Source organism: Panthera pardus, unplaced genomic scaffold, assembly GCF_024362965.1.
Source record: "Panthera pardus isolate Hobbes unplaced genomic scaffold, ASM2436296v1 HiC_scaffold_18, whole genome shotgun sequence".
NCBI lineage: Eukaryota > Metazoa > Chordata > Mammalia > Carnivora > Felidae > Panthera > Panthera pardus.
The window spans coordinates 7,689,172-7,833,350 of NW_026526743.1; the positions used below are offsets into that span (position 1 = coordinate 7,689,172).

At 42.1% G+C, this 144,179-nt stretch overlaps 2 protein-coding genes and 1 pseudogene across 2 annotated transcripts; all 3 read left to right on the forward strand.

Annotated features, from left to right (window-relative positions):
• The first annotated feature begins 8,349 nt into the window (after positions 1 to 8,349).
• On the forward strand, positions 8,350 to 9,310 carry LOC109259245 (vomeronasal type-1 receptor 2). Its single transcript, XM_019436703.2, has one exon. It carries the CDS (start codon positions 8,374 to 8,376, stop codon positions 9,304 to 9,306), a length of 933 nt encoding a protein of 310 aa, XP_019292248.1. The 5' UTR covers positions 8,350 to 8,373; the 3' UTR covers positions 9,307 to 9,310.
• A 28,373-nt stretch (positions 9,311 to 37,683) lies between these two features.
• On the forward strand, positions 37,684 to 116,800 carry ZNF761 (zinc finger protein 761). The gene is made up of 6 exons (XM_019436702.2): positions 37,684 to 38,137; positions 49,243 to 49,335; positions 94,008 to 94,151; positions 97,581 to 97,707; positions 98,190 to 98,285; positions 110,699 to 116,800. Exons 3-6 carry the CDS (start codon positions 94,137 to 94,139, stop codon positions 112,669 to 112,671), a joined length of 2,211 nt encoding a protein of 736 aa, XP_019292247.2. The 5' UTR covers positions 37,684 to 38,137; positions 49,243 to 49,335; positions 94,008 to 94,136; the 3' UTR covers positions 112,672 to 116,800.
• LOC128778011 (eukaryotic translation initiation factor 4E-like) lies at positions 62,319 to 64,531 on the forward strand (annotated as a pseudogene).
• Positions 116,801 to 144,179: the final 27,379 nt, after the last annotated feature.

Below are 144,179 nucleotides of genomic sequence, written 5' to 3' on the forward strand. Positions count from 1 at the left end.
CTTTAAGGTGCACAAGACAAACCTTGTGTGCAAATTCTCACTTGCTTATTATATCTGCCACCTACCAAACTGGAGTGGCCTGCCTTTTTCTTCCATCCATCCTTGCCCTCTGTGCACAGGGTCTGGTTTCAGATGCCACCCAGGAAGCTCTTGAGGTTTCAAACCAACACAAAGAGATTCCTTGAGATGAGGGCTCTTGGGAAAGATTAGAACATCATACTTTTAGATAGGATGGGTGGAAAGAGCAGGGGTCCCAGGGAGGATGAAAGCTTCTGTCCAAACCTACCAATCTATCTCCAAGAGGTAGATATCTCCAGGAAAATTCATTGTATTTGAGTGGATCTGGAGGGATTCTTAAGGGAGAACAGAATCCCTGTAGGAGATGAGTGTACCCATGACTGGTGTTCATCAGTCACCTTCTGATGTCAGATTTTCAAGGCTCAGCCTCTGTGGTAGGGCTGGTCTGAAGAGTCATGTAGAACCTGTGAAAGCCTCTGATCACACGTGAGATAGAACCTGTGGCCTCAGGAAGAAGTGTCCTATCTCAAGAGACATTGTGCTTCCGGGAGTATGAGATTGTGTGCCTTTCCTCAGCGGAAGACCATTGACTGATCATTTGAGGATCATGTGCATATAGGTTTCTTTGAGTCTATCAAAGAAGTAAGCAGGGTGCCTGGGTGGCTCAGTCAGTTGGTTGAGCGTCCGACTCTTGATTTCAGCTCAAGTCATGATCTCAGGGTTTGTGGGATCAAGCCCTATGTCACTTGGGATTCTCTTTCTCTCCCTCTCTCTGCCCCTCCCCCTCTCAAAATAAATAAACTTAAAAAACTTAAAAAAAAAGAACACTTAAAAAAAAAAAAGAAGGAATCAGAGAAAACATTTTTTATCCACTTCCAAAGCAAGAATCGAGGGGAATGACACAGCGACAGTACAGGAGTAGAAAGGTCTGGGGGCATGCCCTCTCTCAGAAACACTAAAATCCTGGCAAACTTGTCATAATTTACCTTATAAAAAACTTCTTTTTTCTTTTGCTGTGTTAGGTTTATCTGTCATTGGGCCTTTGTCTTGCTACAGGATGTGAAGAATAAATCGAATTTTACTTTTCCTTGTGATAAGAAACATCAAGTTCTGAGGCAAAAAAAAATATTAATGATGCCAACTACAATGTAGTTTTGTTGTTTCTTGGCTCATATTATGCATGTTGTTATATTTCTGAATATTTGTCTGTTAGTCTATTCAGGATCAACATAGAATCTCATAGGGCTAGCTACCCTCTTTTTATTTATTTATTTGTTTGTTTGTTTGTTTAATTTTAGAGAGTGTGAATGGAGGAGGGGCAGAGGGAGACTCTTAAGCAGGCTCCATGCTCCATGCAGAGCCCAGCTCAGGGCTCGATCCCATAACCCTCAGATCATGACCTGAGCCAAAATCAAGAGTCGGACACTCAACCGACTGAGTCACCCAGGCGCCCCTCTTTTTTTTTTTTTTTTTAAGAGTTCTCTTGGCTACCCTTATTTGTATTTTCATCCATAAGAGTTTTGCAGTAACATGCCTAGTTCTAAGAACTAACTGATGGTATCTGTACTGAGGTAAAATTACATTTTTAATCAGCTTAAGGACAACTGATGATTTTTATAACATTGAGTTTTTCTACCCAAGAGTGTGATGTAATTTTTCTATTTGCTTATGTCTACATGCATCTATTTCAGGAATTTTCTATGGTTTTTCTCACATATACTAAAAGTATTTTGTTAGATTTACTCCTAGTTTAATTTGTATTTATTATTATTTTTAAAAACACATTGAGTACTTAAACACTATATATATATTATATATAATAATATAATATATATAATAATATATAAATGTATATATATATTTTTTTTTGAGAGAGAGAGAGTGTGCACATGAATGGGGTAGGGGCAGAGAGAGAGAGGGAGAGAGAGAATCCCAAGCAGGCTCCACACTGTCAGCACAGAGCCTGATGTGGGGCTCGAATTCATGAACCACAAGATCATGACCTGAGCCAAAGTCAGACACTTAACCAACTGAGCCACCCAAGCACCCCTATTTATTTATTTTTAAGTAAGCTCTACACCCAGGGTGAGATCAAGAGTCTCACACTCTACTGACTGAACCAGCCATGTGCCTCTATTCCTAGTTTATTTTATTGTGTTATTTTATTCTCTAAATAACTGTAATTCCCATCTCAATTGTAACTTGTAAATTATTATTTTTTGTACATTTGTAGATACCTGTTTTTTTGTATGTCAATAATATATTAGTTTACCAAATTATTTTTTTTCTATCAATTCCTTTTGTGTTTCCAAATATACAATTATATCTTTTGCTAACAGACTTTTATATATTCGTTTCAGTTCTTTTAAAAAAATGTTTTTAATGTTTATTTATTTTTGAGAGAGGGAAACAGAGCACCAGCAGGGGAAGGGCAGAGAGAGAGGGAGACACAGAAGTCAAAGCAAGCTCCAGGTTCTGAAATGTCAGTGCAGAGCCTGAGGTGGGGTTTGAACTCACAAATAGTGAGATAATGACCTGAGCAGAAGTGGGTCGCTTAACCGACTGAGCCACCTAGGCGCCCCTCTTTGTTTCAGTTCTTATGTAACATGTCCTTGGCTAACCCTTCAATGCAATATCAAATGACTATAAAGTAATTGTGTATGTTTTAGTCTTATTCCTGACCTTAGTGGGAATCTTCCTGATTCATTCTCATGAGAACAATGAATGTTCAGTTTTGTCAAGTTAGCAAAAATCCATCAGTTCCTAATTTTGAGTGTTTTAATTGAGCACTTGTTGAATTCTGCCAAGGGATGCTTTTGTGTCTATGAACATGATCTCCTGATTTTATTTTTCTATCTATAAATACAAGGAATTTTATTAGTAGATTGTCTCATATTTAATCGTTCCTGAATTCAGTACATAAAATGCACTTAATCACAGTTGTGGTTTGAATTGTGTCCCCAGGAATATTTCAAGTTCAATCCCCATCAACCTGTGAATGTGACCCTATTAGAAATAGGGTCTTTGCAGATGAAATCAAGGTAAGATGAGGTCATACTGAATTCAGATAGACAGAGGTCCAATGACTGGTGTCTCGTAAGAAGGCTAAGTAAAGGCACAGAGGGAAGAAGGTCATGTGATAACATATACAAAGATTAGAGCTGTGGAGCTGTCGGCCAAGGAACTCCAAGGTTTTCTGGCAGCCAACAGAAGCTAGAAAGAGGCAAGAAAGTATTCCCCCTTAGAGCCTTCAGATAAAGCACGGTCCAAAACAAAACAAAACAAAACAAAACAAAACAAAACAAAACAAAACAAAAAAAGGCATGGTCCACTGGCCACTTAGGCTTTGAACCTCAGGACTCCAGATCAAATTTCTGTTGTTTTATGCCACCAAATTTTGTGGAAATTTGTTATAGAAGTCCTAGGAAACCATATATTATTTTTATATTATATTAGTAGTAGTATGTTTGCTATATTTTACTTGTTTCTATGTAGTCCTATGTAGAATCTTTTTGTAGTCCTGTATTGCTACAAACTTTGTGACATATTAGTATCGGTATTCTATTTGATTTATAAAATTCGTTTGGAAAATTTATTCCTCTGCAATGCTCTTAAATAAATAGCAACATCTTGATATTTAAATGTGTTGCAGAACTTTCTGTTAAACAACCTATCCTTTTTTGTTGTTGTTGTTGTTGTTTGTTTGTTTGTTTGTGAGAAACTGCTTTATAAACTCTCATTCCTCTATGGATATTTTATTATTTAGAAGTTCTATCTCTAGGGGGCCTTGGTGGCTCAGTCGGTTACGAGTCCTACTTCGGCTCAGGTCATGATCTCGTGATCGGTGGTTTCGAGCCCCTGTGCTGATAGCTCAGAGCCTGGAGCCTGCTTAGTGTTCTGTGTTTACCCCCCTCTCTCTCTCTTTCTCTGCGTCTCCCCTACTTGTGCTCTCTCCCTCTCTCTCAAAAACAAATAAATAGGGGCGCTTGGGTGGCTTAGTCGGTTGAGCGTCCGACTTCGGCTCAGGTCATGATCTCACGGTCCGTGAGTTCGAGCCCCGCGTCGGGCTCTGGGCTGACGGCTCAGAGCCTGGAGCCTGCTTCTGATTCTGTGTCTCCCTCTCTCTCTGCCCCTCCCCCGTTCATGCTCTGTCTCTCTCTGTCTCAAAAATAAATAAACGTTAAAAAAAAAAACAAATAAATAAACATTAAAAAAAAGTTCTGTCTCTAGTTAAAAATGGCAAAGCATATTTTCCCAGAAAATTTTTATTTCATTTAGTTAATTTGTATTGAATTGGCCAAATGAAGCAAATGTTTTTGGTTTTGTTTTAATGTTTGTTTATATTATTTCTGAGAGGGCGTGAGGGGCAGAGAGAGAGAAGGAGAGAGAGAATCCCAGGCAGTCTCCACACTGTCAGCTCAGAGCCTGACATGAGGCTCACTCTCACAAACCATGAGATCATGACCTGAGCCAAAATCAGGAGTCGGACATGGACGCTTAACCGACTGAGCCACCCAGGCACCCCTTGTTTTTGTTTTTCAAGTCAGTTATTGGTATAATGTTCTTCCTTTTGCACATGCCAAATGGAAAACCCTTCTCAGGTGCTTTGTGAGATTCTATTTCTCTGCCTAAAATTAAATAATGGTGGTACTCAGGGGTCTGCAGATTAATAAAGAATTATATTTTGGATAGACTATTTCCCTAGGGAAGTATGCACTCCAATGAGACACACACACACGCACACACACACACACACATATATTTCTCTGCCAGTTCCTCATGCTTCAGACTTCAACATATCCTGTCCGCTTCAAGTGAGCCTTTGTCTGCCCCCAAGAATCATGACACAGGGGGAGCCTCTCTCAAACTCTCCAATGGTCTCATTAGAAACGCTTACTAGAAACTTGTAATCGTTGCCAGGAACTGAAAACCAGGGCAATGTTTTTCAGAATTATTCTCAGCTCCCCACGTGGGAACCATAGCTGCCACTACAGGTGAAGTGGTAATTGCAGTGCTGCGGGGAGGGGAGGTCTCAGGATCACTACACATATCTCAGGGGTTGGCTGCCCCACTCCTGCGTGTACTGGCTGCCAGGACCTTCACATGGAGCCCACGTTCTTGGTAGCAGGAGGGAGTCAGTTGAGGACTTCCAATTTCCAGCTGAGAGGCAGAATCTGCTAGGAAAGATGATGAATCACAAATCTGCGTAGGAGCTCATGTCTCAAAAAGCAGTTCTTTGGGGCTAAAAGCTGAGCCAGTGCCAAAGCCACTGGAAGGAAGGTAAGTCCTGAGGCATGGGCTGAATTTGTGGGGAGACTGGAGGCTGCAGGTCCTACAATAGCAACCCCAGACAGCTGCTGATGTAAGTTAATGAAATCCCCACTGAAAGTGGTTCTTGGGATTTGACCAAGTGGCATTAAAATCCTCATTTTGGGGGGTGCCTGGGTGGCTCAGTATGTTAAGCATCTGACTCTTGATCTCAGCTCAGGTGTTGATCTCAGGGTCATGAGTTCAAGCCCCACATTGGGCTCCACAGTGGGCATGGAGCCCACTTACAAAAAAAATCTTTATTTTAATGTAGTCAAAGACTGTAATTTGGAAATTAATCTAATAATTAATATGATGTGCAAAGTTCACAGAGAATACTTCAAAAAGACCATACTTACATCAGGAAAAGTCTGTGCATATGATTGTTGGGGAGGAGAGGAAAAAATTTCTTCTACCCTTCTAGGTTCTTTGGCTGATCTAATAATCACATGAACATGACAGATTAACAGGAGACATTTTTTTTAAATGTCTATTTGTTTTTGAGAGACAGAGTGGGGGAGAGAGAGAGAGAGAGAGAGCAAGAAAATGAGGGAGGGGCAGAGGGAGAGGAGGTCAGAGGATCCAAAGCAGGCTTGTGCTGACAGCAGAGAGCCTGATGTGGGGCTTGAACTCACAAACTGTGAAATCATGACCTGAGCCAAAGTCGGATGCTTAACTGGCTGAGCCACCCAGGCACCCGAAGGAAAACAAATTTAGTTACAGACACGGGCCCCCTAAGAATATGAGACTCCGGGAACAAGTCAGGCAATGGAGGTTTATTTACCACTCTGAGCCAAGGAATGAGATAGGAGCCTGAGGCTTCCAAAGGGAGGAGAGTAATAGGACAATGACAAGAGCAGATGTTCGGTAAGCAGATGTTCACCCTGCCATACAGATAGGATTTCCAGAAAAAAAGATCTCTCGGACAAAATTCCCTTACTGGACCAGGCTCCCTATCTAAATTCTTTCAGGTCATTAAGGAGAAGGTAAAAGCTCTTCTGTGTCTTTGGGTTTTATAGACTCTGGCTCCAACTAATCCATATGCCAAAGTAGCACATTTTGGGGAGGCTTGTTCAGAATACCTTCATAATAAGTATGATGGAGCTAGTTTATTTGCTCAATTCCCAGCAGAAGCAGCGTGGCTGAATTGCAATTGCTAAAACAGAATTATTTTCTCTGTAATTTGTGTGTGATGTCCTTAATGGAGATGGCAAAATGTGTGTCTACTGAAGCTATCTGTGGTCTTTTGATCAAGATGAGATGATTTTGTCACCTGAAATTAAGAAAGGTCCTTTAGTGCCAGAGTTGAAGGTTTCAGACAGCAGGAAAACAATTGGGGCTTCAGCAATTTTAAAGCATAAATATTTCTTGTGTTATTTTTTTCTGGCTTAAAACCATTCCATATTATTACCAGGCTCTCTCTGCTCATCTCTCATCCATTTCAATTTATTGAATGCAAAAGATTTCATGACCCCAAATCACATTTCACATAATTTTTTTTGCATTTTAATATCTTTCCCAAATCAAATGTTAAAGTTTCAATTAGTTTTTCTTTTTTTTTTTTAAAATTTTTTTTAAATGTTTATTCATTTTAGAGACAGAGCATGAATGGGGGAAGGTCAGAGAGAGAGGGAGACACAGAATCCGAAACAGGCTCCAGGCTCTGAGCTGTCAGCACAGAGCCCGACGCGGGGCTCGAACTCACGGACCTCCAGATCATGACCTGAGCCGAAGTTGGTCACCCAACCGACTGAGCCACCCAGGCGCTCCTCAATTAGTTTTTCTAATGTAATAAAGTTATAGTCGCCTATACTCTAATGAGTATTAAATTACTTTCTACCCTAACATGTTTTGTCACTTACAGTAATATCATGTTCTATGATTTAGGGCACACTATAATTTTGTGCAATAATTTCTGTGATTACTGCCATTGCACTTAGTCCCTGACAAAAAATGAAGTTTTTCCTCTTAATGTCTTTATATTTTTCCATGTTCAATAAATCCAATCAATCAATCAATATTTTTTTAAAAAGGGGATGCCTGGGTGGCTCAGTTGGTTAAGCATCCAACTTTGGCTCAGGTCATGATCTCACTGTTCATGAGTTTGAGCCCTGCATCAGGCTCTGCACTCTCAGCACTGAGCCTGCTTCAGATCCTCTGTCTCTCTGCCCCTCCCTCGCTCTTGCATTGTCTCTCTCTCAAAAATAAATAAATAAACATCAAAAATAAATAAATAAATCCAATCAAAATGTGGAAAATCATTCAATGCATCTACTCTCATTAAGAGTACTGAATTTTCATTCAAAAGTGTTAGAATATAAAATAAATACATAACCAAATGGCAAACTTTACAACAAAGTTTATACAAAACAATTTTTTTAATGTTTATATATTTATTTTGAAAAGGGGGTGCAGAGAAGGAGAGAGAGAATTCCAAGCAGGCTCCGTACTGTCAGTGCAGAGCCCAACATAGAGCTCAGTCTCATGAACCACAAGATTATGATCTGAGCCAAAATCAAATGTTGGATGCTTAACTGACTGAGCCACCCAGGCACTCTTAAAGTAAATTTAAAATGTGACTGTATTTAACTACAACTACAAAATAATGTGGAAATATTATAGATGGCATAATATTAAAAAACAAAATGAGGTAGCTGTGAGAGTGTGGTATGATATTAAGTACCAATGTCACTGTAATGAGGCTTCCTTGGTTTGATCCCTCTCTACAACTTCCCCATACCTAAATTCCCCTTGTCTGTAAAAGGAGAATAATTTTAGTTTCTAGCTCACAAATTTGTGAGTATTAAATATTAGGCTATGCGAAGCATTAATAACATTGGCTCATGCAGGTGCTCTGGTAAGATGCAAATCAAACTTGGTAAATCTCTCCACAAGAAAATACATTACAGACGTGGATTTTTTGGAGGAATAACTGGACATGGAGATTTGGGGATTTCTGTTTCCATGAAAAATGTAGCCCACAACTCATGTTTTTACAGAAAAGCTCTGCGTGTGCATTTTGATGTCAAATTCTTGGAAAATGACAGAATGGCCTTCGCGGATTTGAAATTTGCAATGATCTTCCTGTTCCAGATAGTCGTTGGAGTTTGGGGAAATTTCTCGCTCTTATATCATTCTGTGACCCTTGCCTTCAGTGGATGCAAACCAAGGTCAACTGATTTAATTCTCAGGCACCTGACTGTAGCCAACTCCTTGGTCCTTCTCTCCAGAGGAATCCCAAGGACAATGGCAGCTTTTGGGTTAAGGCATTTCCTCAATTATTTTGGATGCAAACTTGTTTTATACATTCACAGAGTGGCCCGGGGTGTGACCATTGGCACCATCTGTCTCCTGAGTGTCTTCCAGGCCATCACCATCAGCCCCAGAAAGTCCAGGTGGGCGGAGCTTAAAGCCAAAGCCCTGAAGTACATCGGGTCCTTCAATACCCTCTGCTGGGTCCTCCACATGCTGGTAAATTTTATTTTTCCAGTGTTTGCGACTGGCAGATGGAGTAACAAAACCATCACAATGATGTTCTGTCCTTCTCCGCTTCACGACAAAGTCTCAGACTCCACGTATACAGCATTGATAGCCTTTCATGATGTTTTATGTTTGGGGCTCATGTCCTGGGCCAGTGGCTCAATGGTGTTCATCCTGAACAGGCACAGGCAGCGGGTCCAACACATTCATAGGACCAAGGCCTCCCCAAGATCCTCCCCCGAGACCAGAGGCATCCACACCGTCCTTGTTCTGGTAAGCGCCTTTGTATCTTTTTACACCCTCTCCTTCGTGTTTTATGTTTATCTGGCTCTTTGTGATAATCCCAATTGGTGGGTGGTGACCACCTCCATACTAATCACCACAGGATTCCCGACCGTCACGCCCTTTGTTCTCATGAGCCGTAATCCCACTGTGTACAGGCTCTGCTCTTTCTGCTGTGGAAGAAAGACAGAATTCCCTGATCTCATCAGAAAAATATAAAATGGTTTGTTTGGGGCTGTGTTTAGTCATTGATGAAATCCTCTCACCCAAACCCTCAAGCACAATTATAAACCAGTGTCATCGTAGCTAGACTAGTAAATAAGACAGACTGTGACTCTGTCCTAATAATAAGAAGTAAATGTTAGTAGTGGTAGTAAATAAAGTGTTATGTACTTACTTACATAAGTGCGGTTCATCGAAAACTGCTGTGGAGAAATTCAGAGTCCGTGCAATGATAAAATAGTCGTGAAGGTATGTGAGATACTGAAAATGTTTTTGAGTGTCAGTTTCAATCTGATGTATTAAATTTTCCTAAAACTTAACTGGGCATGGAATTGTAAGGACAGTTCCCTAAAAAAGGAATTGCATGTGGGGTGATCCATCCAGAAGGAAGAGAGGCCTGGATGTTAATGCCAATGGCCGGGTGTGAAGCAGGAGAAACGTTACATTTCAGCTCTTGCAGAAATTAAAAGCCTTGTTTTAAATTCTGTCCCTCTCCTCCTAAGGTACATGGTGGTTTGAAACACAGTCGTGGTTATGGTGTAGATTAGCATATGAAAATGTTTTCAGGTAAACAGTGGAAGAATGAGCAATAGGGTCACTAAGAAGAGACAGAAAGATGTTAACGGCTGAAGTTTAAAAGAACGGCAGGTGGGAAGCAACAATTAAATAGAGATTTGGTATATAGGGAAAATAAAGGCATTGCTAGGGTCTGTAGAAGGAAGATTGCCCTGTAAAACCTTGATGCCAATTGGCTGTGTTGACAAGAAAAAGGTTTCAAGATGGACTCCTGAACTTTCAACCTGAGGAAACACATTTGTGGAGGAATTTTCTATTAAGCTTGAAGAAATAGAGGAGGCAAAAGATATGAGTCTGGTTAAGGATGAATTTTGTTTTTGAAATCACAAAGGGCATTAAAATACCTTCAAGGAAAAAATGGCTATGGTCTCAAACATGGGAAATATTGTAATGTAGCTATCTGTAATTATAAGCTGCAAAGTTTTAAAGTAAATGTTCTATTTTAAAATAATTTTAGGGGTGCCTGGGTGGCTCAGTCAGTTAAGCGTCCAACTTTGGCTCAGGTCATGATCTCATGGTCCGTGAGTTGGAGGTCTGTGAGTTCGAGCCCTGCGTCAAGCTCTGTGCTGACAGCTCAGAGCCTGGAGCCTGTTTCAGATTCTGTGTCTCCTTCTCTCTCTGATCCTCCCCTGTTCATGCTCTGTCTCTCTGTCTCCAAAATAAATAAACGTTAAAAAAATTTTTTTTTTATAATTTTACATTTGTAGGGGCTTGGCTGGCTTAGTTGGTAGAGCGTGTGCCTCTTGATCTTGGGGTCATGAGCTCAAGCCCCATGCTGGGCACAGAGCTTACTCTAAAAAAAAAAAAAAGTATTTATTTATTTATTTATTTATTTTCACTAAAAAAGTTTTTTAGGTTCATTTATTTTTGAAAGAGAGAGAGAGAGAGAGAGAGGGAGAGAACAGTGCCTGAGTGGGGGAGGGGCAGAGAGAGGGAGACACAGAATCCAAAGCAGGCTCCAGGCTCTGAGCTGTCAGCACAGAACCCGATGCGGGGCTCGAATTCATGAACAATGAGATCATGACCCAAGACGAAGTCAGACACTTAACTGACTGAACCACCCAGGGCCCCCCTAATTTATTTATTTATTTACTTTTAGATTTGCAGAAAAGTTGTGAAGATAATACAGAGATGTCTCAAATGCCTTCTATCCAGTCTCCTGTAATGTTACCATTGGATGTTACCGTGGTGCATTTGGTCTTTTTTCTCTTCCAAGGTCCAGTGTGGAATATCACAGTAGACTTTGTCATTGTGTCTCCCCAGTCTTCTCTATGACACTCTCTGAGTCTTTCCTTGGTTTTCAGGACCTTGACAGGTGTGAGAAATCCTGGCAAGGCACTATTTTTTAATATATAGTTTATTTGTTTATTTTGAGAGGGAGAGGGAGGGCATGTGCGCATGAGCAGGGGAGGGGCAGAGAGAGAAGGAGAGAGAGAAAATCCTTTTTCTTTTTTTAAACATTTTTTAACATTTATTTATTTTTGAGAGACAGATTATGAGCAGGAGAGAGGCAGAGAAAGAGGGAGACACAGAATTTGAAGCAGGCTCCAGGCTCTGAGCTGTCAGCACAGAGCCCAATGCAAGGTTCCAACCCACGAAATGTGAGATCATGACCTGAGCCGAGGTTGGACACTTAACCGACTGAGCCACCCAGGCGCCCCAGGAGAGAGAGAATCCTAAGCAGACTGTGCACTATCAATGTAGAGCCTAACTCAGGGCTTGAACTCATGGAGCCCTCACAAATGGTGAGATCATGACCTGAGCTGAAGTCAAGAATCAGATGCTTAACTGACAGGCACCCCATGAATCTATTGTTTTCTTTTTAGAATTTTTTAATTTTTAAAAATTAATTTTAATGTTTATTTATTTTTTAGAGAGAGAGAGAGACAGAGTGGGAGCAGGGGAGGGGGAGAGAGAGAGGGTGACACAGAATCTGAAGCAGGCTCCAGGCTCCGAGCTGTCAGCACAGAGCCCAATGTGGGGCTCGAAACCATGAACCATGAGATCATGACCTGAGCTGAATTCGGACACCTAACCAACTGAGCCACCCAGGCACCCCTCTGTTTTTTTGTTTTTTGTTTTTTAAATGGGGAGTGTGTGGCTTGCAGATTTCAAAAATGGATATTTCTAATTTTGGAAATATTTTCATATACTTCTCTTTACATTATGAAACTGATGCAAAGTATCAAGGATTCTACACTTTTAACGTTTTTTTTTTTTATTTATTTTTGGGACAGAGAGAGACAGAGCATGAACGGGGGAGGGGCAGAGAGAGAGGGAGACACAGAATCGGAAACAGGCTCCAGGCTCCGAGCCATCAGCCCAGAGCCTGACGTGGGGCTCGAACCCACAGACCGCGAGATCGTGACCTGGCTGAAGTCGGACGCTTAACCGACTGCGCCACCCAGGCGCCCCAAGGATTCTACACTTTTAAAAGCAGTAGGGTTAATTTGACCTTATAGATATTGAACTTTGTGCTACAAAATAAAGATATTTTCAGCTCACATGAGCACCAAAATACCTACCATATATTAGATCACAAGGGAGAAAATATATACATATATACTATGTTAGTATATATATGTTTTTGTGTATATGTATATATAAATATATATATACATGGTATTCATATAAATGTAATCATGTGTATATACACACGTATATACATACACACATATACGTATGCATATAATTGTTTCCTATCACTCAATAGTATTGCAGTATTATTCATTAAGGAATTTAAAAATAATACTGATTTCAATAATGGCAAAATGCTTTCATCTTAAAATCTATGCTAATTGTTTCACTGTTTAAAATTATGTAGAACCTATTTTCCATTTCTCTAGTTTAATTCTTATAATTTATATCCATGAAAAAAATCTAATTGCATATAATTTTTAAAAAGTTTAGGGGCACCTGGGTGGCTCAGTCGGTTAAGCGGCCGACTTCGGCTCAGGTCATGATCTCGCAGTTTGTGAGTTCGAGCCCCGCGTTGGGGTCTGTGCTGACAACTCAGATCCTGGAGCCTGTTTCAGATTCTGTGTCTCCCTCTCTCTGACCCTCCCCCATTCATGCTCTGTCTCTCTCTGTCTCAAAAATAAATAAACGTTAAAAAAAAATTAAAAAAAAAGTTTGACTTTAACAGGAGCAATTCCTGTGTTTCATATGGTAATGGATATACATATGTAGGTTTAGAATTACCTTCTTATTGTGTGCTTTACATTGAATCTAGTCTATTGTCTTGTTTTTCTATCTTTTTTAAAAAATTTATTTATTTTTGAGAGAGAGAGAGAGAGAGACAGAGAGAGACAGAGAGTGAGTGGGGGAGGGACAGAGAGAGAGGGAGACACAGAATCCAAAGCAGGCTCCAGGCTCCAACACAGGGCTTGAACTCACAAGTTGTGAGATCATGACCTGAGCCAACGTTGGACGCTTAACAGACTCAGCTGCCTAGGTGCCCCGTCTTGTTTTTCTATCTTAACTCTTCTACATTGATTTCTTTCTTTTTTTAAGATTTTATTTTTAAGTAATTTCTACATCCAACCTGGGACTTGAACTCACAACTCTGAGATCAAGAGTCACGTGCTCCACCTACTAAGTCACACAGGTACTTCTCCCAGACCCGTTTTTTAGAATTTGTGATACCTTTTAAAAAACAAAGACATGCGCACAGGTCCTAAGTACGCAGCAAATATAAGAAATTCCAGAATCTGCATATGCTTCTGTATGTAACTCCCAGATAAAGATACAGAAAATTGTTAACACTCAGAAGTCCCTGGTTCTCCTTCTCAGTCACCACCCCAAGGGTGAACACTATTCTAGCCTCTAAAAACACAGATCAGTTTCTCCTGTGTTTCATTTTATATAAATGGTATGGTACAGCATGAACTCTTTTCTATTTATCTTTTTTTATTCAATATGGTGTTTGTGAATTTATCTATACCATTGCATGAACCTTACATTGCCATTATTGTGTAGTGTTCCATTGTGTGAACATTAAACTATTGATTTAATTATTCTGTGGGGTGCCTGGGTGGCTCAGTGGGTTGAGCATCTGACTTTGGCTCAGGTCATGATCTTGCAGTTTGTGAGTTTGAGCCCCACATCAGCCTCTGGTCTGACGGTTCAGAGCTTGCTTTGGATCCTCTGTCCCTCTCACCCTGCCCCTCCCTGGCTTGCGCTCTCCCAAAAATAAATAAATATTAAAAAAGTAATTATTCTACCGTTTATGGGCAAGTGAGTTGTTTTCAGCTTGTGGCTGTTAGAAATAGCGCTGGTATGTAAATCCTAGAACTTGTGTTTTGGTGAGACATTGATACACGTATGAATCTATATTCAGTACATAGTAGTAGGAATAGTAGTGAAATCTTTGGGTCATAGATTTTCATCTTTTCATTTCTCTTAGACACTGCCAAATATTTGTGGACCAGGATTCCAATCAAATGGGACACTGTGGACTGAACCAAGCCTTGGGGGCTTGGGTTCTGGGTGAAACAATTTGCTAACTCAAGTTCGCCTTCCCTGAACTAGGAAGCCAATTAGAATGAGAGCTTGATGCAGAGGGAGGAGCTCAGAACTGAGAGAATTTATCTACGGCCCTCGAAAATGGTCAGGAAGAGAGAGAGGTCAGAGGGTTCGCAGGGACCCATGCCTGTGTTTCTCATTGTCCCCAAAGCTGTCAGAACTTTCCTATGGTCCTATTACTGCCATCTGTACTGTTAAAAAACAAAATTCAGGGGCACCTGGGTGACTCAGTTGGTTTAAGCTTCTCTCTCTCTTTTTTTCATGTTTATTTGTTTTTGAGATGGCACACGAGTGGGGGAGGGGCAGAGAGAGGGAGACACAATCCGAAGCAGGCTCCAGGCTCCGAGCTGTCAGCACAGAGCCCAATGTGAGGCTGGAACCCATAAACCATGACATCATGACCTGAGCTGAAGTCAGACGCTTAACTGACTGAGCCACCCAGGCGCCCCGTGTCTGACTCTTGATTTCGGCTCAAGTCATGATCTCACGGTTCATGAGTTCAAGCCCTGCATCGGGCTCTGTGCTGGCAGCATGGGGCCTGCTTGGGATTTGCTCTCTCCCCTGCCCCTCTCTTTCTGTCCTTCCCTTGCTCGTGCGTGTGCACACGCGCTCTCTCTCTCAAAATTAATTTAAAAAAACCACAATTCAACCATTCAAACACAATTTAAAAGATATTATTTTATGGTACGTGAATTGGGCATCATCACCCAGCAAATAGAAAGGAGCGCTGAGGAGCTGTACAAAATAAAAGACTTCTAGGCAGGAGAGAGCAGGACAAGGAAGTTGTACAAACACAGAGTGGATTGGTGTGGCAAGGCCACCTTTCTTTAAGTAACGGTAGGGCACTTCACTAGTGCCGAACAAGTGATTCCACACTGACGGGTTTCAGATCCCATTGCTGGGAGAGGCTGAAACTGCAATTAAGTTAGGGATTAAGTCTTGGTTTGGGAATGTGGGGCTGAGCATAAGTGACCCCAGTTTGGTCCTCTTGTCTCTTTTTTCACAACAGGTACCCATGTCACCATCTTGTTCTCTGTGATGCTGCAGAGGGAGGGGACATTAGGTACAGGGGGGTCTGGAAGCACCAAGTCTGCAGGTTACTTTCATGGATGGAGCAAAGCCCGTGGTCCTGATTACTCTCTAGACACGAGGAGCTGTAAGATAAAGAAGGCAGCAGGGATCTTAGGGTGAAGAGCCAAAGGAGAATGAAATCTCCCTAGCATCCTGGGCAGACCCTGTGGTAGCCTCACACAGTCCCTTGAATCCCTCCCAAATACTTGCCCAAGGGAAAGTGTAATATTGCTGCAGGACCTGACTCTCTGCATTAAAATACGTCGCACTCCCTTAGAAAAAAATAACTCAAATTCGAGTGATCGGGTTTGGGAAGGAAGCTCCCATAACAGTATAGACAGAATCCTTTGGATGCATTCAACATCCTGTTACTGTTCCTGCTTTAGAATTATAGTAGACATTGATGGGTTGCACTATATATTTCCCTGTCTTACAAGTTTTAGAGGGAAGTATTCTCATTAGAGAGACGTGCAAGGAGAGAAGTGTTGGTAAGACCAAATCTTCTGCCACATGCCAGTGATGGACACAGCAGAATTTAGCATGGGTGCCTCCATCCTTTGAGAGGCAAATTTTTCACTGTTTAGATGATCTTCTCTTTGTTGGTAGTTCTGGAGGTTCAGTCAATACCCTGTCTAGGATGTTATGACATCTCTGCCAGTAGAGTAGCCAGTAAAACATGGCAAAATTGAAAGTCTTGGTTACCAATTAAAGGTTATTGGGACTAAGTAAAAACCTACAGTGTTTGAACCTTCCAGCAGTAAAGGAAAAATCTATTTTCTCTTTGGTACCCTGCTCTGGTCTGAATATTTGTGTCCCACCTGATTTTATATGGTAAAACCTAACTCCCACCTTGATGACATGAAGAGGTGAAGCCTTTAGGAGGTGACTAGGTCATGAGGGCAGAGACCTCATGAGTGGCGTTAGTACCCTTATAAAAATGGCCTAGGGAAGCTCCCTTGCCCCTCCATCATTTGAGTACCTAGCCAGAAAATTCTGTCTATAAACCAGAAAATGGGTTCTCACCAGACACTGAATCTGCCGGTGTCTTGATCTCGGACTTCCCGGCCTCTACCCCTATGACAAAAAAAAAAAAAAAGGTCTGTTGTTGATAAACTACCCAGTCTCTGGCATTCCGTTTTAGCAGCTGAAATAGACTAAGACAAAAATTGGTAATGAGAATTGGGGTACACCTGTGAAACATCCCTAAACCTGTGGCATGGGAACAGCATGATGGATGGGGGCTGGAAGACTGTGGGAGAGCAGGGTAGAAAAAGCCTGCATCAGCACAAAAGGACCAGGAAGGGCGATTCTGGTGACAGCTCAAAAGAGAAGGGGAGACTGTAGAGGGGACCTTAGTCTTCTTGAGAACACCTCAGTGGAAATACAGACAGCAGAGGCAGTTCTGGCGGGGTCCCAGACAGACATGAGGAATGCTTTATTGGAAGCTGGAGGAGAGGTGTTGCTGTTACAGTACGGAAAGCACTTGGCTGAATTGTGTTCCTGTCTTGGTGTTTTGTACAGGGTAGACCTTGCGAGCGATGGAATTGGATCTTTGGCCGAGGAAAGGTGTAAGCAAAGTGTCAAAACAATAGTCTGTTTCCTCCTGGCTGCTTCTAATAGAACGGGAGAAGAGAGAAATGATGTAAATATGGAATTGTCAATCCAGTCTTGGGGAAAGCAGTTTGCCCCATGTCCTCCCTTCTTTTATGGGTCCAAGAAGAGTTATTTTTAATCTGTTCAGTTTTTTACCTTTGTTAGAATGAAATGGTAACTTTCAAGATCCTTATATGTGGAACTGGAAACCACAAATCCCCATTCTAAAGCCTGTCAAATTTGCAATTAGGTGGCATTAAGTATACTCACATTTTTTTAAAAAAAAAATTTAATGTTTATTTTTATTTTTGAGAGAGAGAGAGAGAAACAGAGACAGAGTGCAAGCAGGGGAGGGGCAGAGAGAAAGGGAGACAAAGAATCCGAAGCACGCTCCAGGCTCTGAGCTGTCAGCACAGAGCCCAACGTGAGGCTTGAACTCACAAACAGTGAGATCATGACCTGGGCTAAAGTTGGCCGCTTAACTGACTGAGCCACCCAGGTGCGGAGACAACAGACCCAGAATAGCCAACGCAGTATGGAAGGAGAAGAACAAAGTTGGAGGCCTGACACCATGTGGCTTCAAGACTTATAAAGCTGGAGTAATCAACACAAGGCTATGTTAGTGGAAGAACAACCTGGTAGAGGAATGCACTTATTGTGATGAGTACCCAGGGATGTATGGAAGTGTTGAATATTGTATACCTGAAACCAACATATCACTGTATGTTAACTAACCGGAACTAAAATAAAAACTTAAAAAAGAATAGACCGATAGATCAATGGAACAGAATAGAGAACCTAGAAAGAGACCCCTCGTAAATGCAGTCAACTCATCTTTCACAATGAAGCAAAGAAAATACCAGTGGAGGAAAGATGGTCTTTTGAGCAAATGGTATTGAAAGAACTGAATATCTGCGTGAAGGAAAATGAATCTAGAAACTGACCTTACACCCTTCACAAAAACGAATTCAACAGGGCACCTGGGTGGTTCAGTTGGTTAAGCATCGGACTCTTGGTTTCAGCTCAGGTCATGATCTTACAGTTTGTGAGTTCGAGCCCCGTGTCCTGCTGGCTCCAAGCACTGACAGCTTGGAGGCTGCTTAGGATTCTCTCTCCCTCCCCCTCTGCCCCTCCCCTACTTGCTCTCTCTCTTTCTTTCTCAAAATAAATAAACAACAACAACAATAGCAAAACCAAAATTAACTCAAAATGGACACAGACCTAAATGTAGAGTGAAAAATAACAAAACTCTGCATACATAACTGGAGAAAACCTTGATAACCTTGGATATATAATGAATGCTTTTTATTTTTTTTATTTATTTTTTTTTTAATTTTTTTAATGTTTATTTATTTTTAAGAGAGAGTGAGACAGAGTGTGAGCAGGGGAGGGCCAGAGAGAGAGGAAGACACAGAATCCGAAACAGGCTCCAGGCTCTGAGCTGTCAGCCCAGAGCCCGATGCGGGGCCTGAACTCACAGAGTGCGAGATCGTGACCTGAGCCGAAGTCAGACGCTTAACCAACTGAGCCACCCAGGCGCCCCTATAATGAATGCTTTTTAAGTAAAACACTAGAGACAATGCATGAATGAAATTATTTATTAATATTTATTTATTTTTGGGAGAGCACAAGTGGGGGAGGGAGAGAGAGAGGGGAACAGAGGATCCAAAGCAGGCTCTGCACTGACAGTCTGACAGCAGCCAGCTCGATGTGGGGCTCGAACTCACAAACTGTGAGATCATGACCTGAGCGGAAGACAGACGCTCAACCGACTGAACTACCGAGGCACCCCAATTTATAAGCTAAACTTCATTAAAACTAAACATTTCTGGGGCACCTGGGTAGCTCATTCAGTTGAGTGTCTGACTCTTGGTTTTGGCTCAGGTCATGATCTCGAGGTTCATGAGGTCGAGACACTTCAGGTTCTGTGTTGACAGCATAGAGACTGCTTGGGATTCTCAGTCTCTCTCTGTCTCTCTGCCCCGCCTCTGCTCTCTTTCTCTCAAAATAAATAAAAAAAAATTTAAAAAATAAATATCTTGGGATATACTATGAGGTACTCATAAATCACCTCATTTAATCTGGAAACTCCCATTTCTTCTCAGTTAAACCTTGCTTGTAGTTTGCTTTGGCTAATAAAGGATGCCTTCTCTGTTGGCCAGACATACTGGCTTTTGCAAGTGAAGGGTTTTTTTGTTTTGTTTTTTTTAATGTATATTTGTTTTTGAGAAAGAGACAGAGCATGAGTGGCAGAGGGGCAGAGAGAGAGGGAGACACAGAATCCGAAGAAGGCTCCAGGCTCTGAGCTGTCAACATAGAGCCTGACATGGGGCTCCAACCCACAAACCGTGAGATCATGACCTGAGCTGGAGTCAGACGCTTAACCGACTGAGCCACCCAGGTGCTCCATCCCACAAGTGAAGGTTTTAATCAGGTCTTGGTCTTTAATCAGGTCTAAGTTTCCGTTGTATTCCGCACTCATTTCAGAGACCTCCTCTTCTTTATCACTTCTCCTTTGCTGCAGAAAACAAAAACAAAAATTGTATAATTAATATAAGCTCTACTGTCTTAAAACTGTAAAATATAGCTTAGCACAAAGGATAAATGAAACAAAAACTTTCAAAGAAACACAAGACTCAGAAACAATAGCTGTTTTAGTTCTATCAATGTGTGTCTCCAGAGTGTGTTTATTAGACCAAAAAAAAAAAAAATCACCATCCAGAAATAGATGTATAAGTTTCAAGCAATTAAAAATATTTCTTTACTTTTGGGAATGCAAGCTGGTGCAGCCACTCTGGAAAACAGTATGGGGGTTCCTCAAAAAACTAAAATAGAACTACCCTACGACGCAGCAATTGCACTACTAAGCATTTATCCACAGGATACAGGTGTGCTGTTTCGTAGGGACACATGCACCCCCATGTTTACAGCAGCACTATCAACAATAGCCAGAGTATGGAAAGAGCCCAAATGTCCATCGATGGATGAATGGATAAAGAAGGTGTGGCATATATATACAACAGAGTATTACTGGGCAATCAAAAAGAATGAAATCTTGCCATTTGCAAGTATGTGGATGGAACTGGAGGGTATTATGCTAAGTGAAATTAGTCAGAGAAAGACAAAAATCATATGGCTTCACTCATATGAGGACTTTAAGAGACAAAAAAGATGAATATAAGGGAAAGAAAACAAAAATAATATAAAAACAGGGAGGGGGACAAAACAGAAGAGACTCATAAATATGGAGAACAAACTGAGGGTTACGAGAGGGGTTGTGGGTGGGGGAATGGGCTAAATGGGGAAGGGGCACTAAGGAATCTACTCCTGAAATCATTGTTGCACTATATGCTAACTAATTTGGATGTAAATTTTAAAAAATAAAAAATAAAATTAAAAAAAATTCTTTATTTCAATGACAATGAAAATTTTTGACACCATCCCTTTTTAATATATTTTAAATTTTTTAATTAATTTATTTTTTAAAAGGTTTATTTATTTATTTGGAGAGGGAGAGAGTGCACAAGCAGGGGAAGGGCAGAGAGAAAGTGGGAGAGAGAGAGAATCCCAATCAGGCTCTGAGCTCCACACTGGGCCTGATGTGGGGCTCAGTCTCATGATAGTGAGATCATGACCTCAGCCAAAATCAAAAGTTGGACACTTAACCAAGTAAGCCACATAGGCCCATATATATTTTTTAATTTTTGAAGAATATTTTATTTTTTATGTCATCTCTACCCCCAATGTGGGGCTGGAAGTCACGATCTCCAGATCAAGAATTGCATGCTCTACCAAGTGAGACAGCCAGCTATTTTTAATCTTTAAAAATTTAACTTTTAGTGTCTTTTATCTCTTTTTAATTGATAAATTCTGTATTGGTACCTTCTTAAATTTTTTCCAATACTTTACTCAGTTTCAAAACCTGTTACGAACATTATTTTAGGGTCGTCCTCTATAGTTGTATGCTCCACTTAGACAAATTCAAGGTCAGATAATCTGGGGTAATGCTCAGGTTCTACAATTACTGACAGTTTGCCAAGATATTCTTTTGAGTCATGAAGAATAATACCACTATTGCTCTCATAGATCATTTTTGTGGTTTTATGGCTTAATTTATGAAAAGCTGTTAGAACGATATCTAGTACATAGTACATGTTCAAGAAGGATTGTTGTTTCCATTCTTGATATTAGAACTTGTAATTTCCAGGACATCTGACTGGCTCAGTTGGTAGAGTGTGCGACTCTTCAGCTCAGGGTTGTGAGTTCAAGCTCCATGTTGGGCGTGGAGCCTACTTTAAAAGAAAAAAAAAGGGGGGACACCTGGGTGGCTCGGTTGAGTGGTCTGACTTCAGCTCACGTCATGATCTTGCATTTGTGGGTTCCAGCCCTTGTTGGGCTCAGTGCTGACAGGTCAGAACCTGGAGCCTGCTTTGAAGTCTGTGTTTTCCTCTCTCTCTGCCTGTACCCCTGCTCACGCTGTCTCTCAAAAAATAAAATAAAAACGTTAAAAAAAAGAACTTTTAATTTTCACAGTACCCTTTCACTTGAAAGTCATCCATGATTCTCTGATCTCTTTGTTATTCAAAAGTGTGGCTCTTGGACCAGAAGTAGAAATGTGGAGGGGCACCTGGTTGCCTCAGTGGAGCATGTGACTCTTGGTCTCAGTGTGCTGAGTTCAAGCCCCATGTTGGGTGTAGAGATTACTTCAATAAGATTTAAAAAAATGTTAGGGGCGCCTGGGTGGCTCAGTTGGTTTGGCGTCCGACTTCGGCTCAGGTCACGATCTCACCGTTCGTGAGTTCAAGCCCCGCGTCGGGCTCTGTGCTGACAGCTCAGAGCCTGGAGCCTGCTTCGGATTCTGTGTCTCCCTCTCTCTCTGCTCCTACCCTGCTCATGCTCTGTCTCTCTCTGTCTCAAAAATAAATAAAAACATTAAAATTAAAAAAAAATACAAAAAAAAATGTGGAAACTCAGGAACCACCTCAAAATTTGTGAATCAGAATATAAGTATTAACAAGGTCTCCAGTTCGTTGTTATACGTATAACATTGGAGAAGTACACTTCTAACTCCTCATGACTTTCTCATGAATCATACACACTTTTCATGCACTCAAAATGTATATGTCTGTGTTGGTGCCTTAATTTTATAGTTTATGTTTCATAAAAATATAGTATCTACAGTATTTCTGTGGATCTTATATCACCTTTCCTCAGAGTTAGAAACTATAATAGAGAGTAATACTAAGTTAAATTCTCTTTTTTGTTTTTAAGTTTGTTTATTTTTTTATTTTATTTTTTAAAAAAAAATTTTTTTAACGTTTTATTTATTTTTGAGACAGAGAGAGACAGAGCATGAACGGGGGAGGGTCAGAGAGAGAGGGAGACACAGAATCGGAAGCAGGCTCCAGGCTCTGAGCCATCAGCCCAGAGCCCGACGCGGGGCTCGAACTCACGGACCGCGAGGTCGTGACCTGAGCCGAAGTTGGACGTTTAACCGACTGAGCCACCCAGGCGCCCCAAAGTTTGTTTATTTTTGAGAGGGAGAGAGAGAGAGTGCACACAAGGAAGGGAGAGAGAGAGAGAGAGCGAGAGAGAGAGAGAATCCCAAGCAGGCTCCACACCAGCAGTGCAGAGCCTGATTCAGGGCTCAAACCCGTGACATCATGACCTGAGCCAAAGTTGGCTGCTTAACTGACTGAGCGATCCAGGAGCCCCTATTGTTGTCCGCCTCTTAAAGTCCAGTGTTTTGTTTTGTTTTGTTTTGTTTTTTACTCACTAGTTTTTTACCTTTTTTTTTTTTTTTTTTTTTTTTAACTCATTAGTACTCAAAAGTGGAACTCAGGGTATGAAAATTTTAAATGTTCCTCTAACGTACTAAAGATGCTGTCAGAAAACAGTATTTTGGGGAATCACTTTTGAGAACCTTCTACAACATCCTCTCTTCTCTCCTGAGCAAAATACTGGATTGGAAACTGGAGAATCCCCAGCAAGAGTCATGAGAGTCATGTTTTGTTTTTGTTTGTTTGTTTGTTTCTTTGTTTTCTTAGAAACAGGACTTGCTGTCTCTAAGCCAGACCTGGTCATCTTTTTGGAGCAAAAGCAGAAGCCCTGGAATGGGAAGAGAAAGGAGACAGTAGCCACACACCCAGGTAGCTGGGCATGAATGAAGTGGATGATGGAGGTGAGGTCCAAGGTCAGGGAGAAAGCCCCACCTTAAAATGTGGTTTGGGCAGCTTTGCTTCAGTAACATGATTTTTGAGAACACTAAGTTCATGTCTCTTGCTGTCACAGAGGGACATCTGCCCAACACTTATCGTGCTTGTATATATAGTTTTTTTTTTTTTTAACATTTATTTATTTTTGAGACAGAGAGAATCAGAGCATGAACGGGGGAGGGGCAGAGAGAGAGGGAGACACAGAATCGGAAGCAGGCTCCAGGCTCCGAGCCATCAGCCCAGAGCCTGACGCGGGGCTCAAACTCACAGACCGCGAGATCGTGACCTGAGCCGAAGTCGGACACTTAACCGACTGAGCCACCCAGGGGCCCCTTGTATGTATAGTTTTTTAAGGATTCTCCTTCAGCTCTAGAGTTTTTCATCGCATCCACAGTGAGGACCAGGGTCTCCCTGTGGGCCATGAGAGATTACATGATCTGGCTGCTCTTTGTTGCTCCTGGGTGTCTGGGGGAAGTCTGCATATTTCTGAGGAACACTGTGCTAAGCCTTGTCTTATGTCCTTTTTCTCTTTCATGTTGGAAGTGTGTGAAGCGATATCGAGATAATATATTTATGTTGTATTCAGAATTTTGATGCTTAGATTTTCTTATTCTTGTTTTGCAATTCCCTAACAATGTGTTTCCTTGTTTTGTGGAAGGATCCCCAGCCTTAGAGAATTGCGCCTTAGGTTTTTACATACATATTAAGATTTTGGATCACCAATTTGGTATCCTTAAAGACAATGTGGGGATTAATTCAAATGTGTATCAGTCCTGTGTCTATTGCAAACAAAGCTATGTCTGTGTCTGCCTGTATAAGTATTATCCCTACTGTGTTTATGACTTATCTTGCTTATTTCTCTTCTTGGTTAATGGTCAAAGGTTGCTTTATTTATCCTGCTTAGGTGAGTAGTCATGAAAATTGTCTTTTTCTTTCTTTAAATGTTTATTTTTTTTTTAATTTAAAAAATTTTTGTTTATTTATGTATTTATTTATGAGAGAGAGAGAGAGAGAGAGAGAGTGCAAGCAGGGGTTGGCAATGAGAGAGAGGGAGACTTCGAATCCAAAGCGGGCTCTAGGCTCTGAGCTATTAGCACAGAGCTTGCTTGACACAGGGCTTGAACTCACCAACCATGAGATCATGACCCGAGCCGAACTTGGATGCTTCACCAACTGAGCCACCCAAGTGCCCCAAATGTTTATTTATTTTTGAGAGGGAGGGAGGGAGGGAAGGAGGGAGGGAGGGAGAGAGAGAGAGAGAGAGAGAGAGAGAGAGAACATGTATGTGAACAGGAGAGGGACTGAGGGAGGGGGAGAGAGAATTCCAAGCAAGCTCCATGCTGTCAGCACAGAGCCCAATGTCGGGCTCCATTCCCCTGAACCATGAGATCATGACCTGAGCTAAGAGTTGGATGCTTAACACACTGAGCCACCCAGGTGCCCGGAAACCCAAAACCTGTTAAACAACCACTTCCTGGGGTGCCTGGGTGGCTCAGTTGGCTAAGCATTCAACTTTAGCTCAGGTCATGGTCTCATGGTTCCTGAGTTCAAGCCCCACATTGGGCTTTCTGCAGTCAGCACAGAGGCCCCTTCAGATCCTCTGTTCCCAGTCTCTCTGCCCCTCCCCTGCTCACACTCTCTTTCTTAAAATAAACATTAAAAAACCAACCAACCAAGCAACCAACCAACCAACCAAACAAACAAACAAAACAATCACTTCTTCATTTCCCTCTACTCTAAGCCCCTGGCAAGTATCATTGTTATTTCTCTACCTATGAGGGTGACTATATATGATTATTCACATAAGTGGATTGCTATGGCATTTGTGTGTCTTTTTTTATTTTTATTTCTTTTTTATTTAAAAAAAAATTTTTTTTAACGTTTATTTATTTTTGAGACAGAGAGACAGAGCATGAACGGGGGAGGGTCAGAGAGAGAGGGAGACACAGAATCTGAAACAGGCTCCAGGCTCTGAGCTGTCAGCACAGAGCCTGATGCGGGGCTCGAACTCACAGACCGCGAGATCATGACCTGAGCCGAAGTCAGACGCTTAACCGACTGAGCCACCCAGGCGCCCGGCATTTGTGTGTCTTGATTGACTTTAGTCATATGCTTGAATTCCTTTCTCTTTAGTTTTCACATATCTATTCCAGGTCTTTTTTTTTTTTTTTAATTTTTTTTTTAACGTTTATTTATTTTTGAGACAGAGAGAGACAGAGCATGAACGGGGGAGGGTCACAGAGAGAAGGAGACACAGAATCTGAAACAGGCTCCAGGCTCTGAGCTGTCAGCACAGAGCCTGAAGTGGGGCTTGAACTCATGAACCGTGAGATCATGACCTGAGCCAAAGTCGGTCACTTAACTGACTGAGCCACCCAGGTGCCTCTCTAAATTTTTTTTTTTTAATGTTTATTTTTTTTTTTTTTATTTTTTTTTTATTTTTTATTTTTTTTAAATTTTTTTTTTCAACGTTTTTTATTTATTTTTGGGACAGAGAGAGACAGAGCATGAACGGGGGAGGGGCAGAGAGAGAGGGAGACACAGAATCAGAAACAGGCTCCAGGCTCCGAGTCATCAGCCCAGAGCCTGACGCGGGGCTCGAACTCACAGACCGCGAGATCGTGACCTGGCTGAAGTCGGACGCTTAACCGACTGCGCCACCCAGGCGCCCCTTAATGTTTATTTTTTGAGAGACAGAGAGAGAGAGACAGAGCATGAGCAGGGGAGGGGCAGAGAGAGAGGGAGACACAGAATCTGAAGCAGGCTCCAGGCTCTGAGCTGTCAGCACAGAGCCAGATGTGGGGCTTGAACTCACGAACTGTGAGATCATGACCTGAGCTGAAGTCGGACACTTACCCGACTGAGTCCCCCGGGCGCCCCCCATTCTAAAAGCACTAAATTTTGGGGACGCCCGGGTGGCTCAGTCGATTAAATGTCCAACTGCAGCCCAGGTCATGATCTCACGTTTCATGGGTTCCAGTCCCACATCAGGCTCTGTGCTGACAGCTCGGAGCCTGGAGCCTGCTTCGGATTCTGTGTCTCCCTCTCTGTCTCCCCCCTCCCCATTCCCACTCTGTCTCTCTCTCGCTCTCTCAAAAGTAAATAAACGTTAAAAAAAATGAAAAAAAAAATAAAAGCACTAAATTTTTACCCACCTCCCCATGTTTTATGTATATGACATCATACTTTACATCTTGGAGAAGTTTCCTAAAGATTCTGAGCTTAGTAAATAAACTTCCTTCCCTTACACCTTAGTTGCTCTTCAAACTGTTCCTACGATGCTGCTTCGGCAGGATTGTTTGTTGTTTTGCCCTCCGGCTGTCCCAGAGCCCAGCCTGCCAATTTTTAAAGTTCCCAGTGTTAAGCCCCGCTGACTGTAAAAACTTGTGATGTTATGCCCGTCTGGTTTTCAAAGCCAGACGTCAGGGGACTCATCTTCTCAGTGCAGGTCCGCTGTGTCTGGTGTGCCCGGTGTGGGGTCTGTTCCTCTCCTTCCTCTATGTGTGTGGTCTTCCTCCCTTTTGTTGTTGATCTGGCTGGCTAGTTTGGTTACCCACCGCCCAGGACTCCACCCTTCCTTACCCTTTCTTTTTTTTTTTTTTTTAATGTTTATTTATTTTTGAGAGAGAGTGTGAGTGTGAGCTGGGGGGGGGGGGGGGGGGGGGAAGAGGCTCAGAGAGAGAGAGGGAGACAGAATCCCAAGCAGTGCTCCAACCCACAAGCCATGAAATCATGTCCTGAGCTGATGTCAGATGCTTAGCCGACTGAGCCACCCAGGCACCTGCATTCCTACCTTTTTTGATGTGGCCTCCTCTCTACAATTAATTAATTGTAGAGTCTGCTGTAACAGTTTTAGGATTGTTTTCTGGATTATTGACACTGATGTGACTGTCATCTAGGTGTGTCTGTGGGATGAGGTGAGCCTAGGATTTTCCTCTGTCTTCCCATGTTCTCCATATATGGCCATTACTATGTTGATATGGTTTCCTTCCATTTCTAATTTGTGGAGTGTGTGTGTGTGTGTGGTTTTTTTTGTATCATTAAATGATGTCGAATATTGTCAAATTCCTTTTCTGTATTCATTGATATGATCACGTGGTTTTTTTTACCTTAATTCTGTTAAGTCTTAGATTTCTTAAAAAAATTTTTTTTAAATGTTTATTTATTTTTGAGAGAAAGAGAGAGAGGGAGAGATAGAGAGGGAGGTAAGGGCAGAGAGAGAGGGAGACACAGAATCTGAAGCAGGCTCCACGTGGGGTTCGAACTCATGAACCATGAGATCATGACCTGAGCTGAAGAAGGATGCTTAACTGACTAAGCCACCCAGGCGCCCCTTAAGTCTTAGATTTCTTAATGTCCCTACATCAACACACCCCTTGAATTCCAAAAAGAATTTCCACATGTTTGTGGTGTATAATTTCAAAATGTGCTTTTGAATTCAGTTTGTTATATATTTTTTGAGAACTTTTGCATCAATATCCATCATGAGTAGTAGTCTGTAATTTTCTTTGTAGTGTCTTTGTTTGGCTTTGATATCAACCGATACTAGCCTTATAAAATTACACTCCACTTCCGGAAGTCTTTGATGAGAGGTGACATCATTTACTTATTATTTATTGTTATTATTACTTACTGTTTGCTTGACTTATCTAGTGAATTCATCTGGCTCAGGACTTTTCTTTGTTGGAAGTTTTTTTTTTTAATTACTTTTTCAATCTTCCTAGTAGATATAGATCTGTTGTGATTTTTTGTTTGTTTTAATTTCGTCAAGACAGAGTCCAGGATAGGTTGTATCTTTCCAGAAATTTTTACATACTTTTTTAATATCCATTTGTTGACATATAATTGTTCATCTTCCCTCAAAATTATTTTATTTCTATGGCATCATTTATAGCGTGTCTGTTTTTACTTTTGATTTTAGGTGAGTCTTCTCTCATTTATTCTTAATCTAGATAAGGGTGTGTCAATTTTGATCTTAAAAAAAAAACTCTTTTGGGGCACCTGGGTGGCTCAGTCGGTTAAGTGGCCGACTTCGGCTCAGGTCATGATCTCGCGGTCCGTGGGTTCGAGCCCGTCAGGCTCTGTGCTGACAGCTCAGAGCCTGGAGCCTGTTTCAGATTCTGTGTCTCCCTCTCTCTGACCCTCCCTCGTTCATGCTCTGTCTCTCCCTGTCTCAAAAACAAATAAAACGTTAAAAAAAAAAAGATTTAAAAAAACAAACTCTTTTATTGCTATTTTGCTATTCTTGCCATACCCTGTTTTATTTTTTTTTCTGCTATATTTTAAAATTATGTTCTTCCTGCTAATTTTGGACTTAGATTGTTCTTATTTTTCTACTCCCTTGAGATAAAAGTTTATGTTGTTCACTTGAGATATCTTTTGATGTAAGCATATGTCATTTAATTTTTTAAACTTTTTATTAAATTTTTTTTTAATGTTTATTTTTGAGAGAGACAGAGTATGAGCGGGGCAGGGGCAGAGAGAAAGGGAGTCACAGAATCCAAAGCAGGCTCCAGGCTCTGAGCTGTCAGCACAGAGTCCGACGTGGGGCTCGAACTCACAGACTGTGAGATCATGACCTGAGCTGAAGTCAGACGCTGCACCGACTGAGCCACCCAGACACCCCATCATATGTTACTTCAAACTTCACCCTTATTATTACTTTCTCTGAATCCCATAAGTTTTGGTATATTGTGTTTCATTTCAAGCATCTCAACATATTTTTTGATTTCTTATTTATTTTTATTTCTTTCCTATTTTATTTATTTTTATTTCTTATTTATTTTTAGAGGGAGAGCGTGCACCTGGGCACATGTACATGAAGCAGGGGAGGGGCAGAGAGAGGAGGGGAGAGAGAACCTCAAGCTGGCTCCACACCCAGCACGATCCCTCCACCCTGGGATCATGACCTGAGCTGAAATCAAAAGTTAGGTGTTCAACTAATTGAGCCACCTAGGTGCCCCTCCTTTTTTTATTTCTTTTTTGACCCATTGATTGGGCAAGAATGTGTTGTTCAGGTTCCACATATTTGGGGAGTTTCTAGATTTCCATCTGCTCTTGATTTTTGGATTCATTCAACTGTGGCCATAAAAGAGAAGTATATGATTTCAATCTTCTTAAATGTGTTAATACTTGCTTTGTAGGCAGCTCTTTCTTTTTAAAAAAAAATTTTTTTTTTAACATTTATTTTTTGAGTGGCAGAGACAGAGTATGAGTGGGAGAGGGGCAGAGGGAGAGGCAGTCACAGATTCTGAAGCAGGCTCCAGGCTCCAAGCTGTCAGCACAGAACCCGATGTAGGGCTCAAACTCACAAACCTCGAGATGGTGACCTGAGCCAAAGTCGGATGCTGAACGAACCGACTGAGCCACCCAGATGCCCCTGTAGGCAGCTCTTTTCTGCCTTGGGGTCCTGTTCCCATGCTTTAATAAAATCACCTTTTTGCACCAAAAACAAACAAACAAACAAACAAACAAAAACTAACTTGTTTTGTGAACAAACAGGTTATCTATACTGGAGAATGTTGTTCCATGTCTGATTGAGGACATGATGTATTCTAGTGTAGTTTAGTGGCGTCCTCGGTTTATGTCTGTTATAGCTAATTGTTGTATATTACGGTTCAAGTCCTCTCCTTATTGAACTTCTTTTTTTTTCTGTCCAATAGAAATTGGGACAGTGACTTCTCCGACATGATGTGAGGGCTCAGAGCACAAAACGAACACGTCTTACGTGTGCATCCACTGGTGATCCAGAAATTAATTTTCATGGCGGGGGGGGGGGGGGATTTCCCTGTGCATCAAGGAATAACCTCAGACACTTTCCCTTGGTTCCTTAGTCACCTATGAACACCTTTTTGGTGGGAAGGAGCAAGTGTCCCATTTCTTCGGAGCTGAGTGACTCAGTCTCTCATGCCAACTAACAACCTAGAAATTGTCCCAAAGCCTGGGTAAAGAGAGCTGGCAGTTACAGTGAAGGCCAGTTTAAATCCCAAGCCAGTTAAAGAGGGTAGTAACCCCAAGCGGTTGTCTAGGGTCCCAGGTTCTAGCGTGGGAAACTGAGGAGTGAGACCCGGTGCGGGCTCCCAGGGCCCACCACTCCCCCTTTGGGTTCCCAAGGGGACTGCACACTATGGCGTGTCAGAGCAGGCCTAAGTAATTCAGAGCAGAGTGGGCAGCAGTAAGAACAGGTTCCCAGACCAGTTCTTCCAGTTCCCCTTCTTCCCTGGAGAATAGACACATTAAAGCCCGGAGACAGAAATTACATCGGCATTAAATCGACTCTCTTTCCCAAAGGAGGAATTTACCAGCCCCCCCAAAAGCCACACTGTGCCGCGAAGACTCAATTTTGGGGTATCGCCGTTCCTCAGACTGTCCCTTCGTGGTCGCCACGATGATGCAGGTAGGCTGGGTCCGAGGACCCGCGAAGGGGTCCCGCAGCACCAGCCAGAAGGATGTCTGGCTAAGCACAGGTTAGAAATCAAACCCGAGCCAGTAGGAGGTGAGACCAGAGTTTATTGAAGGTACGGAGAGAGCAGGTACAGACGGTATCTATAAGACTCAGAAAGGAAAGGAGAGAGAGAGAGACAGAGAGAGTCTTACCTTTGCTTGGGGCCTGGGAATTTTTTTGAGGATTGTGGTCTGGTTTACATGTCCTCTTTGGCAGCCGGGAACTGGTTCGAACAAACACAAGGGCACAGATGTCTAGCTTTGGCGGTCTCGAATATGCACGTGATGACTTCCTCTGGTCATTCTACCTGGTCCTTCCTTAGGTGTTATCCATTGTGCTGCAGGACTCCAAAGAAATCATTAGCTCCTTGCCCCCTACAAGGAGGACGTACACTATTTGAGTTACGAGGCACGCGTAAACTTGGGGGTGCAGGTCCTGGCAAAAATAGAATCAGGAAAAGGAGCAAAAAGCAGATTTTTATGGAGTCCTTCAGGTTTCCTATCTGAGCACTACTTTTTCTATGTCATTCACCAGACCTCTGTCCTGTGGCCACTCTAAGCAAAAATATATGCCTATACCACGAGTGGACACATGAGAACATCGCTGGTACTCTTTCGTAGCATCTGACACAATGGCCATCACCCATTGCCCTGTAACAAACTTATTACAAAGAGACCCTGTGATTTAGAGTATGCTTTACCCAGGTGCACAAGAATTTCATTATGTATGCAAATAATGGCTTATTTTTTTGGAGTGGGCAGGAAAAGCCATAGAACACTGCAATTATGTTATGATCTTATGGTAAAAATTATCGGTGTGGAAGAATAATATTCTTTTACCATTCATAATTATGCTAGCTGGTCAATAGATTTATTGTCTCTTTGACCATAAATCTGTGAGAAATAGACATGATAAAGAAAACTTGGGGCACCTGGGTGGCTCAGTGGTTTAAGCGTCCGACTTTGGCTCAGGTCATGATGTCGCAGTTTGTGAGTTCCAGCCCTGCATCTGGCTCTGTGCTGACAGCTCAGAGCCTGGAGCCTGCTTCAGATTCTGTGTCTCCTTCTCTCTCTGCCCCTCCCCCACTTGTGCCCTGTCTCCCTCTGTCTCTCAAAAATAAATAAATGTAAAAAAAAGGAAAAAGAAAACTAATGTCTGGGCCTTCAATTAGTAAGGGAATTCTCAAGAGAATTTGGGCTGGAGAAGTAGATTAGTGAAAAGTAACAAGATTTGTTTATACAGACTTCTCAGCTCTAAATTCTTTACCCCTGGTGATAAGAATGTCTCTATCTCTTGGAACTGGGAGGGCACCTTTCCCATAGGAGACTGATTTCTTGCTTTCTGGAGACTGATGTTGGGTGGGGCGGGGGGGGGGGGTGTCAGAATGTTGTTTTTGCATTTGCTGTTTCATATATCACTTTTAATTCAAAACAGTATGCCAAAGGAGTACATTTTAGGGCACCCTTGTCCCTTACACAAAGTTAGGAAGACAGAACTGCAATACCCACCCCCTAGGCAGGAAGATCAGAAGCCTAGAGAGCTCTCCCTCCAGGCCCCACTCAGATGCCTTCTCTTCTGAAGCTTTGTCTAGGCCTGGCCCCACCCTCATCTCTCCCCTTACTGAACAGATTAGAGGAGGTGAGAGTTTTTGGTTTGCAGTTCCTCCTGCATTATAAGCAGCAAGAGTTAGGGGTCCCCAGCAAGAGAAAGGGGAGTCTTTTTTTTTTTTTAAGTCCCAGCTATTTTCTGTGATCTGTGCCTCACAGGCTCTACCCGCTCTAGCATACTTCGTGCAAAACTTCCTAAGTGATGTCAGAATTACAGAGCAATGCAAAAACCTCGGTAGTTGAGGATCTTAAGGGAACAAAGGGAAGACGGAAAGTACCAGTCTCTAGCCTTACCATATCAGAGACGATAAATCAGTGGCACATATTTCCAGTGCTGTTTGAAAAGTGAGCAAGGACCTGTATTCCTTTCCTGAGATAAGGGGCCCAAGGCCCCGTTCACTTTGCACTGGGTCTGCAAGCATACTCACTCAGCTCATCACCCCTTCCCCTGGTCTGAGGGTTACCTGGGCTTCATTATAATGTTAAAGTCTCCGCCCTAGGAGACCAGGCTTCAGGAACCTAACATAGGATGCACGTATAGGCATGTTTTCTAAGCATACTTGTGCAACCTCTGCCTGCCTTTACATGGCATGACACAACTCCTCATTCTTCCTATTTATCCTAACCCTGAGTAAAAGGAACCCACTCACCCCTGCCCAGGGAGTCACTGCGTTGGGAGTTACTCCCAGTGATCTTTTTATTTGCTGCAAATAAAGTTTCCTCTGTGTGACACCTCCCCCTGGTGTAGGCTGTACTCTACTTGTGACTCACCGAGGAGCAAACTCCCCTTCATTTGGTTATAACAGCTCGGTTGTAGGTCCTCTACCGATACATGAGAGCAAAGAACTGTATGCTTTGGTGCCTAAATTTGTCTTTATTAGATTTTGTGCTTTGAGAGCCTACCCATTCAGCACCCTGTTTCCTCTTTCTGAACATCCTATAGTTTCTCAAGTCTTAGTTTTTTTTTTTTAATTTTTTAATGTTTATTTATTTTTGGGAGAGAGAGAGAGAGAGAGAGAGAGAGAGAGAGAGAGAGAGAAAGGGCCAGAGAGAGAGGAAGACACAGAATCTGAAGCAGGCTCCAGTCTCTGAGCTATGAGCACAGAGCCTGACGCAGGGCTTGAACCCATGAACTGCGAGATCGTGACCTGAGCTGAAGTCGGACGCTTAAACGACTGAGCCACCCAGGCGCCCCTCAAGTCTTAGTTTTAAATTATTATTATTATTTTTTTAAATGTCTTATTTATTTTTGAGAGAGAGAGAGAGAGAGAGAGACAGAGCATGAGTGGGAGAGGAGCAGAGAGAGAGGGAGACACAGAATCCGAAACAGGCTCCGGGCTCTGAGCTGACAGTGGGGCTCTGAGCCCGACGTGGGGCTTGAACTCACAAACTGTGAGATCATGACCTGAGCCGAAGCTGGACACTCAACCGACTGAGCCACCCAGGCACCCCTAAAATTATTTTTAAAAATATTTATTTTTGGGCACCTGGGTGGCTCAGTTGGTTGAGTGCCTGACTTCGGCTCAGGTCATGATCTCTCAGTCTGTGAGTTCGAGCCCTGTGTTGGGCTCTATGCTCTCAGCTCAGAGCCTGGAGCCTGCTGGGATCCTGTGTCTCTCTCTCTCTGCCCCTCCCCTGCTCATGCTCATGCTCATGCTCATGCTCTGTCTCTCTCTCAAAAATAAATAAACATTAAAAGAAACTTAAAAAATAATAAAATATTTATTTATTTTTGAGGGGGAAGGGGCAGAGAGACAGGGGGATAGTGATCCAAAGCAGGCTCTGTGCTGACAGCAGGATGCCTAAGGCAGGGCTGGAACTCATGAACTGCAAGAGCATGATCTGAGTCAGAGTTGGATGCTTAACCAACTGAGCCACCCAGGCGCCCCATTACTCAAGTTTTAAAACATGAATACAAATATACATTGTGAAATGATTATCACAATCAAGCTAATGAACATACCCCTCACCTCATATAGCTAAGATTTGTGTGTATGTGTGGTGAGAACACTTAAGATGTTCTCTCCTAGTGAATTTCGAGTGTACAATACACTATTAATTATAGCCACAATGATGTGTATTAGACTTGTAACTGACCTATTTAGCGTGGCTCCTAGCTCAGGAAATGGACGGGTAAGCCTGCCATGCAGGTGCACTGCCATGGCCAAGTGCTCTTTTCCAGGAAATCCCTACAGGGCTGGACAAATGTAAAGGGTGGCTCCTGGCTGGGTTTGCCAACAGTGTTGCTGAAATAACTCCCATCACCTCCTCACAAGAGAAGTTAATAACTCAAGAGACAAGGGATTGGGCAAAGAGAAAGGGAGAAATTTATTTGGGGGGAGAAGAGGCAGACGCAAGCCTTAACAACTGGCCTCTCTGCTAACAGGACGGACACCTAGTGTTTTATAGGGAGAGGGTCAGGGGGGCACTTGCGCGAGAACGGGCAGGGAGCACGTGGTCATGCGTGGGGGCTGGTATGTGCTCAGCGCCTGATCACGAGCAGCACAGGGGAGGAAGTCTTGTAGGCATTCTGTTGCCATCAGGGCTTTTCTGCCCCAGCCATTGGAATGTCCCGGTCATTTCAAAACATCTTCATCAGTGCCTTAAAGACTGTGCTATAAGAACAACGGGCTTCAGTTAGAGCACGAGTGAAATGGTCTTGTCTATTTTATGGTTGTATTAAACATTTTTTTTTAATGTTTTTTAAAATTTATTTTTGAGAGAGAGAGAGAGAGAGAACAAGCAGGGGAGGGGCAGAGAAAGAGGGGGACACAGAATTCAAAGCAGGCTCCAGGCTGTGAGCACAGAGCCCCACACGGGGCTGAAACTCACAAGTTGTGACATCACGGCCTGCGCCAAAGTCGGACGCTTAACGACCTGAGCCACCCGGGGGGCCCCTCTTTCTGGTGTTGCCTTTTGGGGTCTGCAATTGAGTAAGAGGGCTGCCTAGCTGAACTCCAATAATTATTTATCCTGCCTGAGTACCATTTGATTAGCGTCTCAATATTTCTTCCGCCCTCAGCGCCTGATAACAAACATGCTAATCTTCACATTTATGATTTTAACTTTTTATGGGTTCCACATATACAGATACATATACAGAATTGTTTTTTTCCTGTGTGTGGCTTATTTAATTTAGCAAAGTGTCCTCTGGATACATCCTGTTGCTGCAAATGGAAATATTTCTTTCACTTTTGAGGCTGAACACACACACACACATACACACACACACAACTTCAGAAGTATATTCAGGAGTATATATATATATATATATATATGCACACAAAATACTGTTTTTATTCATTGGAGGAGAGAATATGTGATGTCAAAATAAATCATTTTGTGGGGTGCCTGGGTGGCTCAGTCTGTTGAGCATCTGACTCTTGGTTTCGGCTCAGGTCATGATCTCACAGTTTGTGAGTTCAAGCCCCACATCAGGTTCTGTGCTGACAGTGCAGAGCCTGCTTGGAATTCTCTCTCTCTCTTTACCCCTCTGCCGCTCACTCTTTCTCTCTCTCTCAAGATAAATAAATAAACTTAAAAAAATAAAGGAATTAAAAAAATCACTTTGCATGTGGATTTTTTTGAGCTGAAGGCAATTAGGACCCAGCAGGCTCAGGTAATGTGATTTTGCCTCTAAGTTAACTGCTAGGAAGAAATTAGATAGGGGACCTCAACCAGGAAGAGAGCTAATACCAGAGATAATTTTTTTTATCAGCAAGATTGGCCTGCCTGGTGTGGAAAACCTTTGCCAACATTTGCTCTTTCCTTTTTACTGTGAATTTATTAACCCCTTTTTGAAATTCTAAATCCCTACCCCCCCCTTCTTAGGTCAGAATGGCCAATAGGTATCATTTGCTTGTCCTTGAGCCTCCTATCTTTGGGGTTTCTGTAATGAAGAAATTAAATTTGTTTTTCTCCTGTGATTAATCTTTCTTTCTTTTTTTCTTTTTCTTTTTTTTTGAGTAGGCTCCACACTCAGCATGGAGCCCAACATGGGGCTTGAACTCATGACCCTGAGGTCAAGACCTGAGCTGAGATCAAGAGTTAGAGGCTTAACTGACTGAGCCACTCAGGCGCCCTTAATCTGTCTTATGTCAGTTTAATTATTAGACCAGCCAAAGAATCTAGAAGGAAGAGAAAAGTTTTCCTTTTCTACACATTCATCCCAATCAGCAGGACAACTGTAGCGAGACCATTTCATATTTTACAGTGGGAAACCACTGACTATTTTCTAGAATGGCTAGCATAAAGAAAAAAAAAATGACAACACCAAATTCCAGTGAAAACGTTGAGGAATTAGAGTTCTCATATACTGCTAACGGGAGTGGATGAGCTACATTCAACTCTGGAAAGCTGCTTGGCAGTTACTTATGAAAATAAACATTTCCCTACTGAAGGGGAGCATTTGGTCACCCGCACACATGCGCGTCTTCCGTTAAGAATTATTTTAGGCTGCTTATTTTAAAGAAACAGCAGACAAAGGAAAAAGTCTGAAATCCGAAGTTCTGGTTTCCTTTTGTAAGAGGCATTTGCATTTATAAAGGAAAGCTCTATTTGTAAGGATGCCTCCCTCTGTAGCCCAGAGAGGGGAGAATGTGCAAATCCCCAGAAACTGCTCAATGGAGAAAGCATGGATTGAAATCTGGACAACAACAACCGTAGGCTTGATCCTCGTGCTCTGCCTGGTCACCTCCCCAAATGCTTCCCAGTAGGATCACGCGTGGGGTTCCCCAAAGCATTACTGCTGCTGCCCACCCCCTCAGATTCCGTCGCTCGGTCACTTGGTGTGGGTGGAAACAAGTGTTGTGTTAATGAAGCACTCTCCACGACTCTAAGTGAGGCCAGAGTTAAGCACGAGAGCTTCCCATCATCTTATGGGAGTTGAGTGCAGGCTTTGGCTCAAGAAGAGGTAACAGGGTCTCCTCTCCATGAGTCGGGGAGGTCCCTACCGCACGCGTTCCTGCGCTGCAGAACTTGGGGGCCTCTGTAGGAAACGAGGCCCCTTGAAAGTCGCCGGGTGGACCCTGGGGCCTCTCTCCAGCCCATCCCAAACAGATTGCTGAAGGGTCCCAAGAGAGAATGCAGGGACACATACAGCACAGCAAATGAGTGGCACAAACAGGACAGCTTACTGAAACAAAGTACACTCTCAAGATGTGAGAGTAAGAGATCCCCGGGAGGGGGGGGGGCAGGGGGGAGAGAGCTGGGGGCCCTGGGCTTTGGGTTTCCAAGGGTGATTGACAGTTGTTAACTAGGGGGTGGGCTATTTATTACTTGGGGTGGGAATTTCTTGCAAGCAGGGTTTCCGCGCCTTTTCTTCCTTATTTGGTCAGGCGTTTCCTGTCATGGCACCCGCCATCTTGGGCCTGTCTGGTTCGAGCTGGCTTCTCGTGGAGAGCGGCCCGCGTGGGCATCCGCCTCCCCTGCCAGGGGGCCACGCTCCCGTCCCCTCCCCTCCCCTGCAGGGAGCCCGTCGGAACAGACTCAGGGCCTACTGTGGCACCCAGAGGAGGAGAAAGGCAGGGGGTGCTCTCCCAGTAGGAGCTCAGGGAGTTTCTGAAACAGCTCAGGACACAAAGGACCAGGAAGTGGGGCCTCTTCTGCATTTCGGCGTCCTGCCTGCAGGCGAGCGGTTTGCTGCCGCCGCCGAGACGCCCTTCCGGTGCCTCTGAAGGCATTTTCTCCCGGCGCAGCTGCGACTTCTCCGCCAGTGCCTTCGGAGAAAGAGATCTAGAGGACGAGGAGAGGGAAAAAAAAACGCAAAAAACAAACAAGAAGGAATGGCTGGGTCCCAGGTAAGCCGTGCGGCCCACGTCAGAAGCCGTGTCATCTCTTTGTGCCGAAATTCCGTGCAAGGAGAAGTCGCCAAGGTCGGGGGCGCCTGGGTGGCCCAGTCGGTGGAGCTTTCTGGATTCTGGATTCCGGCTCAGGCCCCGGCCCCGGGGGGGGGGCGGGGGGGTCGTGGGTTGGAGCCCCCTCCCCCCGCGTCCGGCCGCGGCTGAGCGTGGAGCCTGCTTGAGACTCTCTCGCTCTCCCCCTCCGCCCCTTCCTCGCGCGCGCGCACGCGTGGACGCGCTCGCTTGCTCTCAATTAAAAAAAAATTTTTTTTTTTTTTTTTTTTGCAAATGTTGATTACGCTAGTTCTCCCGTTCCTGCCTTGTGAGCGTTTTCACCTATTTTTAGGAAGCTTTTTAAAAAGGATACTGACATTTTTGCGCTTTAGAAAACCCTCCTCGGTTCCAGCGCCCTCTTTCCCGTCCCTCCAGCCCGGCTTCCAGCAGGACGTGAAAAATTGTCACTCGGAACTCCTGTCTTGCGTGTATCGAAAATGTCCCCTCTGACCGATCCACAGGGAATCCCAAAGTTTTCTGTTGCGGAGGGGGCCGAGTCCTGGGAGATCGGGCAAGGGGAACATTTCACCGTTAGGTCCCATCTGGATGCTTTAACGGCTCTGGGTAGACCAGGATTAAGAAAATGCGGTTAAATAAGCAGAATGCATAAGTGTCCCGGAATAACTCGGAAAGTTCTGGAAAAGAGACAGCCTTCCCTGTTTAGAATGTGAAAGAAAGAAAGATGCTCTATTTAAAATACACGATTACGTTACAGGCCGTGGGAGCTCCGGTGGCTTGTAATTTGTATAAATCCCACTGTTTTCTAGTAATTGGATTCATATTCTGATTTACTTTTTGGGGGAACGAGAACACAGCGGTGATCATGTGTCCTTCCGTGTGCCTTAGGCACTGGTACCGGTTTGCTTCGTTACGGCTGATGTTAATTAACTTCTTTTCCTTGGCTCATTGCTCTCTGACCGGGTCCTCCTCTACAGCATCGATATTTTCCATTTTATCGTTCGTAAGGAGGTTCGGTGGAGTTCCTGAAAGGTGCAGAAGCCTTTACGTTTAAACTGCAAACTCTTTTCTTCTTGTAGTTTCTGTTGGAAAATGAAGACTCTCACTTTTGTGTACTCTGGAGACACTGACTTCTGGCACCCTGTTTCTAAATAATTCAGGCCATTGTCCTGCAAGTTTCCGTTTTATTACATTTTACTCTGCACTCATGTCTCAGACACGCTCTCCTTGTATTTTCAGAAAAATAAAAGGATCACATAAATTGACATAAACTTCTAAAACCTAACATAGCGTAAATGATTATTGAAAAAATTTTTAATGAAATTCTAGACTCAAAAGCATTAGCTGTTTTTTTTTCCAAATTTTTATTCAAATTCTAGGAAGTTTTTATATATATACGTGTGTGTATATATATATTTAGATATATCTATATATATATATCTATATATATATATATATGTGATATAGCTGTTTTCTTTATAGCGTTCTGTGTGTTTTCATAGTGTGATTAAAAGACATCATTCACACATGGGTTTATAAGTTTTACGCCATTGGAAATGTTTCTTAAGTTACCAGGACAGTTTTGTACTGTCACTTTTAATGTGTATATAATTACTTTTTACGTGTATGGATCCTGTCTTGTTTCCATCACTCTTCTCAGGTTTGACACCTTCATGAACATTGCTTTGGAGTCCTCTCTTTATTGACCTGTGTGTCATTTTAGATCAACTCTAGGGCAGATAACCTGGATTAAAGCCTAATCCCTTCCATGTACTGGATGGTTGACAAAATATTCTCATAAAAAAGGAAGAATAATACGTCCTGTTAGATTATTAATACTTATTTGTGCATTAATTTATGAAAAAATCGTTAGAATGTCATCTAGTAACTGATATTGTTGGGCCATTTTTGCTATTCTAGTAGAACCTGCAATTGCGTTTAAATGCCTTCAGTTCCCAGTCCTCCAATACTTCTTGGAGTTCTACCTCTTTGTTATTAAAAAATGTATCCCTTAGCCCACAGGCTACTGCCTGGAAAGAAATGGAGATCCCACCCCAGAACTCAACAGAATCTGCATTCAGGAAGATGTCCGTTCATTATTGTGAAATTCACATTCACATTAGAATTTGCTAAGTACATCTGTAACCCACTAAAACTTTCCATCTAAGACAGAGACACAACGTATACTCTATGATAGAAATACAGTACTCAAAAAGGTGTATGTCTGTGTTGATGCCTTCATTTCAGAATTTATCTTGGGTAAACACAGTATATATAGTGGTTTTGTGGATCAGACGCCATCCTCTTAACTCAGAGTTCGAGAATACATCAGAGCATATTGCTGGCTTAATTATCTTATGGATAAAGCAGGGAACACACGTAAGCCAGAACTAGTTGTCCTTAATATAATCAAAGTAACATGAGTACACACCAGGTAAGAGTCAGAGTGACTTTTAACAAAGTTAAAGGCGGACTTTACCTTTACACCAGGTAAAGTTGTGACACAAAGGGAACTTTATTTGCAGCACATAAGGAGATCCTTGGGAATAACTTCTGAAGCCTTGATTTCCCAAGCAAGGCTGAGTGGGTTCCTTTTATTTAGAGTTAGGATGGATGTTCAGAAAGGGGAGCCTTGTCATATTAGGTAGAGGCGGACATAAGGCCATGCACATTCCATACGGAAACAGGTCTGTACTTTGTATGTTACATCAATGGGGCTTGTGCTCCTTGGGTGGAGATTTAGTATTACAATGAGGTAAAGATAATTGTCAGTCACCCTAAAGTCTGTCTGCAGGTGTGATTTGGAGGTTAAGCTCACGCTGGTGTCAGTGGCCGGGGCACTGGAGCTCTTTGTCAAGGCACTCATTGCTTGAGGTTCGGAAGTTTCCATTTCCATGATGTGAGGCTATGCCCATCAGGTCTCTTGCCCAAATTGAAAGATAAGCAGGAAAGAAGAGCTGAATGAAAATGTAGGAAAAGGTTTCGTTGGGGATGTGCAGGTGGGCAGTAGGGTCTAGCTGGTGACAAATCCCTCCTCTAGTTTCATTCTGCCCCTCGTTCTCGAGGGGCACCAGCAGAAGGTCCATCCTGGAGCTACTTCCTGCTGGGCATGGGCATGTCATAAGGATTGGCTGAGGAGCAGAATTTCCCCTCAGCTAGATTTTTTTTTTCCTTTTTTTTTTTTTTTAATTTTTTTTTTTAACCTTTATTTATTTTTGAGACAGAGAGAGACAGAGCATGAACGGGGGAGGGTCAGAGAGAGGGAGACACAGAATCTGAAACAGGCTCCAGGCTCTGAGCTGGCAGCACAGAGCCCAATGTGGGGCTCAAACTCACGGACTGCGAGATCACGACCTGAGCTGAAGTTGGACGCTTAACTGACTGAGCCACCCAGGCGACCCTCCCCTCAGCTAGATTTAAAAAAAAAAAATTTTTTTTAATGTTTATTCAGTGTTGAGAGATGGAGAGAGACAGCATGAGTGGAGGAGGGGCAGACAGAGGGGAGAACAGATGCCAAAGCAGGCTCCAGGCTCTGAGCTGTCAGCACAGAGCTGACGCAGGGTGTGAACCCACAGACCGCGAGATCATGACCCGAGCCCAAGTTGGACGCGTAACCGACTGAGCCACCCAGGCGCCCTCCCTCAGCTAGTTTTAGATCTGCTTGTGGGTCCCCAAGCTCATGTAACCTCGTGTTACTACCGTTTGTAATTTTATGGTCTCTGAGCTTGGACACAAATTGTACCAAATTCGATGCAAGTATGCAAGGTCCAAACAGCAAGATGAGCAGTATTTTTTGTTAGTTTCCTTTTGCTATGTGATCTTACTGCTGTTTACTAGGGAAGTTATCCCCCAGGGATGGTCCACTGTGTTGATAGCTTTTGGCATCTCTAGGATAATAGTGACAAGAACTCACATTAAGAGAGTGTTCATCGTGACATCAGACCAGAGGAAGAGGGGGCTAGAACGTTATTGTGCTATGTATTAACAATAAGCTGTGGTATTTATTACCCCTCATGGAGAGAGTGATTTAATCTGTTAAACGGGCCTGGCAGCAACCAGTAAGGCTGAAGAAATCAACAGAACTAATACCATACAGATAGTGATTATGTTTTTCTTTTCTTTCTCTGTCTCTTTTTTTTAATGTTTATTTATTTTTGAGAAAGACAGAGTGCAAGTGGGAGGGTCAGAGAGAGAGGGAGACACAGAATCTGAAGCAGGGTCCAGGCTCTGAGCTGTCAGCACAGAGCCCGACGCGGGGCTGGAACTCACGGGCCGCGAGATCATGACCTGAGCCGAAGGCGGTCGCCCAACTGACTGAGGCACCCAGGTGCGCCTCTCTCTCTGTCTTTTAATGTTTATTTTTGTGAAACAGAGTGTGAGCGGGGGAGGGGCAGAGAGAGGGGGAGACAGAATCTGAAGCAGGCTCCAGGCTCTGAGCTGTCCGCACAGAGCCTCACGCGGGGCTCGAACCCACAAACCGCAAGATCATGACCTGAGCCGAAGTTGGACGCTTAACCGGCTGAGCCACCCAGGCGCCCCTTTCGTTGTTGTTTTTAAACAAAATTTTAAGTGTATTTCTTTATTTTGAGAGAGACAGAGCACAAGTTGGGGAGGAACAGAGAGAGAGGGAGAGAATCCCAAGTAGGCTTCGCACTGTAAGCACAGATCCCGATGCAGGGCTTGAACCCATGAACTGCGAGACCATAACATGAGCTGAAACCAAGAGTCAGATGCTCAACAGACTGAGCCACCCAGGCACCCTGAGATTATTATGTTTTAAATTTGAGGACCTTTATCCATTGAGGTTCTCCTTATTTTGAGAGTGTGTCCAGAACAGAAGTTTCGGGTCAGTGAGTTGCTCACAGGAATATTGTCATCTGGTGCTCTGGCTCCCTGGGCCTCTGTGTAGATACTTTTTTTTTACTCTAATCTGTTGGATTCGAGAAGGTAGGATGCCTTCTAATTTGAAGGAAGAGCATGTGGTTAGTAGTACTGGGTGGGGTGATGGCCAAGAGTATAGTCAGGGTAAATATGGGGTGACCCACTTTTCCAAGTTTTTTTTTAAAGTTTATTTTTGAGACAGGGAGAGGGAGAGGGTGAACAGGGAAGGGACAGAGAGAGGAGGAGGGAGAGAATCCCATGCAGAGCTCGGAGCTCGAACTCACGAAGTACGAGATCATGATCCAAGCCAAGATCAAGAGCCTGACGCTTAACTGGCTGAGCCACCCAGGCATCCCTGTTTTTCCATATTTTGAGGTACATCAGTCTCCAGTTTCATTTGAGTGAAGCTTAGTTTCAGTGGGTAGTGGGAGGAAACCTCTCCATCACCTGCTGGGGATTAATTATTTGCTAAATGGCCTGACTTCTGGCTCTGGAGGGGGGGAGGCAGGTGGAGCATTTTGGAAAGTTCTCCCATACGTCATTTCAAATGGGCTGAGCTTTTAGTTTCTTTACTTTATTATTTTTAAGTTTTAAAATTTTTTTAAATGCTTATTATTTAAAAAAAAAAATTTTTTTTAACGTTTATTTATTTTTGAGACAGAGAGAGACAGAGCATGAATGGGGGAGGGTCAGAGAGAGGGAGACACAGAATCCGAAACAGGCTCCAGGCTCCGAGCTGTCAGCACAGAGCCCGACGTGGGGCTTGAACTCATGGACCGCGAGATCATGACCTGAGCCGAAGTCGGCCGCTCAACCGACTGAGCCACCCAGGCGCCCCTAAATGCTTATTTTTGAGAGAGAGAGAGAGCACGAGCTGTGGGGGGGGGGGGGGAGACAGGATCTGAAAAGGGCTGTGCACTGACCCCAGAGAAAATGGGCAGAGCTTTCAGTTTGCCTGTTGGGCTGCTCTGATTCTGGTGAGACCTATTGGAACTAACTTTAACCTGTTTTCCTGTGTTTCCTGATACGACTTTGCCAGAGTCTTTTTAGGGTTCTGTTAGCCCATTCTGTCTTCCCAGAAGACTGAGAGGTCTCCAGGCAGAGTGTAACCTCCACTTGATATTTAAGGGCTTGGCTACCTTAGAAATGATTTTTGATATAAATCAAAAAGGTCGTTCTGGATTGACCTTGGCAACCCAAATCAGGGAATTTGCCCCCTTATTAACGCCCTTTCTGGGGCTCCTGGGTGGCTCAGTTGGTTAAGCGTCGGACTCTTGATTTTGGCTCAGGTCATGATATCGTGGTTCGTGAGTTCAAACCCCACCTCTGGCTCTGTGCTGACAGCTCAGAGCCTGGAGCCCGCTTTGGATTCTGTCTCCCTCTCTCTCTGCCCCTCCCCTGCTCGTGCTCTGTCTTTCTCTCTCTCTCTGTCTCTCCCTCTCAAAAATAAACAAACATTAAAAAAACTTAAATTATTGAGGTCCTTTCTGCCTCACAGAGAAAGGCCTCAATCCATCCAGTGAATGTATCCACAAACACCCAAAGGTATCTGAACCCTCTGGGAGCAATTTGCCTTACACTAAGGTCCCTTCACCAACCCTCCCCAGACATCGCCCTTGGATTTGAGTTTCTCTAACTAAAGGGTGTACCTACCAAAGGTCTGGTTTATCATTGTTTGCCTACAGTAGGCACATTGATTTGTTATTTCTCGGTGACTTCCTTCATCGTTGGGGTGCTCATAATCTTTAGTAACCATAGGTATAAGGCTTCCTTACCGTGGTGGGTTGAGGCAGGTACACTCTTCAGGGAGTGAGTCTACAGCAGTCTTAGGTACCTGGATTTTCCAGTGGTTATTCATCATCCATCCTCTGGCTGGTGGGGACCATCGATAACCCAGCTTTACAGCCTCCTTTATCTCATTGTGGAAGCAGGACGGAGTGAGCTTACATAGTGGTAGAGAGGGAGTTACTGGAAAATGCAGAATCTCCCCAGACTTGGGTGTCCTTTTGGTGCTGCATCTGCAAAATTATTTTCCTCTGTTCCCTCTGAATTTCCTTTTTGAGGACTCGACGGTGAACCACCGCCACTCGTTTAGGTGTGTGTATGGCTTCTGGCGGTCTGAGAATTTCCTTGCCATATTTAATTTCTCCATGCTTGGTAGTTAGCAGTCTTCCCTCAACAAAAATGTAATCCTATTTGTCATTACCTTTCTTAGCAAAAATGCATATTACTTTCCTTCCATATAGACTTGCTTTCCTTACCATTTTTAGCAGTCTCAATTACACATATCAGAATTACAAGTTTTTTTTTTTTTTTTTTAACGTTTATTTATTTTTGAGACAGAGAGAACGTGAACGGGGGAGGGTCAGAGAGAGAGGGAGACACAGAATCTGAAGCAGGCTCCAGGACCTGAGCTGTTAGCACAGAGCGGGGCTCGAACTCACAGACTGAGATCATGACCTGAGCCAAAGTCGGACGCCTAACTGACTGAGCCACCCAGGTGCCCCCAGAATTTTAACGTTTAGGGGCACCTGGATGGCTCAGTCAGTTGAGCGTCCGACTTTGGCTCAGGTCATGATCTCACGGTTTGTGAGTTCGAGCCCCACATTGAGCTCTGTACTACCCTCTCTCTGCCCCTCCTCCACTCACACTCAGTTTCTCTCAAAAATAAAGTAAAAACATTAAAAAAAAAAAGAATTTTAACATTTAGAAACCTGAATTTCTAGTAAAAAATAAGTACTACCCAATTGTGAACTGTTGCACCAGAATTCTTTAGATTGGCAAATTTATGAACATATGTCATAATTTCTAGAATAGTTTTTTGATAGAACTATATATATATATATATATGTAAATGTTTATGAATTTCTAAGAGAGAGAGAGAAAGAGAGAGAGAGGCAGAGCATGAACAAGCGAGGGGGGCAGAGAGAGAGGGAGACCCAGAATCTGAAGCAGGCTCCAGGCTCCAAGCTGTCAGCACAGAGCCTGATGCAGGGCTCGAACCCATGATCCGTGAGATCATGACCTGAGCCGAAGTTGGATGTTTAACTGATTGAGCCACCCAGGCGCCCCAAGAACCTTTTAATAAAGCATAAAACATGTGTACTTCCAGACCCAAATTTATGTCTAGTTTCTCTCTAATAAAACAAGAACAGATAAACCTAATGTTTAATAATCAGTGTTTCAGTATTCTGTCTTCTTAGGAAAAGACTTAGATATCCAGTGAGTTCAAACCAGTTTATCATTTACTTGAGCAAAACTTCAGAGTGTTAGATTATCAAAGATTTTGTAAGCTATTTAAACATTCACCTATCAGTCTTTTTTCTTATTGAACTTATTTACTCTTTAACAATTACCCATGAAAACCATGGGACAGACCGAATTTTAAGTTCTTTTCGGTGACAAATTGTAACAGATACTACGTGAACATGACTAGTAAATTCAGGTAGAACAAAGGTTAATTATCTCTTATTTTTGATGTTGATAATTCCAAAAGATCTGCCTATTTTATTTTATTTTTTTTTTAATTTTTTTTTTCAACGTTTTTTATTTATTTTTGGGACAGAGAGAGACAGAGCATGAGCGGGGGAGGGGCAGAGAGAGAGGGAGACACAGAATCGGAAACAGGCTCCAGGCTCCGAGCCATCAGCCCAGACCCCGACGCGGGGCTCGAACTCACGGACCGCGAGATCGTGACCTGGCTGAAGTCGGACACTTAACCGACTGCGCCACCCAGGCGCCCCAAGATCTGCCTATTTTAATGAAACCAACAAGCTTAAACTTTAGTTTACAAAAAATGATCCCAGATATGTGAATGTGAAAAACGTTTGGCATATATATATCATATATATGACATTCTAATATATACACACACACACACACACACACACACACACACACATAAATAAGCGTTTGTCTTTTGAACCAGTTAAATAGAGCTCTTACTTGTTCCAAGTGCCGGCTTCCAGTGACCCAGGGAGTTGCTGTCTCCTTTGGGGATAGAAGGAAAGGAGGAAGTGCTCAGGGTGGAGATTTAAGCTGGGAACAAGAAGCCCACCAAACAACCAGGTGGGATGGAGATTTCAGTCTCAGACCGTAGCCCCGTCTCTGCTGGGTCACTCCCATTTTGCAAGGTTGGACCATCCCAAGCCTGTGAATGGCTGGGTCCTGTGATCTTCCGGGGATGTCTAGACTCAACTTGAATGAGTATTCAATTTTCCCCGAGTATTCTGAGCGTTATGCCGTCTTGCCCAGACTTTGTGGGACAGCTCTCCCCATTTACCTCTTAAAGCTGTGCCACAGACCTGGTATGGCTTATCCCAACAGAAATCCTTCTGAGTAATAGTACTCAGAATGCCCACTGGATTTCAGGGGCCGTCAGAACACCAGGCTGGCAGTCATAGGTGTGAAGAGTGAGCACCCCCTCTGTCCCCCAAGGAATCTGCCTCCTGCCACAGTAACTTGAACAGGTTTAGCCAGAGTGACCTTGTGCTGACCGCTGCTTCATCTGTTGGGAACCAGGGAAACAGAGACCAGAACCTGAGAAACACACATGTGGATTGCCAGATTCGTAAGTGAACTAAAGTGAACTTGCTCCTTGGTGAGTCACAGACAGAAACGACACCAAGCAGAGTTGCCAACACAAGGGAAAGTTTATTTGTAGCAAATAAGGAGGTCACAGGGAATAACTTCTAAAGCCAAGACTCCGGAGCAAGAGTGAATGAGTTCCTTTTATTTAGGCTTAGGGTGAATATTTTTCCCTTTTTTTAAAATTCAAATTTTACTTTATTATTACTATTTTTTTTAAATTTTTTTTTTAACGTTTATTCATTTTTTGATAGAGACAGAGCGTGAGTGAGGGAGGGGCAGAGAAAGAGGGAGACACAGAATCCGTAGCAGACTCCAGGCTCTGAGCTGTCAGCACAGAGCCCGACGTGGGGCTTGAACTCACAGACTGTGAGATCATGACCTGAGCCGAAGTCGGATGCCCAACCGACTGAGCCACCCAGGCGCCCCTATTATTACTATTTTTTAAATTTTTATTTATTTTTGAAAGAGAGACAGAGCATGAGCGGGGGAGGGGCAGAGAGAGAGGGAGACACAGAATCCGAACCAGACTCCAGGCTCTGATCTGTCAGCACAGAGCCTGACGCGGGACTCAAACTGATAAACCGTGAGATCATGACCTGAGCTGAAGTTGGACGCTCAACTGACTGAGCCACCCAGGCGCCCCTATTTTATTATTATTTAAAACAAATTATTTATTCTTGGGGGGGCGGGCAGAGAGAGAGAGGGGGAGAGAGAGAGAATCTCAAGCAGGCTTCGCACTGTCAGTGCAGAGCCTGATGCAGGGCTTGAACTCACCAACCGTGAGATTTATGACCTGAGCTGAAGTCAAGAGTCGGATGGTTAAGTGACTGAGTCATCCGGGCGCCCCTGAAATTTAAATTTTAGTTAACGTACAGCGCAGTATTGGTTCCAGGAGTAGGATTCAGTGATTCATCACCTCTGTACAACACCCAGTACTCATCCCACCAAAGTGCCCTCCTCGGTACCCATCACCCATCTAGCCCACCCCCCACCCACCTCCCTCTGTCAACCCTCAGTTTGTTCTCTATTATTAAGAGTCTCTTGTGGCTTATTGTCCTCTCTTCTCTCCTCTCCCCTTCCCGTATGTTCATCTGTTTTCTTTCTTAAATCATATGATATTTGGCTTTGTCTGATTTATTTTTCTTAGCGTAATACATTGTAGCTCCATTCATGTCGTTACACATGGCAAGATGTCGTTCTTTTTGATGGCTAAGTAATATTCCTCTGTGTGTGTGTGTGTGTGTGTGTGTGTGTGTGTGTGTGTGTACACCCATGCACATGCACACACACACACATGTCACATCTTCTTTATCCATTCATCACTTGATGGACATTTGGGCTTTTTCCATACTTTGGCTACTGCTGATAGTGCTGCTATAAACATTGGGGTTTGTGTGCCCTTTTGTATCTGTATTTTTGTATCCTTTTGATAAGTACCTAGTGCAATTGCTGGATGGTAGTATAGTTCTGTTTTTAGATTTTCTAGAATTCTACAGTGTCCTCTCTTCTCTACTGAGCACAGTAGTGGATGGGAAGTTAGAATCTCCAGCAATACTCATATTCCTTTTTCTAATAAACAGATCTTGTGTCAAAGCCAGACCTGGTCATCTTTTTGGAGCAAGAGAAGGAGCTCAGGGATGTGAAGAGAGAGGAGAAGGTAGCCACACACTCAGGTAGGTGGGCATGAATGAAGCAGATGCCAGAGGAGAGGTTCAAATGTCAAGGAGCAAGGTAGACCTTACATTGTGGTTTAGGCAGCTCTCCTTGAATAGAAACAAGTTTGAGAAGGGTAGGTGTATTTCTCTTGCTGTCACAGAGGGACGCGTCCTGTCCAACACTCATCGGGCTCTTACAACCTCTGAGGAGTCTCCTTTAGCTCTAGTGATGGTCCATCACATCCACAGCATGGACAAAAGCCTCCTCGTGGATGGTGAGGGCCTCCATGATCTTAAGTGCTTTTCCATTGCTTTTGGAGGCCTGCGGAAATCCGTGCATATTTCTGAGGGTCTCTATGTTAAGTCATTTGTAAGTTCTGTTTTGCCTCCCGTCAGAAGTGTATGAGGATGCGGGGGCATATGGGGATTTGGTGCAGAAATCCCAGAAACAGTGGAGACAGATTTCACCTGTTTTCTGCTTTTTGATTTCCAGTCTTAGGGAGGCTTTAAACATAGCTGTACAAAACTGAGACTGAGGAATTTCTCCAGATAACACAGCACCTCCCTAAAATGAGAAAATCTAATGCTTTATTTCACTTCACAGTTTCCTTATTCTTTCTGGACTGACAGTAGAAATTGCAACTCAGTGTGTTCCAATTTCTCAATTGTTAAATAATTCAGTGTTTCTATTTGTATCCTGGAGTTCCTACATAGGGTAATGCCATACAGGAGCTGGAACATTTAGAACTTAGAGCACATAAAGTGTGCCTGGGTGTCTCAGTCCGTGAAGTGTCTGACCCTTGATCTTGGCTCAAGTTGTGATCTTAAGGTTCCTGGGATCAAGCCCTGTGTTGGGCCCTGTGCTGACGGTGTGGAGCCTGCTTGGGTTTCTGTCTCTCCCTTTCTGCCTCTCTCTCTCTCTCTCTCTCAAAAATAAATAAATAAACGTAAAAAAAAGAAATGAGTTGCATAATTAGTAAAAGTCTCATATTAAAAAAAATGTTTTGTTCACACATGTAATTTATTTCAAGAAAAATTAATCCTCAGGTTTTTCTTCTTTCCTGAGAGTGTGTCTGAATTTAATCCCCCAAATTTATTTATTTGTAGTTTTTTTAAGTTAATTTTGAGAGGGTGTGCACGCACAAGTCGGGGAGGGGCAGAGAGAGAGGGAGAGAGACAATCCCAAGCACTGTCTACACTGTTAGCACAGAGCTTGACGCGGGGCTCAAACTCCCAAACCGTGAGCTCATGACCTGAGCCAAAATCAAGAGCCAGACGCTTCACCGACTGAGCCACCCAGGAGCCCCTCATCTCAGTATATTTTAAGACAGTGTGGGTTCCACTCAGCTATTCATCAGCTGTATGTCCTTTGCCAATAAAATTATGTATTTGTATAAATATCACCCATTTATACTTTGCCTGTGACTCATCTTGTTTCTTTCTTTCCATGGTTGGTGGTCAGTGAATGTTTTATGTCTAAATGGGTTGTCATAGTAATGGAATTAATTTCATCAAATACGGTTTCAGGACTAGAACCCAGTGATTCTTTACTTACATATGACACCCAGTGCTCATCCCAACAAGTGTCCTCCTTAATGCCCAACACCGGTTTAACCTGTCCCCCCACCCACCTCCCCTCCAGCAACCCTCAGTTTGTTCTCTAAATTTAAGAGTCTCTTGTGGTTTGTCTCCCTCTCCGTTTTTATCTTATTTTTCCTTCCCTTATGTTCATCCGTTTTGTTTTTTAAATTCCACATATGAGTGAAATCGTATGATATTTATCTTTCCCTGACTGACTTATTTTGCTTAGCACAATACACTCTACTTCTGTCCACTAAGTGTCGACTCTTGAGCTCAGTTCAGGTCTTGATCTCAGGGTCCTGAGTTCAAGCCCCGCCTTGGGTGTCGTGCTGGGCCTGAATTTCCTTAAAAAAAAAAAAAAAAAGAAATTCTGTAGCGGAAATGAAAACAACTTGTGCGACCTTATTACAACACTACAGGTTTCCATCATTGTGCAGATATTTGTATTTAGCAGAGACCTTTATATTCTCATGTGATTTTAGTTCCTGTATAGAATGCTTTTATTTCAGCTAGAAGGACTCCTTTTAATGTTTCTTGTAGGGCAGAGGTGTTTACTTGGGAAAGCCTCCATTGGTTCCAGGCTCTGAGCTGTCAGTACAGAGCTGGATGCGGGGCTTGAACTCATGAACCATGAGATCATGACCTTAGCTGAAGTCGGACGCCCAAGTCGGACGACTGAGCCACCCAGGTGCCCCATTGCTTCATTTTTGAAAAACAGTTTTGCCAGATACAGTATTCTTGGTTGGTATTTTTTGATCTTTCTGCCCTTGAATACGTTATCCCATGCACTTCTTTTTATAAGGTCTGCTGAGAAAGCTGCTACTAATCTGATAGGAGCTCTCTTGTACTAGATGAGCTGTTTTTGTCAAGCTGTTTCAGAATTCTCTTCTTTTTGCTAGGTTAATAATAATGTGTCACTGTGCTTCTGTCCTGACATTATCCTACTTAGAATTCACTGGGCTCCTTGAGTTTGTCTCTTTCTTCCCAGGAAGGTGGGAAGTACAAGGCGTTCTTCAGTAGAGCTCTCTGCTCCCTTTCCCTGCCCTCTCCTTCTGGGGTCCCTTCAGTGTGCATATCAGTCCACTTGTGGGTGTCCCATGAGTCCCTTAGACCCTTCTTCCACGTTTTTCTTTGCTCCTCTTCATAGATAATTTATTAAAAAAATATTTTTTTCTTCATAGATCATTTAAAACAAGATGTTTCGAAGATGTCTGCTTCTGCTTGGTCAAGTCTGTGTTGATTCTTTAGTGTGTTTTTTTAAATGTTTATTTTTGAGAGAGAAAGTGAGAGAACAAGCAGGGGAGGGGAAGAGAGAGAGGGGAACAGAGGATCTGAAGCGGTCTTCATGCTGTCAGAGGAGAGCTCAATGTGGAGCTCGAACTTGTGAACTATGAGATCATGACCTGAGCCAACCCCGGATGCTTAACCGTCTGAGCCACCCAGGCGCCCCGCGTTTATTTATTTTTGAGAGAGAGAGAGAGAGACAGACAGACAGAGTGTGAGTGGGGGAGGGGCAGAGAGAGAGGGAGACACAGTATCCGAAGCAGGCTCCAGGCTCTGAGCTGTCAGCACAGAGCCCAACACGGGGCTCGAACTCATGAACTGTGGGATCATGACCTGAGCTGAAGTCGGATGCTTAACCGACTGAGCCACCCAAGCGCCCCTGAACTTATTATGTTTTAATGAATATAACACTGAATGGTTTTTGATGTGTTAACACTGATGTGTAATAAATGATGGGTTATCCCTACGTTGACCTTAGCCCGCCCCACCTTCATCAAGGCTGCAGGTAACCAGACAGTAACACAAAGTACACTTGAGCCTTGAACGACGTGGGTTTAAACTGTGGGTACCCTTACAGTCGGATTTTTTTTTACAGTACAGTACTGTAAATGTATTTTCTCTTCCTTCTGGTTTTCATTTTCTTTTCCTGAGCTTCCTTTATAGTAAGAATACCATATATAACATACATGCTATCTTTGATTGTGTATGTTTTCAGCAAGGTTTCTGGTCAAAAGCAGGCCATTAGAAGTTAAGTGTTGGGGAGTCAAAGTTATACATGGTCAGGTGCATAGGGGCTGCGGACCTCATGGTTCAAGGGTCACCTGTACTTGTTAATGCAGTGGGGTGGCATCACCAGTAATCCCTTTTCCCAAGGGCCTTAAACCTCAAATTACTTGAGATTATTTTCCCCAAGTTTAGTATTGTACCTTTTCTTCCTTTTTGTAAGTACTGGGACATTGTGATGGTTAGGATATAGGTGGTATAGATTTTTTTTTTTTAATGTTTTTATTTAGTTTTTGAGAGAGAGAGAAAGAGAGCAGGGGAGGAGCAGAGAGAGAGGGAGACACAGAATCCAAAGCAGGCTCCGGCTCTGAGCTGTAAGCACAGAGCTCAACGCGGGGCTTGAACTCATAATCTGTGAGATCATGACCTGAGCCGAAGTCAGATGCTTAACTGACTGAACCACTCAGATGCCCCTGGAATGAGTAGGTTTAAAAAAAAAAAAAAAAATGCAAATCGTAGGTAAACAGCTCAATGGAATTTTGCAACCTGAGTAAATCTCTAAAAACCACTGAGATCAAGAAAGAGAATATTGTTTGTCCTGTAAAATTTTTCTTTAGCTCCTCAGTATAATTTCCCCCAAAGCTAGGCTCTCTTTTTACATGTAAGGTGGTAGATTGCTGTCCTCATTTTTGTACTTTATATAAATGTAATCAGGCAACAGGCACTCTTTTCTGTTTGTTTTTTTTTTCTTTCCATATGTTGTTTGTGAATTTATCTGTCCTGCACGTTATTGTGTATCATTCATTAGAATGGATGGGTCCAATTCCATTGTGTGAATATCAAACAATTAATTGCATCATTTTACTCTTTTTTTAATTAAAAAAAATTTTTTTGATGTTTATTTATTTTTGAGAGACAGGAAGTGAGTGAGAGGCAGAGAGAGGGGAGACACAGAATCTGAAGCAGGCTGTAGGCTCTGAGCTGTCAGCACAGAGCCCGAAGCAGGGCTTGAACTCACGAACAGTGAGATCATGACCTGAGCTGAAGTCAGACGCTTAACTGACTGAACCACCCAGGCGCCCTGCATCATTTTACTCTAAATGGACATGTGGATGGATTTTGGTGTAGGACTGTCATGAATAGTACCGGTCTATAAAACCTAGAACTTGTCTTTTAGTGGAACGTGCATTATAGGTTGGGAGGGAGTTAGTGGGAACTGCACAGTCTCCCCTTTTAACACAATTTTCCTTTAGAAAAACATCAGCGATCAACATGGTTTCCTTCTAGCTGGAGTTTAAGCTCGGCTCTGGACCTTAGGTAGAAGTTTACTTCATACCTCATGAACCAGTCTTCATCTTCAGAATAGGTTAGTTCATTTGAACAGTTGTCTCATTTCAGGGGGTGGTCCTGCAACAGACTCTTAAAGTTAAGCCTATATTGTGCAAGCAACCAGGTAATTACTTATTAAGAGGCATTTCTATGGGAACCAAAGAAAAACACAGCTTAATGCTTGGAGCAAATTATTATTATTATTCTTTTTTTTAAATTTTTTTTTTAACGTTTATTTCTGAGACAGAGAGAGAGACAGAGCATGAGCAGGGGAGGGGCAGAGAGAGAGGGAGACACAGAATCTGAAATAGGCTCTAGGCTCTGAGCTGTCTGCACAGAGCCCGACGCGGGGCTCGAACTCACGGACCGCGAGATCATGACCTGAGCTGAAGTCAGACGCTTAACCAACTGAGCCACCCAGGTGCCCCAATGCTTGGAGCAAATTATAAACCCAGTGTCTGAGTCCTGAGTGCTGTCAGTGAGGATTTCTACATGTCGGGCCTGAAGCATCCTCCAGTGGGGTAGGCTTGAAGCATCCTCCAATGGGGTAGGAGCGGACGGTGGGAATCTGATCGATGTTTCTGGCTTGTTCTTCACATGTCTCTGGTGGTTCTTCTGAGTGGCCCACACAGCAGTAGGCAAGAAGATTGTGTGAACCCGGGCTGTTGTGGGAATTTCCCTGAGGTCTACCTCAGCTGTCTAGCTTCAGTTTGCAGGGCTTCAGGAAAAAGGGCAATTTTAGTTCTCAGTGATTGCAAGCCAAGAGAATGAGAGAAAATTAGAAACCTTACTTTGGACAGTCATAGCCAGATTTTTTGAGGAAGCAAGTGGAATTCAGGATCCAGCCCAATTTATAGCCAAACAAAAACATTAAGAGACAGTTAATCAGAGCTAGAATCTGACACCCCAAAATATGTGTTACTAAAACAATTTTTTTCTCCAAAATCACCCTCATTTCCATCAAAGGTCTTCAAATGCAGACTAATAATGCATTTATTAAAGAATTCCAAGTTTAACAAATTTGGCCTAATTTACATAACACAGAAAGAATAGTGCTTGGCCATATAGTTTTGTTTTTTGTTGTTGTTTGTTTTGTTTTGTTTTATGTCTGCTTTGCTGGAACTTCCCCCCCTCCCCCCCAAGATTTTATTTTTAAGTAATCTCTACACCCACCGTGGGGCTTGAATTTACAACCCTGAGATCAAGAGTCAAATGCTTCACCAACTGAGCCAGCCAAGTGCCCTTGCTGAAACTTTCTATAAGAAATTTCAGACTGAAATTTCATAGTATCTCGAGACCAGAAGACAGGCCAAATATTTGCCATTACATTTGCTTGCAATACCTGTGATTTAGGTGAATTCCTCTTTTCTTGATGTCTCCCAAGTATCCTGAGGTTCCTGCACCTGTCAGGATGCGACATTCTTTTTTTTTTTTTTTTTTTAACGTTTATTAATTTTTGAGAGACGGAGAGCATGATTGGGGGAGGGGCAGAGCAAGGGAGACAGAATCTCAAGCAGGCTCTGTGCTGTCAGCACAGAGCCTAATGAGGGGCTTGAACTCATGAACTGTGAGATCATGACCTGAGCTGAAATTAAGAGTTGGATCTTAACCTATGGAGCCACCCAGGCGCCCCAAATGTTATTACATTTTAACAAGTTGCTAAATTCCCTAAGGCTATCTTTGTAATCCATGACCTTTCTTTCCCTCTTCTTTTCTGCTTTGTTATTTTCCATAATTTTATCTTCTGCTTCTCTGCCTCATCCATCCTCGTTTTTATGGCCTTCATTTGGGTTTGCATATTGGTTATAGCGTCTTTATTTCAGCCTGACTAGATTTTAGTTCTTTTATCTCTGTAGAAAGAGATTCTTCAGTATCTCCAGCTAGTATCCTTATAAGTTGTTTTAAATTCTAGTTCGTACATCTTCTATTTGTATTGATTAAATGGAGTGAATTACATCCATCTCATCATTTTGTTCAGGAAAGAAAAGAATGAAAAACAAAAAACAAAACCCCAAGAAGTAGATCCTGGGTGTGTTTTGGTCTGCTTATTAAAATAGAGTCTCAGCATGCCTGGGTGGCTCAGTCGGTTAAGCATCCAAATCTTGATTTTGGCTCAGGTCACGATCTCACAGTTCGCGAGTTTGAGTCCCGCATCGGGCTCAATGCTGACAGTGTAGAGCCTGGTTGGGATTCTCTCGTCCCTCTCTCTGTCTCTCTGCCCCTCCCCTGCTTGCTCTCTCTGTCTCTCTCTCACAATAAATAAATGAACTTAAAAATTATGTAAAAAATAACATAATACGTTTCTCTGGTATCTTTTAAGTGCTTATTCATAACATGTTCCATGAGAGCATTTTATGATTGATTTAATTAATTTTGTTCACACTATTACAGTCGTGTAATACATGCTAGTGGTTCAAGATAGTTGGTTTTCATGGGTGCACACAGTGTAAAATTATAGTCCTGTAGAAAGATCTTTTTTTTTTTTATTATTATTTTTTTATTATTTTTTTTAACGTTTTATTTATTTTTGAGACAGGGAGAGACAGAGCATGAATAGGGGAGGGTCAGAGAGAGGGAGACACAGAATCCGAAACAGGCTCCAGGCTCTGAGCTGTCCGCACAGAGCCCGACACAGGGCTCGAACTCATGGACTGTGAGATCATGACCTGAGCCGAAGTCCGCCACTTAACCGACTGAGCCACCCAGGCGCCCCAAGAAAGATCTTTTTTAATAAAACATCCCTTTTTATGTATAACTTCTTGGGTTAAATTTTCTGTTATTCTGGTTATCCAGTTCCATAATAATGTGCTTCCTTTTTCATAGTACTTTCCACAATATTATTTAGTTGCGTTTTGCTTTTTACCTATATCTTACGTTTTGGATGACAATTTCAACTCATTACATTTTAAGATATTGTAGGGTTTAACTCAACTATGAATCAGCCATATTTCCTTTGCCAATAAAATTATGTTATGTATTTGCATAATTACCCATAATACTTTGTGACTCCTCTTGTCTGTTTTCTTGGTTAGTGGTCAGTCTATGTTTTATCATGGCTAGATGAGTTATTCTAATCATAGGATGAATTTCATCATCTCTTTTTTGATGAATTATATTCTCTTTGTGAAAGAAACACTTTTATGAGTTGAGGGTTATTTTAGAAAATATTATATCTCTGTATCAAGTTTAGGTATTACATTTTATTCTTAATTGTGGTCCTAGACAGAGAGCATAAAATCTGCCATGTTAAGCATTAAAAAAATTTTTTTTAAGTTTATTTTTGAGAGAAAAAGAGAGTGTGTGTGCGCGTGGCAGAGAGAAAGAAAAAGAATCCAAAGCAGGCTCTGTGCTATCGGCCCCTGTGTATGCAGGGCTCAAACTCACAAACCATGATATCATGACCTGAGCCGAAAACAAGAGTCTGACGCTCAACCGACTGAGCCCCTCAGGTGCCCCACCACGTTAACCATTTTTAACAGTAGAGTCAAGTGTATTCACATTGTTGTAAAACTGATTTCTGGAATGACTTCATTTTCAACCCCCAAACTCAGTACCTATGTTAAACAGCCGCTTCTCCACATCCCTCTGCCTGAGCCCCTGGCTGTCACTGTTTTTTCCCCCCACAGCCCCCCCCCCCCAATGTAGAGGTTGACTACATTAGATTACTCTTGTAAATGGAATCCTGTAATATCTGAGAGCTTTTTTTAATCAACTTATTTTATTAAAAAGAAAAACTTTTTTTAACGTTTATTTATTTTTGAGACAGAGAGAGACAGAGCATGAACGGGGGAGGGTCAGAGAGAGGGAGACACAGAATCCGAAACAGGCTCCAGGCTCCGAGCTGTCAGCACAGAGCCCGACACGGGGCTCGAACTCATGGACTGTGAGATCATGACCTGAGCCGAAGTCGGACGTCCAACCGACCGACCCACGCAGGCGCCCCTCAACTTATTTTAATTAACATAATGCCCTCAGGTTTTACCTATGTTGTGTGCTGTGATAACATCTTATTCTTTGTCAAGGCTGAATCATATTCCAGTTCACATATATGCTACATTCCCTTTATTTAGCCATACAAAGACATTTCTCTTGCTTCCCGTTACTTGGCTTTTGTGAATAGTGCTGTAATAAACTCGGTTTTGGAGATACCTATAGATCCTTTGATTTCTTCTCCTTGTATCTTTAGAAGTGGGGTGGCTGTGTTCTGTGTTGATGTTGTTTGTTTTCCATAGTGGTTGCACCGTTTGTAGCTCTTCCGGCAGTGTAGAATGGTTCTGGTTCTTGTCCCAGCCAACATGTGTTGATTTTGTTGTTTGATGGTGGCATCTTAATAAGCGTGAAGTGGTTTTTACTGTGGTTTGATTTGTGTTTCTCTAATACTTAGTGATTTAGAGTGTCTTTCAAATGCTTGTCTATTTGTGATCTTGGTTTATGTCTATTGAATCCATTGTCCGTGTTTTAATTATACTGTATTTTTCATGTTGCAAGCCTTCTGTCTACATTCTGCAAGTTAACTCCTTATCCGCTAGATTCTTTGAAAAATTTCCTTCCATTGCACAGGTCATCTTTTTGTTCCATAGATTATGTCCTTAGACTTTTTCTGAATTCTGTACATTTTAGTGTGTTATGTTTTATTTCATTTGTCTCCAGATATTTTCTGATTGTCTTTTTGATTTTTTTTTTTTTGACCCATTGGTTATTCAGGAGTTTCTTAAACTTCTTCTTCTTCTTTTTTTAAAGTGTATTTATTTATTTTGAGAGACAGCATAAGCCCAAGCAGGGGAGGGGCAGAGAGAGAAACGGAGAGAGAGAATCCCAAGCAGAGCCCAACGTGGGGCTCAGACTCCTGAACTGTGAGATCATGACGTGAGCCAAAATCAAGAGTCTGACGTTTAACCAACTTGGCTCAGTTGGTTGGGGCCCAGGTGCCCCAAGAGCGTCACAAACCATTTAAAATTGATATTGTCAATTGCCTTCAAAATCTCCTACTTAGGACCACCCCTGCACATACTGTATGTCAGCAACATCCCACATTCTACCTTTTATGTTGTGTACTCTGTAACCTAGATTTATGATTTTTATGCTTTGGTTGAGAACAATTTTATTTATTTATTTTATTTTTTTTAATGTTTATTTATTTTTGAGACAGAGAGAGACAGAGCATGAACGGGGGAGGGGCAGAGAGAGAGGGAGACACAGAATCAGAAGCAGGCTCCAGGCTCTGAGCCATCAGCCCAGAGCCTGACGCGGGGCTCGAACTCATGGACCGCGAGATCGTGACCTGAGCTGAAGTCGGACGCTCAACCGACTGAGCCACCCAGGCGCCCCGAGAACAATTTTAGTAGCAGAAAAACATTGATTAGTGCTACCTCATTACAGTATTCAGGTTTGTGTATTTGTGGCAATATTTACATTTACCGGAGAACTCCGTATTTCCATGTGGTTGTAGTGTTTAGAATCCTTTTACTTCAAGTGGAAGAACTCTCTTTAACATTTCTTGTAGGGCAGATCTAGTGGTAAACTTCCAGGGTTTGTACCCGAGAAAGCCTTCTTTTCTCCATAGTAGAAGAACAGTTTTGCCAGGTAGGGCATTCTTGGTTGACATTTTTTATCTTTCTGCACTTGAATATATTATCCCACGCACCTCTTCCTATTAGGTCTGCTGAGAGCCCTGCTAATGATCTGATAGGAGCTCTCTCGTACATGATGAATTACATTTGTCATGCTGTTTAAAAATTCTCTATTCACCTGTGCTTTTTGATAGGTTAATTAATTATGATGTGCCACTGTGTTCCTGTCTTGACATTTATCCTACTTTGAATTTGCTGAGTTACTTGAATTTGTCTTTCTTCCCATAAATGTGGGAAGTGGAAGGCATTAACTCTTCATGTAAGTTTTCTTCTCCATTTCTCTCTTTTCATGGAGAACCCCTTAATATATAAATTGCTCCCTATCTTAGTGTCCTGCAAGTCCCTTAGGCTCTGTCCTTTTCCATATTTTCTTCCGTCAATGGAGAATTTAAAACAAGGGGCCTTTAAGATGTCTGATTCTTTCTTTTCCTTGGTGAATATTGCTTGTGAACCTGTAGCATATTTTTATTTTTTTAATGTTTATTTATTTTTGAGGAGAGAGAGAGAGAGAGAGAGAGAGAGAGACAGAGCATGAGCAGGGCGGGGGCAGAGAGAAAGAGACAGAGAGAGAGGGAGGGAGACATAGAATCCAAAGCAGTCTCCAGGCTTCCAAGCTGTCAACACAGAGCCCAACACGGGGCTTGAACTCACGAACTGTGAGATCATGGCCTGAGATGAAGTTGGACACTCAACCGACTGAGCCACTCAGGCGCCCCTGTAGTGTATTTTTTTTTTTTTTTTTTAATTTTTTTTTTCCAACGTTTTTTATTTATTTTTGGGACAGAGAGAGACAGAGCATGAACGGGGGAGGGGCAGAGAGAGAGAGGGAGACACAGAATCGGAAACAGGCTCCAGGCTCCGAGCCATCAGCCCAGCGCCTGACGCGGGGCTCAGAGCCTGACGCGGGGCTCGAACTCACGGACCGTGAGATCGTGACCTGGCTGAAGTCGGACGCTTAACCGACTGCGCCACCCAGGCGCCCCTGTAGTGTATTTTTAAATTCAGTCACTGAACTCTTCAGCTCCCAATTTCTTTTTAGTTGTTTTTTATACTTTGTCTGTTGGGATTTTCATTTTGGTCGTGAGTAGTTTTCCAGATATGATTTGTTTACCTGTTTGTTTTCTCTTTTTTCTCCAAGAGCATCTTTATGATTGTTATTTTGAATTCTTTGTCAGATAATTAATATTCTGTATTTAGGGCCAGTTTTGAGTTTTGTTTATTTTTTTAAAATTTATTATTTTTTTTAATGTCTGTTTATTTTTGAGAGAGAGACAGAGAATGAATGTGGTGGGGAGGAGGGAGTGGTGCAGAAAGAGAGGGAGGCACAGAATCCAAAGCAGGCTCCAGGCTCCACACTGTCAGCATGGATCCTGACGCGGGGCTCTAACCCACAAGCCATGAGATCATGACCTGAGCCAAAGTCAGACGCTTAACCGACTGAGTCACCCAGGCGCCCCTATTTTTGGTCTTTTGGTTGGAACACATTTTCTCTTTCTTTGTATACCTTGTGATCTTTTGCTGAGATTTGGGAATTCAAAAAAACCTCCAGTCCCAGGCTTCATGTACTTGCTTTGTACCGCAGAACAAAAATAACAGTCAACTACGCTAATAATCCTGGGGCCTGTCAGACCTAATCTGGGGATGTGTAATGTCTGTGTTTTTGTAATATCCCAGTTAAAAAAGGCTTTGTTGTTTCTTGTTTAGAGCCCATGATACATTACTGTCCCTGGTGTTTGTCTGCAGCTGTAGTCTCTCCAGTGTTTCAATAAGTACTCAGCTTTTATTCTGAGCAACCACCATGACCATCTGTCTCCCCTCAGTGGAATCCTACAGTATCTGACTTTTTGTGAGTCATTTATTGCACTTAAAATAATGTTTTCAAGGTTTATCTAAGTTGTATCATGTGACAAAATCTATTTCTTTTCCAAAGGTGAAAAGTATTCATGGTATGCATATGCTACATTAAACAAATATTTATCTTTGAGAAGGGAGAGAGAGGGGCAGAGAGAGGAGAGGGTCTGAAGCAGGCTCTGCACCGTCAGCAGAGAGCTGCTGGGGGGTTTGAACTCACAAGCCATGAGATCATGACCTGAGCCAAAGTCAGACGTTTAACTGACTGAGCCACTCAGGCCTCCTCCACCATTTTTTTTTTTTTATTTTTAAAAATTTTTAATGTTTATTTATTTATTTAAAAAAAAAATTTTTTTTTTAACGTTTTATTTATTTTTGAGACAGGGAGAGACAGAGCATGAACAGGGGAGGGTCAGCGAGAGGGAGACACAGAATCTGAAACAGGCTCCAGGCTCCGAGCTGTCAGCACAGAGCCCGACGCGGGGCTTTAACTCACTGACCGTGAGATCATGACCTGAGCCGAAGTTGGCCGCTTAACTGACTGAGCCACCCAGGTGCCCCTGTTTATTTATTTTTGAGAGAGAAAGAGAGAGAGAGAGAGAGAGAGAGATGGAACATGAGCAGGGAGGGGCAGAGAGAGGGAGACATTGAATCTGAAGCATGCTCCAGGCTCTGAGCGGTCAGCACAGACCCCGATGTAGGGCTTGAACTCACGAACCCTGAGACCATGACCTGAGCTGAAGTCGGAAGCTGAACCGACTGAGCCACCCAGGGGTCCCGCTCCTCCACTATTTTTAAAAAATGTTATTTATTTCTTTTGAGAGAGACAGAGTGAGAGGGTGAGGGGCAGAGAGAGAATCCCAAGCAGGCTCCACATTGTCCGTGCAGAGCCCGATGTGGGGCTTGAACTCCGAACCTGAGATCATGACCTGAGTCGAAATTACGAGTCAGACACTTGATCTGACTTGTGTCAGATTAGACACAAGATGGCGACTGTGGAACCGGAAACCACCCCTACTCCTAATCCCCACCCCCCTTCAGAAGAAGAGAAAACAGAATCTAATCAGGAGGTTGCTAACCCAGAAAACTGTATTAAACTTCCTTTACAGAACAGATGGGCACTCTGGTTTTATAAAAATGATAAAAGAGGGGCGCCTGGGTGGCTCAGTCGGTTAAGCGTCCGACTTCGGCTCAGGTCACGATCTCACCGTCGGTGAGTTCGAGTCCCGCGTCGGGCTCTGGGCTGATGGCTCAGAGCCTGGAGCCCGCTTCTGATTCTGTGTCTCCCTCTCTCTGCCCCTCCCCCGTTCATGCTCTGTCTCTCTCTGTCTCAAAAATAAATAAACGTTAAAAAAAATTAAAAAAAAAAAATAAAAAATAAAAATGATAAAAGCAAAACTTGGCAAGCAAACCTTCGGCTGATCTCTAAGTTTGATACCGTTGAAGACTTTCGGGCTCTGTACAACCACATCCAGTTGTCTAGTAATTTAATGCCTGGCTGTGACTACTCACTTTCTAAGGATGGTATTGAGCCTGTGTGGGAAGATGAGAAAAAGAAACGAGGAGGACGATGGTTAATTACATCGAACAGCAGAGACGAAGTGATCTGGATGGCCTTTGGCTAGAGACACTGCCGTGCCTTATTGGGGAATCTTTTGATGACTCTAGCGATGATGTATGTGGAGCTGTTGTTAACGTTAGAGCTAAAGGTGACAAGGGAGCAATATGGACTACGGAAGGTGAAAACAGAGAGGCTGTTACACATATAGGGAGGGCATACAAGGAAAGGTGAGGACTTCCTCCAAAGATAGTGATCGGTTGGGGCGCCTGGGTGGCTCAGTCGGTTAAGCGTCTGACTTCGGCTCAGGTCATGATCTCGCGGTCCGTGAGTTCAAGCCCCGCGTCGGGCTCTGTGCTGACAGCTCAGAGCCTGGAGCCTGTTTCAGATTCTGTGTCTCCCTCTCTCTCTCTCTGACCCTCCCCTGTTCATGCTGTCTCTCTCTGTCTCAAAAATAAATAAACGTAAAAAAAAAAAATTAAAAAAAAAAAAAAAAAAAAAAGATAGTGATCGGTTATCAGTCCCATGCAGACACAGCTACTAAGAGCCTGGCTCCACCGCTAAAAACAGGTTTGTTGTTTGAGAAGACACCTTCTGAGTATTCTCATAGGAGACTGCGTCAAGCAGTCGAGATTTGGGAGCTGAACCAAAGCCTCTTCCAAAGCAGAGTGGACTGCATTTAAATTTGATTTCCATCTAAATGTTGCTAAGATATAAGAGAAGTCTCACTCGCCTTTGTCTTGTACTTCTGTGTTCGCTTTTTTTTGTTTGTTTGTTTGGCTAGAGTGTCCACTATCCCAATCAAAGAATTACGGTACACATCATCCCCAGAACCCATGAATGTGTTCCTGGCCCACTCTGTAATAGCTTAGTAGAATTACCATTATAAACACATTTTACGCATCCACAATATTTAAAAAGGAACTTGCATTTCTGTAGCTTAAAGGAAAAAAAATTCTGTTTATGTTCCATTGTATGCAGGAGCATATTTTGCTGGTTTGGAAGAGTATGATGCATACAGTTTTCTAGCAATTTTCTTTGTTTCTTTTCACAGCATTGTCTTTGCTGTACTCTTGCTGATGGCTGCTAGATTTTAATTTATTTGCTTCCCTACTTGATAACGTTAGTGATTCTGATTTCAGTTTTTCATTTGTTTTGCTTTTGTTTTTTTCCTCATGTAACATTGGTGAAGGATCCAGGAATATGACACAAACATTAATTTTGTGCAAAAAAAAAAAAAAAAAAGAGAGACACTTAACTGACTGAGCTACCCAGTTGCTCCTTCCTTCATGACTATTAATAGAGTATAGATGGTTTTCTTTATACAAGGTTGTTGCTCAGAAATCCACCGATCATTCTGTAAAAACTCTCCTGTATCCTCTGAGTTGCTCTCTCTTGTTCCTTTAAAATCTTCTTTTTGTTTTTGATACTTGGCAGTGTGATCGTATTGTGTATCTGTGTGGACGCCTTTTAGTTTATTTTATTTGGAATTCATTGTGCTTCTTGATTTTGTAGGTCTGTTTCTTTCCGCGGAGGAGAGACATTTAAATCATTAATTGCTCATACAAGCTCTCTGCCCCCTTTTCTTTCTCAGTACCGTATTGGGTCCCCTTGATGAATATATTGGTTGACTTGATGGTGTTCAACGGGTCCCTCAGGCATTCGTCCCATGCCCACATTTTATTATTTTTTTATCTAACATGATTATTTTAATAACTTGTCTTCAAGTTTTTTAGTTCTTTATTCTGCTTGATCAAGTCATAATTAATGCCTCTAGTGAATTTTCAAATTCAGTTATTGTACTTAGCTCTCATTTTTTGTTCATTCCTTGATTATACTTCTGTTTCACTGACATTTTCAGAGTCTTCCAGAGTAGTTTCCATATTTTATTTAATTGATTTATTTACTCTTAGCTATTTAATCATCACTTAGATGGTTATTTTGAATTGTATACCAAGTAATATAGATGCCCATTGCCTACAGCCACTTTCTGCAGATGTATCTTGTTTTTTTTTTTTTTTTTTTAATTTTCTTTTTTTTAACCTTTATTTATTTTTGAGACAGAGAGAGACAGAGCATGAACAGGGGAGGGACAGAGAGAGGGAGACACAGAATCTGAAACTGGCTCCAGGCTCTGAGCTGTCAGCACAGCGCCCGACGCGGGCCTCGAACTCACGGAACGCGAGATCATGACCTGAGCCGAAGTCGGACACTTAACCGACTGAGCCACCCAGGCACCCCTGTATCTTGGTTTTTTGACTGTGCCATGTTTTTCTGTCTCTTTGTATGGTTTTTGATCTCTTGTTGAGATTTGGGAATTTAAACGAGCTATGTCTTCTAGTCTTTATGGACGTGGTTGTTTTCAGGAGAACACCAGTAACAGCCAGCTGGACTAGAATAATTGTATCTGCTCACACCCGTTTGGTCGTTGTACGTGTAACTTTCCAGTAACCAAAAACTTCTCTCTCTTAAGCACGCATGATATCTCGCTCTCCCTGATGTCCATCTTCAGGACTACAGTTTCTCTGGTGCTAACACAGTATTCGCCATTTTGACTCATGACAACCAATGGTGCATTCATGCTATCTGCCATTCTGTCTTGTACTCTGTGCCATGCAAAACGAAGTAAGTTGATGCACTTGCACGAAAAGTCACAGATTGGGACACATCGTCCAATATTCTCTTTGTCTCCAAGGCAAAAAGGAGGGATTGAAAGTTTTCTCGCAGTCATCACATGGTGTGCTAGAGAAGGAAGACAACCCTAATGGGCACATGTGACAAACTTTCCTTCCCTTTTCAATGTGATTGTTCTTGATTTCAAAAAGCCTTTGATGGCTTTTTGTGACCTCTGGATTGGCTTATGGAGTCCCAAAAGTGCTCTTTGGTTATATATTGTGTATATGTTCATGTCTCCAATAAGGAATGAAGTCCTCATGGTTCCTACTCCATTATCTTGCTGACATTCTCGGATTGATTTTATCTTTGCATATTAGAGTTTATTTATTTGTTAAAATTTTTTTTAATGTTTATTTTTGAGAGAGAGAGAGAGAGCAAGTGGGGGGGGAAGGCAGAGAGAGAGGGAGACACAGAATCCATAGCAGACTCCAGACTCTGAGCTGTCAGCACAGAGCCCAACATGGGCTCATGAGCATGAGATCATGACCTGAGCCAAAGTCAGACGCTTAATGGACTGAGCTACCCAGGTGCCCCTGCATATTAGAGTTTTTAAGTATACTCATCTGTGAGTAGTAAGGGCAATGAGTTTTCTTTTGTGTTTTTTGATGTCTTTTAAGTATATCTTCTCATGACATGCAGGCCTTCTGGCCAAAACCACACATAGAAACTTCATTGCAGAGTCTCAGTGGGGAGACATTCATGTAGCAGTGGCCTTGAGATTTTTCACTTGATAGACTAGGACGATGATGAAGACAGTGAAGGACAGCAGGGATTTTGTGAAGGATATATCCAAACTGAGACAAGTGGCCACAATAAGAATCTTCTTGCCAAAAATGATGAAGGATATAAAACATTTTGGAAAAATTCCCTTTGTAAGTTGGCTACTTTTCCAAAACAGTGTGTTACTGCACGAGAAGACTCAGACCAAATATCTAAACGTTCAAGTTCATGGAAAGAAAAGTTGGAAAATGTGGAAAAGTACCCAGTGCATGCTGAAAATAATTCTTTGAACCATTTTGAAAATAGGGTTGGGTTCACTTATCTAGTCAAATATTTCTGAACATCAGTAATTTAAAAATGCTAAGTGGAATCAATTTGAGAGACCCTTTAGTGAGGGTTCTTTAGTCTTTTACCAACAAATAATCCCTCCTAGTTCAGAAATCTATAAACTTTAGGGGCGCCTGGGTGGCTCAGTCAGTTAAGTGTCTAACGCAGCTCGGGTCATGATCTCGTGGTTTGTGAATTCAGGCCTGTTGTTGGGCTCTCTGCTATCGGTGTGGAGCCCACTTCAGATTCTCTGTCTCCCTCTCTCTCTCTCTGTACCCTTCTCTACTTGCTCGCACTTTCAAAAATAAATAAACTTAAAAAAAAAAAAAAAAAAGAAACCTATAAACATCGTAAATGTGGGATGATCTTGAACCATTCGTCATTGCTCATTGAGCGTCAGAGAACGAATCATCATGAAGAATTTTACCTGTGTAGTAAAACTAGAACTTCAGTGAGTGATGTGGGAAACCAAATCAACTGAAAAATTAAATTTCTTTACTGCTTACGGCCCATTGAAACAGGCAGAGTGACCTTCCTCTGGGAGCTCAGCTGCCTGGATGTTGACACTTTGCTAAGGGCAAAAGGGAAGTCTTAGCTTAACATTATCCTGACCCCCCAGGATCCTGTTAAGTCTACTTTAACATAGAAAAATTCCTTTGGAAACTTCCTTTGTCTCTAACCTTACAAGATATATGCTGGCAATCATCCTCCAAGCATATGGCCTCTGATATACATCTGAAGGGTCTCATGACTGATTTTTTACTAAACAGTGGTAAATGACCTTTTCTTACACAAAAGCTAACCCCCTCAATGTCCTGGAAACCTTGCTTCCAAAATTCCGTAGAGACTTATGCCATCCCTAACCTCCCCCCAATCTGAATATACATAATCAGTCATCTGTCACAACCCCAGTGCAGCTCTTTCTGCCCATGGGTCCTGTCCCATGCTTTAATAAAATCACCTTTTTGCACTGAAGACATCTCAAGAATTCTTTTTTGGCCATTGGCTCTGGACCCCAACACTTCAAACCACATCATTTGGTGTCCTAACGTGGGGTTGAGCCTTCTCATTTGGACTCTGAGCCTTGGTGCAAACCTGAGGAGTATTATTTTCTCTTCCTTTACTTTCATTTCAGGGGCCTTTCGAGGAGTATGGTCTATTGGAACACTTCCCTGTGGATTGCTCAGGCTGCAATCCTCTATCTAGCCCGTGGCTACCCTATGGAGGAGAAAGCCTGCCTTTTGGCTGGAAGTTAGTACCCTGGCCGCGATGGTAATAAGGCTCAGAAACTTGATGCCCTCTTTTGTATTCCTTTCCTTATACAAAGTTGTCTGTCTTGGGCACGGGACAGCCACTTGTGACTAGCCTTGCTGCCAGTCTTAAGACTCCTATTTGAGTCCTCATGGGTCTAATGTGATCCCCTCCACATCCCTGGTCTAGCTACTTCTGGCTGCAGGACCTGCCCTGGGAGCCGGCCAAAACCAGGACCCCATTGAGTTAAATCCCAAGTGGGGGCCATTTCCTAGAGAGGTTGCTTGTAAAGACTACTTGTGATGGAATGTTGCTTAGACCATGATGGATTTCTATCTTTACCATTTTCCATCACTGTCCTCTACTAACTACTTAGACTACCGAATTGGGTGATTTTCCCTTGTAAAACTGTTTTAGCGTTTTCTATGGGTTAGAAAACAGCACATGGGGATGCAAACTGGCGCAGCCACTCTGGAAAACAGTATGGAGGTTCCTCAAGAAATTAAAAATACAACTACCCTACGACCCAGCAATTGCAGTACTAAGTATTTATCCAAGGGATACAGGTATGCTGTTTTGAACGGGGACATGTGCCCCAATATTTATAGCAGCACTATCGACAATACCCGAAGTATGGAAAGAGTCCAAATATCCATTGATAGATGAATGGATAAAGAAGATTTGGTATATGTATACAATGGAGTATTACTCGGCAGTCAAAAAGAATGAAATCTTGCCATTTGCAAAACGTGGATGGAACTAGAAGGTATTATGCCAAGCAAAATTGGTCAGAGAAAGACATATCATATGACTTCACTCGTGAGGACTTTAAGATACAAAACAGATGAACATAAGGGAAGGGAAGCAAAAATAATATAAAAACAAGGAAGGGGGATAAAACATAAGAGACTTAAATATAGAGAACAAACGGAGGGTTGCTGGAGGGGTTGTGGGAGGGGGGTGGGCTAAACAGATAAAGGGCATTAAGGAATCTACTTCTGAAATCTTCGTTGCACTATATACTAACTAACTTGGATGTAAGTTAAAAAAATAAATTAAAAAATTTAAATAAAAAATAAATTAAAAAAATAAAAAGATTAAAAATAAAAACAACATCACAGCCTTCACAGGAAGGCAGTAGTGCAGCCGTCACTAGAAGGCTTGCCCACCATAAGGCACTGTACTTCAGTCCGTTCAACAGCCACCCATCTGTAGCCTAGGGTGCAACGAGGAATGGGGGGAGACTAGCATCCTTCCTACAGGCCCTTTATGGCAGGCAGTGATCAACAGTGATTTTCGTTCGAAGGATGCCTCCAGTCGCTTTCGACACCAGGAGCTGGGTGGGATTTTTGGTAATGGACCTTCTCTCTTCTTCAGTTCCTAGGGACTTTTCCTTGGAATGCGTTTTAACCCACTGGAAACAGTTTGGATTGCAAAGTTTAGGAAAGGACTGATCTGTAACACTGCATGGCCTCAGTGGGCTTTATCAGTTAGATCTCTTGTGCAGGAAATAGGGCAGATGGACAGTTACCCTAGGTCCAGGCCTTCAGGGCTGTAAGTCAGGATCTGGAACTAAGAGGCTCTGGCAGAACGTGTCTGGTCAGTAACCAGGCCAGTTAACTCCCTCCTGACATATCAGAGGATAATTGCCTAAACAGGCCTCCAAATAAACCCAGGTTGCTGGACAAAACACAGGCCATCCCTAATGAATGGGACGCTGACTCTCACTGTTCCTCTTAATAGATGTGGAGGCTTCTCTCCCGTTCATTTTCCAGGCTAATGGCTATAATTGGAGTCAGTATCTCTGGATGCGGACTTTCAGAAAGATTCCCAAACAGCTCCCAAAACTCCCTTTGTTTTGGGGAAATTCCCTGTCTTCTCCAGCCTGACATGGATGGCATATTTCCATTTTGGTAGAAAAAAAACATGGCATGTGCTCATCTGTCCAATCAGCTGAGGTTTAGAACTGGGAGCCCTCTCTCTCTGCCTTCTGGCAGCACCTCGCCTCTTCTGCCTCTCCCTCCTGTTTCTGTACCACTTGGAGTGCAGTCCACGTAAGTGGTTCCTATGCCATCCTGGGTGCCTCTGGCACCCATTGCCTCCTCCTCTTACCCTTGGTGTCAGGGAGCAAAGAGCATCCCCTTTGGGCCACCCACTTCAGATTTTCCCACCAGTGTCCCAGGTAAAAATTGACAATGGGGAACAAATTGACTTTTTATTTATTTATTTAATTTTATTTAATTTTATTTTTTTTTTAATTTTTTTTTTAAATTTTTTATTTTTTAAAGTTTATTTATTTTTGACAGAGAGAGAGGCAGAGAATGAGCAGGGGAGAGGCAGAGAGAGATGGAGACACAGACTCGGAAGCAGGCTCCAGGCTCTGAGTTGTCAGCACAGAGCCTGACGCGGGGCTCGAACTCACAAACTGCGAGATCATGACCTGAGCTGAAGTCAGATGCTCAACCAACTGAGCCACCCAGGCGCCCCACAAATTGACTTTTTAAAAAAATGTTTATTTTTGAGAGAGAGACTGATCATGAGCAGGGGAGGGGCAGAGAGGGAGGGAGACACAGAATCTGAAGCAGGCCCCAGGCTCTGAGCTGTCAGCATAGAGCCCGATGTGGGGCTTGAATCCACAAACTGCCAGATCATGACCTGAGCCAAAGTCAGACACGTAACTGACTGAGCCACCCAGGTGCCCCTAAATTGATGGATTTTTGTGTGGACCCAGGTGGAACATAATTTGGTATTCAAACTTAAGTTTGTTGGTTTAATTAAAATAGACATGTCCAAATTTAGAGTTATCATCATTAAATATGACACTTTCATTCCACCAATGTTTACTAAAGGTCAAATAAGCTCGTGTTCTCTGTTGCAATTTGTAATAAAAAGATGACTTAAAATAATGGTTGCGGTGCCTGGGTGGCTCAGTCAGTTAAGTGTCCGACTTCAGCTCAGGTCATGATCTTGGGGTTTGTGAGTTCGAGCCCTGCGTCAGGCTCTGTGCTGACAGCTTGGAGCCTGGAACCTGCTTTGGATTCCGTGTCTCCCTCTATCTCTGCTCCTCCCCTGCTCACTTTCTGTCTCTCAATAATAAACGTTAAAAAATTAAAAAAAAAAAATAACGGTTAACTTTGTCTCAAAGATTTCATGGGTAATTGTTAAGATAGCTTTCAAAGTTTTTGGTAACCTGAGACTTTAAAGCTTTCCTTGGATTGAATTCATTGGATTTCTATCTATGTGTTTTCCAAATAGGATAAGGCATTGATTACTAAACATAAGGTGTATCTACTGTTGACTTCCTGTTGCTGAGAAACTAAGGATATTTGGGTCTGTTGGTAAACATGCTTTCTGTTTGATTGATTCATGAATTTTCCTTGTAAAGAATTCTGGTATAACAGTTCACAATTGGTTACTACTTAGTTCGCATTGGAGACTAAGGTTCCTAAGAATGCTACATTCTGCTAAATGTAATTAAGACTGATGGAAATAAAGGAAGCAACTCTGTATGTAGAAAAGTAGGAGATGTGTAAGAAAAATGTAAGGAATGAAAATACATTTTTGTTGAAGGTAATTTTGTCCTGGTTGTTTGGAGAGCAATGGCTTGGGACAAAATCTGAATGCAAAGGAAAGTTGTAGAAGGTTTGTGAAGAGAAATCTTTGGAAAGGAATTTTATGTATGGTCAGGATGGACTGAAGTTGAAATGAATAGATTTTTAAAAACCACATTCTGGGGCATCTGGGTGGCTCAGTCGGTTGAGCATCCGACTTCAGCTCAGGTCATGATCTTGCAGTTTGTGGGTTCGAGCTCCGCGTCGGGCTCTGTGCTGACAGCTCAGAGCCTGGAGTCTGCTTCTGTGTCTCCCCCTCTCTCGCCCCTCCCCTACTTGTGCTCTGTCTCCCTCTCTCAAAAATAAACATTTTTTTAAAAATTAAAAAAAAAATAAGCACATTCTGTTTACTCTCTTGTTTAAAAGACAAAGTTTCCTGGATTGTTGGTTTTCTCTTGATAAGAAAATGTAAACAAAATGGTTTTCTTTTTTCTTTGTCAGCCTAGAAAAACCAGTTTCTGTGTTTTGACTTTATCAGGCCTTTGGTGATCCTAATCCTATTTAGGCATGTGCTTTAAAACTGTCTAAGGTTTTAACAAACTTCCCCAAGATTTAGATCTTAAAGGGAATCTTTTTGACTAATTAGTCTTGTTTCGTTGGTATGTTGTAGTTTAAGGTCATCAAGATGTGCAGGTTATAGAGGTGTTTGTGTTCTGTGTCACAGAAATCACTGATTTTCCCTGTCAGTTGCACTATAATGAACTCTCAGTTCTTTAACAATGTCAATTTCTGGGTCCTTGTCATTTTAATTGTTCCAGTGCTCTTACAGAGCATATAAAGGGATTCATAAAAAGGACTTTTAGGACAAATACATATCTTTAAGATCTTAAAACTCAAATGGGTAAGAATTTCCAGAACTAAAAAGGTTGCATTCAAATTGAAGAATTAGTGGGGCGCCTGGGTGGCTCAGTTGGTTAAGCGTCTGACTTTGGCTCAGGTCATGATCTCGCGGTCCGTGAGTTCGAGCCCCGCGTCGGGCCCTGTGCTGACCGCTCGGAGCGTGGAGCCTGTTTCAGATTCTGTGTCTCCCTCTCTCTCTGACCCTCCCCTGTTCATGCGCTGTCTCTGTCTGTCTCAAAAATAAATAAAAAAACGTTAAAAAAATAATTAAAAAAAAAAACAAATTGAAGAATTAGTAACATGGGACAAAACGAACTAAACGATTAGTTTTTACGACTCTTCTTTGAAACATTGCTGGTTCTCTAATGTTTGCTCTTCCAGATTAAGGAAACTTTCTCTTAAGGTATCTATGACTGACAAAAATATGATAAAATATTCCTTTGTGAAAAAATTGAAGCATTTAACTTTTCTCTCTACCTGAACCCTCTGAAATTCAAAAAGTCTCAGTGAGTATGCTTTCTTCCTTGGCAGTCATAGTTATTTGCAAAAGTTCCATAAAGAATCTACTCTCCTTGCAACAGGACACCATTGGAAACATTGGTTATTTTACCAAAGCTTTGACTGGAATGTCGTATTTGAGAGACATGCATAGACTCAGATATGACCAGATGGCTTTAAGGAATTGATGTTGACTTTATGAAACACGGAGCCAATGGTGCCCCTTGGGGATGTTGGCCTGATACCTTCTTACAAACTTGCCAGCAGCCTCACCAGGTGAGTAGAGAATGTCACTTCCTGGCGAGTCTAGGAATCTGAGGATATCTTGGGGATCTTGAGCAGAGGAATTCACCCAAATCTATAGATATTGTAGGCATGTTTGATGGCAAGTACTTGGCTTGGCTTCTGGCCTAGAGAGGCTACTAAAAGTTCAATCTAGATTCCTCATGAGAAGTTCAAGTAAAGCAAATTAAAAAAACAATTTTTTTTTTTTAATGTTTATTTTTGAGACAGAGAGCACGAGCAGGGGAGGGGCAGAGAGAGACACACACAGAATCCTGCAGCAGGCTCCAGGCCCTGGGCTGTCAGCACAGAGCCCAATGCAGGGCTTGAACCCGTTAACTGTGAGATCATGACCTGAGCCAAAGTTGGACGCTCAACCAACTGAGCTACCTACGTGCCTCCCAAAAAGACTTTTTTAAATGTTTATTTTTGAGAGAGAGAGAGAGAGAGAGAAAGAGAGAACAGAGCACGAGTGGGGGAAGGGGCAGAGAGCGGGGGAGACACAGAATCCAAAGCAGGCTCCAGGCACTGAGCTGTCAGCACAGAGCCTGATGCAGGGCTTGAACTCACAAACAGCGAGATCATGACCTGAGCCGAAGTTGGACCTTAACTGACTGAACCACCCAGGCGCTCCTAAGTAAAACGATTTTAAAAGATCTGTATGGTCAATGACTATTCTTACTGAGTTTATGTAAATAATAGGCCAAGTTTGTTAAAAATTGGATTTGTTTTTCAATCAAATTAGCCCTCATTTGGCTGTCTCTGGAAATAAGGGTGATTATGGAGAGAAAAAACTATGTTTCAATAACTGATCTTTACGGGTATTCAGTTCTGGTTGTTTGTTGTTTGCCCAGGCCGGACAATTTGAGGTGAACTTCAGAGAAATTGACACAATAGCTCATGTATAGACAGTCTTCATGCCTATTATTCTCTGGGGATAACAGGACCCTGTGGATATGTGAATATGTGAACAGCTGGAAAATGGGATAGAGTCCTCAATAATTATGTCACTCATCTATCACCTTGATCAGTTCTGTGTGGCTGGAATGGAAAAATTTCTCCTTAAAAGCCAGAGCGTACCCCACTCCATGGGGTTAACTATGGACTTGTGGGCATAATGGATGACTAAACTTTCCTTATGATTGGACTGGATGGTGTACTTGGGGATGCCCTGATCTCCTGAGACAAGTCTTCTCCCACTTGTCAGTGATTCCTCATAATTAGGATACTGGTAAGGCTAGACCTCAAAGAGAGCTTCTTGATGGTTTTATTCCTTAGTCCTATTTGTCCCAGGAACCACCTCTGTTGATGTACAATTCCAAATAGAGGCTTTATCCAAGCACTCAACAGCCCTCCTGGTACGAAGAAGCCTCGAAACTTAACAGTGGGACAGTCCCTGACAATAATGACTCCACATCAGGGCCAGAGTGCTTTGAGACCAAAGGCCACCAGTGGATGATGGGAGGTCGACTTACTAAATACCAGGCTATGCTCTTAGATATACCTCAAATAATACCTAACACTTGTCAAACTTTATTTTTTTTAATGTTTATTTTTGAAAGAGCGAGCGGGGGAGGGGCAGAGAGAGGGGAACAGAGGATCTGAAGGAGGCTCACTGCTTTCAGTGCTGATGATGTGGGACTCGAACTCATGAGCCATGAGATCATGACATGAGCTGAAGTTGGACGTTTAACCGACTGAACCACCCAGGCGCCCCTGCAGAAGTTTCATGGGAGAAAAGGGCATAGGAAAAGCTGGATAGACTGTAGTCAGTCTGACTCAAACTGTTGAAGCCAAAGCCCTCCCAGCAAATAGATCTGCCCCAAAAGCAGCGATAACAGCACTCGTCTGTGCTTTAAAATTGGCATAGGACCTCAAAAGAAGCTAAGTGTGCCTTCCTAATCTTACATGGGGCAATTTGGAAGAAAAGGGGATTATAATCAAGTCATAACAACTCCCCAATCAAATATGGGCCCTAAGTGATTACTCTTCTTGAGGCTGTACATCTGCTGACGGAGGTGACTGTTATTCGCCTCAAAAGACAGCAAAAAGATATGACCTTAGGATCTAAGGGAAACAATTTGGCAGGCCCTGCAGCCAAGTGGGCAGCACCAAATAAACAAATGCTAAGTCTTAAACCAGTCTAACTCCAATAAAGTCCATAACACCAGTCTATTCAACACTGAAACATTCACATAGCCCAGGAACGAGTATGTTCAAAAAATGCACAGGACTGGCTTGTTAATAATGAGGGAAAAATCTTTATCCCCCACCCTCCACCAAATAGCCAATGGAAGGTAAAACAGGGTTTATACCAGGCTACTCAGTAGAAAGGCCATCGAGGTGACAAAAACCTTGCTAGGAGAAATTGTCCCTAGATTTGGATGACTTTGGTCTCCACAAAATGACAACAGACCATCCTTTTTAGTGTACAGATAACTTAGCAAACAGCTCAGGCCTTAAAAAATTAATTGCTATTTACTTTTGGCCTTGTATCCACAGTGCTCTGGAAAGGTGGCTCTCCAAAACCAAACGGCCCGTGATATCCTTTTTTTTTTTTTTTCCAATATATAAAATTTATTGTCAAATTGGTTTCCATACAACACCCAGTGCTCATCCCAAAAGGTGCCCTCCTCAGTACCCATCACCCACCCTCCCTGGCCCGTGATATCCTAACTGTAGTTCAAGGAGGCCCAGAATTAGATGATGAGCCCTGAATGGGACCCAGTGTCTGTGTGGCTCTAACTTGTGGCCATGGCTTCACCCAGGCTGGATAAGCCCCTGTACTTTGGGTGTTGCCTGGATGCATGGACCATTAGCAACCCAGCCGACCTTCTACGTGTAAAACAACAGTGGGCATGTTCTGTTTCATTGGTATGACCATCTTTGATCCCTCTTTGGGACTGGAGGATGTTGTTTGTTACGTGGAAATAAGTACGTGGTCAAAGCCTTAAATGACACTCAAAGTAGCATTTCCCTGTTAAATACTGAAGGGACACAAATGCATAAGGCAGTTTTACAAAATAAAATGGCATTAGATGTTTTAACTGCTGCAGAAACGGGGACATGTGCTATCACAAAGACAGTGCTGGGCATACATTCCAGATTACTACAAACATACTTCTGGGTTTCGAACAGATGTGAATGCTCAAGTTGGCCCTTTAAATGATCCCTCTCTTTCCTTTAACGATTGGTCAAACTCTTGGATTCGAAGAAGATTTATGTCAACTATCAAAGGACTCTTTTTTGAGCTGCTTTTTCTTTTTGGTGTTCTAATCAGGTTTTGTTGATTTCTCCCATGTCTCTCCTCCACCTGGCGCCCAGGCTGTTTGACTGCCATAGCTTCAATCTGACAGATGATCCTTTCCACTCGGGAAGGTCCATACGTGCGGTCTCCCTTGGACTCAGCTGCCTCTGGCTTTTGTAACTCATATATATATATATATAAGTCCCCAACTGACCAGTGTTGGCTCATAGGTAGGGACATCTCTACGTCCCTTATTTGGCAGGAAGAAGCTACAGAAGATGAGACCTTCCACCCTCATCACACTTAAAGATTTAAGGGTAAAGATTGTTAAGGGGGATTAATGGGGGAAACAAAGGCAATTGAGAAATTTCTTTACTGCCCACAGCCCCTTGACAAGTCCTTGAAACAAGCAGAGTGACATTATTCTACGAGTTCAGCTGCCTTGATGTTGACACTTTGCTAAGGGAAAAAGAGAATTGTAGCTTAACATTATCTGCGCCCCCCCCCCCGTCCCTGCAGGATTCTGTAAGTCTACTTTTTTTAAAAGTTTTTTTTTTTAACATTTATTCATTTTTGAGAGACAGAGACAGAGTGCGAGCAGGGGAGGGGCAGAGAGAGAGGGAGACACAGAATCTAAAGCAGGCTCCAGGCTCTGAGCTGTCAGCACAGAGCCCGACATGGGGCTCGAACTCGAACAGTGAGATCATGACCTGAGCTGAAGTCATATACTTAACTGACTGAGCCACTCAAGCACCCCCCTGTAAGTCCACTTTAACATATAAGAATTCCTTTGGAAACTTCCTTTATCTCCACCCCCACCCCAAGATCTATGTTGGCAATCATCTTCCAAGCTTATGACCCCCTGATATACATCTGAAGGGTCTTATGACTGAGTTTTTACTAAACAGTGGTAAATGACTTTTTTTCCTAACAGCAGCTAGCTCCCTCAAGGTCCTAGAAACCTTGCTTCCAAAATTCTTTAGAGACTTATGCTATCCCTAACCCCCTTCCAACCTGAACGTATATAATCAGTCATCCATCAACCCTGGTGCAGCTCTTTCTACCCATGGGTGCTGTCCCCATGCTTCAATGAAAACAACTTTTTGCACCAAAGACAACTCAAGATTTCTTTCTTGGCCACTGGTTCCATCCCCAACACTTCAAACCACATCAGTGAGGACTCAAACCTAAAAAAGTACCAGGGCCTTTATAAATGGAGAGAGATCCGATCAATGCTGTTTATCTGAGAAAAAGTTTAACCAGGGCTCAAATTTTTTTTTTTTAAGTTTTAGCTGTTTTGAGAGAGAGAACGCAAGTGAAAGAGGGGTAGAGAGAGAGAATCCTAAGCAAGCTTCACACTGCTAGTGCAGAGCCTGATGAGGGGCTTGAACCCACGAACCATGAGATCATGAGCTGAGCCGAAGTTGGATGCTTAACCCACTGAGCCAGCCTAGGCGCCCCTAAAGATTTTAAGTAATCTCTATCTACATCCAATGTAGGGGTCAAACTCACAACCCTGAGATCAAGAGTTGTGTGCTCTACTGACTGAGCCAGTCAGGTGCCCTTTTTTCTTCATAATTTAAATGAATTCCTGGATGTTACTAAGGGCCAGATGCTGTCGAGTGACCGATTACTGAACTTTCTCATGCCTAGATTAGTGACAGTGGATAGTAAGTGGGGTATTGGATGATGGAAATACCATGTAGATGGATGACCTTCCAGTGATGCAGACGTTGCTGGCAGGTATGTCCCTCACTCCCACTCAGCCCCGTGATTAGTACTGTCTCATGGTCTGGGCTCTGTGCCAGGGACTGATTAGTTGAGCAGGCAGTGAGCATTTCTGCTTCAAACAGCCCACCCAATCTTGGGCCAGAAATCTCCATGTTCCTTCACAGCTCTTGCTGCCCTTACACATGTTGGGTATGGAGTGGAAATAATTTCTGAGTTGTTTAAACCAATATTATGATGGTGGTGGGTAGCAGGTGGTGCTCACATTTAACACTGATAGAATGAAAATATAATAATTTCATTTTGTAGCTGTTAGTTTCTGTTCAGCTATACCAAGAAAAGAGTAACACTTGTATTAAATAAGAAAGAGAGGGAGCAATTGAGCGAGATGCAGAGGGAGGGAGAGAGAGAGAAGTGGGACTTATCCCAAGGGTGGCTCACCCAGTGTGGGGCTGAGCTCACCCAGTATAGGATTCGAACTCACGAACGGTGGGATGATGACCTGAACCAGTGTCAGATGTTTCACTGACTGACCCCCCCGGGCACCCCTGTGTTTATCCTTGATTTCTCATGGCCTCAATAGGATTACCCACCATCAGGCATCAAACTGTATCTCATGCATTAAGAAGGAATAAGGAAAGAGTCTGATAGTACATACAAATTTTGATTTGAGGTCATTTCTAATAAATTCAGGGAAGTCCTGCCTCCGTAGACACTTCTCCTCCATCTTATTAACCAGAGCTCTCCTGTAGCCACTGAAAGCAAAATCACCTTTAGCACGAATGGACACAAACTCGTCATTGAAAATGACCATTTTTACCTCCAGTGTGTCCCAGGATATGACACAATGGCCATCACCTTTGGCACTGAAACAAGGTGTTAAAAAAAGGTGATCAAATTTAGAATGTTCTTAACCCAGATGGAAAAGAATTTCATCGTGTATGCAGATAGATTGCTAATTCTTTATAGATGGGCTTGAACAGATATTCAACCCTGCACTTTAAGTTATTTAGGACTTTAGGGAAAACGTTGTTGCGGAGAAATAATTTTCCTTTACCATTCAAGGTTCTTTTAGCTGGTCTAAGAATCAAATTGACTGAGACCAGTCATAGGAGACAAAAAAATCTCAAAGTTTAATTACATGTGCATAAAAGCCCAATAATGAAATTGAAAACCATAGAAATAACCAATGCAAATAGTTTTTATACTTCGTAGAGAAAGAGACAATAAGTCTGTGAGGATTTGACAGCATAAAGGAAACCGCTGTTTGGGCCTTCAGTTAGTAAGGAATTAAATGGAAATTGTGTAGTGGTAATAAATTAATGAAAAGTAAGGTTTGTTCATGCAGACCTCAGCTCTTTTCTGTCTTTGGTGACAGAATGTCTCTTTACCTCTTGGTGCTGGAAAGGTATCTATTACATGGAGACTGATATTTCTGTTTTGCAATTAAATGTGAGTCAGTGTTCTTTTTGCATAGGCTGTTTCTTTTCTTTTTAATTTTTTTTTTTTGATGTTTATTTATTTTTGAGAGAGAGAAAGAAATAGAGCACGAGCAGGGAAGGGCAGAGAGAGACACACACACAGAGTCCAAAGCAGGCTCCAGGCTCTGAGCTGTCAGCACAGAGCCTGATGTGGGGCTCAAACCCATGAACAGTGAGATCATGACCTGAGCCCAAGTCAGACACTCAACCGACTGAGCCACCCAGGTGCCCCAGGTGTAGGCTGTTTCGTAAGTGTCTTTAATTTCAAAATAATCAACAGGAGCACATTTTAGGGCAGCTCTTAAAATGTCATTGTCCCCTATACAAAGTCAGGAAGACAGAACTGGAAATATATCATAAGCAGGGAGATCAGAAGCCTAGAACCTTTATCCCCCCACAGCCCCACCCAGATCTACCTTCTGAAAATTTTCCAGGTCTGGCTCCACTCTGGGCTCTCCCTTCACACAAACAGATTAAAGGAGATCAAAAATTTGCTTGGCTGCCTATTCCCAATTGCAAAGTAAGTACTCACTTTTTGCTGAAACCCGAATACAGATATATAGGAACAGAGAACTACATATTTTGGTGCCTAAATTTCTGTCCTTTTTATTAAATTCTCTGCTTCTTGTGTTTCCTCTTTCAGCATCTTCTTTTCCATTCATGAATATCCAGTTGTTGAAGGTTTAGAAAGCAAATATCCGTATATATTCTTAAATTGTAACCCGAATGTGGTTTCACCTCTTGTTGGGGGTTGAGCCAAAAGACACCACCAAGCCAAAGAATAGGAAAAAGACAGGTTTTCCTTGCAACAAATAAGAACCCCAAGGACATTTCCTAAAATGGTGACTCCCCCAGACAAAAGACTTGGGGGAAGTTTTAAGCTAGTGGCATATGCATATTTATGAAGGGGCCTGGCAAAGGACATTTTAGTATACGCTCACTCAAAAGTCATCCCACGTTGGCAAGAGTCCAGATCCTGGTTGATTGAAGTTACAGGGCCACCGTGGGTGGTCATCATCCATTCTGTGGCTCTCTCAGTCTGGTATTTGGATGCTCAGAGGGGTTTAATTCCCCCAAAACCATTCAAGAATGTGTGTGAAGTCCATCTTTACTTTGGAAACAGCAGTGGAAGTTTTGCCGTGGGTTTATTATCTCTGTTATGACTAGACTATCTCCTGGCCTGGTAGTGCATATTTGTTTTTACATTTGGCTGCCTTAAAATCATTAACTACTGATGTCTACTTTTCTGCAATTTTGACATATCCCAGGACGTTCACCAAACATGTGCTTTGGGTAAGTAGTGCTGGTCTAGATCCTAACGTGGCTGGGGGTCTAAAGGGACTTGTCTTATGTTAGGAAATCTGTGCCTTGTCTTCTTTTTTCTGTAGACCCCTAACCTTATCTGCCTACAGAACGATTACCACAATCCACCTAATGAGCCTATCCCTCAGCCCACAGAGTGAAGAATTTTCTGTGTGTGCCGAGGACACTTTAGATGCTCTCTCCTAGCAGTTGCAAGAGTCCAATACATTATAGTCACTCTGCTGTTACAGGAGAAGTCCACTACTTACTCATCAGCATGAGTGAACCTTGTAACATTTAACTTCAAAAGTGAATATTACTGGGGCGCCTGGGTGGCTCAGTCGGTTAAGCGTCCAACTTCGGCTCAGGTCATGATCTCGAGGGGGGTGAGTTCAATCCCGCTTCGGGCTCTGTGCTGACAGCTCAGAGCCTGGAGCCTGCTTCAGATTCCGTGTTTCCCTCTCTCTCTGCCCCTACCCCCTTGTGCTGCCTCTCTCTCTCTCACACAAATAAATTAACATTAAAAAAAAGAAAAAAACCTACCAGTTATTTTACCAGCAGAAGAAGGGTTTATTTGGGAATAACAAAGAATTGTAATTAGGGATATATGTATGGGCTGTGGCAAAACCATAGGCAGGTCCAGGGAAGAAACAAGAGACATGCTTTTTTGAAGAGACAGGAGTAAGTTGGGAAGTCTGTTATAAACTCAAAGTCCTTTAGACTAAATTGGTATTTTGAAGGATGGTGGGTTTTCATTGGTTGAGCTGTTGGCTGGGAGAAATGAGAAAAACATCTCTTCCTGTGGCTGGAATAGTAGAGTATAAGCTACCTCCAAGGTCAGGTTTGTGGAAGGTCAAGACCTTCTCTTTGGATCTGCCAGTGACTATGAGTGATAGGGTTTGAGAGCTCCCCCTGCTGAAACTTCCTGACTCCATTTTAGTGAGGGTTCCCACTACTTTCTCATTTTCTTTCCCTTTTTTTTTTTTTTTTTTTTTCCTAACATCCATTTTTGAGAGTGAGAGAGACAGAGCGTGAGTGGGGGAGGGGCAGAGAGAGTGGACAACACAAAATCCGAAGCAGGCTCCAGGCTCTGAGCTGTCAGCACAGAGCTTGATGCAGGGCTGAAATCCATGGACCACGAGATCATGACCTGAGCTAAAGTTGGATGCTTAACCGACTGAGCCACCCAGGAGTCCCTAACTTCCACATTTTCATTGGACCACTATCTCAACATTTCTAATACTCTAATCCTTGCTTTGATGATGTGAACTTTTTTAAGATTCTATATGATTTCATACAGTATTTTTTTTTTCTTTCTCTGTGTTGTATTTAATTCCACGCAATATCCTCCAGTTTATATGGGCCAAGCCCAGGCTGCCCCATGACAGGCCCCTTTGGCAGAAAGCCCATTTTGAGTTAAAAAGCAATCTGCATCCAACAGATTCAGGAAACGTCTTTTTTCTCCCGCTTCATTGCCTAAAAAGAATTTAGATAGAGAAACTGCCCCAGGATGATTGCTGTCACCACACACAAATATACTGTGACATCAACTAGGTATGATTAACAGCGAGGAACCTAGTATGGCCCGTTGGAGCAAAGTCCTCTATGCCCTATTTGTTTTTGAGTGGCTCAGAGAATATTTGTTTACCAAATATTTCCTCTCTTTCATCTTTCGTTGAAGTGCCTGCCTTCTCTTTAAAGTCCCAGGCTCCTACTTTTCTTCTTTTCTTCAAATATGTATTAATTTATTTTGTCAGTCTTTGCAATTTTTACATGTGTGTGGAATCTCTGTACATACAGTTCAGATTTTACGTTCTCCGGGTCTATCTCATGGCAATTTGATTCTTTAAAAAAGTTTTTTTTTTTTTTATTTAAATTTTTTTTTTTTTCAACGTTTTTTATTTATTTTTGGGACAGAGAGAGACAGAGCATGAACGGGGGAGGGTCAGAGAGAGAGGGAGACACAGAATCGGAAACAGGCTCCAGGCTCCGAGCCATCAGCCCAGAGCCTGACGCGGGGCTCGAACTCACGGACCGCGAGATCGTGACCTGGCTGAAGTCGGACGCTTAACCGACTGCGCCACCCAGGCGCCCCTAAAAAAGTTTTTTAAAAAATACTTATTTATTTTTGAGAGGGGGAGAGAGACAGAGCATGAGCAGGGGAGGGGCAGAGAGAAAGGCAGACACAGATTCCGAAGCAGGCTCCAGTCTCCAGCTGACAGCAGAGAGCCTGATGCGGGGCTTGAACACACAAACCCCAAGATCATGACCTGAGTCAAAGTCAGATGCTCAACTGACTGAGCTATGCAAGCGCCCCGCCAATTTCATTCTTAGTCAACAGTCTGAACTTAAGTTCCAGTTCAGGCTTTGTATCTTCCTCTAATCCATATTTTGCTCCAATCTTGTGTAATCAGTGTTAAGGAATAAATAAAACAAACAGAAAGGCAGGGCCCAGCATCTGTATTCTGGGGGAAATATGGGACACCTATTTTCAAGCCCAAAAGTATGGTGAAGATTAACTCACATACATGTTCCCGAGGTTCCCAGCACAGCACCATGTAACCTGTGTGTGTGCATAGAGTGGGAGCTTAATGAACACTTAATAACGTATCTATGTTATTGTCCAAATACAGTCTTTCTCAGACTATAACTGTTCTAAGCACTACAGTGGCTGCACACATATAACCCGCTGACCTATGCTCGCTAGCTTATACCTTGACTAATTGTAGCTTCTTTGAGATTTCAACAGACCACTGATGCTGGGGAGACCAGGAACCCCATGTTCCTAGAAGATCAAACTTGACCATGGTAGGCAGTGGCCTTTTCTGATGCCAGCAAGTCTTGAGATCATATCAAGAATCATTCAACGCTGTAGCATTCTTCCCCTGCACGTCAGTAGACCCAACAGGAAGGGGTGGACTTGACCTTGCTCATGGGTGCTACTCCTCTATTCCAGCCGAAGGAATAGACGCCTTCCTTAGGCTTAAAAAATACTTTCTGGAGCACCTGGGTGGCTCAGTGGGTTAAGCGTCTGACTTCAGCTCAGGTCATGACCTCATGGTTCTCGAGTTCGAACCTTGCATCCAGCTCTCTGCTGTCAGTGTGGAGACCACTTTGGATTCTCTGTCTACCTCTGTACCTGCCCCTGGCTCAAACTCCACTCCCCCACCTCTCTCACTCTCTCTCAAAAAAAGAAATAAAAGATACTTTCCTTCTGCTTGGGCATCTGGACGGACTTAACCAGAGGTAATTTAGAACTCCGGTGGCCATTACTGGATTCTTTGAACTTTCCAGAGTTACTTTAATCAAAGCTGAGTTGCACAACTATGATTCTGAAATCAACAAGATGGAATAGGATTTCTGTTTTTGTATTTTGAAGGTTCCAAACCCTATCAAGAATGTAATATTGCCTCATGCTAACATATATATAATTTTTCAGTGAAATAAGGTAAGCAAACAATTAAAAGGATAAAAAAGAGTTGCTGATTTGTAGTCTTCTCCCCCACCTTCAATGTCAACAGATACTAACTAGGAAGCCACTTGTGCTCAGGCCCCACCTCCTGAGCATCTTCCTCTGTCCTCTCCCTTCCATCCCTTTGCTGCACCTTCCTTTTCCCCTGAAGTTCACTCTGCTGCCTCCTCTCATGAACCTATTAAAACCTGCCCCTTTAAAGATGAGTCCTCTGAGGACCTAGGTCGACCCAAAGTTTCTTATGTTCTCTGGAGTAAGGCTGAACTTGGAGCCACAGTCAAAGAATTCCCTAAAGTGACTGAGGATGCCCATAATTGGTGAAGAATTTAACATGGTGATCCAACCTTCCCAACCTGGTTTCTCAACAACCTGGTTATTGGTGAGGGCCAGGCCATACACTGGATGGGAACATCCACTGGGAGCATCATAAATGGGGCCTAAAGAAAGACTGCTAACTTTAGGCAAGACGTTAAAAGGGTCCCTGGAAGACCCCACCTATCAATTATAATGGCTTTTCCCAATCCTGTGGATCGGAACAAAATTCAGTCTTGTACACAAAAGCCCTATGAATCCCTTCATGATGATTACAATGAAGTCTAACTTCCTCCCTCCCCTCCCCTCCCCTTCCCTTCCCCTCCCTTCTTTTCCCCTCTCTTCCCCCCCATCTTCCCTTCACTTATCCCTCCTCCTCCCCCTTCCCCTCCCTTCCCTTCCCCTACCTCTCCTCTTTCCTTCCCTTCCCCTCCCTTCTTTTCCCCTCTCTTCCCCCCCATCTTCCCTTCACTTATCCCTCCTCCTCCTCCCCCTTCCCCTCCCTTCCCTTCCCCTACCTCTCCTCTTTCCTTCCCTTCCCCTCCCTTCTTTTCCCCTCTCTTCCCCCCCCCCATCTTCCCTTCACTTATCCCTCCTCCTCCCCCTTCCCCTCCCTTCCCTTCCCCTACCTCTCCTCTTTCCTTCCCTCTCCTCCCCAGCATTTAAATTCTATTTAGTTAACATACAGTGGAATATTGGTTTCAGGAATAGAATTCAGTGGTTTATCACTTAACATACAATATCCAGTGCTTGTCATAACAGGTGCCCTCCTTCATGCCCATCACCCATCTAACAGATTTCGCACCCACCTCCCTTCATTAACCCTGTTTGTTCTCTATAATTAAGAGGGAATTGTGATTTTTTTGATCTTAATAGTAGAATTTAGTGATTCATCATTTATAACACCCAGTGCTCATCCCATCAAGTGCCCTTCTTTATACCCATCACCCATTTAGCCCATCCCCCCACCCAACACCCCTCCAGCAACCCTCACTTAATTTTCTGTATTTAAGAGTCACTTGTCCTTTGCCTTCCTCTGTTTTTATCTTCTTTTTCCTTCCCTTCCCCTATGTTTATCTGTTCTGTTTCTTAAATTCCACATGAGTGAAATAATAGGATATTTATCTTTTTCTGAGTGACTTATTTTGCTTAGCATAACTCTAGTTCCATCCATATTGTTGCAAATGACAAGATTTCATTCTTTTTGATTGCCGAATATATGTATGTACCAATATGCATTCCCACCAGGAGTGCAAGAGGGTTCCCCTTCTCCACATCCTTGCCAATACCTGCTGTTTCCTGAGTTGTTAATTTTAGCCATTCTGACAGGTGTGAGGTTTTGATTTGTATTTCCCTGATGATGAGTGATGTTGAACATCTTTTCATATGTTGGTTGGCCATCTGGATGTCTTCTTTGGAAAAGTGTCTATTCATGTCTTTTGCCCATTTTTTTCACTGGATTATTTGTTGTGTGGTGAGCTTGATAAGTTCTTTATAGATTTTGGATACTAACCCTTTATCTAAAATGTCATTTGCAAATATCTTCTCCCATTCCATCGGTTTCCTTTTAGTTTTGATGATTGTTTCCAAGTCCAATGTTTCTTTAAAGAAAATTCTGGTCTTTAGATGTGGAATTCACCCATGTAGTAGTATTTAACTATGTTATGTAAATGGACTGATCCAGGATCTTTCTTTTTTAGTTACAAGGACCAAGATGGAACTGGACATTATGAACTTTGCAGACTAATTTGTTCTCACCCTTAGAGAAAAGATGGCTAAAATTTTCAGTATTCAATCCAGCAAATGAATACCCCTAAACAAAACTAGAAGCCTTGCTTCCACAATTAATGTAAGGAACCAGGACATTGGAAAAATGAATGTTACAAATTTAAGAGCCTAAGGTACCTTCAGCTCTTTTTTAGCCAACTTTTCCTTTCTTTCTTTTTTTAAGTTTATTTATTTTGAACAAAAGAGCGAGAGTGGGAGAGGGACAGAGAGAGAATCCCAGGCAGATTCTGCACTGTCAATGCAGAGCCAGATGTGGGGCTTGAACCTATGAACTGTGAGATCATAACCTGAGCTGAAACCAAGATTCAGACGCTTAACCAACTGAGCCATCCAGGCGCCCTGCAAATGCATGATTTGTAAATTTAAAACCTTACAGAGTATTTTGAATAACACGTGTGGTTCTAAACAGTTCCTTAGAGATAACAATTCCGTTTTAAAGTGTTTTTGGGGGTGCCTGGGTGGCTCCATTGGTTAGGTGTCTGACTCTTGATTTCGGCTCAGGTCATGATCTGATGGTTCTTTGGTTTGAGCCACGCATCAGGACCTGCGCGGATAGTGTGGAGCTTGCTTAGGATTCTCCCCTTCTCTCTCTGCCCCTCCCTACTTCTGTTCTCTCTCTCTCACACACACGTTAAAGAAATAAACTTTAAAAATATGTCCTTGAAGGTTTGTTATTCTTTCAAAACTTAACTATTGCTTCATGCTTCTGTTCTCTCTCTCTCACACACACGTTAAAGAAATAAACTTTAAAAATATGTCCTTGAAGGTTTGTTATTCTTTCAAAACTTAACTATTGCTTCATGTTTATGTTCCCAAATATGCTAGGTTGTTTCATTCAGCACCCTTGCATAATATTACACTATTCTGGGGGCGCCTGGGTGGCTCAGTTGGTTAGGCGGCCAACTTCGGCTCAGGTCATGATCTCACGGTCTGTGAGTTCGAGCCCCGCGTCAGGCTCTGTGCTGACAGCTCAGAGCCTGGAGCCTGTTTCAGATTCTGTGTCTCCCTCTCTCTGACCCTCCCCCGTTCATGCTCTGTCTCTCTCTGTCTTAAAAATAAATAAACGTTAAAAAAAAAAATATTACACTATTCTGCCCCATAGCAGAGAAAGGGAGCGAGCCTGCATGAGCGTGGGGAGGGGCAAAGGAAGGGAGAGAATTTTACGCGGGCTCCATCCTTGGAGCCTGGTGGGATCATGAACTGAGCTGAAATCAAGGGTGGGACACTCAATCTACAGAGCCACCAAGGTGCACCTAAAACATTGGTTTTATGCAGAATTTCAAGGTCTAAAATTTGTCTGATTTTTGTTTTAGAATTCCTGAACAATGCTTTCTTTTGTATGATAGGTTCCATAGCATGAATTAATTTTTTTTTGTTTTTTTATCTATGTTTTATGTTTGTGCGTAAGTTTTCAACTCAGTGCATTTTACCACAGTGTAGGGTTTAAATCAAATTGGAATCAGCTATATATCAATTCCCAATAAAGTTATGTATTTTTCTATATAAATATTACCCATACATTCTTTGCTTATGACTCACCTTGTTTCTTTCTCTTGGTTAGTGGGTCAGTGGTTGTTTTGTTCATTATGTATTTATGGATGAACGTATATGACTTTTGTGAGAGAAATACCTTCTTGAATTGAAGGTAATGTTTTAAAACTCAACTTTGTTGTATCAACTTTAGGTTTTGGGGTGTTTTTTATGTTCAATTTTTTAGAGACAGAGAGTATGCGTGCACGCCAGAGAGATACAGAGAGGGATTGAGAAAGAGAGAGAGAGAGAGAGGGAGAAGGGGAAGGAGAGGCAGAGAGAGAGGAAGAGAGAGAATCCCAAGCAGGCTCTGTACTGTCAGCACAGAGCCCAATCTGGGGCTGCATCTCAGGCACCATGGGATCATGACCTGAGCTGAAACCAGGAGTCAGATGCTTAACCCACTGAGCCACCCACACTCCCTTCAGCTTTAGGTTTTATATTTTACTTTTTTTTTTTAATGTTTATTTTTGGGAGAGAGAGAGAGTACAAGCAGGAGAGGGGCAGGGAGGGAGGGAGGGAGGGAGGGAGAGAGAGAGAGAGAGAGAGAGAGAGAGAGAGAGAAAGAGAATCCAAAGCAGGCCCCAGGCTCTGAGCTATCAGCACAGAGCCCAACATGGGGCTCGAACCCACGAACCATGAGATCAGGACCTGAGCCGAAGTTGGACGCTCAGTCAGATCTTAACCGACTGAGCCACCCAGGCGCTTGTATATTTTACTCTTAATTGTGGTTGAAAACCTAAGTCCTGAAATTTATGTTTTTAACCATTTTGAACTGTGGTGTTAAGAATATTTACATTATTACAAAACAAATCCCTTTGAATTTCTCGTCTTACAAAAATGAAACTGAATACCTGTTACACAACTACTTCCACATTTGTATCTTTTTTTTTTTTTTAATCTATTTATTTTGAGAGAGAGAGAGAAAGAGAGAGAGAGCAATCATGAGCCAGGGAGGGGCAGAGAGAGAGAGAGAATCCCAAACAGGCTCACAGATCACTGTCCTCACAGATCCCGATGCAGCTCTCAAACCCATTAACCCTGAGATCATGACATGAGCTGAAACCAGGAGTTGGATGCTTAACCTACTGAGCCACCCAGACGCCCCCTTCCACATTTGTATCTATTCTAAACCCCAGGCAATTACATTTTGTTCCTTTCTTACTTTTTTGTTGCCACATTCCTTGTTTTCTCCCTTCCTTCATTCCTTCCTTTTTTCATGAGGTTCACTCCATTAGGTTAGTCACGTTAGTAGATTCAGTGTCTGTGTGTCTCATTCATTTATTTCACTTAGCATAATGTCCTCACATTTGAAGTGTGTTGTTTAATTTGGAAGGATCTATTTCCTTTTTCAAGGTTGAGGATTATTCCGGTAATTTGGAGACCGTGTTTGAGATGTCTGTGCACTGCCTTCTCGGTGTTGGCCTCCCTGACGAAAATCCCTTTCTGGTTTTGCCACCACTCATTGCTGTGCTGTTAGCTGGTGTGCAGGGATGGGGTGCAAGAGCACGTGTCTCCAGGGTCCCAAACAGATCAGGTTTGGTCACTTGCTCCTGACAAAATCCAAAGGCAGAGAGATGAGAGGTGGTGAGACAAAGGAAGTTATTTCAGGGAGGATGGGAAGATGGCTAATGTCTCAGATTGTGTCCAATGTGCTAGAAATACTTCCAGGTTTATATAAGGGAAACAGGGGGGCAAAAGTGAGTGGGTGCTTGCAGGTTGACAGTGAGGGTTAAATCTGTCATTGTCTGGGAGTCAGTCCAGGGTGGGGTTTTTTGGCTCAGGGCAGTGCTTGTGGCTTGAGGGGTAGTTCCAGTTCCCCTGAGGGATACTTTGTCCTCAGGGTCTTCCTCCTGAGCCGGGAGACAAGCTGGAAGGAACCCAGTGAGGAAGTTTGAGGTCAAAATTGAGGCAGCAAAAGTCCTCTGTCTTGCCCTTGGATTTGGTCAGCCGTGAGTGGCAGAACTGGGTCTGTCTGGGGCCACTGGAACCAGGTGCTCCTGCACCCTTGGGTCCTGCTTACAAAGTCATTACCACAATAGATCTAATAAACATCCCATACCTCCCACAATTAAGATTTTCTGTGTGGGGGAGCCTGGGTGGCTCAGTCGGTTGAGGGTCTGAGTTTGGCTCAGGTAATGATCTCACGGTTTGTGAGTTCGAGCCCCGCATCAGGCTGTGTGCTGACAGCCTGGAGCCTGCTTCAGATTCTGTCTTGCTCTCTCTCTGTTCCTCCCCTGCTCACGCTCTATCTCTCTCTGTCTCAAAAATAAAAGTAAAACATTAAAAAAAAAAAAAAGGGGCGCCTGGGTGGTTCGGTCGGTTAAGCATCCGACTTCGGCTCAGGTCATGATCTCAGGGTCATGAGTTTGAGCCCCGCGTTGGGCTCTGTGTTGACCGCTCAGAGCCTGGAGCCTGTTTCAGATTCTGTGTCTCCCTCTCTCTCTGCCCCTCCCCTGTTCATGCTCTGTCTCTGTCTCAAAAATAAATAAACGTTAAAATTTTAATTAAAAAAAAGTATTTAAGAAAAAAGATTTTCTGTGTGTGTGTGTGTGTATGTGTGTGGTGATGCTATGAAAACGTTGGGGTTCAGGAGTGAACAGACAAGAAAGAATTCTGGTCTTCAGTGCAAAGAGCGTGGTTTTAATAAAGCTCGGGGACAGGACCTGTGGGCAGAAAGAGCTGCACTGAGGTTAGTAGGAGTGGCTGAGGATATACTTTCAAGTTGGGAGGGGGTCAGGGACAGCCTAAGTCTCTGAGGAATTTGGAAGCAAGGTTTCAAGGAACTTGAGGGTCTAGATGTTATTAGGAAAAGGTCATTTATTACTGTCTAGTGAAGCCTCAGTCATGAGACCCTTCAGATGTATATCAGTGGGCCATAAGCTTGGAGGGTAATTGCCACCATATGACTTGGGGAGTAGAGATAAAGGAAGGTTCCAAAAGGGTTTTTATGTGTTGAAGGAGAATTTACAGGATCCTGGAGTGGGGCTAATGTCACACAAAGGTTGCCTTTTGCCCTTGGCAAAGTGTCCACATTGAGGCAGGTGAGTTCCTGGAGGAAAAGCCACTCTGCCCATCTCAACGACTTGTCAGTGGGCTGTGAGTCGTAAGAAAATAGTATTTTTCCTTTTGCCTTTGTTCTCCACATCAGTGAGAACACTTCGATAGCCTCTCCTAGCAAATTTCAAGCGTAAACACACTAGTATGAGCTCTGGTCATCGAGATGTAAACGTGCAGTCACTCATCCTGCATTAAGTAAATCTTGGACCAGTTGAATCAATGGCCAAGTATTTCCCTGTCCTCAGCCCCTGGCAACGAACATGCTAGTCTTTTATAATTTTTGTCTCTTTTAGATTCCACATATATGTGATTTCCTACAGTATATATTTTTCTGTGTGTGGCTTATTTAACTTGAGAAAAGGTGCTTTAAGTTTATTTTGTTGCTGCATAAGGAAGGATTTCCTTTATTTCCGAGGCTGATATACATCCCAAGAATAAATTAGATGAAGGACCTCTCTACCAGGAAAAGAGCTAATACCAGAGATTAACTTTTTATATCATAAATAATTGCTTGCCTGGCATGGCAAACGTTTAACAAATATTTGTTCTTTTCTTTTTCCTGTGAATGTATTTCCACCTTGTTGAAATTCTAAATCCCTACCCCCTTCTGCTTAATTCAAAATGGCATATAAGCATCAGCTGCCTGTGTTTGAGCCTGGTATCTTTGAGGTTCCCATAATTAAGAAATTAGTTTTTTTCCTTTGTGAACCTGTCTTACATCATTGCAATTATTAGACCCACCGAAGAATAGAGAACAGTTGGAGAAAAATGTTTTCCTCTCCTGCACATTCATTCTGTTTTCAAAAACTGACCTCTGTGCTTCAGAGTCAAAAATAATAGCGTGAAGACAGAGTTTGGGATAAGACAGTTGGGGAACAGTAGCTTTCTTGCTTTGAGAGGCTGAGGAGGCTGAGGCTGGCTAGGGCCTTCAGAGCTGCAAGCCCACCCAGAGGCAGGGGCTGGGGGTTTGTAGGGAAATACAGGATCCATCCGGTTTCGACAGGAATTGTTTGTGTTGCCTGCCTTGTTCGTCAGGTTTTCTGGGTGGTACCGGCTTCCTGAAGAAAAAGGCTAAATGAAAAGGGAGGAGGGGAGGTTTGTGGAAGAGAGGAAAAATTGGTATTTCGTTTAATGTCAAGACTTACTGATGCTTTAATGCAGTCATTTTGATTTTTGTTCAGCATTATGCTTTTAAGCATAATGTAATCTGTAGTAAGATCACTTCATATTTTACAGTGAGAAAGCCCTGAATATTTTCTGGAAAGGCTAAAATAAAGGAAAAAGGATAACCCTAAATTAACATGAAAATTGGGAGGATTTAGAATTCCCATGTGTTACTGATGGGAGTGGAAAATACACGTTCGCTTTGGAAAACTGGCAGTGACTTAGGAAAATAAACACTTCCCTACTGAAGGGGGGAAGCATTTTGTCAGCACAAAATATGTCTCTTTGCCCTAAGGATTATTCTCAGCTGGTTATTTTAAAGATCCAGCAGACAAATGAAAAGCTCTGAAACCTGGTGTAAATTTCCTTTTGTAAGAGGCATTTGCATGTATAAGGGGAGGCTGCATTTGAATGAGTGTCTCCCTCCGTGTAGAGAAAAGGGGGAGAATGTGTAAATCTCCAGAAACTCTGGTCAGTGGAGGGGGCGTGGATTTAAATCTGGGTGACAACCATACCCATGGTTACTGATTTTTGCTTGGTCACTTCCCCAAATGCTTCCCAATAGGGTCACATGTGGAGTTTGAAAAAAGGTATCAGCTGCCCTCCCCCTCCTATTCTGTCAATTGGTGTGGGTGGGAAGGATAGCAATTTTTTATTTGTTTTATTTTTATACATGCACGGTATTTTTTTTTTTTTTAAGAGAGGGGAGAGAGCGCATGCGCAGGCGGGGGCGGGAGGGGCAGAGGGCGAGAGAGAATGTTAAGCAGGCTCCACGCTCCGAGCTGAGACCGACGCGTGGCTCAATCCCACCACCCCGGCATCATGATCTGAGCTGAAATTAAGAGCGGGACGCTAAACAGCTGAGTCTCCAGGCGCCCCAAGTGTTTTTTTTATTTTTTATTTTTTTCTTAATTTAGAGCAAGTGAGAGAGAGAGAGAGAGAGACAGCGTGAGTGGGGGAGGGACAGAGCTAGAGAGAATCTTAAGCAGGCTCCCTGCTCCGCGTGCAACCCACAACCGGCTGGATCCCACGACCCTGGGATCATGACCTGAGCCGAAATCAGGAGTTGGAGGCTGAACCCACGGAGCCACCCTGGCGCGCCTCCCAACTGTTATTTTAATTAACTGCATCAGGTGATTCAGAATGAGGCCAGGGTTACGCGGGGCGGCTTCCCATTAATTTATGAACGTTGAGTGCGGGCTTTGGCTAAAGGAGAGGTAATGGGGTCTCCTCTGTAGGAGTTGGGGAGGGTGAGGTCCGTGTAGCACACGTTCCCGTGCTGCAGTCTAATTTGGGGGTGTCTGTGGGAGAAGAGGCCCCCTGCAAGCAGAGAAGGGGAAACTCAGAGCTAGGTCTCCAAGTGGGAGCTCAGAGTTCCTGCATAGCTCAGGACACAAAGGACTAGGAAGTTGGGCCGTTTTTGCATTACAATGTCCTGCCTGCAGGCGTGCAGTTAACTGGTGAAGAGGCTGTGCTGGTGGCTTTAAAGGCATTTTCTTCCTGATGCAACCGTGATTTCATCACTGAAATCAACCGAGCAAGAAATCTAGCGGACGAGGTGGAAGAAGAAGAAAATGGCCAGTTCTCAGGTAAGCCTGGCGTCCCACGTCAGAAGCCGCGTCCTCTTTCTCTCCTGAAATTCCGTGCTTTTAGAAATTGCAAATGTTGGTTCCTCTAGTCCTGATGTTTCTGCTTTGTTTTCACCTGATTTTTAAAACCTTTTCAAAAATCATACTCAAGTTTAGGTCTTTAGAACACCGTTCCTCTATATCCCAGAGCCTTCTCTGTCCCCTTTGCGACCTGGGTTCCACGAGGGCCTCGACAGTTGTCACTTGGAGTTAAAGTCCTGCAAGTATTGAAAATATTCCTTGTGACAGACCCCCAGGGGAAGTTGGGGAGTTCAAAATTCCTATTGCTGATGGGGTCTGGCCCTGGTATTTCAGTCAAGGAAAAAAAACACTTCCCATTTAGGTCCACTTTGGATGCTTTATCAGCTCTGTGTAGATCCCAGACTAAGAAAATGAACATAAATACAAGATGGATATGAGGCCCAGAATAACTCCGAGAGTTCTGCAAATAAAAAAGGGCAGGCTTGGTCTTTAGAATGTGAAAAAGCTACTCTATTTAAAATATACCAGGTATTATAGGACATGGAAACGATATGTGATTGAAATTGGGATAAATCCACTGGTTTTTTTCATAATTAGATTTATCTTCTGATTTACTGTTAGGGAGCCACAAGAACACGCCAGTGATCATGTGACCTTCGGACACATCAAATCGTTTCCTTACAGCTGATGTTCCGTTGTTTAACTTGGCGTGGTGTTCTCCACCAGATTTCGTTCACATATGCCCTCGTTTCATTCCTAAAGGACCTTAGATGGATTTGCTGAGCGATGTGCAGAAACCATCGCATTTAAACTGGAAACTTTTTTCTCCTGAGTTTCTCTTTGCTTGTAGTTTCTGTTAAGGAGAACAAAGGCGAAAAAAACGTAGATAAAATAAAATTTCCCGGCAACTTGCAGGTAGAGGCAAAAAACAACAACCTTAGCTTGACAATAGCAAGATCTTCAGGATCCCTTAAGTCCTCTTTAACATGTGGAAATTCCTGTACAAGCTTCCTCCATCCCCAGAACTTAAAAGTAGACGATTATTTCTCTTCACTGTCTCAGTGCAGATCCTGTCCCCATGCTTTCATGGAAGCAGCTTTTTGTAATGACTGTGTCTCAAGAATTCTTCTTGACTTCTGGTTCCCGGGCCCACCCACATCGCCTCAGTTTACACACTTGTGTAGTAGAGATAGTGACTTCTGGGAATGGAGGTTCTAATTCAGTCAGACCTCCGTCCTGTAGGCTTCAGTTTTACTCTACGCTCTTGTCACAGGCATCCTCTTCTATTTACTTTGTGTTTTCAGCAAAAGAAGAACCACAGAATTAACATGTTTGAGTGTCTTAAAATCATGAAATAGATCAAAAAGGAGGATTGAAACAAAAGTCTTCGGTGAAATACTATGTTGTGGGATCCTTGAGCACAACTGTCAAGAAACAATTCTTGAGACGTTTTATGGTGCATGTTACTAATTATATTTCGGTAGCTTGGGAACAGGAACCTTGGGCAGAAAGAGCTGCAGGTTGGCTGTATGCAGCTGGGGGTTATCTGCAAAGTGCTCAAGTGGGAGGAGACATGTGGGGAGTATTAGATCATCAGTGTTTCTTCGAATTTCTACTTGGAAAGCTACTTTTGCAAGATTTTTCTGGTGCTTATCATTCATTTCGATACTAGCCATCGATGAGATGTATAAGCAGCCACGAGACCCTGTAAGAATGCAGCAACCAGCACGTATTTGATCCTTAAGGAATCTATGCAGGCTAGAGAGCAGCTTTCTGGGCTAACGGTGAACGGTTTACTGCTTCTATCCATCACCATACTGGACTCAGATATAACAATTATTTCATTCTGTGTGTTCGTGTTGCTGTTGTGAATAAAAGAAGCATTGTCAGGCACAAAGAGGAGATGAGTTTTATTGTCATTGAAAATGTTGAAGTCACCATGACCGTTTTCTACTCTGTCATTTTTAATGTGTATTTAATTACTTTCTAAATAAATGTATGGATGTGTGCAGGAAATGTAAAAAGGTACATCAATTTTGTGTGGATTGCTTGTTTCCATCACTCCTCAGGTTTGACACCTTTATGAACAATTTTATAGGGTCCTCTCTGTATACTGACCTGTGTGTCATTTTAGATCAATTGTAGGGCAGATAACCTGGGTTACAACCTGATCCCTTCTGTATATTGGATGTTTGACAAAATACTCCATGAAAATAAAACAATAACGAGTTTGTTCTCTTAGAGTATTATTTATATTTCATTAGTTTACGAGAAACTTAGATGCTCACTGCTAAGTATGAAATGCTCAGAAAAAATTGTTGGCTTTCTTGCTATTCTAGTAGAATCTGTAATTGCCATAAAACCCATTCAGTTACCAGTCCTCCAAGAATTCTTGCCTTGGAGTTCTACCTTTGTTATTCAAAAATGTATCCCTTGGCCCAAAGGCTAATGCCTTGTTAGAAATGCAGACTCAGATACCACCGCAAAAGTCCTGAACGGAACCTGCATTTTAACAAGATCTTTAATACACTGTAGTGAAATTCTCATTCACCTTAGAATTTGGTAAGCATATTTGTAACCCACTCAAACTTTCCATCTAAGAAATAGACACAACTCTGTATGATACAAATGCAGTATTTAAAAATGCGTATTCCTGTATTGATGCCTTTATTTCTCAAATCCTTTTGGGTAAACACACAGTGTTTACAATGTTTTTGTGAATCATATACCAGCCTGTTATCTCAAAATTAGAGAATACATGAGAACATATTACTGTCTTAAAAAAATCACTGTATAAAGCGAGAAATTCTCCTAGGCCAGAACCAGCTCTCCTCACATAACTACTAACATGAGTTCATTCTTTGCTGACTCACAGAGAGAAACTACACCAGCTGGGGTTGTCACATAAAGGAAACTTGATTTTCAGCAAATTAGGAGAAAGGGAATAATTACCAGAGCAGAGGCTCACTGAGGAATGGGGAACGGTTTCCTTTTATTTAAGATTAGGGTGGATATTGAGAAAGGAGAGCCTTGCCATCATATGTAGAGGTGAGTAATGGCAACTGTCACTCCTTGGGTTACTCTTCAGTCCATCTGCAATAGGTGTGAGTCAGGGGCTAAGTTCATATTGGGCCAGCCCAAGCTCTTCCTCGGGGCAGCCATTACCTTTTGTTGGATACTTTCTGTTTTCCCATAGGAGACTGAGCCCATGGGGTGTTTTGCCTGAAGTAAAAGATGGTAGAAAGAAGAGGTAAAGGAAATTGAGGGATTAAGGTCAGTGGGAACAAGCAGGTAAGCAGTGAAAGTCAGGTCTTGGGGTCCAGCTGGTGACATTAACTCCCTCTTTCATCTTAGGTACCATTATGACCTCTGCCTATGGTCACTTGGTAACTGTGGTATTCATTGCAGGAACTGCTGACGTTCAGAGATGTGGCCATAGAATTCTCTCAGGACGAGTGGGGATTCCTGAACGTCGTTCAGTGGGAACTGTACAGGGATGTGATGTTAGAGAACTACGGACACCTCCTTTTCTTGGGTGAGGATAACTCCTTCCAGACTTCCCAAACCACACTCAGGGTTTTGCTCCTTCCTTTGAAAAAGCTTCCTCTTTGCATGACTGGGATTCAGATCCCTGCAGTGAGGGAAAGAAGTAGGGGTTTGTAGATGTAGAGAAGTATCTTCCTGATGTTTCCTTTTCAGCTTTAGCCTCCCCTTTCATGTAAGATCTTCATTTCTGTAGATTAGCGGCAATTGTAAACATTGAATGGCATAAAATGGTACCTCCCACATGTTTAACTCCAAGTTCTCCCTCTTATTGTATCTAGTATTTGGAAGTGGAGGTCAAGATCTGAACATTGGAAATCCTTCCTGCATGCTGTAAAGGGACTTTTGGGCAATGGCTTTTGGAAAAGCATTTCCTAAAATTCTACACAGTGGCCTCTCTCGTCCGCTGAGCACAATAGTGGGTCGAAAGTTAGAATCCCCGTCAATACTCTGTTCCTTTTCTCTAATAAACAGGTCTTGCTGTGTCAAAGCCAGACCTGGTCATGTTTTTGGAGGAAAAGAAGGAGCTGTGTGATGTGAACGAAAAGGAAACCATAGCCACACCCCCAGGTAGGTGGGGATGAATGAAGCAGATGACAGAGGTGAAGACCAGTCGTGAAGGAGGAAGATAGGCCTTAAAATGTGGTTTGAGCAGCTCTCCTTGAATGGAAATTAGCTAGTTTTATGTCTCTCACAGCGAGCCATCTGCTATCTAACACCTCATGCTCTTACATTCTTTGAGAATTCTCCTTCAGCTCCAGTGATGGTCCATGGTGTCCACAGTGAGGGCCTGGAGGAGACTCCCCTTGGAGTGTGAGGGCCTCCATATTCTGAGAGCTTCTCCATTGCTTTGAGGGCCCTGGGGAAGTTTCCGTATTTCTGACGAACTCTATTCTAAGCTATTTCTAAGTTCTGTTTTGCCTCATGTGAGAAGTGTGTCAGGGTAGTGGTGGCCATATTGGGGTTTGGTGCATAAACTCAGAACGCTGGAGACAGATATCACGTGTTTTCTTGTTTAACCTTTCCAATGTTATGGAGGCTTTAATCTTAATCATACAAAACTGAGACTCAGTAATTTCATCAGATAACAAAGCACCTCCCTAAAATAAGAAAATGTAATCCTTTATTTCACGTCAAAAGTTCATTTGTCTTTTTGTTAACTAAAATTAGGAATTTTCACTCTGCATTCCATTCCTCAATGGTGAAATAATTTAATGTATCTATGTGTATCCTAGAATTCCTACAGAAATTAATGCCCTAGGGGAGCTCCAACATTTAGAGCTTAGAACTCACAGCCTATCATAAAGTCTCAATTATCACCATATTTCTTAATAATTGCATCATTTTCTAATTTTATTTTATATAAGTTCTTGTGATTTTGTCATTTGTGTTCTCGTTTTCTGATTAGTTATATATGAGATTAATCACTAAATTTAAAAAGCCTTTTTTTTTTTCTTAATGTTTATTTATTTTTGAGAGAGAGGGAGACACAGAATCTGAAGCAGGCTTCAAGCTCTGAGCCGTCAGCACAGAGCCAGATGTGGGGCTCAATCCCACAAACCACGAGATCATGACCTGAGCTGAAGTCGGACACTCAACCGACTGAGCCACCCAGGCGCTCCGTTAATCTCTGAATTTTTAGATCAAAAGTTCTGATAGGCCATTGGCATATGCTTATAAGAAGTAACGTGGATAATTAGTAAAATTGCCATATTTTAAAAAGCTTTTTTTATAATGTAATTTTACTTCAGTAAAAAATAACCAATAGGTTTCTCTTCTGCTTTCCTCAGAATGTTTCTGAATTTAATCCCCAATATTTATTTTTCATAAAGTGATTGTCAACATATTTTACAGCTCTGGTGGTGTTTCATTATTTACAAATAAAAGAGGTTTATTTTGTCTGCTTGGTTCTAAAGAATGGAGTATAGCCTCACATTCTGTGTAAGAGGAGGAATATTCTAATAACATAATACAATTTTTTAATGTCTTTTCAGTGCTTATTCATAATATTCTTCATTAGAACTTTCCATGGTTGCTTTTAATGAATACTGTTTTTCATTTTACCATTGAGGAAGTCCTACCAGTAATTGAAAGTGCTATTTTCTTAGGGGTACACAGTCATAGTTTAAAATTATAGTTATATAGAAGGTTTCCTTTTAAAAATTCATCTATTTAAAAAAATTTTTTTTAAGTTTATTTTATTTTGAGAGAGAGAGAAAGAGCATGCAAGCAGGGGAGAGGCGTGGGGTGGGGGAACAGAGGATCTGAAGGAGACTCTACGATGTCAACAGTGAGCCCAACATGGGGCTTGAACTCACGAACCATGAGATCATGACCTGAGCCGATGTCAGACACTCAACCGACTAAGCCACCCAGGCGCCCCTCAACTATTTTTTATGTAGAATTTTTTTGGGGTAAATTTTGTCTTATTATGGTTTTGCAGTTGTGAATAATGTGTTTCCTTTGTTGGGCTCTTCCACAACACTATTTAGTTGTGATTTCATTTTTGCCTGTGTATTTTGTGGTAGGATGACAATTTTCAACTTAGATTTTTAAGATAATGTGAGTTTAACTCAAGTATGAATCCACTTTATGCACTTTACCAGTAAAATTATGTATGTATTTGTACACACATCGTGCACACATACTTCGTGACACATGTTGATTTTTTTCCCTTGGTTAATGTTCACTGAATGTTGTATCCTGTATACATGAATTGTCCTAATAGTATAATATTCTTCCCCTAAGGTCTACTGAGAATCCTACCAATAATCTTACAGGAGCTCCCTTGTATGAGATTCCTTTGTCATACTGTTTTGAAATTCTCTGATCACCTGTGAATTTTGATAGATTAATTATAATGTGTTAGTGGGTTCGTGTCTTGACATTTATCCTACTTAGAACTCACTGAGCTTCTTGAATTTGTCTCTTCTTGCCACATATGTTGGAAGTAGAAACCTGTAGTTCTTCCTGTAAACTCTGCCCCCTCTCCCTCTCCTCTCCTTATGAGGTTCCCTTAATGTATTTCTGGGTTCACTTGGTGGTGTCCCATGAATCCCTAGACTCTGTCCTTTTCCACCTTGTTCTTAGCTCCTCTCAATAGATCATTGACAACAAGGGGTCTCTCAGTTAATCTGATCTTTCTTCTGCTGGATCACATCTGTTGGTGACCCTGTGGTGTATTTTTAAATTCCGTGATTATACCCTTCAGCTCCCAGTTTCTAGGGTGATTGATTGTTATTCTTTTCATCTCTTTGGGTTTACATTTTGGCCATGCATAGTCTTCCTGACATCATTTAGTTCCCTGTTTTCTCTCCTCCCACGAGCATCTTCATGATGGTTATTTGAATTCTTGGTCAGGTAACTAATAGTTCTTTTTTAATTTAGGGCCAGTTTTGGAGATTTATTTTATTCCTCTGATTGGAGTAGTTTTTCTACTTTGTATGCCTTGTGATCTTTTGTTCACATTTGGGAATTTAAGAAATAGCCTCTGAGCCCATTCTCCTGAACTTGATTTGTACAGGAGAACCCAAATCACAATAATCTTGGTGCTTGTCACATGTATTCTGGGCATTTGTGTTGTCTGAGTTTTTGTTAATTTCTCAGTTTACAGAGGTGGAGTTACTTCTTTAGAGCCTGTGATACCTTCCCCTCTGTCTTCAGCTCTGTAGTCTCTCCAATGTCTGGACAAATGCTCACCTTGGGACTTAGCAGCCACCACAGTGTATCATTGGGTTCTGTCATTCTCTTTATGTCACCTGGTGACAAAAAAACAAGTCCCCCGGGCAGCTGCAAAGCAGCTAGATTATTGCTCCCACACAGTTCACTTATGTCTTTCTTTCCTGAGCAGAGTTGAGACTTTTCTCACGGTCTTGCCCACGGAGTGCCAGGGAGAGTGAGCAGCTATTGTGCACAACTGTCAAAAACTTTCCTTGTCCCTTCAGTGTGGTTCTTCTTCATTCATACGTGAATGCTTGTGCTGTGTTCTCCTAACTGGCTTCTGGAGCACTGAAAAAAAGGTAATATGGTCAATTTTGTCTCCATGGAGGATCAAAGTCCTGATGCTTCCTATTTCTCCATTCTCCTAATGTCCTATGATGGGGGTTAATTTTGCACATCAGTATTTTAATGACTATGCATATGAGTTTAGTAAGCGAGATAACCTGTTTTGTATCTTTTCGTTGTGTCTCTCTATAACCTCTTAGGCTTGTTGGCAAAGACAGGCAAAGAAGATTCGTTCTATAGAGTGCTGGGAATATATGGAAGCTGTTGCCCGAGTATTTATACTTAATGACAGGGATGATGATGGGGGTTGGTAAAGGGAATAAAGGATGTTCTGATGGATATAACCAAGCTGGGACAGTTATCCATAATGACATCTTTACTGCCAGAAGAGATCAAGGGTGTAAAACACTTGGGAGAACTGCACTTTAAGTGTTATATTTGCAGAGCAGTGTCTTTGAACACAAGAACCAAAATCCATTTTTTAAACATACACATTCTCTTAAAGGACATTTGGAAAATCTGAAAGGCACCCAATCCGTACTGAAAGTAACCATTTCAAACGTAAAACTGGATTAATCATTCACCGAGACATTTTGAAATGTTAGACTTTTTTTTTTTTTGAAATGTTAGACATTTCAAAATGAAGATAAAAATTCTTAATATGATTGATTTGAGAAATTCTCTTAGGTGGGTTTCGTATTCTTCCACTAACACATAATCCCTTGTTCCAAAGTCTCTAATCTTGATAAATGTGGTAGCATCTTTAACCAGATTTCACTGCTCAATAGTTATCACATAATACTTAGTTTGCAGCAAGTTTTCATGTGTTGTGAACATAGGGAGATCTTTAGTGAGGACTGTATCTTCCGTAATTAGTGAGGTATTTATAATGGAGACATAACTTACCCATACAGTGAATCTGGGAAAATGCTAATCAAGGGTCAAATCCTAATAAACATCAGAGAACTCAGTCTGCAAAGAGCCCACATAAAAATAATAAATGTGGGGAAGTCTTTTACGAAAGTTCAAATCTTACTATGTACCACTGTATCCTTACTAAAGAGAAGACTTACAAATGTAGTAACTTTGGCAAAGCCTTTAACTTCAAAACCCACTCAATGGCAGAGATTTACTTAATTGTTTATTCGTTCATTTAAAGAGAGAGCGTGTGCGCAAGTTGGGTAGGGGGAGAGAGAATCTTAAACAGCATCTTAAGATGGAGCCCATTGTGGGGCTTGATCTCCGGACCTTGAGATCATGACCTGAGCTGAAATCAAGATTCAAACACTTTACCATCGGATCCAACCAAGCTCCCCAACACAGATTTTATAATGGGAAGAAATATTACAAATCTACAAAATGTGGCAAAGCAGTAAAGTACTACTCAAAACTTCCAACCCGAAGTAGAACGTAGTGGGGAGAAGGCTGCCAAATGTAAAATATGATGTGACAAAGCCTTTAAACAGAACTACAGACTTTCTGAACATGAGAGAACACATAATGGAGGAAAACCCTAAACTGCAAAGAATGTGGCAAAGCTGTTAACTCCTGATCAAAAGTTTTCAACAAGAGGTAATAACATCCTGGGGAGATACCTTGGGCTCCATGTCCCCAAACCAAGATCATTACCTGAGCTGAGATCAAGAGTTGGACTCTAAACACACTGAGCCAGCCAGGTGTCCCTACTTTTACTCTGAAATCATCTCATGCTATGCCTGTGTTACTTCTGTGCATGCAAAATGATTTGATTGTTGAGGGGCTCTTTTATGTTGAGGAGTACGCTCATGCTTACATTTCGTTTCTTTTTCCCCCTTTTTTTTTTTTGGTTGACAAAGAGGGCACAAGTGAGGGAGGGGCAGAGAGAGTGTGGGAGAGAGAAGTGGGGTTTATGCTCACCCATCGGGTGACTTGAACTCATGACCTAAGCCAAAGTCAGACGCTTAACTGACGGATCCACCCAGGCACCTTCGTACCTACTTTTCCATGAAAGATCAAGGAGGCTGTTGTGTATACTGACTGTACAAAGGGGAGTCCACATGGGGATCCTGTTTGTGGTTGACATGTAAGAGTGACAAAGTCAGCATGAAGTAAGTGTTCAGGGCATCATTCTTTGCGCTAAAGTAAGACAGAAACTCAGAATTTTAAATAGTTTTGCCAGTTGCCGTTTAAGTAGGAAACATTGGAATTGCATCAAAATATGGATGTCTTCAAAATGGCCATTCGTGGAAGTCATGAATATTAATTATGTGGTTGACATAAAGAAATTTTCACAAATATCTGAGGAAAGATTGGCTAACTCTTCCCGTAAAAGGGTGTGAAATTATCGTACATCCACATGTACTTGATTATTAGCCTCTGTTTTTTTTTAATTTTTTTTTTTTTTAACGTTTATTCATTTTTGAGACAGAGAGACAGAGCATGAACGGGGGAGGGTCAGAGAGAGGGAGACACAGAATCTGAAACAGGCTCCAGGCTCTGAGCTGTCAGCACAGAGCCTGATGCGGGGCTTGAACTCGCGGACAGCAAGATCGTAACCTGAGCCGAAGTTGGCCGCTCAACCGACGGAGACACCCAGGCGCCCCTTAGCCTCTGTTTGTAAAGCATGGGAAGCAGAACTCACAGATCATTCTATCAGAAGAAGAATGATTCTCTTTTATTTCTTTAATTTTTTTTAAGTTTATTTTATTTTGAGAGAGAGAAAGAGTCCCAAGCAGGCTCTCCACTGACAGCACAGAGCCTGATGCAGGGCTCGAAGTCACAAACTATGAGATCATGACCTTAACCGACGTCAGACACTTAACCAACTGAGCCACACAGGCGCCCCAAGAAAGACTCTTGAATGCTTATAATGGGTATTTGACCAAGACTCCTACTGTGATCTTGTAGTGGTTTGTTGAGAGTGCTTTTGAAATTAAAAGAATTCTAAGCCATACCGACTGAATTCTCAATCGCTATTTATAAAATTTTCCTATTTTTCTTTGCTCTTGTTTCTGTGAGCATAGAGAACACAGATTTTTCTGGTTTTGATATGCGCAGAATGCAATAGGTTATATTAAGCTAAAGATAGATTTTGGAGTCCCAGAACTAACTAGAAAGAAGTTCATGTGTGCCTATGTTTGTGGGTGTTTGTACCTAGATCTTCAGTAGGAAAGGGAATATTGCATCAAAAGAGATAATTTCCAAATTTCAAAATTGATGATTTTAGGGGCGCCTGGGTGGCTCGGTTGAGTGTCCGACTTCAGCTCAGGTCATGATCTCACTTTTTGTGAGTTCAAGCCCCACATCAGGCTCTGTGCTGATGGCTCAGAGCCTGGAGACTGCTTCAGATTCTGTCTCTGTCTCTCTGCCCCTCCCCTGCTTGCACGCTCTCTCTTTCTCTAAAATATATTAAAAAATTGATGGTTTTCTAGCAAACAAAAATGTTAAGAGATACCTAATGGGAATAATTTTCTCTACATTGTATTGAAGTTATTTCTCTTAAATCTCATGTATCTTGGTTTGAGAATCTCTCCAGGCAAATCCTGTCTTGTCTACCTAGCTATTAATTGTATAACATCTCTGTTTTCCTTGTTCGGCTGTATATTAGTTGTTGCTCATATAACTTGCTCAGGGATTTTTAGAACAGTTTGCACAAAATGACGTGTTCAAAATTAATTTGAATATGGAAATAATTGTTCAGGGAGTATATCCAATTCCATATAGTTTAATTGCTACATTTCACTTCTTCCTTCTGAATTGGAGAACACTAAGAAAGATTTCTTTAGGGGACAGGGTGGTTCATTCAGTTAAGCCTCTGATTCTTGACAACTCAGGTTGTGATCTCAGGGTCCTGAGATCCAGCCCCGCGTCGGGCTCTATGCTGAGCATGGAGTCTGTTTGGTATTCTCTGTCTCTACCCACCCTCTCTCCCTCTCTGTCAAAATACACAAACATTAAAAAAGATTTCTTTAGTTACTGGTGTTTTTGCTTCTTGGAAGTGGCATCATCCAAGTTATTCACACTTTACTGTAACAATTTGATTAGGTGAAGAATTAATATTCTAATGTAGATATTAGGATTTGGATTTACCAAGATTTTTATGTTTTTACTTGTATTCTATTTTTTATATTTTTCCTTATATTCTATTTAAAATTAAAAAAAAAGTTTACTATTTTTGAGATAGAGAGACAGCAAGCAGGGAAGGGACAGAAAGAGGGACACACAGAATCAGATGCAGGCTCAAGGCTCTGAGCTGTCGGCACAGAGCCTGACGTGGGGCTTGAACTCATGGACCGCGAGATCGTGACCTGAACTGTAGTCAGCCTCCCAACTGACTGAGCCACCCAGGCGCCCCTCCGTATATTCTATTTTTTATTATTTATTATGTTTTCCTGTATTCATACTAAGAAACTAATTTGACATTTAATTCTTCTTTTCTATGAACACTGTGCTCAGTCACGTATTGCTTTAGCTAGAAATTAGAGCATGCTCTTTTTAAAAACATGGTTTATTTTATTATTTTCTTATTAAAATTTTTTTTAATGTTTATTTTTGAGAGAGAAAGCACCAGCGCGTAAGTGGGGGAGGGGCAAAGAGAGAGGGAGTCACAGAATCCCGAGCAGGCTCCAGGCTCTGAGCCGTCACCACAAAGCCCAATGTGGGGGCTTGAACTCACGAACCGTGAGGTTGTGACCTGAGCTGTAACTGAACCACCCAGGCACCCCATTTTTATTCCTTTCTTGAAATTTGGAATTTTTGTGTTTTATGTTTTATCCTCAATTACCTCTTGTAGTGGATGAGTTCTGTGGTTTAATTGTGTTTCCATTCCCACAGTCACTCTGAAACCTGTGAATCTCCTTGAAGGTTGTGTCTGTACAATGGTCTGCGTGTTTCTCTTAGGTGAATTCACAGGCGGGTAGTCTGGGCTAAAACTCAGGTTCTGCTATTACTGAAGTTTTGTCAAGAGAGTCTTTTGAAAGATGAACAGTTCTCATAGGTTACTGTGGATTCATGGGTACGTTTATGAAAAAGTGTTATAATGGTATGCAGTGTGTAGGAAATGTTCGAGAACCATTGTTTCTGTTCTCGACGTTAGAAGTTGTAATTTCTAGGGGCACCTGGGTGGCTCAGTTGGTTAAGCGTCCGACTTCGGCTCAGGTCATGATCTTGCGGTCTGTGAGTTCGAGCCCCGCATTGGGCTCTGTGCTGACAGCTCAGAGCCTGGAGCCTGTTTCCGATTCTGTGTCTCCCTCTCTCTGACCCTCCCCCGTTCATACTCTGTCTCTTTCTGTCTCAAAAAAAAAACAAAAAAACTTGTAATTTCTACAATAGTCTTTAAGTTCACAGTCATCCACGATTTCTTCTTTTTTTATGTTTATTTTTGGAACCTAAAACTGTGGCTCTTGGGGCATCTGGGTGGCTCAGTCCGATAAGCATCCGACTTTGGCTTAGGTCATGATCTCGTGGTTCATGAGTTCAAGCCCTGCGTTGGGCTCTGTGCTGACAGCTCAGAGCCTGGAGCCTGCTTTGGACTCTGTCTCTCTCTTTCTGCCCCTCCCCCACTCATGCTCTGTCTGCCTCTCTCTCTCAAAAAATGAATGAACGTTAAAAATTAAAAAAAAAAAAAAAAAGAAAGAAAAATATGGCTCTTGAGCCAAAGGTTGGCATCACTTTCAAGCTTATAAGAAATGTGGAGACTTGGAACCCACCTACAAAAATCCAAAGCAGAATATGAATTTTAACAAGATTGCCACTTTGTTCTCATACACGTTAACACTGGAGAAGTACGCATGTGACTCACCTACGTGTTTCCGTTACTGTATGCTTCTCTTTATGTTTGTAGTTCATTATTTTTATAGCTACGGATTTGTAGTTGCTTTCAATCAGGAAGTGTGCTGCCAGCAACATGATCTCGATGTATTTTCAGGATTGCTCTGTGTATGTGTCATTCTGTAAAATCCATATAAATGTTAGGACAGACTTTGATCTTCCTGCCAAAAATGGCGTTGGGATTTTGATGGAAATTGTGTTACTTTCAGTCTTATGTTTTTGCTTATTCTGATCTCTATTTATTTTTAATTTTTCTTTGTCATTTCCTTCCTCTACTAAATCTCAGCTCTGTTCTTTTCCTACTTCCTTGTAGTGTAGTGTTAAGTTGTTTATCTGAAATTTTTCTTTTTTTGTTTTAATGTTTGTTCATTTTTGAGAGAGAGCACGCAAGCTGGGGAGGGATAGATTGAGAGAGAGGGAGACATAGACAGAATCTGAAGCAGGCTTCATGCTCCCAGCTGTCAGCAGGGAGTGGGACTCGAACTCATGAACTGAGATCATGCCCTGAGCTGACGTTGGACGCTTAACTGACTGAACCCAGGTGCTGCTGAAATTTTTCTTAACATAAGCATTTATACCATAAAAAAGTTTGAAAATGGATTTCCTAGCAGGGAAAATTAGAAATAAACAATACAAGGAATGACCAAAAAAATAAAATAACAGAAAAAAGAAATAAGGATTCTTGAGGATTTTCTTAGATCATGTCATCTGTGAACAGATAGTTTTTTTATATTGGATTCCTTTTTTGTATGTTTTCTTGCCTAACTGTTCTGACTAGAATATTCCAGTACTTTGTCCGATGGAAGTGGTGAAGTCGCTTCCTTACCTTGTTTATGATCACACAGGAGAAACTTTCAGTCTTTTATCTTTGAATATGTTAGATTTCAACTTTTGTACATTTGTGTTCTTTATTAGGTTGAGGTAGTTTCCTTCTGTTCCTACTATTGAGTGTTGTAAATCATGAAACGCTTTCCAATATGCTCACACACTCTTGTTCTGCGACAATTAAGAGCATCATGTCCTGTTTGATTTTCTCTTGGTTAATGTGCAGTCTTAAATTTCTTGATTTCTGTAAGTTGAAACACCCCTGAGTTACAGGAAGAATTCCCACTTGATTATGTTGTAAAATATCGAAGTGTGCTTTTGATTCATTTTGCTTTAATTTATGGTGGACTTTGTATTGAATATTCCTCACAGGTAGTACTTTGTACTCTTGTGTACTTGTGTCTTCCTTTGGCTTTGATAACCAGGTGATTGTCCTGTCACAGAGAGTGTTTTGATAATTTATCTTCACTTCTTGGAAATGTTGGAGGAGATTGAAAGCACTTTCTCATTGTTTCATCTGTTTCTCATTAAATGAATCATCTGGCAGAGGACCTTTCATTGTTGAAAGTTTGTAGAAATTTCTTTAGTAGGACTCGTGGGTGGCTCAGTTGGTTAAGTATCAGACTTCAGCTCAGGTCATGATCTCGAGTCCTGGGTTCGAGCCTTGCATCAGGATTTGCGTTGACAACCTGGGGCCTGCTTGAAATTCTCCCTCCCTCTCTGCCCCCTCCCCCCCCCCCCACTTTCCTTTCCCTCTCAAATAAGCTTAAAAGAAAAATAAAATTTCTTTATCAATCTAATCTACTTAGCTGTTGGCAGGTTGAGATTTTTTTTTTTTAATATATATATAGGGGTGCCTGGGTGGCTCAGTCAGTGAAACGTCCGACTGCAGCTCAGGTCATGATCTCACGGTCCGTGGGTTTGAGCCCCATGTTGGGCTCTGTGCTGACAGCTCAGAACCTGGAGCCTGATTTGTATTCTGTGTCTCCCTCTCTCTCTCTGCCCCTCCCCAGCTCGCATTCTGTCCCTGTCTCAAAAATTATATATATTTCTTATTTTATTTTTATATATTTCTCCATGATGGAGTCAGGTATGTAACACCTTTTGAAATTTATACTTATTTTTTTACAAGTAAGTTTTTTTTTAAGTTTATTTATTTTGAGAGAGAAAGAGAGTGCAACTTGGGGAGGAGCAGAGAGAGGAAGACAAGAGAATCTCAACTAGGCTCCACACTGTCAACATGGTGTCCAACATGGGGCTGGAACTCCTCAAACTGTGAGATCATGACCTGAGCTGAAACCGAGTCAGACATTAAACTGCCTGAGCTGCCCAGGCTCCCCAGAAGTCAATTTAATTTAATTTAATTTAATTTTGTTTAGAGTGAGAAAGTACAGGGGTGGGAGAGCAGGGGAGGGGCAGAGATAGAGGGAGAGCATCTTAAGCAGACTCCACACTCCTCAGGCAGCCCCAAGTGGGCCTCTGTCTCACAACCCTGAGATGTTGACCTCAGCCATTTCAGATGTTTAACCAACTGAGTCATTCGGGCACCCCATACACACAGGTTCTTTTTTTTTTTTTTTTTTGGATACCTATTTGTGGGCATGGTCACCTCTTATAATTATTTTTGTTTCTGTCATATCAGTTTTAATGTGTCTGCTTTCACTTCTGATTGTACTTGGTCTTCTCTGTCCTTCTTCCCTGATTTAGTTACAGGTCTGTCACGTTTGTTGATCTTTTCTGAACACCAGCTCCTTTTCTTGTTGGCACTGTCCACTTTTTGCTATACCCTGTTTTGTTCATTTGTGGTTGATGTTTAGATTTCCTTCCTTCTGCTAATTTTGTTCTCAAAGGGTACTTCTGACTTTTTGGCATATAGAAAAGCGACGTGTACTCCAGAATGATCTCTTAGGCTACGTGGTCAGCACGTTCTGTGTGCCGGCAGAATGAGGTCCTGATGATTGCTTCTCAACCGTCTTGCTGAAGTTCTCCGATCGATTTTATTTTTTTTTTATTTTATTTAAAAAAATTTTTTTTTTTTTTTTTACGTTTATTTTTGAGACAGAGAGAGACAGAGCATGAACAGGGGAGGGGCAGAGAGAGAGGGAGACACAGAATCTGAAACAGGCTCCAGGCTCTGAGCCATCAGCATAGAGCACGACGTGGGGCTCGAACCCACAAGCTGTGAGATCATGACCTGAGCCGAAGTTGGACGCTTAACCGACTGAGCCACCCAGGCGCCCCTCTCCGATCGATTTTAATTTTGCATGTTAGAATTCGTCAGTGTATTTATCTGACAGTAGTTGGATAAAAATGATTTTATTTTTCTGTTATTTGATCTCTTTCAGCCGTATCTTCAAATGACACCCAGAGCTTGCTGCCAAAGCCGTGCATAGAATCTTGTTTTCAGAATGTGTCACTGGGTAGATATAAACAGAGTGCCCTTGAGAATTTACACTTAATGATAGACTGGGACAATGATGGAGAGAGTGCAGAGCATCCGAGATATGAAGGACGTATCCAAACAGAGATAACTGCCCATTATGAGAATCTCACCGCCCCAGACGGTGAAGGATATAAAACATTCTGGACGACATCCCTTTTTAAGTCAACTACTTCTGCAAAGCCTTGTGTTTCTGTAAGCAATGGTTCAAATCCAATGATCAAAGATACGTATGTGCAGAATCCAAATTTGGAAAATCTGGAAAATTACCTAGTCCAGGCCGAAAATAATTATTTGAACCATTTTGAAAATAGGTTTGCATTGACCTTTCAGTCCAATATTTCTGAAAATCAGGGATTTAAAAATGAAGAAAAAAGCGCTATGTGGTATCAGTTTGAGAGTTCCTTCACCGAGGAGTCAACCCTGCAAAACTACCAGAGCATTTTCAATGAAAACATAATTGCTCAATACAGTGAATCTGAGAAGATATTTATCCAGGGGTCAAATGTTAATAAACATCTGATTACTCATTTTCCAGAGAACCATTTTGAGTGTAATAAATGGGAAGTCTTTTATCAAGGCTCCAACCTCATTATACATAAGAGTATGCATATGGGAGAGAATCCTTATAAATATAATGAATGTGACAAAGCTCTTAACCAGACCTCCAATGTTATGGATCATCAGAGAATGCATGTGGGAAAAAACTCATACAGACGTAATAAACCTGGGAACATGTATAGTCAGTCATCAAGACTGTATATACATAAGACAATCGGTGCTGGAGAGAAAAGTTACATTTGTAACGAATGTGGCAAGGTCTTTATCCACCACTCAAGCCTTACTCAACATCACAGAATTCATACTGGAGAGAATCTTTACAAATGTAATGAATGTGGAAAACTCTTTACCAGGCACTCACATCTTACTGAACATCACAGAATCCATACTGGAGAAAAACCGTACAAATGTCAAGAATGTGGGATGGCCTTTACCCAGCATGCAACCCTTGTTGGTCATTACAGAGTTCATACAGGTGAGAAACCTTACCAATGTAAAGAATGTGGCAAGACCTTTAAATGGCACTCAATCCTTAGTAAACATTACAGAACTCACACTGGAGAGAAACCTTACATATGTAAAGAATGTGGCAAGGCCTTTAGGCAGCACACAACCCTTACTCACCATTACAGAACTCATACTGGAGAGAAACCTTACCAATGTAAAGAATGTGGCCAAGCCTTTATCCAGCACTCAAACCTTACTCAACATCACAGAATTCATACGGGAGAGAAACCTTACCAATGTAATGAATGTGGCCAAGCTTTTAACCATCACTCATACCTTACCCAACATCACAGAATCCATACTGGAGAGAAACCTTACCAATGTAAAGAATGTGGCCAGTCCTTTAACCAGCACTCCAACCTGACTCGACATCACAGGATTCATACTGGAGAGAAACCTTTCAAATGTAAAGAATGTGGCCAGGCCTTTAACCAGCACTCACATCTTAATCAACATCACAGAATCCATACTAGAGAGAAACCTTTCCAATGTAAAGAATGTGGCCAGGCCTTTAACAGACACTCAAACCTTACTCAGCATCACAGAATTCATACAGGAGAGAAACCTTTCCAATGTAAAGAATGTGGCCAGGCCTTTAACAGGCACTCATACCTTACTCGTCATCACAGAGTCCATACTGGAGAGAAACCTTACAAATGTAAAGTATGTGGCCAGGCCTTTAACAGGCACTCAAACCTTACTCGACATCACAGAATTCATACTGGAGAGAAACCTTACAAATGTGAAGAATGTGGCCACACCTTTATCCAGTATTCACATCTTATTCAACATCACAGAATACACACTTAAGAGAAACCTTACCAAAGTAAAGAATGTGGCAAAACACTTAATCTCTGGTTAACCTTTACTCATCATCACAGAATTCACACTGGAGCAAACCTTACAAATCTAAAGAATGAGAAAACTATTAAGGACTTCTCAGCCCTTACTCCACATCAGAGAATTCTATTGGAGAGGAACCATACAAATGTCAAGAATGTAGCCTGACCTTTAAGCAATGCTAAACCCTGACTCCTGAACAGAGAAGTTATACTGGAGAGGAGTTTGCAAATATAAAGAATTTGGCAAGCCCTTTAATCAGAGGTCAAGCCTCATTCAATATCACAGAATTAATACTGGAGGAAAAATTTACCAATGTAAAGAATCTGGTAAGACTTTTAGGCTCAACCCTACTGAGCATCACAGACTTTATACTGAGGAGAAACATTACAAAAGTAAAGAATGTGGCAATCCTGTAGCCGAAACTCACAATTTGTTCAACATCATAGCTATCTAAACAGTTTAGAAACCGTAACATGTAGAGAGTTGCAGTGCCTTTAACCGGAATCCAAATGCACACCAGATTCAATCCCTGAAAATGTAATGAATGAGCAAAGACCTTCATTTTAATGTACATTTTAGCAAACACCAGAGTGCATAGAGGAAAGTGACTTGAAAGATATAAATATTTAGGAAAATATTTAATTGAATATCAAATGTCAATAGAGGTGACAAATCAAGTGGCAAGCATTATGTCAGTCAGCCTATTTAGACATTACATCAAAATACTCATTATAAGTAAAAATACAAAGCTAAACACTTAGATAATATATATGCTAATATGCTTCAAAAGCTTAAGTGGATGGATTTTTGCATAGGTATAATTAATTTCAATGTGTTTTTTTTTCTTACATTGACCCTGAGATATTTGACTAGCAAGTATTATTGTATTTCTACTCTCAAATCGCAGAATTCATTCATTCCTAGTGGGTGTGTGAAAGTATGTGGCTGATTGTTGATGCATCAAAGATATGAGATGTCCTTCATTAGGTGGGACTCCTGCATACCTAAATTTTCATGGAAGATGGAGGACAGTCTGATGTACAATATGAAGAAAATCTAAATGGAGATGCTATTTATGCTTATAATGAGATAGGTGTTCAGAACATCAATCTTCTCCATTTATTCAAAGTAAAACATTTCCCGAATATGATAAGTATTTTTTATTTTACCAACTGGTCTTTAAGAAAAAAGACATGGCAGTCTTGTAAAATACTGGTGTATCTTCATAACAGCTAAAATTCGATGTAGAGAATGTCAGTTGATGTGGTTGAAATGGATCAATCCTCGCAGATGTCAGAAAGGATAGCAAATGCTTCCCCCATACGGCATATGATTTTTAGATAGACATTTTTTAAGAAGGACCTCAGGCCTGAAAATTATGGAAAGTACTATTTCCACATCATTATATCAGGAGACCAATGCTTTTTGAATGCCTGTATTCTGTATTTTGAAGAAGGGTTATAGAGTGGATTTGGAATGCATTACTTAGTCTATTTGTGAACTTAATATATTTTAGTTACTAAAACATAATGGTTTTTAACGTGTTCGCATGGATGTGTAATGAATGAAGTATTATCCCACCACCAATGTTACCCTATCTCATTTTTATTTGAGGTTGTAGGAAACTGATGATATCTATCACGTATTTGTAATGGAGTGGAATAATACACCTAGAAATCCATTTTCTCAGTGGCTTTAAAGTTTAAATAATGTGTGATTATTTTTTCCCTAGTTTCTCAATTGTATCATTTTCTCCTTTTCGGGACTAGTGGGATAGTACACGGATATAGTATAGATTATATAGAGGTATTATAGACCGTTTAGCTCAAGGACTCCATGTTGGTGCCACTTGGCAGCCATTTTGTATAGCCAGTAGTTTTGCAGGGACTTGAACTAACACCGGCCTTTTCTCACTAGTATGGTCCGTAGATAACAACCCTGTAGAGTCACAAGTTAGTGTAACTTTTTTTTCTATTGTTTATTTATTTATTTTGAGAGAGAGAGAGAGAGAGAGGGTGAGGGGCAGAGAGAGACGGAGACAGAAAACCCCAAGCAGGCTCTGCCAGCAGGGCAGCACCCAACCTGGGCCAAACTCACAAGCCTTATGATCATGATCTGAGTCCTTTAGCGGATTGAGTCACTCAGGCGACCCCTAGTGTAACTTCTGATATAACTTACCCCCCCCCCCCCACCTCAACTTTTCCCTTTGTGTGTCGCTTAGAGAAGATTCCCACAGAATTTACCTAAACCTATTGTAGTCAATGGCCCAATCTGGACCTTGTGCAGGGACTCTAAAGCACCACATTATGGCCCCAAATAAAGGTATGTGCCCCCAGTCATAAGGGGGGAATGTTGTTTTGATACTTAACATGAAGTAAGCATGTATGTATGACAATACTGGTTGAGTAGTAGATACCCATAAGTAGGGAAACATTCCAATGGGAGTGATATAGCCCCAGGTAAGAGCTAGAAAACAGGATGAAGAATTGGCATAAATTCTGGCTGTGGAGAGAAGACGCTTGAGTTACACAACTGACTCTCTGCATTTCAAAAAATAAAGCTTCTATTTTGTTTTATTTCCTAGTTATCTCTAGATCTCCAGTTCTGTTTTTCCTCATTTTTGTTTCCAGCTACATAGGCATCAAAAACATTTTCTGCCTGTGTTGGCGGCTAGAATGTCCTCACTGAAATCCTAAATGCGATCATAGAGATGTTTGGCCAGTGGGACACGGTATTTTTTTTATTATTATTAAATTATTTTTTTAACGTTTATTCATCATTGAGAGAGACAGCGTGAGCAGGGGAGGAGTAGAGAGGGGGAAACAATCCAAAGCAGGCTCCAGGCTCCGAGCTGTCAGCACAGAGCCCGATGCGGGGCTCAAACTCACAAAGTGCAAGATCATGACCTAAGCCGAAGTCGGTTGCTCAACCATCTGAGCCACCCAGGTGCCCCCAGTGGGACACAGTATTAATTCAGACATTTAGCACTGGGATGTGGAATGAGAATATAAGTAAAACGTGACCATGGCACCATCTTTAGAGAGATAAGACGTATGAAATGAATATGTGAGGAGCCCTTTCAATGTGGGAAGGGAACTGGAGGTGGCTCCCTTTTGTCACCAAAGTCATAGGCAGCTCTTGGTGGTGTCATCTAATGAGTAAATGTCACAGAGATGAGGATTTTGGAAATGGGGTGAGTTTCTGAGGATTAAGGAATTCATCTTTTATCTTCATGATTCAGTCGAATTGTGTGTTACTGAAGAACAGATTTTGTGTGGCGATTACTGTGATTGCCCAGACATAGATCAGTGACAGTGGATGGAGGAGGGGGTAATGAATGGTGCACAGGTGTGGGCCTAGCTGTAAAATGTCACATATAAGAGTAAATTTTGGCGATGAAGAAGCCTTCTGGACACTAATAGGATCAGCAAGTCATGGGCTGTGGTTGGTCTCATCAAAGCACTAATATCCCAGGTATATAAGCCCATTTATGGTTAGATCCACTCTACGTGGGTGACGTTTTAGGGAAGCTGATGCATTGCTGTGAGGGACCTTCCTGTCTTCAGTCAACCCATGATGAGTATAGTTCTGTGTTCTCTTTCCAAGGCACAGAATTGTTGAAGTTGGAGAATTAGTGGCAGTGAGCATTTTTGATTCAAACAGTCCAGCACAAGTGTTCACTGACTAACGAACGAATAAGAAAGATGCCGTCTATGTACACAACGGAATATTACCCAGCCATAAAAAGCAATGAAATCTTGACATTTGCACTGACCTGGATGGAGGTAGAGTATTGTATAAACGAAAAAATTCCGAGAACTACCATCTGATTTCACTCGTGTGTGATAAAGAAACAAGCAAACGGGGAAAAAAAGAAGCAAATCAAAAAATAGACTTAACTATATCGAAGAAACTGATGATTACCAGAATAGAGGTGGGTGGGTGGGGGCACGGGTTAAATAAGTGGTGGGAGTTACGGAGCGCACTTGTGTTGAGCACTGGGTGTTGTATGGAATTATACAATCACTGTTGTACACCTCAAACTAATATAGTGTATGTTAACTAACTGGAATTTAAATAAAACCTTTAAAAAATAGTTGTGTTTTTTGCAGATTTAAGCAAACATTTTCTCTTAACTGACTTGCAGGAGTTTCACAAAACCTACCTTGTAAACAAATTGAAACATTTATCTTTTCTCCCTACGGGATTCCTCCAGAATTCAGAAATTCTCAGTGACTGTTAGCAATAGTTCATTTGTTCTCATATAAATGCCTCATTTAATAACATTACTTGAAACTACAAGACTTAGTTTGAAAATACAGCTGAATCCTTGCCTCGTGAAACTTCCTTGACTAATTAAACTGACCTATTGTCAGGACTAAAGTACTAGATCGAGGGCATGAAAAATCTACCAGGTCAAGTTTTAATATGTGAACTACCATAGAAGTTGCAGATGGGGGAACTGAAGTGGTTTAGGACAACCGGCTCCGCCTGCCCCCACCCCTCCTCTCAGCCACAATATGCCACTTTGTCCCATTGATAATTTGAGGTGAAGGTACTTTGAACTTGTGGGCTCAAGAGAACTTTCCCCCTCCCTTAACCACACAGAAGAGTCTAAGTTCTATGGCTTTTCCCACAGTAAGAGTTATTAACCAAGATAAAGTTTATCTGAGTGACACATCTGTGAGGTAGGACAAACCTCTAGTTACCAAATATATACTCTTATCACCCTGTGAAGTGCATTCCTTTCCTAGGAAGCTCCAGGCGCCTACCCCCTTTTCCTTAGTTCTGGATGACATATGTCCCTCATCTTGCCTGACAGTCTTTGGAATTTCTACCTCTATGTGGATTCCGTGTATATACACCTATTAAATTTGATGGTCTGTTAACCTGTCTCATGTCAATTTGATTCTTAGTCCAGCTAGAAGGATCTTTGAGGCAACAAGAATCCTTGTTCTCCGACAGGATTTGACTTAAATGCCTCATTTCTTGGCATTCCATTTCAAGTAGAAAAACATGGTGGAACAGTAGGAAGTACTTCTAGAGGAGTTGGTTTTTTGAGCTCAGTTTTTGCCACGATTTCAGAAGGTTCCTTATTTGTTTACTGCATTGATACTATCTTGTTAGTGGGTTTTTTTTGTTTTTTTTGTTTTTTTTTTTTTAAACTTACAAGAAGCAGTCAATATATGTGTCCCACTCGATTTGTTTAGTTGATAGATGGGCTCTGGAGGTGGATGCATAAGTACACACATTAAGTATTTAAAGGGTCCTCATTCAGGCCACTTGAGCATTCAAATCATCCTTAGTATAACTCTTTAGATATTGCAAACATGTTCTCCATGTGTATTAAACACGAGTCCCACCAGATTGTTGGAAGGTCTCCAACAATTGTCTCCATCCTTTTCCCCATTTTAGTGATTTGATTCCTAGTGGGTTTAGGTGCTCAACACTACCTAAGGGGTTTTAGCTGTGAATGAATGTGCTAACTAGAGTGATGTTGCTGCTGCAAAAATTTGCTCCTGGAATTGGTTCATTATATTTTGTGTCTTGGTTTTCTCTGCACTTAGCCTGCCTAAATTCAAAGTGCTCAGCATGTTAAGTGGCTGATTCTTCTATGGTTCCCCTGAGAGAGTAACTAAATTATTTGTGACATGAATGGGAATCCCTGTGGGATGACTGCTGGGTGCTGTTGACTCTGTCCCTGTCTAATGAGAAGAGCTAATGTCCTTTGTCTTGGGATTCATTCAGAATCTCATCTACAGAATGCACCAAGCATTTACATTGGCAAGACTGAAGAATTTTAAATTTCTTCTTTTTTTTTTTTAATGTTTATTTTAGAGAGAGAGAGTCAGAGCACAAGGGGGAAGGGGCAGAGAGAGAAGGAGACACAGAATCTAAAACAGGTTCCAGGCTCTGAGCCACCAACACAGGGCCCAATGTGGGGCTCGAACTCATGGACTGTGAGATCATGACCTGAGCCAATTTTGGACGCTTAACCAGCTGAGCCACCCAGGCACGCCAAGACTTTTAAATTTCTTTAAAAAGATTTTTTGGGGCGCCTGGGTGGCTCAGTCGGTTAAGCGTCCGACTTCAGCTCAGGTCACGATCTCGCGGTCAGTGAGTTCGAGCCCCGCATCGGGCTCTGGGCTGATGGCTCAGAGCCTGGAGCCTGCTTCCGATTCTGTGTCTCCCTCTCTCTCTGCCCCTCCCCCGTTCATGCTCTGTCTCTCTCTGTCTCAAAAATAAATAAATGTTAAAAAAAAATTTTTTTTTAAAAAGATTTTTTTTTAAACATTTATTTATTATTGAGAGACAGAGACAGAGCAGGATCATGGGAGGGGCAGAGAGAGGGGGAGACGGAATCTGAAGCAGGCTCCAGGCTCTGAGCTGTCAGCACAGAGCCCGACACAGGGCTTGAACTCATAAACTGTGAGATCATGACCTGAGCCGAAGTCAGTCGCCCAACCAACTGAGCCACCAGGCGCCCAAAGACTTTTAAATTTCTAAGAGGAAGAGTCGTCTCTGCCACAGACCTGCAATCTGTTCTTTCCTGACTCTACAGTGTATTGCGGCCATGCAGTATTACAAAGGAAAATGATCATCCTTTATTAGAGTCCTAACTGAACACCAGCCTATTGTGTAACATTCGGCTAATGGACTGCACATGGGGAGTTAGATCAGAAACAGTCCCCATTGCCAGTCAAGAAACAACACAAGCACAGACCCAGAACCACAAAGCCTCTTAGATTCTGAAACCAGAAGAGTACAAGTCCTCACCAAAATGAGTTTATGATGAAACTCTAATAAAAAATGTCTGGTGTCATCACATACTAACTGTTTATCAAAAGAGGTTTTTCCAGTCCGATGCCTTATTTCTCTCACTGGACAATGAAAGCACCATAGTCAAGTTATTTCGCATCTTCCTTCTTGGTCTCCTTAAAACTAAATTTTTGGTGCATAGTCCGTTTAAATCTTTTTTTTGTTTTGTTTTGTTTTGTTTTGTGACGGTTTAATTATAAATTTTATCTTGTACTTGTAAAATAGAACAATTCCTTCTGGCTTAAAGTTTTGCTTAGGTACATATTTGTAGGTTGAGGCCAAATAGACACAATTTTGGGAAGGTGACCTTTCTGGTGTGTCTATTTCAGAACAAATGCAAAAGGGTTACAAATTAATATTTGAGTCCTAAAAAACCCCTTCCTTTATAAACGCATTACATTTGCTCCTCCATATAATGGGATATAGCAAACTAAAAATTTGTATATATATATATATAGTATGTCAGCATTTCCTAGTAACTTCTCTTGAATCTATTTTTGTTTTTAGAATTATTTTTAGTTGAAAAAATTTTTTAATGTTTATTTTTGAGAGAGAGAGCACTAACAGGGGAGGGGCAGAGAGAGAGGGAGACACAGAATCTGAAGCGGGCTCCAGGCTCTGGGCTGTCAGCACAGAGCCTGATGCAGGGCTTGAATCCACAAACCGCAAGATCATGACCTGAGCTGAAGTTGGACGCTTAACTGACTGAACCACACAGGCACCCCATTATTTTTAGTTTTTTAAGTTTTTTAATATTTATTTTTAGAGGGGGGAGGAAGGGGCTGAGAGAATCTGATGTAGGGCTCAATCTCACAGCACCCTGAGATCATGACCTGAGCCAAAATCGAGTCACTTAACCAACCGAACCACCCAGGTGCCCTATTTTTAAGATTGAATGTTGTACAGCTTGGGCAGTTATATTCCTCAGGCCAATACCATGTAGACTATATAAATGTATAAAATAAAATTTAAAATTCATTATTCTTCTATATTCAAGACTAAAGCACATAAATGATAGTGTAGGGCTCAGAGGTGAAATATATTTCTCTTCAGTATTTGAGAAAATACGAAATCCTTTCAACAAAATCCAAGAGACATAATAATCCTAGCTGGTGACATTAAGGATAAAGGACCTCATTCACTCCTTCATGCAGTGATTTATTGGTCCCAACTGATTTCCAAATTGGATCACTGTAGTGAGTTATCTATGCTGGAAACTCTGAAAGTCAGCTCTGGGATCCATATTTGTTTTGTGTTCTGCTCTATCAGCAAGAACGATAAATTTGATGGTATGATATTGGACGTGTCAGGAGCTTTAGTGACCGAGCAAAATGACGTCTCACTTTACTGTGACCTGTTTTCACTATGTGTACTTTATGTATCTAATAATTATTTCCCTACAAATTAAGTTCTTGTTTCTTCATCTGTATTGTTATATATTTAATTTTTTATTGCTGTGCAAATCAAATTGTGTAATAAGAAAATCTCTCTGGATTTAAGCAGGTTTGAAATGTTATGTTACAAAAAAAATTTACAGTTAGCATTCAGCCTTCCATTGCACTTCATTGCCTTACTATTAGGATAAGTTAAGTTCGAACACTTCTATTGTCCCCCAGCTCATCACAAATAATAGAAATGGTATGATTTTGTGGCCTAAAGTGAAAGTGGAAAAAAAAGGAATAGAAAAATGATAGCAGATCTCTTAAAAAAAAAAAAAAGCGCCATAGATCAACCAGATCTGCTCAGTGGTGAGTGTCTCAAAACTCTTCCCAGAACAAGTTTCTAGGAAATTCCTGGATGGTGTGAGAAATAAGCCCGTCAACCCAATCAAAGGAGGGATAAGGAGACTCAGATCACAGTGAAGAAAGGCTTTACTCAATGTTCTTGCAAGAGTGGTTTCTGCGGGATAGGCACACAGGGCACAGTCACAGCAGACAGTTTATCTCCTAGCATGCAAGTCCCTCCCCTGATTCTTCATTGACTGAGCACTACAGGTAAGTCCCTCCCCTGGTTCCTCATTGGCTGAGCATTACAGAGGTTACAGCCTTACCCAAAGTTGCTTGTGCCCAGGTAGGGCAAACAGTAGTCTGACTCAAAAAAGGGTGCATTCTCTGAGGTGACACAGGGACTTTCAGTCCCTCCTCCCTCTGTTCTTTGGCTCATGCTTATTGCAAAACCCGCAAAAATAAGACCACTAAATGGAGAGGGGAAGAAGAACAAGGAAGTGAAGTGTCTAAGCGTTTGGGACTCCAATGTGGGGGGAGGGGGGAGTCTGTACATATTTCCAATAGGTTGTAAACCTATTATTAATTAGACTGCACAGCTTTTACTTGGTATTTCTGAAAATGATTCATCTCCCTTCTCACAATGGGACCTTGAGATGCCCCCACTAGCAGGGGCCAATGGATCATGGGCAGAACATCCACATGGGACTGGGTTCCCTTTATGCTCACCAAAATAGTAACCAAAGCAAACGAGTTTGTCCACCATGTGCAGCAAGCCATAAAATCATACACTGGCCTTTTGCAGTGAACCAATTTAAGCTGTTTATTTGTGTGGACCCACCCAGGAGAAGGAGGGGATAATGCTCAAAAGTCTTGAACTCCCCAGTGGCTTGCAAGTGAAGGCTTTTAAGGGGAAAATTGAGTTCAACAGTCCTCTGATGAGACAGAGCATGGGCTAGATTCAGGCCCCCTTAACATTGACCGTGAAATCCAGCATTGTTTGACTCCCTCCATTAGGGAAAAAAACAAAAACAAACAAACAAAACTCTGCATCTTGAGTAGTTTATGTTGCAGGACTTCAGAGGGAGGATGCTTACTATGAACACTGGCAAAGACTGGTCCAAACCAGGGTGCGCCAAGATGGACTCTCCCTGACCTCTACACTTTTCTTTGTGCTGTGTCCCTTCTTCTCAAGCACAAGACGCAATGAAACCTTGCCTGAAACTTCAATTTGGTTTATGATCAGTTTCTCTTGCTTAGAGAGCCCAAGGGCATAGTTTGGTTCATTGGTACTGAAAAGGTGGATGCCATCGATTGGAGACCCCTGAGGCCATGTTAGGAGATGTTACTTGATAACTTCTGCTGCCACTTTACCTGATATCATAGAGGTGTATTCCATCTCAAAAAACTGCGAATCAGAAAAGTGTCTTTTTTCTTTATGTTAAAGGTTTTATTGGATGCATCTAGTAGTTATATCTGCAAGGTAGTGCTGATTAATCCCTTGTAAACTAGTGGGGTTACATTCCTATCTCTTGAGTCGAGACTACATGTTCCTTGGCTGGTACATCTGTGCCTGGGGGCAGTATGACCTGTGCATTCTTTCATCTGAACTGACAAGATCAATGCTGGTGGCTTCATTGGACCAATTGTGTGTTGATACTCTCAGGGAGTGTGAATTTATTTCCGCTTTCAGGTCCTTCTACCTGGACAGAGAATCCAACTGAAATGAGACAGATTAACAGGAGAAGATCAAATTAAATTTCATAAGTATAAGGAACCCTCACAGACACAGAAATCCCAAAGACAATCAGGCAAAATGGGGTATATATGTCATCCTGAACTAAGGAGGAGGGTCTGGGACTTCGCGGTGGAGAAATGCCCTTCACAGGGCGATAATAAAAGCAGATGTTTGGTAATTAGATGTTTGCCCTTTCACACAGTCATTCAGATAAAATTTGTCTCTGGTGATAATACTTATTCTTTGAAAGATCCCCGATTTAGATTCTTCTACATAGTAAAGGGAGAGGATAAAAAGGTTTTCTTGGGCCCACAGGGTGTCAGTTGCCTTTATGCCCCCAAAAATTTTCATGCCAAAATGTCCCATGTTGGGGCAGCTTGCCCCTGGCCCCTACAGAACATTACTTTAAGGTAGTCTCTGTATATAGATGTGTGTGCCATGTTAGATAAACTCTAGACCAGATAATCTTGGTTAAAACCTAGTTTCTTCCATTTATTGGTTGTTTGGTAAAATACTGCTGTAAAGGAGAAAAAGTATTATGTTTGGTCTCAAATTATTTTGGTGGGGTTTTTTTTTTTTTTTTTTGCATTAACTTATAAAAATTGTTACACTACTAATGTAGTAATAGTAAATGTTCAAAAAGGATTGTAGCTTCCATTTTTCATATTCTAGTAGAACCCATAATTGCCATAAAAATCATTCCATTCAAGGGGCTCCTGGGTGGCTTATTCAGTTGAGCTTCCAACTTTGACTCAGGTCATGATCTCACGGTTCGTGAGTTCGAGCCCCCTGTCTGACTCTGTGCTAACAGTGTTGAACCTGCTTGGGATTCTGTTTCCTTCTCCTTCTCCTTCCTTGTCTCTTCCTCTTAAGTAGGCACAATGCCCAACATGGGGCTTGAACCCACAACCCTGAGATTAAGAGTTGCATGTTCTTGGGGGTGCCTGGGCGGCTCAGTCAGTTAAGCGTCTGACTTCAGCTCAGGTCATGATCTTATGGCTTGTGAGTTTGAGCCCCGCGTCAGGCTCTGTGCTGAGAGCTTGGAGCCTGGAGCCTGCTTCAGATTCTCTCTCTCTCTCTCTCTCTCTCTCTCTCTCTCTCTCTCTGACTCTCCCCTGCTCACATTCTGTCTCTCTCTCAAAAGGGATGTCTGCCTCAGATTCTGTGTCTCTCTGTCTCTCTGACATTCTCCTGCTTGTGTTCTCTTTCTCTCAAAAATAAATAAATGTTAAAAAAACATCATTCCATTCAAACTCATCAAATAACAATGTTTTGGGGAAATTATTTTCTAGAATTCTGTAATAGCCTCTCTTCTCTATTGAGGACAATATTGGATTGAAAATTAAAGAATCTGTAACAAAATTCACATTCCTTTTTTTTTCCAAAAAATTTTAATGTTTATTCATTTTTTTGAGAGACAGAGAGACAGAGTGCAAGCAGGGGAGGGGCAGAGAGAGAGGGAGACACAGAATCCGAAGCAGGCTCCAGGCTCTGAGCTGCCAGCACAGAACCCAATGCGGGGCTTGAACTCACGGGCTGTGAGATCATTTTCTGAGCCAAAGTCAGATGCCCAACCTACTGAGCCACCCAGGTGCCCCTGTTACTTCTATTTAAATAAAAAAAAAAAAAAGTTTATTTATTTTGAGAGAGAAAGAGAGAGCAGGTAAGCATGAGCAGGGAACAGACAGAGAGAGAGAATCCCAAGCAGGATCCATACTGTCAGCATAGAGCCTGACACAGGACTCTATCCCAGGAACCATGAGATCATGACCTGAGCTGAAATCAAGAGTCAGATACTTAAATGACCCATCCACCGACGTGCCCCTGTTGTTGCTTGTAAAGGATGAATTACAGCCTTGGCATTCTGTGTAAAAGTGGGAGTGTCTCTAATAACATATTCTATAGTGTCATTTAATGCTTATAAAATTTTTATTAGAGCATTTTATGATTCAGTGAAAAGAATTTTCTGAGCAATTTATGGCATATAACATGCTACTGTTTCAAATGCTTGCTTTTCTTGAGTGCCCACTCAGTTTAAAAATTATGGTTAGGGGCGCCTGGGTGGCTCAGTCGGTTAAGCCTTCAACTGCAGCTCAGGTCATGATCTTGCAGTTTGTGAATTTGAGCCCCACGTTAGGCTCTGTGCTGACAGCTTAGAGCCTGGAGCCTGCTAAGGATTCTGTGTCTCCCTCTCTCTCTCTGCCCCTCCCCTGTTCACGCTCTGTGTCTGTCTGTCTCTCTTTCTCAAAAACAAACATTAAGAAAAATCTTAAACTTATGGTATCTAGAAGGATCCTTTTATAAAATTATGGTATCTAGAAGGATCCTTTGTATGCTTTATTCAGAATTTTTTCAGTTAACATTTTACTTAATCTTGTTTTGCAATCCAATAACAAAGCTTTCTATTTTTTTAAGTTTATTTTGAGAGAGAGAGAGAGCATACGCATGCCCATGAGCAGACGAGGGGCACAGAGAGAGGGAGAGCATGAATCCCAAACACTGTCAGCATAACCCACACTGTCAGCATGGAGCCCCCCCACAGGGCTCAATCCCAGGAACTGCGAGATCATGACCTGAGCTGAAACCAAGGGTCAGATGCTGAACTGAGTCAACCACCCAGGCACCCCAGAGCTTCCTTTTTAATGATAGTTGCCACATCATTAATTAATTGTGCTTTTGTTTTTTATCTATGTTTTGTAATCTTGAATAACAATTTTCATTGCAGTTGAGGACAGTGTAGGGTTTAATTCAAATAGCAATCAGCCATGTCGCTTGCCAATACAATTATGGGTAAATTTATTTGTGTAAATATTACCCGTACGTTGTTGTTTCATGACTTAACTTGTTTGTTTGTTTGTTTGTTTGTTTGTTTTTTGGTTAGTTGTCGGTGGTTGTTTTATCCTGTTTTATCCCGGGTGAGTTGTCACAATAGAATTAATGTCGTCATCTATTTGGGAATGAATTCATATTCTCTATGGGAGAGAAACACCGTTTTGAATTGAACGTCATTTTGTTAAACTTATATCTCTGTATCAATTTTAGGTGTCATAAATTATTATTAATTGTGGTCCAAAATATATGCCATGAAATTTACCATTTTAACAGTTTTTAACTGAAGTATTAAGTGTATTTACATTATTGCAAAACCCACCTCTTGAATTTTCTCATCTTGCAAAACTGAAACTCCATATCTGTTAAAGCAGCCACTTCCACATTTGTCTCTACTCTAAGCCGCTTGCTTTCCCTTCCTTCCTTCCTTCCTTCCTTCCTTCCTTCCTTCCTTCCTTCCTTCCTTCTCTCTCTCCCTACCTCCCTCCTTTTCCTTCCTTCCTCCCTTCCATCCTTCCTTCCTTCCCTCCTTCCTTCTCTTTCTCTCTCCCTCCCTCCCTTTCCTTCCTTTCCTCCTTCCTTCCTTCTTTCTCTCTCCCTCCTTCCCTTTCCTTCCTTCCCTCCTTCCTTCCTTCTTTCTCTCTCCTTCCCTTTCCTTCCTTCCTTCCTTCCTTCCTTCCTTCCTTCCTTCCTTCTTCCCTTTCCTTCCTTCCCTCCTTCCTTCCTTCTTTCTCTCTCCCTCCTTCCCTTTCCTTCCTTCCTTCCTTCCTTCCTTCCTTCCTTCCTTCCTTCCTTCTTTCTCTCTCCCTCCCTCCCTTTCCTTCCTTCCCTCCTTCCTTCCTTCTTTCTCTCTCCCTCCCTCCCTTTCCTTCCTTCCTTCCTTCCTTCCTTCCTTCCTTCCTTCCTTCCTTCCTTCCTTCCCTCCTTCCTTCTCTCTCTCCCTACCTCCCTCCTTTTCCTTCCTTCCTCTCTTCCATCCCTCCTTCCTTCCCTCCTTCCTTCTCTTTCTCTCTCCCTCCCTCCCTTTCCTTCCTTCCTTCCTTCCTTCCTTCCTTCCTTCCTTCCTTCCTCCCTTCTTCATGAGGTTCAAGACATTAATTTAGCCACTTAAATGAAATCATAGTGTATCTCTCTTTGTGACTCATAGATTTCACTTAATATAATATCATCACTTTGTAACCATGCTGTATAAAACGACAAGATGTGTTTCTTTTTTCAAAGCTGAATATGATACTGGTGCATTTAAATGCTATATTTTCTTTATCCATTCATGAACATTTCTGTTGCTTGCATTTATTATTAGCTTTTCTGAATAATGCTGCTGCCCATCTGCTTGTGCAAATATCTCTTGCGGATCCTATTCTGAATTCTTTTGATTATATACTCTCAAGTGGGATGGCTGGATCACGCAATCACATGATTTCAAAAGTTGTGAGGAAACTCCAGTCTGTTTTCCATGGTGGTCGCACCATTTGCATTCCCTCTAGCGGAGCATAGGGTTCCAATTTCTCCTCTTCCTTTCCAACAGATGTAGCTTTTTTGTTCTTGTTTAATAGTGGGGGTGAACAAGTATGAAGTGACAACTCACTGTTTGATTTGTATTTCTCTAATGAATAGGAATTTTGAGCATCTTTCCTGTGCTTGTCCATTTGTGTACCTTCCTTGGATTATGTCCATTCAATCCTTTGTCCAGTTTTGAATCATGCTAGTTGCTTTGTGTTTGTTGTTGCAAGAGTTCTTTATATATTCTAGATGTTAATTCATTATGCTCTGGAGGCTCTGCGAAAAATTACCTTCCATTTCTCAGGTTGCCTTTTCACTCCACTGTTTCCTTAGAATTACTTTCTCTGGTTTCCATCTGTGTGAATATATTGCATTTCATTTCCTTAGTCTCAAGATATTTACTGGTTATTATTTTTTTTAATTTCATTTTGACCCATTGATTGTTTCAGAGTGCATTTTTCAATTTCCAAGTATTTGTGGAATTTCCAATATTCCACCTGCTATTCACTCTTAGTTTCTTTATGTGGTGGTCAAAGAAGATACTGGTATGATTTCATCATCTTAAATTTGTTAACTTGTTTTGGGGGCACTTGGGTGGCTCAGTTGGTTAAGCATCTGACTCTCAATCTCAGCTCAGGTCTTGATATCAGGGTTGTGAGTTCAAGCCTCTACTTAAAAAAAAAAAAATTCAAGAAGGCCTAAGTAAATTTGTTAACTTGTTTTGAAGGCAAACAGATTGTCTCTACTACAGGATGTTCCGTGTGTGATTGAGAAGATTGTGTATTCTGCTCTTGCCTGGTGGAGTGATCTGTGTTACGTCCATTATATGTAATTGGTCTATAACATTGTTCAAGTACTCTCCTTCTTGGACTTGAATGTGGTCCTTCTATCCAGTTAAATCGAGGTATTACCCTCTGCTACTGTGCTGATGCTGTGTATTTCTTGCTTCACTTCTGTCTTTTGGGTTTCATATATATGGGATCTCTGGTGTTAGGTACACACATAATTGTTCTAGTACCTGGGTAATTTCATTCTTTTATCTACATATAATGTCGTTTTTCTGTTCTGACACTCTATGAACTTAATGTATATTTGTCTGATATAAGTGTGGCCACCCATGCCCTCTTTTGGTTTCCATTTGCCTGAATTGTCCTTTAAAAAAATTTTTTTTTTACATTTATTCATTTTTAAGAGACAGAGACAGAGCACGAGTGGGAGAGGGGCAGAGAGAGAGGGAGACACAGAATCCAAAGCAGGCTCCAGGCTCTGAGCTGTCAGCACAGAGCCCGATGCAGGGCTCAAACTCATGAACCATGATTTCGTGAGCTGAGCCAAAGTCGGAAGCTTAACCGACTGAGCCACCCAGGCGCCCCTGTTTATTTGTTTTTAATGGAAGGTGGTAAAGCATCCCTGTGGGTTCTGTCTGGAGCTTTCTGCTAGTCCTTAAAAAATCCTGAATTCTAGTTTTCTCCAGTATCTAGCTACAACTCCCCAAATTAACGTCTTGAACTTTTTCCTTTTTGCCTTGGAATCATGAGAACTAAAACTTCTTTTTTTGAAGCTCTGCAAGCTGAAGCTGAGGAAAAATTACCACAACAGGTTACCTATGGGGAAGCTGCTCGCTGTATGAACTGCTCAGAAAGTTCATCACAACACCTGATACCATCATGAGAGACATTCTAAAATTTTTCAATGTTTATTCATTATTTTTGAGAGAGAGAGAGAGAGAGAGAGAGAGAGCAGGGGAGAGGCAGAGAGAGAGGGAGACACAGAGTCTGAAGCAGGCTCCAGGCTCTGAGCTGTCAGCACAGAGCCTGACACTGTGAGATCATGACCTCAGCCGAAGTCAGATGCTTAACCAACTAAGCCCCCCAGGTGCCCCAGAAATATGCTTTTACCTCCTTTTGCTTGCATCTTATGTGTGTCCTTAGATTTAATGTGACTCTTTTATAGCGAGGAGGATGTTGGATCTGTGTTTTACTCACTCAGCCAATTTATGCCTTTTAATGCGGGGATGGGGGAGTTTAATCTACGTACAAAATAATTCCTGAAAGGGAAGGACCATGGCTGCTGTTTTCTCATAGATTTCTGTACTTCTTGTAGCTATTATATCCCACCTTTCTTTTCTTCCTGTGTTCCATTATGTCTCTTTGATGTTTGTAATGACATAACTTGATAGCATTCTCATTTCCTTTTTATGTCTTCTACAGTTTTTTTTTTTTTTTTTTGGTTACCATGGGGATTACTTAAAACCTCTCAAAGCTGTAAGAAACCATTTTAACCAGATATTGGCAGTAGCATACAAAACTCTACTACTTGGCGTGCCTGGGTGGCTCAGTCGGTTAAGCATCTGACTTCAGCTCAGGTCATGATCTCGTGGCTCATGAGTTCAAGCCCCACGTCCTGCTCTGTGCTGACAGCTCAGAACCTGGAGCCTGCTTTGAATTCTGTGTCTCCCTCTCTTTCTGTCCGTTCCCTGCTAGCACTCTGTCTCTCTCTTAATAAGGAATAAACATTAAAGAAAACAAAAACCCTGCTACTTATCCTGTCCATCCCTGCACCCACTTTATGTCACTAATAACCCCAATTCTCTCTTTTATGTGGTGTAGTCTATAATTTCGATGCATCATTTTATACTTTCATTTTATTTTTTAAATTTTTGTCATATAAAAAGAAGCAATTTGTGCTCCCTCAATAAAACATTCTAGGTTTCTATCTTTGTGTAAACATTTGCCAGAGAGCTTTATCGTATCATGTGGTTTAGTTACTGTTTGGAGTCAATGCATTTTAACCAGAAAGACTTCCTTTAATGTTTCTTGTAGGGCAGGTCTAGCGGTTTTTACCTGGGGAATTCTTCATTTCTCTATTTTTGAAGGACAGTTGTGCCAGTCGCACCACCTTTGGTTGATAGTTTCTGATCTTTCAGTACTTAATATATTATCTCATGTACTTCTTCATGTAAGTCCTGCTGAGAGACCATTCATATTCTTAGAGGAGCTCTGTTGCACAAGATAAGTTGCTTTTCTCATGCTGTTGCAAAATTCTCTTTTCACTTGTGATTTTTTTTAATTAAAAATTTAACACAAAGTTTTTATTTATTTTTTATTTTATTTTTTTTTTTAAGTTTATTTATTTTTGAGACAGAGAGAGACAGAGCATGAACGGGGGAGGGTCAGAGAGAGTGGGAGACACAGAATCAGAAGCAGGCTCCAGGCTCTGAGCCATCAGCCCAGAGCCCGACACGGGGCTCGAACTCACGGACCGCGAGATCGTGACCTGAGCCGAAGTCGGACGCTTAACCGACTGAGCCACCCAGGCGCCCCAACACAAAGTTTTTAAACGATTTTATTTATTTTTGAGAGACATAGCGCGAGCACGGGAGGGGGAGAGAGAGACAGAGACACAGAATCTGAAGAGGCTCCAGGCTCTGAGCTGTCAGCACAGAGCCCGACGTGGGGCTCAAACCCACCAACCGTGAGATCATGACTTGAGCTGGAGTCGGAGGCTTAACTGACTGAGCCACCCAGGCGCCCCATGTAATTTTTTTTTTTAATGTTTGTTTATTTTTTGAGAGAACTCAAGTGGGGAAGGGGCGAAGAGAGGGGGACAGAGGATCTGAAGTGGACTCTGCTCTGGAAGCAGACAGTGCACTGCGGGGTTTGAACTCACTAACCACAAGACCATAACCTGAGCTGAAGTTAGACACTCAACCGACTGAGCCATCCAGCTGCCCCTCACTTGCAATTTTTGATGTTAATTATAATGTGCCACTGTGCCCATGTCTTGACATCTATCCTACTTAAAATGCACTGAGCTTCTTGGATATGTGTCTTTCTTCCCACAGTTGTGAGAAGGATAAGCCAGTAGTTCTTTATGTAAGTTCTCTGCCCCCTTTCACTCTCCTCGCCTTAGGGGGTCCCCTTAACATATATATTCATCCACTTTTGGTGTCGCATAAGTCCCTTAGGCTCTGTCCTTTTTCACATGTACTTTGCTCCCCTCAACGTATGATTTGGGGCATCTGGGTGGCTCAGTCAGTTGGGCCTCCGACTTCGGCTCCGGTCATGATCTATCTCACAGCTCGTGGGTTCGAGCCCCGCTTCGGGCTCTGTGCTGACAGCTGGGAACCTGGAGCCTGCTTCAGATTCTGTGTCTCCCTCTCTCTCTCTGCTCCTCCCCTGCTCACATACTGTCTCTCTCTCTCTCTCTCTCTCAAAAAATAAACATTAAAAAAAAAAAAAAAAAAAAAAACCCAAGGCGTCTTTAAGTTGTTTAATTCTTTCTTCTATTTGATCGAGTCTGCTGACCCTTTAGTGTACTTTCAAATTCAGTTATCGTACTTTCAAGCTCCCAATTTCTGTTTGGTTGTTTTTTTATACTTACTTTCTGTCTCTTTGGATTCTCATTTTGGTCGTGCATAATTTACCAGATATCATTTTAGTTACCTGTCTGCTTTCTCCTCTTCCTTCGTGAGCACCTTTATGATAGTTATTTTGAATCCTTTCTCAGGTAATTAATAGTTCTTTGTTAATTTAGAGCCAGTTTTGAAGTTTTATTTTGTTCCTTTGATTGGACCGCGTTCTTCTGTTTCCGTGTATGCCTTGCGATCTTTTGCTGAAGTTTGGGAATTTAAAAACCAGCCTCTGGTCCCAGGATATATGCACTTGCTTTCTATGGAGAACAGAAATAACAGCCACCTGTGTAGTAAATCTGGGGCCTGTCAAACATATGCTGGGATGTGTAATGTCTGGGTGTAATTAAAGAAGTGTTTGTTGTTTCTTGTTCGGTGCACACCATGCATCCCTCTCCTGACGTTGCTCAGCTCTGCAGTCTCGCTGGTGTTTGAACGAGTACTTACCTGTTCTGAGGGTGGACAATACAATGCATCAAGAGGGTGTTCCCATTCCCTCAGCCCTCCACGTCATGCATGAGACGGGCAGCCGCCATGAAGCCAGATTATTGCCCACACACATCACTTATATCTTCCACTCCTGAGCAGAGTTGAGAGTTTTCTCATGGTCTTGTCAGAGAGTGCCAGGGAGAGAGAGCAGCTTTGGTGAGCAAGGGTAACAGATTTTCCTTCTTTTTTCAAACTGGTGGTTCTTCATTTGTGCCAGCCTGGAGGTGCTGTGTTCTCCCAACAGGCTTCTGGAGCACTCAAAAAGGCAATTTGGTGAGTTTGTATCTCCACAGAAGAGGAAAGTCCCGGTGCTTCCCTTTTCTCCATCTTCCTGATGTCCTATGATGGATATGAATTTTTTACATTAGCATTTTAAAGTATATACAGGTAGGTGTAGTAAGTGGGATAATTTCTTAGGTACTTTCTCAGTTATGTCTTCTTATGACACCTGGGCTTTTTTTTTAAATAATTTTTTTTAAATTAAAAAATAAATATTTATTTTTGACAGAGGGGAGAGAGAGAGAGAGAGAGCATGAGCAAGGAAGGGGCAGAGAGAGACACACACACACAGAATCCAAAGCAGGCTCCAGGCTCTGAGCTGTCAGTACAGAGCCCGACACAGGGCTCGAACTCACAAACCATGAGATCATGACCTGAACCAAAGTCGGACGCTCAACTGACTGAGCCACCCAGGTGCCCCAATAATTTTTTTAATGTTTATTCACTTTGAGACAGACAGACAGAGAGAGAGAGACAGACAGAGAGAGAGAGAGAGAGAGAGAGAGAATGAGCAGGGAAGGGGCAGAGAAAAGGGAGACACGAATCCAAAGCAGGCTCCAGGCTCCAAGCTGTCAGCACCAAGCCAGATGTGAAGCCTGAACCCACGAACCATGAGATCATGATGTAGGCAGAAGTTGGACGCTCAAAGCCAACTGAGCCTCCCAGGCGTGCTGTGACACCTGGGAGTTTTGACAAAGACAGGCAAAGAAAATTTATTCCATAAAGTGCTACTGGGAAGATAGGGAAGCTGTGACTTTAAAAAAGCACAGTTCATGAAAGATAGAGAAAGTGATTGAAGGGAGTGAAAGGCAGAATGAAGGTTATTATGGGTATAAGTAAACTTCTATGATGGATTCCTTACTGCCACAAGAGATGGGGTGTAGAAAACATTTTGGGCAAAACCCTGCTTTAAGACAGGTATGTTTGCAGAACAATGTCTTTATGAACACAAAGACCCAACTCCATTTCTTAAACGTACATATTCTCTGAGAAGAAATTTGGACCTTCTGGAAAGTCACCTGGTCCATGCTGAAAGTAATGATTTGAACCATTTCAAATACAGGAAGGATTAATTATTCAAACTTTTCTTCATGTCAGAAAATTTTAAATGAAGATCAAAAGTCTAAAACAGGGGCGTCTGGGTGGCTCAGCTAAGCGTGCGACTTTGGCTCAGGTCATGATCTAGCGGTCCGTGAGTTCGAGCCCCATGTTGGTCTCTGTGCTGACAGCTCAGAGCCTGGAGCCTGCTTTGGATTCTGTGTCTCCCTCTCTCTCTGCCCCTCCCCCACTTGTGCGCTCTCTCTCTCTCTCTCTCTCTCTCTCTCTCAAAAACAAAAACATTAAATTTTTTTTACAAATCCTTAAAAAATTAAACAACATAAATATATAGCACTTTTGGGGCACCTGGGTGGCTCAGTCAGTTGGGTGTCCAACTTCAGCTCAGGTCATGATCTCGCATGGTCTGTGAGTTTGATCCCCACGTGGGGCTCTGTGCTGACAGCTCAGAGCCTGGAACCTGTTTCAGATTCTGTGTCGCCCTCTCTCTCTCTGCCCCTCCCCCACCCAAGTTCTGTGTCTCTCTGTCTCAAAAATAAATAAGCATTAAAAAAATTTTTTTAATTAAAAAAAAGGAAATATCAGAAAGTCTTTTATCAAAGCTGAAGCTTTTTTGTATGTCATTGTATCCTTATCAAAGATTTATAAATGTAGTAAATGTGGGAAAGCTTTTAAATGGTTTTCAAAATTCACTCAAAAGCAGAGATTTCACACTGGGGAGAAACCTCACAAATGTACAGAACGTGGCAAAGCCTTTAATTAGCAAGCAAGTCTTTCTTAACATCAGAAAACACATACTGGAAAGAAATCTTACAGATGTAAAGAATTTCGTGAAGCTTTTAACCATTGCTTAAATTTTCTTTGACATCAGAGTATATGTACCCAGGAGAAATCCAACCAATATACAGGCTATAGCAAAGCCTTTCGCCAAAACTACAACCTAAGTAAACATCAGTGAGTGCTTACTGGGGACAAAGCTTACAAATGTAAAGAAAGTGGTTGGGGCGCCTGGGTGGCTCAGTCGGTTGAGCGGCTGACTTCGGCTCAGGTCATGATCTCACGGTCCATGAGTTCAAGCCCCGCATCGGGCTCTGTGCTGACAGCTCAGAGCCTGGAGCCTGTTTCAGATTCTGTGTCGCCCTCTCTCTGACGCTCCCCTGTTCATGCTCTGTCTCTCCCTGTCTCAAAAATAAATAAAATGTTAAAAAAAAAAATTAAAGAATGTGGCAAAGCCATTCCATGGAACTCAACATCAACTCATCAGAGGGTGTATCCTGGAAAGAAACCCTAGAAATGTAACGAATAGGGGAATACTTTTGTTTTAAATATACATTTCAGATAAGAAGAGGTTCATATAGCATTAAAAACCTCAAATATGTAAAAAATTGGCACTGTATATAATGAAAAAGAAAATCTGAATAAACATCTGAGAATTCGTAGTGAAAAGCACTAAGCCTATTACCACTTTGAAGACAATAATCTAAATCATAATATTTACTGTAGAGAATAACCCAAAGTTAAAACACTTAGATCATTTTTAGGAGAGTCTTCAAAATGCATGGTTAGAGGCTCTACCCCTGTGCAGTTGAAATAGGTGTATAGCACTTGATTTCCCCAAATTTAACTGTTATTATAGACTGCTCTTGACCAGAAACCTTACTGAGAACATAAATAGTTTGATCAACACATATTTGGAATGTGAAAAGTAAAACCAAGGGAACCATAACTCTCAGATCATTACATCAGAGATTATATATATATACATATATATATATATAATATATATATATTTTAAAGTTTATTTATTTATTTTGAGCAAGAGAGAGAGCAAGCAGGGGAGGGGCAGAGAGAGAGGGAGAGAGAGAAAATCCCAAGCAAGCTCCGTGCCGACAGCACGGAGTCAGACGTGGGGCTTGAGCTCACAATGAACTTGATATATATAATTTTTTTATTTAAAAATTTTAAACTTTTTTTAGTGTTTATTCATTTTTGAGATAGAGAGAGAGAGAGAGAGCAGGGGAGGGGCAGAGAGAGAGAGGGAGACACAGAATCTGAAGCAGGCTCCAGGCTCTGAGCCATCAGCACAGAGCCTGATGCGGGGCTTGAACCCACAAACCACGAGATCATGACCGGAGCCGAAGCCCAATGACACTTAACTGACTGAGCCACCCAGGTGCCGCAAACTTGATATATTTTAATTAGTAAACCCGAACGGATTTTCATGTGTTAGCACTGATGTGTAATGAATGGTTTTCCTTGTACCAACCTTAACCCCTTACACATTAAACAAGGTTGTAGTAAAGAGCCTGTAATGACAAAGTACTGTTGTCCCTTGAACACCATGGGTTCGAACTGCGCATGTCCACTGACAGGCATATTTTTTACAGTAGAGTACTGTAAGTTTATTTTCCTTATGGTTTTCTTAATAACATTTTCTTTTCTCTACCTTTTTTAATCATAATACCATATATAAAACATATAATATAGATAATATGTGTTCATCTTGGGTTGTCTTGATATTTCTTTCAAGTGAACAAACATGGGACAGTGCTGAGTATGTAGCAACTATACTGTACTTAGGAAGATGACAGTATTCGATTGGGAGTAATGTTACTGCCCCAGGTCGGAGATGAAAAACATCCAGATGAAGTATTGGCATGAATTCTGCTTGTGGAAACAGGACATCTGTCCCTGGGCTGCACTACTGACTCTGAACCTGGGAAGGTAAATTCTATTTGTTTTCTTTCCAAATCATCTCCAGTTCTTCTATGTCTCTTCATCTCCAAATCCCAGCAGCCTATGCATCACAGCTGCCCCCCTTCCACATCAGTCACTCAGGTCCTTGTAGGTTCTCATGAATAGTTTGGAATTTTTCTGAGCAATGATCTTTAAACAGATCATTGGAGGTCATATTTAAAATGTAAATACAATGTTGTCACCACTTCATTGAGATAAGAGGACAGCGGTGTCAGTGGGCCACAGGTTTAACTCAGGCACTTGGCACTGAGACAGTTATGAAGGCAGATGAAACATAATGATGGTATCCTTTGAGGGGAACATAGGGCTACTTAAAGCAAATATGGAGAACTATTGAAATGTGGGACACAAATGGTAGGGAGTCTCTTTTAGTCACTGAAAGGGCTTAGGAAGCTACATGTGATCAGCAAATGTGACAGAAATGGAGACTTGGGAAACAACGTGGATTTCAGAGAAGTCAGATCCTTTCTTCATGATTTCATATGTCCCTGTTGCAGTGCTGAGGACAGGTGATGTTGGATGACAGAGATTACTGTACTTTTCAGGCTAACATCGGTGGCAGTGGATGGAGAGGGGTTGCTGGAAGATGGAAACGTTGTGGGCATAGCTTTCCCATGTCACATGGCAGAGTAGATGCTGGAAATGAGGAACCCTTCTGGACGCTGGCAGGATCAGGAGGTGTGTGCTGTCCTTCCACAAAGCACTAGAATCTTAGGCACAGAACCCCAACATCAGTCTGATCCACTGTAGATGGATGACATTCCAGTGAAGCTGATCCACAGCTGGCAGGAAACTCAGTTCTGCTTGAGCCCCATGATGGGTGTTCTACTGTGGGGATTGTGCAAGGTACTGATGAGTTGGGGGGCAGTTCATCAGCGCACATTTCTGCCTTGGACAGTCCACCTAGTTTTTAGGCTAGATGCCCCTATGTTCATTCACCTCATACTTTATTTTTATCCCATCCTATGTGGAGCATTTCTGTCAGTTGTGGAAACTGAGACCATGAAGTTGGACAGCAGGCTATGCTCACATTTAATATTGGCATAACTGAAATATAATAATGGGGGTGCCTGGGTAGCTCAGTTGGTTAAGCATCCAATTCTTGCTTTCAGCTCAAGTAATGATCTCACCGTTGTCAGATCAAACCCTGTGTCAGGCTCTGTGCTGACAACCCGGAGCCTGCTTGGGATTCTCTCTCTCTCTTTCTCTCTCTCTCTCTCTCTGTCTCTGCCCTTACCTACCCTCTCTCAAAATAAATAAATAAACTTAAAAAAAAAGAAATATAATGATGCATTTTTGGGTAATTGCTACTTTGTGTTCAGCTATACCGTGAAAAGGCCAATGTGTACTTATAGAAAAGAAGATGCATCTTTTGGGTTATGTATACAGTGAGTAGGTAGATGCTTATATCTGATAAAATGGCTCATACACCTTAGGGTGTGCTCTAGTTTTTCTATTTCTTTCTTGTGGTATTGTCCACCTGCAGAAACTGTGCTCACACTTGCTCTCTCATGGCCAAAGATGCTTGCCCCACTGTCAGCCACCAAACTGTGTTGCATGCAGCAGAGACGGAGTGTAAATCTGATGGGACTTAGGGAATGTGTTTTCCAACCGCTCCTTTTTTCAGAGGGAAGGTCTTCCCTTTAAGGCACTTCTCTCTTCATCTCATTGAGCAGAACACTGCCATGTCACAACTCTAAGTAACAACTTATCTGTAACACAGGTGGACATATGAAATCTTGGGAATGGCCAGTGTTGCCTGAAGTATTTCAAGGCATCTGACACAAAGGACACCATGCCTTGAACTGGAATCAGATGTTCCGAAAACAACCTGAAATTTAGAGCAGGCCTACCCAGATTCACAATAATTTTATCATGTATGCAAATGGAGGACTAATTCCTCAGGGCTGGGCATGAAGAGCTGCTTAAGCCTGTGATTGGTCATGCTGTTATAGTAAATATCATTAAATGCAGATTCATAGTGAGAACTCTATATTCAACTCTATTACAAGTTATAGCATCTATTCAGGCTTGGCTATATGTGTTTCAAATGTTATTTGATGAAATATTTGAATAAATTCCCATTTACTCTAAGTTGGATTATTTTGATGAAAGAATGTGAAGACCAGTGTATTTGGGGGTTGATCTCAGGAAGCTCAGGGAGGGTCTTGAGAGAAGTAAGACATGGAAGACAAAAAGCCAGAAGAACCTATGATAAGGTCAGATATACTTATGAATAAAGAAAATGTGCATGTTGTGTGCATGTGTGTGTGCGTGTGTGTGTGTGTGTGATATCACTAACATCGCCACAAATAGATGGTTTCAAAGAGTTACTTAACTCATGGATGACCTGTGACTCAGTTACCACACAGGTTGTAAAATTTATCTTGCATGAGGGTCCTCTGGTGTACTTGTAAAAATTTCAGATTTCTGAGCCATTTTTTCCCATGTCACCATTTCTTTTTTTTTTTTTTTTTAACGTTTATTTATTTTTGAGACAGAGAGAGACAGAGCATGAACGGGGGACGGGCAGAGAGAGAGGGAGACACAGAATGGGAAGCAGGCTCCAGGCTCTGAGCCATCAGCCCAGAGCCTGACGCGGGGCTCGAACTCACGGACTGCGAGATCGTGACCTGAGCTGAAGTCGGACGCTTAACCGACTGAGCCACCCAGGCGCCCCTCCATGTCACCATTTCAATAGTCTGGGCTGTAGCCCCCAATTTTCCATTCTCATAAGTTCTCAGGTGATGCCAGTGGGGCCTGTTTTGGGAATGTACTTTGAGAATGAAAATCTGGGTGCATAATTATGGTTGTCATCTTCAGTAAAGTTATCAGTGCATCAAGAATGCAGTTAAAAGCACAGATGATCATGAATTATTTGGGGGAGGGGGGACCCTGGTCTTGGTTCTCCAGATGTGAAAGTGGGCTCATATGTAGGCTGGGCTTCTCCTGTGTTTTAACCCTGGAAGTCAGACTTGTGTACCCGATCCTCAGTAGTCAATTAAATTTCCACTCAGGTCATATGTGTGTTTCCAGGGCTGGAATGTACACTCTCAAGTCTCAGACCATGGCGGTTCCATGTGAAGACTTCTGGGTGAAGCATTGATTGTCAAACAGAGGAGAGAATCAAAGAACAGGTGTTTTTCTGGAAGGCCATTTCAATTCCTCCTGTTGCTGTAGGTACCCAGGTTCAAATGTTGACCCTACCAATATTTAGATGATCACTAAATCTTTCTTTAAATTATTTTGGTCAGTTGTAAAGAAAAGAAAAAACCTATTGTTTATTTTCTATGAAGGGAAAAACCCTGTCTTTCCCTACTGCATTTCTCTCCTGTGTGTCACTCTTAACACACACACAGAACAATTTACTTCTTAGACTTCTGGTCATAAATATGGGGTGGGAACTTTCCCCACAACTAGCAAGTCTCTAATACCACCTGGATATCCTGCAGTTTAACTCAATTTAAACACTATTTACCCAGAGATGTTGTTAGGTCCTACAGGTAAGAGCACAGTCCCACAAGACTGCTCCCAACCCTCCCCCGACATACTTTCAGACACTATTCAAAAGCTCAGGCTATTACCCATATTTGTGAATGGCTGGTTGTAGATTAGATATTCTGATAATCTCTTCCTTGGGTTCCATCAACTTGCTGGAGAGGCTTGAAGACCTCAGGGAGACATGTATGCTTACTAGATTATTAAAGGATATGATAAAGGATACAGATGAACAGCCAGATGAAGAGATATGTAGTGTGAGGTTGGAGAAGTTCCCACGCTCAGGAGCTTTTGTCCCCGTGAAGTTAGGGTGTGTCACCCTCCCTGTGTGAATGTGTTCAAAGCCTGGAAACTCTCCAGACTCCATGCTATTGGGATTTAATGGGATTTTCTTCATGTAGGTATGACCAGTCATTAACTCCATTTGCAGCTTTTCTCCCTTCTCTGGAGTAAGGGGTGGGGGGAGATGAATGTAAATGTTCTAAGCTTCTGATCATAGTTTGGTCTTTCTAGTGGCCAGCCCCCCCCCCCCCCCCCCCCCCCCGCCAGGAGCCCACCTAGAGTTGTTTCCATAGAACAAATGATGCATCTAGTGCTCTTATCACTTAGGATAAGTGATAATTATATTAGTCCAAATTCATAAAATCATGAACGTTAAAATCATTAGAACAAAGCATTAATGACAGTAGACCATACAGTGCAAACACTATATAACAACTTGGTGAATACTGTAGATTTCATTTTTCAGGGAAAAGGTAGCCCACAAGTCATGTTTCTATGCTGATTTTTTTCTGGTTTTGAATGTAAATATTGAACCCTGGAAAATGGCAGCTGAGAATCTGACACTGGGAATGATCTTCCTGGTCCAGATTTTCACTGGACACCTGAAGGATTTCTACCTCTTATGTCATCATTTTCCTTTACTGTGGTGGAACCAGGGCAAGTTAGAGAGGTTTTTATGAGTCATCTGAATGTAGCCAAGTGTTGGTCATTCCTTCTAGTGGAATCCCAGACATCTTGGCAGCCCTTGGTTTGAAACATTTTCTCTATGATTTTGGATGTAGACTTATACTCTAGTTTCAGAGTTTCCAGAGGTGAGTCCATTGCCAACTCTGGTCCTTGAATGTCTTCCAGGCCATCACCACCAATCCCAGGAACTCCAGGTGGGCAAAGCATTAAGTAACAGTCCCACATTCCATTGGCCCCTCCAATATCCTCTGCTGGATCCTACTTGACCTGGTAAATATCACCGTTGCTATGTATGTGTGTGACAAAAAGAACAAGAAATAGATCAGAACACCTAGTATCAGACCCTGTTCTGCTATACTTTGTAGCAAACACATAGACTTACTCTCTGCAGCATTCAGATGTACCCCAGATGTTTTCTGCTTAGGACTAATAGTTTTCATTCTGTACACAAGCCAAGGGGCCAATATATTGATAGGAACAGTATCATACCTAGATCCTCCCCTGCGATAACAGCTACCCCAAGCATTCTTGTCCTAGGGACCATCTTTGTAATTTTTTATACATTCTCTTCCATTTTTGTAATTTTTCTCTTTTTCCTTAGACTATATGGAGGGAAGTGAACACCTGAGCCTTAATCAATGTGTCTCCCAACTGCCCGTCCCTTTATTTTTTTGAGAAATGACTACTGTGTTTCCATGTTCTTCTCTGTATCCTGGAGGAATTACAGAACTTCCTCATCTCATGAGAAAAGTGTAGTCTGTTTTTCTCCATGTCAGTCAACATATATTCAAGCCTCACAGAGTGTATGTACAATTACAAGCCAGTCACATTGTATGTAAAACTGTGAATAATACAGAGAATCTATTTTAGTAATAAATAATAAATTATAGCCATACAACGAATCCTTTAATAATTATTATATAATTATCCATACAACTATGTTGTATTAATGATTCCAGTAGATAAGGTCAGAGTCCAATCAGGAATGAAAGAGTTTCTCCTGAAAGAATTCAGAGATACACAAAATATCTTCGAATGTGTATCTTTCAACCTGAGATATTATCTATGCCCAACATTTACCTGGGCATGGGGTTCTGAAGACAGTTCCACAAAATGGTTAACATGTTCTGGTCCTTCCAGAAACTAGTGTTACTGATAGTCAGTGCAGAATCTCTAAGTGGCAACAAGCACAGGCCTTGAAACCTGCCACAGTAGGTCCTGCATTAATCCAAACTAAGGAGAGGAGAAGATCCTTTAACAATGCAAGGTTAAGACTCAAAATATCTAGAATCATGACCACAACTACAGCTACCTGCAACTTCTGTTAACTGCAGTAGAGGTTTTTTACTCCAGAGAGCCCTGCTCAGGGAGAGAAAACATCCCAACTGCATCAGGGATACTGCTGCACCAGGACAGGCCTATGCTCTACCTGATGGCCCAGACTCAGCATAAGGTTTCTGGTACCTGGATCCCTGTGGGGGCATCGGGTCAGTCTCAATGGGGACATTCCCTCCAGCACTAGGGACTCTTAGGAATATTTGCGGATGTCCTGTATAGACTGGGGTTAGGCTGGCACCAGAATCTGAATCTGCTTCCATCTCAGAGAAAGAGGAGTCAGCCAGGGTTCCCTCCTCCCTCCATAGAAGGAATCTCCTTCATGGTGCCCAGGTGGGGGTCATTTCAGGTTCCTGGTACTGTGGTAAAGAACACTGAAAAAGTATAGGGATGCAAAGAGATTATTTCCATGGCATCTGGTCATTAGAAAAAAGATGGGGGCGCCTGGGTGGCTCAGTTGGTTAAACGTTGAACTCTTGATTTTGGCTCAGTTCATGATCTCAAGGTTTGTGGGAGCCCCCTGTTGGGCTCTGTGCTGATAGCTCAGGGCCTGCTTGGGATTCTTTCTCTTCCTCTCTCTCTCTGTCCCTCCCTGCTCACTCTCTCACCCTCTCTCTCAAAATAAATAAACATTAAAAAAAAAAGCAAACGAAAAGTCACGATCTCTACCATGCAGGAAATTTTAGGTTGGAGTAGGTGGGTGCATTGTTGAATTCAGGATTGCGGAGTCAGTGAGTGGAAGAGGTGGGAACACAGGGGCCTTTGCTGAAGTTGGGCCACTTCCCTTTCCGTGTTGTGGTGTGAGTTCTGGTGTCACTTCTGATGGGTCATCCGTGGACCAAAGAGTTTTTATTAACAGTAGTAGTAGCATTTATTTTACATTCTTGTTAGGAATGCAAGTTTTCTAATTGTCCCAGAAACTTGTAAGCGTTTATGTTAAGTTGCGTTTTGTTTTATTTTTATGAAATAGACAGGAAGTAGACTAAATAGGTTAAAATAGTATGAACTCCTGCTCATACTGTTGTTAGATTCCAGATATAATTCCAGTGTTGTTAGATTCCAGATATAATTGAGATAGGCTTAGGACTGACAGAGCAGGAAGTACCCAAGAGGGAGGAAGAATCTTCAGGCAGCTCCCTCCCTCCCCCAAACCAGATCCACTCCCTTCTGAGACTGTGTTCAGGTCTGGCCTGGCTCTGGGATCTCCTCTCTTTCCCAGGATAGATTAGAGGAGGTCAGATTCCGAGTGGCTGCTCCTTTCATCTCTCTGGAGCCAGTGCTCACAATTCCCAAAACTCAGAATCCAATGAATGGGAGCAAAAGACTATATATTTTAGTGCCTTCACTTCTGTTTTTATCATTAAATCCTGTGCCTTTCACAGGATGCGTGAGTGAGCCTTTCACCCAGAGTCCTGTTTTCCATTCGCGCAGATTTAGTAGTCTTAGGTAACAAAATAGAAATACATGTATGTATTATGATAGGATTAAAACAATCTAGCTAATTAACATGCCCACCAACTTATATAGTTAGGATTTTTGACTTCTGATTTTTAAATTAATTTTTGTTGAGAACATCTAAGACATACTCTCTTAGCAAATTTTTTATAAGTTTTTTTGTTTCGTTTTGTTTTGTTTTTTGAGAGACAGAGACAGAATACAAGCAAGGAGGAGGAGAAGAGAGAGGGAGACACAGAATCCAAAGCAGGCTCCAGGCTCCAGGCTCCGAGCTGTCAGTACAGAGCCTAACACGGGGCTCGAATCTATGAACTGTTGAGATCATGACCTGAGCCAAAGTCAGCTGCTTAACTGACTGAGCTACTCAGGCACCCCTCTTTAGCAAATTTCAAGTATAACAGACATATAATTATGTGTGGTCTCCATGCTGTATTTAGATCTCCAGAATTTATTCATCCTGCGTAACCGAAATTTTGTGCCATGTGACCAACATATCCCACTCCGCCCTCAGCCAGCTCCTGGCCATCACACTTCTACTCTGCTTTTAGGAGTTCAGTGTTGTTAGATTCCAGATATAATTGAGATAGTGCAGTATTTGACATTTTGTGTGGCT

Excerpts from the sequence above, each read along its gene's own strand:
- LOC109259245 (XM_019436703.2), top strand. The coding sequence starts at position 8,374 with ATGGCCTTCGCGGATTTGAAATTTGCAATGATCTTCCTGTTCCAGATA.
- ZNF761 (XM_019436702.2), top strand. Across the intron at positions 97,708-98,189 it reads CGGACACCTCCTTTTCTTGG|GTCTTGCTGTGTCAAAGCCA; the intron begins GTGAGGATAACT and ends TCTAATAAACAG. Across the intron at positions 98,286-110,698 it reads AACCATAGCCACACCCCCAG|CCGTATCTTCAAATGACACC; the intron begins GTAGGTGGGGAT and ends GATCTCTTTCAG.